This window comes from Canis lupus, chromosome 34, assembly GCF_011100685.1.
Source record: "Canis lupus familiaris isolate Mischka breed German Shepherd chromosome 34, alternate assembly UU_Cfam_GSD_1.0, whole genome shotgun sequence".
NCBI classification, from domain to species: domain Eukaryota; kingdom Metazoa; phylum Chordata; class Mammalia; order Carnivora; family Canidae; genus Canis; species Canis lupus.
In genome coordinates, this window is record NC_049255.1 from 225,672 (window position 1) to 347,567 (window position 121,896).

General features: G+C 41.7%; 1 protein-coding gene and 1 pseudogene across 5 annotated transcripts; one reads left to right on the forward strand and one right to left on the reverse strand.

Moving 5' to 3' along the window:
• LOC478608 (cathepsin C pseudogene) lies at positions 49,162-50,826 on the forward strand (annotated as a pseudogene).
• OTULIN (OTU deubiquitinase with linear linkage specificity) lies at positions 59,168-99,282 on the reverse strand. 5 transcript variants are annotated; one of them, XM_038583292.1, is made up of 7 exons: positions 99,114-99,282; positions 91,455-91,531; positions 87,374-87,468; positions 83,421-83,564; positions 67,731-67,856; positions 64,911-65,180; positions 59,168-62,678 (listed from the first exon to the last, which is right to left on the reverse strand). In XM_038583292.1, exons 1-7 carry the CDS (start codon positions 99,263-99,265, stop codon positions 62,484-62,486), a joined length of 1,059 nt encoding a protein of 352 aa, XP_038439220.1. In that variant the 5' UTR covers positions 99,266-99,282; the 3' UTR covers positions 59,168-62,483. The 5 variants fall into 5 exon arrangements, with proteins under 5 accessions (XP_038439220.1, XP_038439219.1, XP_038439223.1 ...); XM_038583291.1 differs by having other exon boundaries at positions 87,374-87,471; XM_038583295.1 differs by lacking the exon at positions 83,421-83,564.
• Between the last annotated feature and the right edge of the window lie 22,614 nt (positions 99,283-121,896).

Below are 121,896 nucleotides of genomic sequence, written 5' to 3' on the forward strand. Positions count from 1 at the left end.
AGGACTTAACAATCCTCAATATATATGCCCGAATGTGGGAGCTGCCAAATATTTAAACCAATTAATAATGAAAGTGAAGAAATACTTAGATAATTATTATCTTATACTTGGTGACTTCAATCTAGGTCTTTCTACCCTCGATAGGTCTTCTAAGCACAACATCACCAAAGAAACGAGAGCTTTAAATGATACACTGGAGCAAATAAATTTCACAGATATCTACAGAACTTTACATCCAAACTGAACTGAATACACATTCTTCTCAAGTGCACATGGAACTTTCTCCAGAATAGACCATATACTGGGTCACAAATCGCGTCTGAACTGATATCAAAGATTTAGATCGTCCCCTGCATATTCTCAGACCATAATGCCTTAAAATTAGAACTAAATCACAACAAGAAGTTTGGAAGGACTTCAAACACGTGGAGGTTAAGGACCATCGTGCTAAAAGATGAAAGGGTCAACCAGGAAATTGAGGAAGAATTCAAAAGATTCATGGAAACTAATGAGAATGAAGACACAAACGTTCAAAATCTTTGGCATGCAGCAAAAGCAGTCCTAAGGGGGAAATACATCACAATAGAAGCATCCATTCAAAAACTGGAAAGAACTCAAATACAAAAGCTAACCTTACTCATAAAGGAGCTAGAGAAAAAAAAGTAGCTAGATCCTACACCCAACAGTATAAGAGAGTTAATTAAAATTCGAGCAGACCTCAAGGAAATCGAGACCAGAAGAAATGTGGAACAGATCAACAAAACCAGAAGTTGGTTCTTTGAAAGAATTAATAACATACATAAACCATTAGCCAGTCTTATTAAAAAGAATAGAGAGAAGACTCAAATTAATAAAATCATGAACGAGAAAGGAAAGATCACTACCAACACCAAGGAAATACAATCAATTCTAAAAACATATTATGAACAGCTATACGGAAATAAATTAGGCAATCTAGAAGAAATGGACGCATTCCTGGAAAGCCACAAACTACCAAAACTGGAACAGGAAGACATAGAAAACCTAAACAGGCCAATACCCAGGGAGGAAATTGAAGCAGTCATCAAAAACTTCCCAAGGCAGAAAAGTCCAGGGCTTGATGGCTTCCCAGGGGAATTCTATCAAACATTTAAAGAAGAAACCATACCTCTCCTACTAAAGCTGTTTGGAAAGAAAGAAAGAAAGAGATGGAGTACTTCCAAATTAGTTCTATGAAACCAGCATCACCTCAATTACAAAAACAGACAAAGACCCCACCAAAAAGGAGAATTACAGACCAATAGCCGTGATCAACATGGATGCAAAAATTCTCAACAAGATACTGGCCAATAGGATCCAACAATACATTAAGAAAATTTTTCACCATGAAAAAGTAGGATTTATCCCTGGGACACAAGGCTGGTTCAACACTCGTAAAACAATCAATGTGATTCATCATATCAGCAAGAGAAAAACCAAGAACCATATGATCCTCTCATTAGATGCAGAGAAAGCATTTGACAAAATAGAACATCCATTCCTGATCAAAACACTTCAGAGCGTAGGGATAGAGGGAACATTCCTCGACATCGTAAAAGCCATCTAGGAAAAGCCCACTACAAATATCATTCTCAATGGGGCAGCACTGAGAGCCTTTCCCCTAAGATCAGCAACAAGACAGGGATGTCGACTCTCACCACTGCTATTCAATGTAGTATTGGAAGTCCTAGCCTCAGCAATCAGACAACAAAAAGACATTAAAGGCATTCAAATTGGCAAAGAAGTCAAACTCTCCCTCTTCACCGATGCCATGATACTCTACCTAGAAAACCCAAAAGCCTCCTCCCTCAAGATTGCTAGAACTCATACAGCAATTTGGTAGCATGGCAGGATACAAAATCACTGCCCAGAAATGAATGGCATTTCTATACACTAACAATGAGACTGCAGAAAGAGAAATTAAGAAGTCAATCTCATTTACAATTGCACCCAAAAGCATAAGATACCTAGGAATAAACCTAACCAAGGAGGTAAATGATGTATACCCTAAAAACTATAGAAAACTTCTGAAAGAAATTGAGGAAGACACAAAGAAATGGAAAAATATTCCATGCTCATGGATTGGCAGAATTAATGTTGTGAAAATGTCAATGTTACCTAGGCAATGTACACGTTTAATGCAATCCCTATCAAAATACCATGGACTTTCTTCAGAGAGTTAGAACAAATTATTTTAAGATATGTGTGGAATCAGAAAAGACCCCGAATAGCCAGGGGGATTTTAAAAATAAAACCATATCTAGAGGCATCACAATGCCAGATTTCAGGTTGTACTACAAAGCTGTGGTCATCAAGACAGTGTCGTACTGGCACAAAAACACACATAGATCAATGGAACAGAATAGAGAACCCAGAAGTGGACCTTGAACTTTATGGTCAACTAATATTCGATAAAGGAGGAAAGACTATCCATTGGAAGAAAGACAGTCTCTTCAATAGATGGTGCTGGGAAAATTGGACATCCACATGCAGAAGAATGAAACTAGACCACTCTCTTTCACCATAAACAAAGATAAACTCAAAATGGATGAAAGATCTAAATGTGATACAAGAGTCCATCAAAATCCTAGACGAGAACACAGGCAACACCCGTTTTGAACATGGCCACAGCAAGTTTTTGCAAGGTACATCCATGAAGACAAAAGAAACAAAAGCAAAAATAAACTATTGTGACTTCTTCAAGATAAGAAGCTTTTGCACAGCAAAGAATACAGTCAACAAAACTAAAAACAACCTTCAGCATGGGAAAAGATATATGCAAAAGATGTATCAGATAAAGGGCTAGTTTCCAAGATCTATAAAGAACTTCTTAAATTCAACACCAAAGAGACAAACAATCCAATCATGAAATGGGCAAAAGACATGAAGAGAAATCTCACAGAGGAAGACATTGACATGGCCAACATGCACATGAAAAAATGCTCTGCATCACTTGCCATTAGGGAAATACAAATCAAAACAACAATGAGATACCACGTCACATCAGTGAGAATGGAGAAAATTAACAAGGCAGGAAACCGCAAATGTTGGAGAGGATGCGGAGAAAAGGGAACTCTGTTACACTGTTCGTGGGAATGTGAACTGGTGCAGCCACTGTGGAAAACTGTGTGGAGGTTCCTCAAAGTGTTAAAAATAGACCTGCCCTATGACCCAGCAATTGCAGTGTTGGGGATTTACCCCAAATATTCAGATGCAATTCAACGCTGGGACACCGGCACCCCGATGTTTATAGCAGAATGTCCACAATACCCAAACTGCAGACGGAGCCATGGAGTCCATCGAAAGATGAATATATAAAGAAGATGTGGTTTATGTATACAATGGAATATTACTCAGCCATTAAAAACGACAAATACCCAACATTTGCTTCAAAGTGGATGGAACTGGAGGGTATTATGCTGAGTGAAGTAAGTCAATCCGAGAAGGACAGTGTATGTTCTCATTCCTTTGGGGAATATAAATAATAGTGAAAGGGAATATAAGGGAATGGAGAAGAAACTTGTGGGAAATATCAGAAAGGGAGACAGATCATAAAGACTACTAACTCTGGGAAATGAACTAGGGGTGCTGGAAGGGGAGGAGGGTGGGGGTGGGGGTGAATGTGTGACGGGCACTGAGGGGGACACTTGACAGGATGAGCACTGGGTGTTATTCTGTATGTAGGTCAATTGAACACCAATAAAAAATAAATTTCGGATCCCTGGGTGGCACAGCGGTTTGGCGCCTGCCTTTGGCCCAGGGTGCGGTCCTGGATACCCGGTATCGAGTCCCACGTCAGGCTCCTGGTGCATGGAGCCGGCTTCTCCCTCTCCCTCTGTGTCTCTTCCTCTCTCTCTCCCTCTCTCTCACTGAGTGCCTATCATAAATAAATAAAAAAATAAAAATAAAAATAAATATATTTTTAAGAAAAGATCAAACAACTAAATATTTATGCTGCCAACATGGGTGTACCGAAATATAGAAACCAATTAACAACAAACATACAGGAACTCACTGATAATAATACAATGACAGGGGATTTTAACACCCACTTATGTCATGGACCGATCGTCTATACAGAAAATCAACAGGGGAACAATAGCCTTGACACACTGGACCACAGGGACTCCACAGATATAGTCTGAACATTTATTCCTAAAGCAGAATACACATTCCTTTCAAGTGCACATGGGACATTCTCCAGAATAGATCATATCATGGGCCACAAATCAGCCCTCAACAGGTACAACAGGTACAAGAAGGTTGGTATCACACCATGTACATTTTCAGACCACGAGGCTATGAAACACGAAGTCGACAGTAAGAAAAAATTTGGACAGACCAAAAATACGTGGAGACTATGACTTTTCTACTAGAGAATGAATGGAGCAACCAGGAAATTAAAGAGGAAATTAAAAACAAATGAAAATGAAAACATGTTTCTTCAAAACTCTAGGATGTAACAAAGGCAGTCCTTAGAGGGAAGTAGATAGCAATACAGGCCTACCTCAAGAAACAAGAAGTCTCCAATACACAACCCAACCCTACACCTAAAGGAGCTGGAAAAGGAATAAGAAACAAAGCCTAAAGCCAACAGAACAAGGGAAAAATTAAAGATGAGAGCAGAAAGAAACAATACAGAAACAACAAAACAATAGAATGGAATAATGAAACTAAAAACTGGTTCTTCAAAATAACTATGAAAATGGATCAAGCCCTAGTCAGCCTTATCAATGAGAAAAGAGAAAAGACCTAAATAAATAAAATCACAAAAGAGAGAAGAGAGATCACAATCAACACCAGAAAATAAGGTAATTATAAGGGAATACTATGAAAGATTATACGCTAACAAACTGGGAAACCAGGAAGAATTGGGAAATCCCTAGAAATGTGCAAATGAGCAAAACTGAAATAGGAAGAAATAGAAAATGTGAACAGACCCATAACTAGCATAGGAATTGAATCAGCAAGGCACCTGGGTGCCTCAGTGGTTGAGCATCTGCTTTGGCTCAGGTCTTGACCCTGGGGTCTTGGGGGATCAAATCCCACTTCAGGCTCCCCACATGGAGCCTCATTTTCTCTCTGCCTATACCTCTGCCTCTCTGTGTCTCGCATGAATCCATAAATAAAATCTTTAAAAAAGAAAAAAGATAAAAAGATGAGAAAGGACCCAAATAAAATCAAAAATGAGAAAAGAGAAATAACAACCAACACTAGAGAAATACAAATGATTATAAGAGAACCTTATGAAAAATTATACGCCAGCAACCTAGAACCTGGAAGAAACAGATCAATTCCTGGAAATATATAATGGAAAAAATGAAAAAGGAAGAAATAAGAAACTTGAACAGATAACCAGCAAAGAAATTGAATCAGCAACCAAGAATCTCCCAACAGGAGACCCTAAGATCAACAGAACAGAATGGAAAGCCGAAACAAGATACAAACCTGTAACTCTATGATCCATTAATTGACAACGAGGCAGGAAGGAATATCCAAAGGCACAAAGACAGTCTCTTCAACAAACCCTAACCCTGACCTCAGGATAAGAACAAATAGTGCGGGAAAACCAGGGAACCACATACAGAAGAATGAAACTGGACCACTTTCTTATACCATATATATAAAGAATAAACTCAAAATGGATGAAACACCTAAACGTGAGACCTGAAACAATACAAAGTAGAAAAGATAGGCAGCAACGTCTTTGACATTGGCCATTGGATCTTCTTTCTAGATATGCCTCTGAGGTGAGGGAAACAAAGCAAAAATCCTATTGGGACTTCATCAAATTGAAAAGCTTTAGCAAAGTGAGGGAAACAACCAATCTAAAAGGCAACATACAGGGGGAGGGGCAAGATGGTGGAAGAGTAGGGTCCCCAAGTCACCTGTCACCTCCAAATTACCTAGATAACCTTCAAATCATCCTGAAAATCTTCGAATTCTGCCTGTGATTTAAAGAGAGACCAGCTGGAATGCTACAGTGAGAAAAGTTCGCGCTTCTATCAAGGTAGGAAGACGGGAAAAAGAAATAAAGAAACAAAAGGCATCCAAGGGGGAGGGGCCCCGTGAGGAGCCGGGCTAAGGCCGGGGCTGTGTCCCCAGGACAGGAGAGCTCTGTCTCGGAGAAGCAGGATCGGCACCAATCTTCCTGGGTAGAATGGTGCCCGCAGGGAGTCAGAGCAGGACCCCAGGAGGGCAGGGATGTCCTCGGGCTCCCTGGGACACTAAGAGACACCTGCACTCCCAGGAGAGTGCTCCAAACTCCCTAAGGGCTGCAGGGCACATGCACTGACTTGGGAGAAGCTCAGAGGGGCTCGGGCAGCGGCTCTGCACAGAGGGTGCTGCATGCCCCGGGAGCAGCTTGGCAGCGGTGCCTCCAGCAGAGGAAGAGGCTCCGTACGGAGGGGGCTGTGCGGCTCCGGGAGCAACTCGGAGTTGCTCAGGCGGTGGATCCCTGAGGGGGCTGCGAGGCCGGGAGCAGCTCTGAGGGGCTGGGTGGCAGCTCCAGGGAGAGGCAGCCTCATGGCCAGGAGCGCAAATCCAATAGCACAGGCCCTGGAGCACAGGGCGCTGGGACACAGCCAAGGATTCGGCCTCCGCGGGACAGGCAGAGGCCGGGAGGGCCCAGGACAGCAAAGACGCTCCTGCCCAGAGCTGAGCAGATCAGAAACCAGCCCCAGAGCCTCCAGACCCTGCAGACTGTCTGCTCAGGAGTTACTGCAGGGGCTGAATCCAGGTTTCCAGAGCTGGCCGCTATCACTGGGGTTGTTCCTCCTGGGGCCTGACGGGGTAAAAAACCCCCACTGAGCCCTGCACCAGGCAGGGGACAGAGCAGCTCCCCCAAGTGCTAACACCTGAAAATCAGTAAAACAGGCCCCTCCCCCAGAAGACCAGCTAGACGAACAAGTTCCAGGGGAAGTCAAGGGACTTAAAATATACAGAATCAGAATATACTCCCCCAGGTTCTTATTTTTATTTCTGATTGCTTCCCCCAGACTTTTTCCCCCTTTCTTTATTTTTCTTTCTCTATTTATTCTTTCTCCCTTTTTTCTTCCTTTTTTCTTTTTCTCTTTTCTTTCATTCTTTCTCTCGTCTCTTTTTCTCCTTTTCCTAATTCAACTTGTTTTTGGCCACTCTACACTGAGAAAAATGACTAGAAGGAAACCTCACCTCAAAAGAAAGAATCAGAAACAATCGTCTCTACCACAGAGTTACAAAATCTGGATTACAATTCAATGTCAGAAAGCAATTCAGACGCATGATTATACAGCTACTGGTGGCTCTAGAAAAAAGGATAAAGGACTCAAGAGACTTCATGACTGCACAATTTAGATCCAATAAGGCAGATGTTAAAAATAAATTGAATGAGAAGCAATCCAAACTAGAAGTCCTAATGACGAGGGTTAAAGAGGTGGAAGAACGAGTGGGTGACATAGAAGACAAGTTGATGGCAAAGAGGGAAACTGAGGAAAAAAGAGACAGACAATTAAAAGACCAGAAAGACAGATTAAGGGAAATAAACGACAGCCTGAGGAAGAAAAACCTACGTGTAATTGGGGTTCCCGAGGGCGCCGAAAGGGACAGAGGGCCAGAATATGTATTTGAACAAATCCTAGCTGAAAACATTCCTAATCTGGGAAGGGAAACAGGCATTCAGATCCAGGAAATAGAGAGATCCCCCCCTAAAATCAATAAAAACTTTCCAACACCTCGACATTTAATAGTGAAGCTTGCAAATTCCAAAGATAAAGAGAAGATCCTTAAAGCAGCAAGAGACAAGAAATCCCTGACATTTATGGGGAGGAGCATTAGAGTAACAGCAGAACACTCCACAGTGACCTGGCAGCCCAGAAAGGGCTGGAAGGATATATTCAGGGTCCTCCAGAGAAGAACATGCAACCAAGAATACTTTATCCAGCAAGGCTCTCATTCAAAATGGAAGGAGAGATAAAGAGCTTCCAAGACAGGCAGGAACTGAAAGAATATGTGACCTCCAAACCAGCTCTCCAAGACATTTTAAGGGGGACTCTTAAAATTCCCCTTTAAGAAGAAGTTCAGTGGAACAATCCACAAAAACAAGGACTGAATAGATATCATGATGACACTAAACGCATATCTGTCAATAGTAACTCTGAACGTGAACGGGCTTAATGACCCAATCAAAAGGCGCAGGGTTTCAGACTGGATAAAAAAGCAGGACCCATCTATTTGCTGTCTACAAGAGACTCATTTTAGACAGAAGGACACCTACAGCCTGAAAATAAAAGTTTGGAGAACCATTTACCATTCAAATGGTCCTCAGAAGAAAGCAGGGGTAGCCATCCTTCTATCAGATAAACTAAAGTTTACCCCGAAGACTGTAATGAGAGATGAAGAGAGACACATCATACTTAAATGATCTATCCAAAAAGAGGACTTAATGATCCTCCATATATATGCCCCAAATGTGGGAGGTGCCAAATATTTAAACCAATTAATAACCAACGTGAAGAAATACTTAGATAATACTTACCATATACTTGGTGACTTCAATCTAGCCCATTGTATACTTGATAGTTATTCTAAGCATAACATCTCCAAAGAAACAAGATGTTTAAATGATACACTGACCAGATGGATTTCACAGATATATATATAACTTTACATCCAAACTCAACTGAATACACATTCTTCTCAAGTGCACCTGGAACTTTCTCCAGAATCGACCACATACTGGGACACAAATCAGGTCTGAACCGAACCAATAGACTGGGATCATCCACTGCATACTCTCAGAGCATAATGCCTTGAAAATAGAACTAAATCACAACAATAAGTTTGGCAGGACCTCAAAAACGTAGAGGTGAAGGATCATCCTGCTAAAAGATGAAAGGGTCAACCAGGAAATTAAGGAAGAATTAAAAAAGATTCATGGAAACTAATGAGAATGAACATACAACAGTTCAAAATCTTTGGAATGCAGCAAAAGCAGTCCTAAGGGGGAAATACATCGCAATACAAGCATCCATTCAAAAACTGGAAAGAACTCAAATACAAAAGCTAACCTTACACATAAAGGAGCTAGAAAGAAACAGCAGATAGATCCTACACCCAACAGAAGAAGAGAGTTAATTAAAATTCGAGCAGAACTCAAGGAAATCGAGACCAGAAGAAATGTGGAACAGATCAACAGAACCAGGAGTTGGTTCTTTGAACAAATTAATAAGATAGATAAACCATTAGCCAACCAGATTAAAAAGAAGATAGAGAAGACTCAAATTAATAAAATCATGAATGAGAAAGGAGAGATCACTACCAACACCAAGGAAATACAAACGATTCTAAAAACATATTATGAACAGTTATACGCCAATAAATTAGGCAATCTAGAAGAAATGGACGCAATCCTAGAAAGCCACAAACTACCAACAGGAACAGGAAGAAATAGAAAACCTAAACAGGCCAATAACCAGGGAGGTAATTGAGCGGCCATCCAAAACCTCCCACGACACAAAAGTCCAGGGCCAGATGGCTTCCCAGGGGAATTCTATCAAACGTTTAAAGAAGAAACCATACCTCTCCTACTAAAGATGTTTGGAAAGATAGAAAGAGATAGAGTACTTCCAAATTCTTTCTATGAGGCCAGCATCACCTTAATTCCAAAACCAAAGACCCCACCAAAAAGGAGAATTACAGAGCAATATCCCTGATGAACATGGATGCAAATATTCTCAACAAGATACTAGCCAATAGGATCCAACGGTACATTAAGAAAATTAATCACCATGACCAAGTAGGATTTATCCCCGGGACACAAGGCTGGTTCAACACTCGTAAAACAATCAATGGGATTCATCATATCAGCAAGAGAAAAACCAAGAACCATATGATCCTCTCATTAGATGCAGAGAAAGCATTTGACAAAATAGAGCATCCATTCCTGATCAAAACACTTCAGAGCGTAGGGATAGAGGGAATGTTCCTCGACATCTTAAAAGCCATCTACGAAAATCCCACAGCAAATATCATTCTCAATGGGGCAGCACTGGGAGCCTTTCCCCTAAGATCAGGAACAAGACAGGGATGTCCACTCTCACCACTGCTATTCAACATAGTACTGGAAGTCCTAGCCTCAGCAATCAGACAACAAAAAGACATTCAAATTGGCAAAGAAGAAGTCAAACTCTCCCTCTTCACTGATGACATGATTCTCTACCTAGAAAACCCAAAATCCTACACCCCAAGATTGCTAGAACACATACAGCAATTGGTAGCATTGCCAGATACAAAATCAATGCCCAGAAATCAATGGCATTTCTATACACTAACAATGATACTGAAGAAAGAGAAATTAAGGAGTCAATCTCATTTACAATTGCACCCAAAAGCATAAGATACCGAGGAGTAAACCTAAGCAAGGTGGTAAAGGATCTATACCTTAAAAACTATAGAACACTTCTGAAAGAAATTGAGGAAGACACAAAGAGATGGAAAAATATTCCATGCTCATGGATTGGCAGAATTAACATTGTGAAAATGTCAATGTTACCCAGGCAATGTACACTTTTAATGCAAACCCTACCAAAATACCATGGACTTTCATCAGAGAGTTAGAACAAATTATTTTAAGATTTGTGTGGAATCGTGATCCCTGGGTGGCACAGCGGTTTGGTGCATGCCTTTGGCCCAGGGCGCAATCCTGGAGACCAAGGATCGAATCCCATGTCAGGCGCCCGGTGCATGGAGCCTGCTTCTCCCTCTGCCTGTGTCTCTGCCTCTCTCTCTCTCTCTGAATGTGAGTATCATTAAAAAGAAAGATTTGTGTGGGATCAGAAAAGACCTCGAATACCAGGGGAATTTTAAAAAAGACAAACATATCTGGGGGCATCACAATGCCAGATTTCAGGTTGTACTACAAAGCTGTGGTCATCAAGACAGTGTCGTACTGGCACAAAGACACACATAGATCAATGGAACAGAATAGAGAACCGAGAAGTGGACCCTAACTTTATGGTCAACCAATATTCGATAAAGAGGTAAAGACTATCCATTGGAAGAAAGACAGTCTCTTCAATAGATGGTGCTGGGAAAATTGGACATGCACATGCAGAATAATGAAACTACACCACTCACTTTCACCATACACAAAGATAAACTTAAAATGGATGAAAGATCTAAATGTGAGACAAGAGTCCATCAAAATCCTAGAGGAAAACAAAGGCAATACACTTTTTGAACTCAGCCACAGTAACTTTTTGCAAGATTCATCCACGAATGGAAAAGAAACAAAAGCAAAAATGAATTATTGTGACTTCATCAAGATAAGAACCTTTGCACAGCAAAGGATACAGTGAACAAAACTAAATGACAACCTACAGCATGGGAGAAGATATTTGCAAAAGACGTATCAGATAAAGGGCTAGTTTCCAAAATCTATAAAGAACATCTTAAACTCAACACCAAAGAAACAAACAATCCAATCATGAAATGGGCAAAACACATGAAGAGAAATCTCACAGATGAAGACATAGACATGGCCAACATGCACATCAGAAAATGCTCTGCATCACTTGCCATCAGGGAAATACAAATCAAAACCACAATGAGATACCACCTCACACCAGTGAGAATGGGGAAAATTAACAGGGCAGGAAACTGCAAATTTTGGAGAGTATGTGGAGAAAAGGGAACCATCTTACACTGTTGGTGGGAATGTGAACTGGTGCAGCCACTCTGGAAAACTGTATGGAGGTTCCTCAAGGAGATAAAAATAGACCTGCCCTATGAACCAGCAATTGTAATGTTGGGGATTTACCTCAAAGATTCAGATGCAATGAAACGCTGGGACACCTGAACCCTGATGTTTATAGCAGGAATGTCCACAATAGCAAAACTGTGGAACGAGCTTTTGTGTCCATTGAAAGATGAATGGATAAAGAAGATGTGGTTTATGTATACAATGGAATATTACTCAGCCATTAGAAACGACAAATACCAACCATTTACTTCAACGTGGATGGTACTGGAGGGTATTATGCTGAGTGAAGTAAGTCAATTGGAGAAGGACAAACAGTGTATGTTCTCATTCATTTGGGGAAGATAAATAATAGTGAAAGGGAATATAAGGGAATGGAGTAGAAATGTGTGGGAAATATCAGAAAGGGAGACAGAACATAAATGCTCCTAACTCTGGGAAACGAACTAGGGGTGGTAGAAGGGGAGGGGGACGGGGGGTGTGGGTGAATATTTGACGGGTACTGAGGGGGACACTTGACGGGATGAGCACTAGGTGTTATTCTGTACATTGGACAATTAAACACCAATAAAAAATAAATTTATTTAAAAAAAAGTTCCAACAACTAAATATTTATGCTGCCAACATGGTAGTACCTAAATATAGAAACCAATTAACAACAAACGTACAGGAACTCACTGATAATAATACAATGACAGGGGATTTTAACAACCACTTATGTTAATGAACTGATCATCTATGCAGAAAATATACAGGGGAACAATAGCCTTGACACAATGGACCACAGGGACTCCACAGATATAGTCTGAATTTCTTCATAAAGCAGAATACACATTCCTTTCAAGTGCACATGGGACATTCTCAAGAACAGATCATATCATGGCCCACAAATCAGCCATCACAGGTACAACAGGTACAAGAAGGTTGAAATCACACCATGTACATTTTCGGACCACGAGGCTATGAAATGCAAAGTCAACAGTAAGAAAAAATTTGGACAGACCAAAAATACGTGGAGATTATGAATATCCTACTAGAGAATGAATGGAGCAACCAGGAAATTAAAGAGGAAATTTAAAATAAATGAAAATGAAAACATGTTTCTCCAAACCTCTAGGATGTAGCAAAGGCAGTCCTACGAGGGAAGTATATAACAATATAGGCCTACCTCAAGAAACAAGATGTCTCCAATACACAACCTAACCCTACACCTAAAGAGGCTGGAAAAGGAAAAGCATACAAAGCCTAAAGCCTGCAGAAGAAGGGAAAAAATAAAGATGAGAGGAGAAATAAACAATACAGAAACAACAAAACAGTAGAAGGGAATAATGAAACTAAGAGCTGATTCTTCAAAATAATTAATAAAATGGATCAAGCCCTAGCCAGCCTTATCAACGAGAAAAGAGAAAAGAAATAAATAAATAAAATCACAAATGAGAGAAGAGAGATCACAATCAACACCAGAAAAATAAGACAATTATAAGGGAATACTATGAAAGATTATACATTAACAAACCGAAAGACCTGGAAGTAATGGACAAATCCCTAGAAATGCGCAGATGAGCAAAACTGAAATAGGAAGAAATAGAAAATGTGAACAGACCCATAAATAGCAAAGGAATTTAATCAGCAAGGCACCTGGGTGCCTCAGTGGTTGAGCATCTGCTTTGGCTCAGGTCATGATCCCGGGGTCCTGGGGGAGCACGTCCCACATCAGGCTCCCTGCATGGAGCCTCAGTTTTCCCCTGCCTGTACCTCTGCCTCTCTGTGTCTCGCATGAATCCATAAATAAAAATATTTAAAAAAGAAAAAAGATAAAAAGATGAGAAAGGACCCAAATAAAATCACAAATGAGAAAAGAGAAATAACAACCAACACTAGAGAAATACAAATGTTTACAAGAGAACATTATGAAAAATTATATGCCAGCAATCTAGAACCTGGAAGAAATAGATCAATTCCTGGAAATATATAACATAGCAAAAATGAAAAAGGAAGAAATAAGAAACTTGAACAGACAGATAACCAGCAAAGAAATTGAATCAGCAATCAAGAATCTCCCAACAGGAGACCCTAAGATCAATAGAACAGAATGGAAAGCCGAAACAAGATACAAACCTGTAACTCTATGATCCATTAATCGACAACAAGGCAGGAAGGAATATCCAAAGGCACAAAGACAGTCTCTTCAACAAACCCTAACCCTGACCCCAGGATAAGAACAAATGGTGTTGGGAAACCAGGCAGCCACATGCAGAAGAATGGAACTGGACCACTTTCTTACACCATATTTATAAAAAATAAATTCAAAATGGATGAAAGGCCTAAATGTGAGACCTGAAACCATACAAAGAAGAAGAGATAGGCAGCAACATCTTTGACATTGGCCATTGGATCTTCTTTCTAGATATGCCTCTGAGTTGAGGGAAACAAGAGCAAAAATACTATTGGGACTTCATCAAATTGAAAGCTTCTGCAAAGTGAAAGAAACAACCAACGCTAAAAGGCAACATAGGGATCCCTGGGTGGTGCAGCGGTTTGGTGCCTGTCTTTGGCCCAGGGCGCGATCCTGGAGACCCGGGATCGAATCCCACATCGGGCTCCCGGTGCATGGAGCCTGCTTCTCCCTCTGCCTATGTCTCTGCCTCTCTCTCTTTCTCTCTCTGTGACTATCATAAATAAAAAATAAATAAATAAAAATAAAAGGCAACATACAAAATGAAAGGAGATATTTGTAAACAACACATCCAATAAAGAGTTAGTATGCAAAATACGTAAAGCAAATATAAATCTCAGCATCCTAAACACAAATTATCCAACTGCAGATGGGCAGAAGACATGAATGGACTTTGTCTCTGTCAAGACATCCAATGGCCACCAGACACAGGGAAAGACACTCAGCGTCACCCATCATCAGGGAAATGCAAATGAAAACCACAATAAGATGTCACCTGACAGCCGTCAGAATGGCTAAAATTAACAACAGAAGAAACAACAGGTGTTGTTGAGGCTATGGAGAAGAGGGAGCCCCTTACACTCCTGGTGGGCATGCGAACAGGTGCAGCCACTGTGGAAAACACTGTGCAGGGTCCTTGAGAAGTTAAAAATAGGGGATCCCTGGGTGGTGCAGTGGTTTGGAACCTGCCTTTGGCCCATGTCGTGATCCTGGAGACCCGGGATCGAATCCCACGCCGGACTCTCAGTCCATGGAGCCTGCTTCTCCCTCTGCCTGTGTCTCTGCCTCTCTCTCTGTGACTATCATAAAAAAAATTTAAAAAAGAAGTTAAAAATAGAGCTACCCTATGATTCCAAAATTGCAGAGCTAGGTATTTACCCCGAGAATACAAAACTCGTTTAGTAGATTCCAAGTAGGACACGCAGACCAGTGTTTGTAGCAGCATTATCAACAAGAGCCAAACTGTGGATACAGGCCACATGTCCATCGACTGATGAATGGGCAGAGACGATGTGGTAAATATACCCACTGCGACATCACTGGGTCAACAGAAGCGATGAAATGAAGCCATTTACAATGACGTGGGAGAAGTGGAAAGGACTTATGCTAAATGAACTCAGTCAGTCAGAGAAAGACAGATACCAAATACCATACAATTGCATTCACATGTGAATTTTAAGAAACCAAACAAACTGGCAAAGGGGCAGAGGGGGGGATGAGAGAATCAAACAAAAAAACACACTATTAACCACAGAGAATAAACTAATAAATACCAGAGGAAGGTGGGGGGGATGGGGAATCAGGGGATGGGGATAGTGGAGGGCACCTATGACCAGTACCAGGCGTTGTATCCAAGGGTTGAATCACTATGTGGTAAACCTGAAACTATATCATACTGTGTTTACAAACAGGAATTCAAGTAAATCTTTAAAATAATAATTGGTAGTATTGATGAAACATGTGCGCACTAGGGCCTGTTAGCATCGGAAATATCTCATTGAAACGGAGCCCAACACCCTGCTTCCCCAGAAATACTTAAGGACAAGGAATTGGAGCCCACAGACCACAAAATGAAATGTGGACTGGACTTTAGCAAGTCCTGAAAAACTCACTCAACCCTCTTCCACTGTAGGCGGGACCGCGGGCTGGTGCAGCCGCCCTGGAAACAGTGTGGAGGCTCCTCAGGAAGTTACAAATAGAGCCGCCCTGCGACCAGTAGGTGAACGGCCTGGAGCTGACTCTAAAGATATAGATGCAGTAAGACTCGGGACACCTGCACCCCAATGTCCACAACAGCCGGGTCCACAGTAGCCACACTGTGTGAAGTATCTCGGTGCCCTCAGGCAGATGATGGATAAAGAGGATGGGAGATAGATGATGGTCATAGAGAGAGGAATGGTACCTAGCTATCAAAGAGAAGGAAATCTTGCCATTTGCAATGACGTGGATAGAACTAGAGAAATCATGTTAAGTGAAACAAGTCAGTCGGAAAAGAGAATGACCGTGTGGTGTCATTCATAGGTGGAATTAAAGAAGCAAAGCAGATGAACATCTGTGAAGGAAGGAAATCAAATAACATGAAAACAGATGCAGGAAATACAGACACTTAATGATAGGAAACAAACTGAGGGTCGCTGGAGGGTAGGGGACAGGTGAGGGGATCACAGGGGACCAGCATGAAGGAGGGCACGTAATGTCAGGTGCACTGCTGTTATCTGCAACTGGTGAATCCCTGAATTCTTCCTCTGAAAGTATAATACACTATACGTTAATTAATTGGGTTTAAATTAAATTAAGTTAAAAAAATCAGTTGTATCAGGCACAATTCCTTCTGGACTCTCTGTTCTGCTCCTTCAGCTTATGTCGGGACCACCACCCTTGAGTCTGGTTTGTTTAAGGAGGCTCCACGCCTTGTCCATGGCCCAGCCCAGGGCTATAACTCACAATCCCGAGATCAGGACTGGAGGTGAGGTCAGGTGTCGAATGCTTATCTGACAGAGCCAGCTGGGGCCCAAGAACAACACTGCTATATCCTGTGTCTCTGTGACATCGTTTGAAATAGGAAAGTGCCATGTCCTGCTCTGTCCTGCTTCTCCAATACTAATTTGTTGTCCGGGGTCATTTGTGGGGGCGGATGGATGTTATGGGTTTTTCTTTTCCTATTTCTAATATCTGCCACGATGATTTTGATATGAATGACATTGAAACTGAGGGTGGCTTCTGGAACTGCGGACATTTTCACAAGATGAGGCTCCCACCCCACGAGCCCAGGAAGGCCTCCCAGAGACTGGTATGGCTCACTGCACAAGTCTTGTGCTCCTTTGTTTCTGTCTCATTAATTATTCTCTGTGATGCTCCTGAGAAGGGAGTCACGTCCTTCATTTCCTTCCTGAGTGATCATTGCCAGGACACAGCAAGGCTACTCTGCTATGTAGGGTCAGTTTGTGTCCCCTGACTTTACTGAACTCACTCCTTAGTTCTAACAGGCTTGGTGGAGGCTCTCGAGTTTCCTGTTTCTAGTACCACGTCTTCAGCATATAGGGACAGTGTGAGTTCCCCTTCCAGTTGTGGAACCTTTGCTGTTTACAGCTTAATGTCCTAGAAAGCCCCACAATAGAATAAAAACTGAGTCCAGGCAAAGGGCAGGAAGCCCCTATTAGAATGAGAACAGAGCTCAATGCCCTAGAAGGCCCCATATCAAAATGTAAAGAGAACTTGAGGAATTGCTCCAGCCCTCCTGGAGGTCCCGAGACCAGCACTTAAAACTAAGCTAAAACCCACCTCAGGGTCCAAGTCCCTGCTCCGCTATGTCGGGTGTACTTGGACACAAGCTCGAGCTTGTAAATAAACCCTCGTGTGTTTGCATCGGTGTCGGCTTCTCGGTGGTTTCTTGGATTCCCAATCTTGGGCACAACAGTCTGAGATAAAAAAACAAAACCAAAAGAAGCTCGGACGCACGCAGAGTAAAAGCAGGGTTCTGAGAGAAGCAGCGGAGACCCGGGGGGTTAGCGGCTCTTCTATCGAGGCCCCTGCAGACGGGGGTGCGGGATGCTCAGCCCCAGAGCCAGAGGACCCAGCATCCCCACCGGCATCCCGCCCATCAGCAAGGAGTCTAAGGGTGCAGCACAGCGCCGCTCACTGGAGGCCAGAGGCGCTGACGCCCACCGAGCCTCTGACACCGCAGGTGCATCTCCCATGCAGATGTGCACCTGAGAATCAGCGCCAAGGCCCATCCCGAGACCCTGCACAGACCACTCACTGCCAACAAGTTGTCAGACCACAGAGGCAGCAGAGCTTCAGCTCTGCCTCGAAAGTAGGGTGTAGCTTCCTTTGTACTTTGTGCTTTATTTTCATTGATTCTTTTTTATTAATTGCCTTATTTTAATTTTTATGTATGTACCTTATATATTTCTTATTTTTACTATCATGGTACTTTAATTGTGTTTCTTATTTTGGGATTTAGAATCTTTAACAAGGAGGCCAAAATAATCTAGTGGTTTTTTGGGGGAGGGTAGTTGTTATTGTTTCTCTTGGTTTTCCTTTTTCTTCCTTCTTTCTTTTCTGGAAAAAATAATGAGATGGAGAAATTCACCTCCAAAAAATAACATGAGGTAGTACTCACAGCCAGGAAGTTCATCAGTACACATATATGATGTCTAACTACAGTTTAAAACAATGATTATAAAGATAGCAGCTGGGCTGGAAAAAAAGCACAGAAGAAAACTAGAGAATCCCTTACAGTAGAAATAAAAGAGCTAAAATCTAGTCAGGCCAATGTTAAAAATGCTATAACTGAGATGCAATCCCAAGTGGAAGCCTTCAAAACAAGAAAGGTTATGGACCACAGAGGCAGACATAGGGAACTCAGCCACTTATTAAAACAATAACATTCATATCATAGGAGACTCAGAAGATGAAGAGAGAGAAAAGGTGGGCCTTGCTCAGCCATTAGAAATGACAAATACCCACCATTTGATTCAACAGGATGGAACTGGAAGGTATTATGCTGAGTGAAGTAAGTCAATCGGAGAAGGACAAACATTGTATGTTCTCATTCACTTGGTGAATATAAATAAGAGTGAAAGGGAATATAAGGGAACGGAGAAGAAATGTTTGGGAAATATCAGAAATGGAGACAGAACATAAAGACTCCTAACTCTGGGAAATGAACTAGAGGTGATGGAAGGGGAGGAGGGTGGGGGTCGGGGTGAATGGGTGACGTGTACTGAGGGGGGCACTTGACGGGATGAGCACTGGGTGTTATTCTGTATGTGGGTAAATTGAACACCAATAAAAAGTAAATTTATTATTAAAAAAAAAGAAAGAAAGAAAAAGTGGCATCTGGTTGGCTCAGTCAGTTAAGCTTCAGCCTTAGGCTCAGATCATGATCCAGGTCCCAAGGCAGGCTCCCTGTTCAGCAGGGAACCTGCTTGTCCTTCTCCATCTGCCCCACTCGCTCATGGTTTTTCTCTCCTCTCTCTCTCTCAAATAAATAAATAACATCCTGAAAAAGAAACAAACAAACCCAGAAGGAAGAGAAATCTCCCATGTAGAAGAATTTCAAAGAAGTTGTGCAGACATTCCACCCTCAAGTTGATTAGCATAGCCTCCCACTCTTATGTGTGTAATACACATAGTTACTTCCTTCTACAAAATATAATATGAAAATCTTAATATAAAAATGATAATAATAATAATAATAATAAAAAGAATCACTTTACTATGGAGAAGGCTGACAAACACTACCTCAGCAAGATGATCAGATCAATACCAAGACTGATAAATCATGTTGATAATATCTATCCTTTATATGATATAATAAAAATGCCATTATATCTCTGTATATAATCCACAAAAACAGTTCAATCATGAGATAAACAACAGACATTTCCCAACTGAGGTAAATTTTACAAAATACTCTACTTCTCAAAGTGTTCCAGTTCAACGACAACAAGGAAAGGCTGAAAGACTGTCACAATCCAGAGGAGCCTAAGAAAACATGAGTACAAATGGAATGTGATATGAGGGATGGTAACTTAGCAAAAACTAAGGAATTCTGAATAAAGTATGGTCTTTGGTTAATGCGACTATTTTAATATTGATTCATTAGCTAATATTTGTACTGGACTAATATACCACCACAATCATATCCCTGCCCCACACCATCCACCCCCACACCATCGGCCCCCAGCAAGGGCCCAGTGCAGCTGCCCCCTGTGGGACATGCTCAGCCTCCCCGGGGTTCTCTGGATACCCTGCTCCCATCAGAAGCCTGATTGTCCCATAGAGAACCTAGGGGTTGCAGGGAGGAGGGAAGGCAAGGATACCCGAAATGGTGGGTGCAGTTGAGTGGTGCAGAGGACACATTAGGCCCTGCATCTGCCCACTGTCCCTCCTGGAAGGCGGCACACCCTGCACAGGACACCAGCCCCTAACCCAAAGGGACCTGGGCTGACCTGGCCCCGGGCTCTGTGGGGGCTCAGGTGATTTGAGCCCCACCCAGGCCCAACACAAAGACTAATGGGATCCAGGCCCCCATGGTCCTGGCTAGCCCTGGATTCTGGCCCCAGGCTGAGTGAGCCCTCTCACAGCTGGATGTGGCCTCCTGGGCCCTGGGTGTGCCCCACAGATCCGGGTCGCTGACCTAGGGCAGCCCTGGGGATCCCGGGACACCCCAGGGTGGGGAGAGCAGGGGTAGGCTGGTGGGCCCCACCAACACCCACAGCAGGAGGCAGGCTCCTCCAGGTGCTGGGGCCCCAGGGGGCCCAAGACCGGGGTCCAGCTGCCCTGCGGGGACCCAGCGCAGGAGCCCATGAGCTGAAGGTCCAGGTCAGCTCTGCTGTCCTCAGAACCATCTCTCTGGCTGAAACCTCAGGACACACGCCTCCCACATGGAGTCCACACATGCTCCCAGGTGGGGGACTCCAGCACCCGCCCCCCCACCCCGTGTGATTCTTGCCCTCCCCTAAAGGACAGAAAGGTCACGCTCCCCAGGAGAAGGCGTGCAATAAGCTCTGAGCCCGTTTGCTGTAGAAAGTCAATAAAGTGTTGTGGTGTGAAAATGCACAGCCAGGCCATTTCTGTGTCTCCCAGAACTCTGCATGGGGCGTGGAGAGACACCCAGAGAGGAGGAGGGGGCACCATCCAGGCCCCAAACACCCCCTGCAGGGGGGCCGCCATGTACACACAGCTGACGTCCCCATGTGCCTTACAGGGGCGGCCAGACACCAGGGTCAGGACCCACAGACTTTACTGGGACTCAGGCTCTGCCCACCGGGCCAGGATGGGCTGGGACAGAGTGACAGCCAGGGAGCTTCAGGTCACCAGGTTCTGTGCACAGCGACGTGGGAGGTCTGTGTTCCCTCTGTCCAGAGGGCCGCAGATGGCTGAGTTACGGGGCACTTCCTCCCCTCCCCGCATCCCCGTGCCTGTGTGCCTGGGGCACAGAGGGCCTGTGGGGCGGTCAGCGTGGCCCTGGAAGGGATGTCAGGACACCAGGCCCTGGTGTTGTGTCCAAGATTGTAAATCAGGGAAACCACCAAGGAGCCCACACCGATGGAAACTCCCGAGGGTTTCTTTACAAGCTGGAGCTTGGGTCTAATTGCACCGGACACAGCGGAGCAGGGACGTGGATCCCGAGACTAAGAGGCATAGCAGCTTTATAGGGGCCCGTGGCACATGGGATACGCAGAAAGTTGCACGATCATGCCGGTCCACACGCTGGTGGCCGATTAAATTACACCTTACCCTATAGTATCCACTTGAGCTGGCCTACTACTTTGGTCAGAATCGTCCCACAGTTTTGGGGGACACAAAGCAGGGTTACATTGTTATGAGCCGATTTCTGAATAGGGTGTGCCCAGCGGCCTGACTAGGGTGGGGCAGCGCCTTAAGCAATAAGCAGGTCATGTGGGGGTCATAGGGGAGGTGGCGGGTGGAGCACAAAATGGAATCAGTCCTGCTCTGCTTGTCCAGGGGTAAGGGATTTTTGTTAAATTTACTGGGTCCCTCACTGCAGCTCACGCACGTGGGCCCACCCTCACAAGGTGTACTCAGCGTGCACACCTTGTGGTGCTAGATCTCTGACACCAGCATGTGGAGGGCACCCTCCTCACCTTAGTGAATAGGGGCTGGGTGAGCATGGGGCTTGGCCTGAAGGCCAGGCAGCACAGGGGACCGAGGAACACCAGCCCCGTCCCAAACCAGACTCCCAAACACAGGCAGCCCCAGCGCTCCCCCCCATGGGCAGCTGGCTCCTCAGGAGCTCCCGCCAGGATGGCCTCGAGGTCTGGCTCCCTGCTGGAGAGGCATCAGGGAGAAGATAATCAGGCAGCACATGGCAGGACCCACTGCCACACATGGGAATATGGCCAAGCCGGACCTTCCAGCTCAGCTGACCCTCCAGCAGAAAGTCACTGCATGAGCGAGCCCCAGGTCTGCCAGGAGAGCCCTGCTAACCGCCCAGCACCAGCACCAGAAATGATGTTGTGCCAACCATTTTGGCATTTGCGTGACCCAGCCAGAGGATCCGCTAGCTGCACGTGATAGCTACATGTGATAGACACACACACACCCCAAAACCAACAAAAGTCGGAATCCCCCAATGTTGTCTAACTGCAGCTGGATGGTTACACACACGACGCTGTGGTCCCCAAGAGGATACATGAAAGACGCAATAAACCACGACAGCAGAGGTGCTGGGGGCACAGAGATGTGCCTCCTGGGTTCCAACAAGGAGCACAGAGGGGCAGGATGCATCCTACGGAGGGGAGGCCCCTCCTTGGAAAGGGCATCATGTCCCGGTGAAGGCTACAGATGGTGAAATCTGTCCTCCTCTCTTTCAGCTTCTGGTTTTCCTCCTAAATGCCATTTTCCTCAATCATAAGACCAAAAATTTATTTTATGTCTTTAAATTTCTTTTTATTGGAGTCCAATTTGTATGAATTCTTGCTTCAGCAAGGGTGTCATTCAGGAGAGAAGGAGAGAGAAAGATTTTCCCAGACAGGCAAAATATAAAGGAGTTCATGACCACTTAACCAGTCCAGTAAGGAATTTTAAGAGGGACTCTTCTAGTGGGGGAAAAAAAGAGACCAAAAGCAACAAAGACTAGAAAGGCCCAGAAAACGTCACCAGGAACACCAACTCTTCCGGTAACACAATGGCACAAAGTTCATATCTTTGAATAATCACTCTGAATGCTGATAGACTAAATGCTCTAATCAAAAGATATAGGGTATCAGAGTGGCTTAAAACACAGGATCCGGGATGCCTGGGTGGCTCAAGGGATTAAGCCTCTGGCTTTGACTCAGGGTGTGATCCTGGAGTCTGGGATCAAGTCCCATATTAGGCTCCTGGTGGGGAGTCTGCTTCTATCTCTCCCTAATTTTCTGCCCCTCTCTCTCTCTCTTATAAATAAAACTGTTATTAAAAAAACAAGATCCATCTGTATGCTGCCTACAAGATGCTCACATTAGACCTATACACACCAGCAGACTGATAATCAGGGGAGGGAAAATCATCTACCACGCTAATGGATATCAAAAGAAAGCTGGAGGACCCATACTTATATCAGACAAACGAGATTTGAAACCAAACCCTGGGGGACACCTGGTGGCTCAGTGGTTGAGCATCTCCCTTTGGCTCAGGGTGTGATCCTGGGATCCCAGTATCGAGTCCCACATCAGCCTCCCTTAGGGGAGCCTGCCTCTCCCTCTGCCTATGTTTCTGCCTCTGCTTCTCTGTGTATCTCTCATGAAAAAATAAATAAAATATTTAAATCTCAAAAAGAAAGAGGAAAAACCAAAAAGAAAGAACAAATACTGTAAGAAGAGATGAAGAAGAACATTATTTCATAATTAAAAAGACTCTCTATCAAGATCAAAGAACTAAATATTTATGCTGCCAACATGGGAGTACCTAAATATAGAAACCAATTAACAACAAACGTACAGGGACTCACTGATAATAATACACTGACAGGGGATTTCAACACCCACTTATGGCAATGGACCGATCGTCTAGCAGTAAATCAACAAGGGAACAATAGCCTTGACACACTGGACCACAGGGACTCAACAGATATAGTCACAAAATTAGATCCGAAAGCAGAATACACATTCCATTCAATTGCACATGGGACATTCTCCAGAACAGATCATATCAGGGCCCACAAATCAGCCCTCAACAGGTACAATGGGTACAAGAAGGTTGATATCACACCATGTACATTTTTGGACCACGGCGCTATGAAACTGGAAGTCGACAGTAAGAAAAAATTTGGACAGACCAAAAATATGTTGAGTTTATGATCATCCTACTAGAGAATGAATGGAGCAACCAGGAAATTAAAGAGGAAATTTAAAACAAATGAAAATGAAAACATGTTTCTCCAAACCTCTGGGATGTAGCAAAGGCACTCCTAAGAGGGAAGTACATAACAATACAGGCCTACCTCAAGAAACAAGAAGTCTCCAATACACATCCTCACCCTACACCTGAAGGAGCTGAATAAGGAATAGCAAACAAAGCCTAAAGCCTACAGAAGAAGGGAAAAAATAAAGATGAGTGCAGAAATAATACAGAAACAACAAAACAGTAGAATGGAATAACAAAACTAAGAGCTGGTTCTTTAAAATTATTAATAAAATTATTAATAAAATGGATCAACCCTAGCCAGGCTTATCAAAGAGAAAAGAGAAAAGACCTAAATAAATAAAATCACAAATGAGAGAAGAGAGATCACAATCAACACCAGAAAAATAAGACAAAATTAAGGGAATACTATGAAAGATTATACGCTAACAAACTGGGAGACCTGGAGGAAATGGACAAATCCCTAGAAATATGCAAATGAGCTAAACTGAAATAGGAATAAATAGATAATGTGAACAGACCCATAACTAGCAAAGGAATTGAATCAGCAAGGCATCTGTGTGCCTCAGTGGTTGAGCATCTGCTTTGGCTCAGGTCATGATCCCGGGTTCCTGGGGGATCAAGTCCCATATTAGGCTCCCCGCATAAGCCTCATTTTCCCTCTGCCTATATCTCTGCATCTCTGTGTCTTGCATGAATACATAAATAAAATCTTTAATAAAGAAAACAGGTACAAAGATGTGATGGACCCAAATAAAATCACAAATGAGAAAAGAGACATAACAACCAACACTAGGGAAATACAAATGATTATAAAAGAAAATTATGAAAAATTATATGCCAGCAACCTAGAACCTGGAAGAAATAGATCAATTCCTAGAAATATATAACATAGCAAAATTGATAAAGGAAGAAATAAGAAACTTGAACACACAGATAACAGGCAGAGAAATTGAATCAGCAATCAAGAATCTCCCAACAGGAGACGCTTAGATCAATAGAACAGAATGGAAAGCCAAAACAAGATACAAACCTGTAACTCTATGATCCATTAATCGACAACAAGGCAGGAAGGAATATACAATGGCACAAAGACACTCTCTTCAACAAACCCTAACCCTGAGCCCAGGATAAGAACAAATGGTGTTGGGAAAACCAGGCAGCCACATGCAGAAGAATGAAACTGGACCATTTCTTACACCATATATATAAAAAATAAATTCAAAATGGATGATGAAAGACCTAAATGTGAGACCTGAAACCAATCAAAGAAGAAAAGATAGGCAGCAACGTCTTTGACATTGGCCACTGGATTTTCTTTCTATATATTCCTCTGAGGTGAGGGAACAAAAGCAAAAATACTATTGGGACTTCATCAAATTGAAAAGCTTCCGCAAAGTGAAGGAAACAACCAAAGCTAAAAGGCAACATACAAAATGAAAGGAGACATTGGTAAACAACACATCCAATGAAGAGTTAGTATGCAAAACACATAAAGGAAATATAAATCTCAAGATCCTAAAAACAAATTATGCAACTGGAAATGGGCAGAAAAAATGAATGGACTTTGTCTCTGACAAGACAGCAAGATGGCCACCAGACACACGGAAAGACAATAAGCATCACCCATCATCAGGGAAATGCAAATCAAAACCACAAGGATATGTCACCTGACAGCCGTCATAATGGCTAAAATTAACAACTCAAGAAACAACAGGTGTTGGTGATGCTATGGAGAAGGGGTAGCCCCCTTACACTCCTGGTGGGCATGCGAACAGATATAGCCACTGTGGAAAACAGTGTGAGGGGTCCTCGATAAGTTAAAAAAAGTGGATCCCTGGGTGGTGAAGTGGTTTAGTGCTTGTCTTTGGCCCAGGGCGCGATCCTGGAGACCTGGGATCGAATCCCACATCGGGCTCCTGGTGCATGGAGCCTGCTTCTCCCTCTGCCTGTGTCTCTGCCTCTCTCTCTGTGACATTCATAAAAAAATTTTTAAAAAAGAAGTTAAAAATAGAGCTAACATATGATTCCAAAATAGCAGAGTTGGGTATTTACCCCGAGGATACAAAAGTACTTTAGAAGATTCGAGGAGGGACACGCAGCCCAGTGTTTGTAGCAGCGTTATCAACAACAGCCAAACTGTGGATACAGGCGTATGTCCATCGGCAGATGAATGGGCAGAGATAATGTGGTAAATATACACACTGCGACATCACTCAGTCATCAGAAGGGATGAAATGAAGCCATTTACAATGACGTGGAAGGAGTGGAAAGGATTTATGCTAAATGAACTCAGTCAGAGGAAGATAGACACCAAATACCATACAATTGCATTCACATGTGAATTTTAAGAAACCAAACAAACTGGCAAAGGTGCGCAGGGAGCTGAGAGAAGCAAACCAAGATACCCACTCTTAACCACAGAGAATAAACTAATAAATATCAGAGGAAGGTGGGGGGATGGGGAATCAGGGGATAGGGACAGTGGAGGGCACCTGTGACCAGTACCAGGTGTTGTATCCAAGGGTTGAATCACTAAGTGGCAAACCTGAAAATATATCATACTGTGTTTACAAACAGGAATTGAAGTAAAACTTTAAAATAATAATTGGTAGTATTGATGAAACATGTGCGCACTAGAGATAAAATCCGAAAGGCAACTAAAAATCCAAAGAAAGAGTCTTTAGAGCCACAAATCCCCTCCTTAGCTCAGCTCGGGTGAAGCCTGCCATGTCTATTCTCACCCCAGCAGAAGCCTGGATTTTGATTCTCTGGGGAGGTCACTGACTTGGTGGAGTCAGGCTATCTGTGAACCCAAAACCTAAATAGAGTGCATAAAACTAAACTGCCCAAGATAGTAGGAGTCCCAGCGTAGGCACATTCCAAGACCCAAACTCTAACCATACACAGACATAACCCTACCCTACACTTAATCCTAATGTTAACCTAAACCTTAAAGAAGTCCCATCACTAATCGACAACCAAACACAAACCCCAAGACCAAAACACATTCACTGAACCTTCCTGCCAACCCTAACCTTAACTCCTAAACCTATTCTAAACCCTTATCCCTGACCTCTATCTTAAATCTAACCCTAACCTCTAACCCTAACCTTAACTTAATGTACTCAAATCCTATTCCTAACCTTAACCTGTACCCTAACCTTAACCCTCTAATACTAATCCTATCTCATACCCCAAATGGTACTCTAACCTGTACCCTAAAACTAACTCCTAAACCACTCCCTAAACCTGTCTCTTACCCTTTTCCAAAACCGTGACCTGACCCTGACCTGACCCTAATCCCTAACTAAACACTAACCCTAACCCTAGCCCTAACCCCTATCCTAAACCTAACCCTCGCCCTATCCCTAAACCTAGCCCTTTTACCCTAACCCCTAACACTTACCCCTAACCCTAACTCACACCCTAACCCCTAACCCTAACTGCAAACCTAAGCCCAACCCTAACTGTAACCATAACCCTAACCCCACCTCCAAACCCTAAACCTAACTCTAAATCCTGTTGCTAACCCTAACCCCGTTCCCTAATCCTTAACCCCCATCCTAACTCCTAACCACTGACCCTTACCCTTATCCCTCACCCTAACCTGTAATCCGTAACCATAAGCTTAATCACAAACACCTAACATCTAACCTAAGCCTAACCACCAACTGCCTCCCCTCCCCTGACCCTACCATTCATTCTACCCATTCAGTTACCCTGTGGTTCTGACAAGTCCCTTCTGATGTGGACGTGGCCCCCAACGGCGACTCCAGAGTCCTCCGGGGGTCCTGAGGAAGCAGGGCTCCTGTGAGTGCGGACGTGGCCCCACATCTTCCTGAGTCATAGTCAGCAGGTCCTGGGGACGCTGGGTCCCCTGTCACTGTGGACTATGCCTCACATCATCTGGAAGCCTCATAGCAGGTCTTCAGGTGGCCGGGGGCTCCTGTCAGCCTGGACATGGCCCCAAGTCCCCCAGAAAACTCACCGTGTGTCCTGAGGAGCTGTGGGCTCCTGTCAGCATAGACGCAGCCCTATATTTCCCGAAGCCAAAGTGCAGGGCCTGAGGAGGACGGGGTTCCTGTCAGTGTTGAGGTGGTCCCACATTTTCTTCAAACCTCACCATAAGACCTGAGGATGCTGGGGGCTCCTGTCAGCATACATGTGGCCCCAAATCTTCCCAAACCTTCACAGTGGGTCCTGAGGAGGCTGGAGACTCCTGTCAGTGTGGATGCGGCACCCACATTTTTCTTAGGCCTCACCACAGGCCCTGACAAGGCTGGGGTCTTCTGTCTGCATGGACGCATCCCATATTTCCCCAAGTCAACACCGGGGGTACTAAGGAGTCAGCATCCTGTTGTGTCGATGTGACACAACATCCTCCCGAAGCGTCACCGAGGGTTCTGAGGAGGCCGGGGCTCCTGTCACCGTGAATGCGGCCCCCAGCTTCCAGAAGCCTCAATTTATGTCCTGAGGTGACCCAGAAGCTCCTGTCAGCGTGGATACGGGACCACATCTTCCTGAAGCCTCCCCTTGGGTCCTGAGGAGGCCCAGGGGCTCCTTTCAGTGTGGATGCGAGCCCACAATTTCCTGAAGCTGTGGCTTATCAGGGTGCACACGTCCCCACGTTCTCCTCAGGCCTCCCCAGCACAGGCTGGCTCCTGATAGTGCAGGCAGAGGAGGCCTACTGCACATTCATGCCCGCTGGGTTGACCTGGGCTCGGGCGCCCCCTGTGGGATGCTCAGGCGCTGCAGGATGCTGTGCAGGAGGCAGTGGGTGCTCCAGGGGACGCACCTTCCTCCTTCCAGGCTCCAGCTGTGGCCTGTTAGCTTCGGAAATGTCTCACTGAAACGGAGCCCAACACCCGGCTTCCTCAGAAATACTTAAGGACAAGGAATTGGAGCCCACAGGATGTGAAATGAAATGTGGGCCAGACTTTTTCCATGTCCCACAAAACTCATTCAACCCTCTTCCACTGTGGGCGGGACTGCGGGCTGGTGCAGCCACCCTGGAAACAGTGTGGAAGCTCCTCAGTAAGTTACAAATAGAGCCGCCCTGCGACCAGCAGGTGAACGGCCTGAGCTCACTTCAAAGATACAGATACAGTGAGACTCGGGACACCTGCACCCCAATGTCCACAGCGGCCGGGTCCACAGTAGCCACACTGTGGCAGGAGCCTTGGTGCCCTGTGGCAGATGATGGATAAAAAGGATGGGAGATAGATGATGGTCACAGACAGAGGAATGGCACTCAGCTATCAAAGAGAATGAATCTTGCTATTTGCAATGACATGGATAGAACTAGAGGGATCATGTTAAATGAAATAAGTCAGTCGGGAAAGAGAATGACCGTGTGGTGTCACTCATAGGTGGAATTAAAGAAGCAAAGCAGATAACAACTGTGAAGGGAAGGAACAACAAATAAGATGAAAACTGATGCAGGAAATACAGACTCTTAATGATAGGAAAAAAACTGATGGTCGTTGGAGGCGGGGGGGTTAACAGGGGACTGGCATGAAGGAGGGCACGTGATGTCACGAGCACTGCTGTTATCTCCAACTGGTGAATCCCTGAATTCTTCCTCTGAAAGTATAATACACTATCCATAATTAATTTGGTTTAAATTAAATTAAATTAAATTTAAAAAATCAGTTGTATCAGAGCACATTTCCTTCTGGACTCTCTGTTTTGCTCCTTCAGCTTATGCTGGGACCATCCCCCGTGGGACTGGTTTGCCTAAGTAGGCTCCACGCCTCGTCCATAGCCCAGCCCAGGGCCAGAACTCACGACACCTGAGATCAGGACCAGAGGTGAGGTCAGGAGTCAGACGCTTAACCAACGGAGCCAGCTGGGGGCCCGAGAACCACAATGCTTTATCCTGTGTCTCTGTGACATTGTTTGAAATAGGGAAGTGCTGTGTCCCGCTCTCTCCTGCTCCTCCAGTACTGATTTGCTGTCCGGGGTCATTTGTGGGGGCGGATGGATGTTATGGGTTTTTCTTTTCCTATTTCTAACATCTGCAACCATGATTTTGATAGGAATGACATTGAAACTGAGGGTGGCTTCAGGAACTGCGGACATTTTCACAAGATGAGGCTCCCACCCCACGAGCCCAGGATGGCCTCCCAGAGACTGGTATGGCTCAGTGCACAAGTCTTGTGCTCCTTTGGTTCAGTCTCATTATTTATTCTCCTTGATGCTCCTGAGAAGGGAGTCACGTCCTTCCTTTCCTTCCTGAGTGCTCTTTGTTGAGACACAGCAAGGCTACACTGCTCTGTAGGGTCAGTTTGTGTCCCGTGACTTTACTGAACTCACTCCTTAGTTCTAACAGGTTTTGGTGGAGGCTCCAAGGTTTCATGTTTCCAGTACCGCATCTTCAGCATATAGGGACAGTGTGACGTCCCCCTTCCAGGTGTGGAACCTTTGCTGTTTACAGTTTAATGTCCTAGAAAGCCCCACAATAGAATCAAAACTGAGCCCAGGCTAAGGGCAGGAAGCCCCTATTAGAACGAGAACAGAGCTCAATGCCCTTGAAGGCTCCATATCAAAATGTAAAGAGAACTTGAGGAATTGCTCTAGCCCTTCTGGAGGTCCCCGAGACCAGCCCTTAAAACTAAGCAAAAACCCACCTCAGGGTCCAAGTCCCTGCTCCGCTGTGTCGAGCATACTTGGACACAAGCTCGAGCTTGTAAATAAACCCTCATGTGTTTGCATCGGTGTGGGCTTCTCCGTGCTTTCTCAGATTTGCAATCTTGGGCACAACAGTCTGAGATAAAAAAACAAAACCAAAAGCAGGTCGGACACGGGCAAAGTGAAAGCAGGGTTCTGAGAGATGCGCTTGGGGGCTAGTCTGTGGAGGGCCTGCAGACTGGGGGGCGAAAATAATGGAATCAAATCGAATCGAAAATAATCGAATTGAATAGAATCGAAACGAATCGAATAGAAATTAATCGAATTGAATGAATAGAAAATAATCAAATCGAATCGAATCGAAATTAATCGAATCGAATCGAAAATAATCAAATCGAATCGAATCGAATCGAAATTAATCTAATCGACTTCAAAACAATTGAATCGAATCAAATCGAAACCAATCGAAAATAATCGAATCGAAACGAATCAAAATGCATCGAATCGAAATTAATCGAATCAAATCAAATCGAATCCATTCGAAAATAATAGAATAGAATCGAATCAAAATGAATCGAATCGAATCGAATGGAAATTAATCGAATTGAATCGAATCGAAAATAATCAAATCGAATTGAATTGAAATTAATCGATTTGAATCGAATCGAATCGAAATTAATCAAATCGAATCGAATCGAAAATAATCGAATCGGGGATCCCTGGGTGGCGCAGCGGTTTGGCGCCTGCCTTTGGCCCAGGGTGCGATCCTGGAGACCCAGGATCGAATCCCACGTCGGGCTCCCGGTGCATGGAGCCTGCTTCTCCCTCTGCCTATGTCTCTGCCTCTCTCTCTCTCTCTCTGTGACTATCATAAATAATAAATAAAAAAAATTAAAAAAAAAAATAATCGAATCGAATCAAATCAAATCGAAATTAATCGAATCGAATCGAAACGAATAAAAAATAATCAAATCGAATCGAAAATAATCGAATCCAATCAAATCGAAACGAATCGAATCGAAAATAATCGAATCGAAACGAATTGAATCGAAAGTCAAATCAAAACAAATCGAATAAAAAATAATGGAATTGAATCGAATCGAAAATACTCGAATCGAATCGAAACGAATCGAAACGAATCGAATCGAAATTAATCGAATTGAATGGAATCGAAAATAATCAAATCGAATCGAATTGAAATTAATCGAATCGAATCGAATTGAAACTAATCCAATCGAATCGAATCGAAAATAATCGAATCAAATCAAATCGAATCGAAATTAATCGAATCGAATTCAAAATAATTGAATCGAATCAAATCGAAACCAATCGAAATAATCGAATTGAAACGAATCAAAATGCATCGAATTGAAATTAATCGAATCGAATCGAATCCATTCGAAAATAATAGAATCGAATCGAATCGAAATGAATCAAATCGAATCGAATCAAAATTAATCGAATCGAATCGAATCGAATCAAAATTAATTGAATTATATCAAATGGAATCGATCGAATCGAATCGAAATTAATCGAATCAAATCGAATCGAATCAAAATTAATCGAATCGAATCAAAAATATTCGAATCGAATTGAATCTAATCGAAACGAATCGAATCGAAAATAATCGAATTGGAACGAATCGAATCGGAAATAATCGAATCGAATTGAATCGAAACGATTTGAATCGACAATAATCCAATCGAATCGAATTGAAACGAATTGATTCGAAATTAATCGAATCGAAAATAATCGAATCGAATCGAAAATAATCGAAACGAATCGAATCGAATCGAAACTAATCGAATCGATATGAATCGAATCGAAAATAATCGAATCGAATCAAATCGAATCGAATCAAATCGAAAATAATCGAATCGAAATGAATCGAATCGAAAATAATCGATTCGTATCGAATAGACTCGAAAATAATCGAATCGAATCGAATCAAACAAATCGAATCAAAAATAATCCAATCGAAACAAATCGAATCGAAATAATCGAATCGAATCGAAACAAAACGAATCAAATCAAAATTAATCGAATCGAATTGAATCGAATCGAATGAATTGAATCAAATTGAAACAAATCGAATCGAAACAAATCAAATCAAAAATAATCTAATCGAATCGAATAGAAAAGAATCGAATCGAATTGAATTGAGTAGAAAACAATAGAATAGAATAGAAAAGAATCGAATCGAAAAGAATCGAATCGAATAGAAAAGAATAGAATCAAATAGAATAGAATAGAAAAAATCGAATTGATTCAAAACGAATTGAATAGAAAGAATAGAATCAAATGGAATTGAATCGAATCGAATAGAATGGAATAGAAAAGATTCGAATCGAATTGAGTCGAATCAAATAGAATAGAATCAAATCAAATCGAATCGAATCGAACAGAAAAGAATCGAATCGAATTGAATTGAATAGAAAAGAAACGAATTGAATCGCAAAGAATTGAATCGAATCGAATCGAATTGAATCGAATAGAAAAGAATCGAAACGAATCGAAGAGAATAGAATGGAAAGAATCGAATCGATTCAAATAGAAAATAATCGAATCGAATTGAAAAGAATCGAATCAAATCGAATCGAATTGAATAGAAAAGAATCTAATCGAATCGAATAGAAGAGAATAAAATAGAATCAAATCGAATCGAATTGAATAGAAAAGAATCGAATCGAATAGAAAAGAATTGAATTGAATAGAATAGAAAAGAATCGAATCGAATTGAATCGAATTGAATAGAATAGAAAAGGATCGAATCAAATCGAATCGAATAGAAAAGATTCGAATCGAATCGAATCGAATAAAATAGAAAATAAACCTATCTAATCAAATTGAATCGAATAGAAAAGATTCGAATCGAATCGAATCGAATAATATAGAAAATAAACCTATCTAATCAAATTGAATCTAATCAAATTGAATACGAAAGAATCGAATCGAATTGAATAGAAAAGAATCGAATCGAATAGAATAGAATAGAAAAAAATCTACTGAATCCAATCAATCGAATCGAATAGAGAAGAATCGAATCGAAACGAATCGAATAGAATAGAATAGAAAAAAATCAAATTGAATCAAATCGAAAAGAATCGAATATAATAGAATAGAATAGAAAAGACTGGAATCGAATCGAATCGAAAGAATCGAATCGAATGGAATCAATTTGAATCAAATAGAATACAAAAGAATCGAATCAAATTGAATCAAATAGAATAGAAGAAAGAATCGAATCGAATCAAATCGAATAGAAAACAATCGAATCGAATCGAATAGAAATGAAACTAATCAAATCGAATCGAATCAAATAGAAAAGAATCGAATCGAATTGAATGAAAAGAATCGAATTGAATCGAATAGAATAGAATAGAAAAGAATCGAATCGAATAGAATAGAATAGAAAAAAATCGAATCGAATTGAATCGAATCGAATAGAACAGGAAAGAATCGAATTGAATAGAAAAGAATCTAATCGAATTGAATCAAATAGAATAGAAAAGAATCGAATAGAATAGAATAGAATAGAAAAAAATTGAATCGAATAGAAAAGAATTGAATCGAATCGAATACAATAGAATCGAATAGAAAAGAATCAAATTGAATCGAGTCGAATTGAATAGAAAATAATCGAATCGAATCGAATAGAAAAGAATTGAATCGAATGAAATCGAATAGAATAGAATAGAATAGAAAAAAATCGAATCGAATCGAATAGAATAGGAAAGAATCAAATCGAATCGAATTGAATAGAAAAGAATCGAATCGAATAGAAAAGAATTGAATCGAATCAAATCAAATCGAATAGAAAAGAATCGAATAGAAAATCGAATCGAATAGAATCGAATAGAATCAAATTGAATCGAGTCGAATTGAATAGAAAGTAATCGAATCAAATCGAATAGAAAAGAATTGAATCGAATCGAATAGAAAAGAATTGAATCGAATTGAATAGAAAATCAAATCAAATTGAATAGAATAGAAAAGGATCGAATCAAATTGAATCGAATCAAATAGAATAGAAAAGAATCGAATCGAATAGAATAGAAAAGAATCGAATCAAATTGAATAGAATAGAAAAGGATCAAATCGAATTGAATCGAATAGAAAAGATTCAAATCGTTTCGAATTGTATCGAATCGAATAGATTAGTAGAGAATCGAATCGAATCGAATTGAATCGAATCAAATAGAATAGAAAAGAATCGAATCGAATAGAATAGAATAGAAAAGAAAATCAAATTTACTGAAATTTACATTACTTCAGTTACAGGAAAAAAAAACAGTTTACAACTTAACATCCTAGAAAGCCCCATATTAGAATGAGAACAGAGCCCAAGCCAGGGGCAGGAAGCCCCATATTAGAATAAAAACAGAGCCCAAGCCAGTGGCAGGAACCCCCATATACGAATGAGAACAGAGCTCAATGCCCTTGAAAGCCCCATATCGGAATGTAAACAGAACTTGAGAAATTCCTCCACCCCTCCTGGAGGTCCCCTAGACCAGCCCATAAAACTAATCTGAAACCCACCTCGGGGCCCAAGTCTCTGCTCTGCTGTGTCTGGTATACTTGGACCCAAGCTCGACCTTGTAAATAAACCCTCGTGTGTTTGCATCCCTGTCGGCTCCTTGGTGGTTTCTTGGATATGTAATCTTGGGCACAACAGGAGTCAGGATACGGGGGCGACAGTTTATGAGCTTAACTCTCAGAAGTAAGTATGCCTTGAAACCAGCTTACAACTAGACTAGCTACTATGGCAGTTGGTGGCTAACTCCGCTCCATGGTAGGAATTTCCTTGGCAAAAGCTGTTTTGAGGAGGAGGGGCAAGATGGCAAAACAGTAGGGTCCCCAAGTCACCTGTCCCCACCAAATTACCTAGATAACCTTCCAATCATCCTGAAAATCTATGAATTCGGCCTGAGAATTAAAGAGAGAACACCTGGAATTCTACAGTGAGAAGAGTTCGCGCTTCTATCAAGGTAGAAAGACGGGAAAAAAGAAATAAAGAAACAAAAGGCATCCAAGGGGGAGGGGCCCCGCGAGGAGCCGGGCTGAGGCCGGGGCGAGTGTCCCCAGGACAGGAGAGCCCCGTCCCGGAGAAGCAGGAGCTGCACCAACCTTCCCGGGTGGAAAGGCGCCCTCAGGGAGTTGGAGCAGGACCCCAGGAGGGCAGGGATGCCCTCGGGCTCCCGGGGACACTAACAGACACCTGCGCCCCGGGAGAGTGCGCCGAGCTCCCTAAGGGCTGCAGCGCACACTGCGGGACCCGGAGCAGCTCGGAGGGGCTCGGGCGGCGGCTCCGCGGAGGGGACTGCGGGGCGGGAGCCCGAATCCAACAGCGCAGGCCCCAGAAGCACAGGGCGCCGGGACACAGCCCAGGATCCGGCCTCCCCCGGGACAGGCAGAGGCTGGGAGGGCCCAGGACAGCGAGGACGCTCCTGCCCCGAGCTGAGCAGATCAGCGGCCCCGCCCCAGAGCCTCCAGGCCCTGCAGACGGAGAGCTCCGGAGCCACTGCGGGAGCTGACTCCAGGGCTCCAGACCTGCCTCCGCCACAGGGGTTGTTCCTCCTGGGGCCTCACAGGGTAAACTACCCCCAATGAGCCCTGCACCAGGCAGGGGGCAGAGCAGCTCCCCCAAGTGCTAACACCTGAAAATCAGCACAACAGGCCCCTTCCCCAGAAGACCAGCTAGACGGAGAAGTTCCAGGGGAAGTCAAGGGACTTAAAGTATTCAGAATCAGAAGATACTCCACCGTGTTGGTTTTTTGTTGTTGTTGTTGTTGTTGTTGTTTGTTCTTTTTTTGTTTGTTTTTGCTTTTTGATTTCTGTTTGCTTCCCCCACCCTTTTTTCTTTCTATTTTTCTTCTCTTTTTTTTTCTTTTTTTCTTCCTTTTTTCTTTTTCTTTTTCTTTCCTCTCTTTCTCTTTTTCGCCTTTTCCCAATACATCTTGTTTTTGGCCACTCTGCACTGAGCAAAATGACTAGAAGGAAAACCTCACCTCAAAAGAAAGAATCAGAAACAGTCCTCTCTCCCACAGAGTTACAAAACTTGGATTACAATTCAATGTCAGAAAGCCAATTCAGAAGCACTATTATAAAGTTACTGGTGGCTCTAGAAAAAAGCATAAAGGACTCAAGAGACTTCAAGACTGCATAATTTAGATCTAATCAGGCAAAAATTAAAAATCAATTGAATGAATTGCAATCCAAACTAGAAATGCTAATGACAAGGGTTAACGAGGTGGAAGAACGAGTGAGTGACATAGAAGACAAGTTGTTGGCAAAGAGGGAAATTGAGGAAAAAAGAGACAAACAATTAAAGGACCATGAGGATAGATTAAGGGAAGTAAATGACAGCCTGAGGAAGAAAAACCTACGTTTAATTGGGTTCCTGAGGGCGCCAAAAAGGACAGAGGGCCAGAATATGTATTTGAACAAATCATAGCTGAAAACTTTCCTAATCTGGGAAGAGAAACAGGCATTCAGATCCAGGAAACAGAGAGATCCCCCCTAAGATCAATGAAAACCGTTCAACACCTCGACATCTAATAGTGAAGCTTGCAAATTCCAAAGATGAAGAGAAGATCCTTAAAGAAGCAAGAGACAAGAAATCCCTGACTTTTATGGGGAGGAGTATTAGGGTAACAGCAGACCTCTCCACAGAGACCTGGCAGGCCAGAAAGGGCTGGCAGGATATATTCAGGGTCCTAAATGAGAAAAACATGCAACCAAGAATACTTTATCCAACAAGGCTCTCATTCAGAAAGGAAGGAGAGATAAAGAGCTTCCAAGACAGGCAGGAACTAAAAGGATATGTGACCTCCAAACCAGCTCTGCAAGAAATTTTAAGGGAGACTCTTAAAATTCCCCTTTAAGAAGAAGTTCAGTGGAACAATCCACAAAAACAAAGACTGAATAGATATCATGATGACACTAAACTCATATCTGTCAATAGTAACTCTGAATGTGAATGGGCTTAATGACCCCATCAAAAGGCGCAGGGTTTCAGACTGGATAAAAAAGCAGGACCCATCTATTTGCTGTCTACAAGAGATTCATTTTAGACAGAAGGACACCTACAAGCCTGAAAATAAAAGGTTGGAGAACTATTTACCATACGAATGGTCCTCAAAAGAAAGCAGGGGTAGCCATCCTTATATCAGATAAACTAAAATTTACCCCGAAGACTGTAGTGAGAGATGAAGAGGGACACTATCTCATACTTAAAGAATCTATCCAACAAGAGGACTTAACAATCCTCAATATATATGCCCCGAATGTGGGAGCTGCCAAATATTTAAACCAATTACTAACCAAAGTGAAGAAATACTTAGATAATAATACACTTATACTTGGTGACTTCAGTCTAGCTCTTTCTACCCTCGATAGGTCTTCTGAACACAACATCTCCAAAGAAACGAGAGCTTTAAATGATACAATGGACCAGATGGATTTCACAGATATCTATAGAACTTTACATCCAAACTCAACTGAATACACATTCTTCTCAAGTGCACATGGAACTTTCTCCAGAATAGACCACATACTGGGTCACAAATCGGGTCTGAACCGGTACCAAAAAATTGGGATCGTCCCCTGCATATTCTCAGACCATAATGCCTTGAAATTAGAACTAAATCACAACAAGAAGTTTGGCAGGACCTCAAACACGTAGAGGTGAAGGACCATCCTGCTAAAAGATGAAAGGGTCAACCAGGAAATTAAGGAAGAATTAAAAAGATTCATGGAAACGAGAATGATGACACAACTGTTCAAAATCTTTGGGATGCAGCAAAAGCAGTCCTAAGGGGGAAATACATCGCAATACAAGCATCCATTCAAAAACTGGAAAGAACTCAAATACAAAAAGCTAACCTTACACATAAAGGAGCTAGAAAAAAACAGCAAATAGATCCTACACCCTGCAGAAGAAGAGAGTTAATAAAGATTCGAGCAGAACTCAACAAAATCGAGACCAGAAGAACTGTGGAACAGATCAACGAAACCAGGAGTTGGTTCTTTGAAAGAATTAATAAGATAGATAAACCATTAGCCAGCCTTATTAAAAAGAAGAGAGAGAAGAATCAAATTATTAAAATCATGAATGAGAAAGGAGAGATCACTACCAACACCAAGGAAATACAAACGATTTTAAAAACATACTATAAGCAGCTATACGCCAATAAATTAGGCAATCTAGAAGAAATGGACGCATTCCTGGAAAGCCACAAACTACCAAAACTGGAACAGGAAGAAATAGAAAACCTGAACAGGCCAATAACCAGGGAGGAAATTGAAGCAGTCATCAAAAACCTCCCAAGACACAAGAGTCCAGGGCCAGATGGCCTCCCAGGGGAATTCTATCAAACGTTTAAAGAAGAAACCATACCTATTCTCCTAAAGCTGTTTGGAAAGATAGAGATGGAGTACTTCCAAATTCATTCTATGAGGCCAGCATCACCTTAATTCCAAAACCAGACAAAGACCCCACCAAAAAGGAGAATTATAGACCAATATCCCTGATGAACATGGATGCAAAAATTCTCAACAAGATATTGGCCAATAGGATCCAACAGTACATTAAGAAAATTATTCACCATGACCAAGTAGGATTTATCCCCGGGACACAAGGCTGGTTCAACACCTGTAAAACAATCAATGTGATTCATCATATCAGCAAGAGAAAAACCAAGAACCATATGATCCTCTCATTAGATGCAGAGAAAGCATTTGACAAAATACAGCATCCATTCCTGATCAAAACACTTCAGAGTGTAGGGATAGAGGGAACATTCCTCAACATCTTAAAAGCCATCTACGAAAAGCCCACAGCAAATATCATTCTCAATGGGGAAGCACTGGGAGCCTTTCCCCTAAGATCAGGAACAAGACAGGGATGTCCACTCTCACCACTGCTGTTCAACATAGTACTGGAAGTCCTAGCCTCAGCAATCAGACAACAAAAAGACATTAAAGGCATTCAAATTGGCAAAGAAGAAGTCAAACTCTCCCTCTTCGCCGATGACATGATACTCTACATAGAAAACCCAAAAGCCTCCACCCCAAGATTGCTAGAACTCATACAGCAATTTGGTAGCATGGCAGGATACAAAATCAATGCCCAGAAATCAGTGGCATTTCTATACACTAACAATGAGACTGAAGAAAGAGAAATTAAGGAGTCAATCCCATTTACAATTGCACCCAAAAGCATAAGATACCTAGAAATAAACCTAACCAAAGATGTAAAGGATCTATACCCTCAAAACTATAGAACGCTTCTGAAAGAAATTGAGGAAGACACAAAGAGATGGAAAAAGAGTCCATGCTCCTGGATTGGCAGAATTAATATTGTGAAAATGTCAATGTTACCCAGGGCAATATACACGTTTAATGCAATCCCTATCAAAATACCATGGACTTTCTTCAGAGAGTTAGAACAAATTATTTTAAGATTTGTGTGGAATCAGAAAAGACCCCGAATAGCCAGGGGAATTTTAAAAAAGAAAACCATATCTGGGGGCATCACAATGCCAGATTTCAGGTTGTACTACAAAGCTGTGGTCATCAAGACAGTGTGGTACTGGCACAAAAACAGACACATAGATCAGTGGAACAGAATAGAGAACCCAGAAGTGGACCCTGAACTTTATGGTCAACTAATATTCGACAAAGGAGGAAAGACTATCCATTGGAAGAAAGACAGCCTCTTCAATAAATGGTGCTGGGAAAATTGGACATCCACATGCAGAAGAATGAAACTAGACCACTCTCTTGCACCATACACAAAGATAAACTCAAAATGGATGAAAGATCTAAATGTGAGACAAGATTCCATCAAAATCCTAGAGGAGAACACAGGCAACACCCTTTTTGAACTCGGCCACAGTAACTTCTTGCAAGATACATCCACGGAGGCAAAAGAAACAAAAGCAAAAATGAACTATTGGGACTTCATCAAGATAAGAAGCTTTTGCACAGCAAAGGATACAGTCAACAAAACTCAAAGACAACCTACAGAATGGGAGTAGATATTTGCAAATGACATATCAGATAAAGGGCTAGTTTCCAAGATCTATAAAGAACTTATTAAACTCAACACCAAGGAAGCAAACAATCCAATCATGAAATGGGAAAAAGACATGAACAGAAATCTCACAGAGGAAGATATAGACATGGCCAACATGCATATAAGAAAATGCTCTGCACCACTTGCCATCAGGGAAATACAAATCAAAACCACAATGAGATACCACCTCACACCAGTGAGAATGGGGAAAATTAACAAGGCAGGAAACAACAAATGTTGGAGAGGATGCGGAGAAAAGGGAACCCTCTTACACTTTTGGTGGGAATGTGAACTGGTGCGGCCACTCTGGAAAACTGTGTGGAGGTTCCTCAAAGAGTTAAAAATAGACCTGCCCTACGACCCAGCAATTGCACTGTTGGGGATTTACCCCAAAGATACAAATGCAATGAAACGCTGGGACACCTGCACCCCGATGTTTATTTATTTATTTTTATTTATTTATTTATTTTTTTTTCACCCCGATGTTTATAGCAGCAATGTCCACAATAGCCAAACTGTGGAAGGAGCCTCGGTGTCCATCGACAGATGAATGGATAAAGAAGATGTGGTTTATGTATACAATGGAATATTACTTAGCTATTAGAAATGACAAATACCCACCATTTGCTTCAACGTGGATGGAACTGGAGGGTATTATGCTGAGTGAAGTAATCAGTCGGAGAAGGACAAACATTATATGTTCTCATTCATATGTGGAATATAAATAATAGATAAGGGAATATAAAGGAATGGAGAAGAAATGTGTGGGAAATATCAGAAAGGGAGACATAACGTAAAGACTGCTAACTGGGAAACGAACTAGGGGTGGTAGAAGGAGAGGAGGAGGGCGGGGGGTGGGAGTGATTGGGTGACGGGCACTGCAGGTTATTCTGTATGTTGGTAAGTTGAACACCAATAAAAAATAATAATAATAAAAAAATAAAAATTTAAATAATAATAATTATAAAAATAAAATAAAATAAAACAAGCCATTAGACATTACTGGGTTCCTCTTTGTATTCAAGAAAAATACATTCAGTCCTTCAAGGTAGTGATATTAATTAATTTAGTATAGAATTGGTAAGATTAAAAACTAAATACTGAACTTAAATTCGAGGCAAAGAATAATTGGTTATACACTGTTTTCAGTGAGATAATATTGAACAGCTTCTCTCTTTTAATAGTTATTGACCAATACAGAGGTTTTGTAATTAAGCATCACTTGAGTAGTTTTAACATTTGGTTCTATCTAATACCTAAATATTCTTGTATTAGTAATTCTTTTATATTACATATGTTTAACTTACATTTAATTTTCTTTATTTTATGGTGAGATGGTGTTAGTGGGAATAGTGGAGGCCAGAACTCCAAAAATCTGCTCTTCCATAAATGCTATGAGAACATAGCAAAAACTATCAAAGATTGACATTTTCAGAACTCTTGAAATTAACCAAATGTTTGCAACAATCTCAAAAGTGTTTATTCAATAAAAGCCATTCACTCTTGTTAAAAACAGTGAACTTTGTAGTACTTTAACATGTTTCATTTCCTTTCCCCTCTCCACAAATCTGGAATAATTTGAAAACCAATAGCTTCACAATCATGGTGACCAACTGTGGCCTAGCAGTCTCTGGAGGGGATAGAAGGAATATGGAGCTCACTAGAAGTATTCTTCTGAGAGAATTGTGATTATTTGACTTTTCTGACAGTTTCTTGGAAATTTATCCTGAGTCAGACTTTACTTAGTACAAATAGCCTTTCTTGCCTGTCTGACCATTGAAGGTATGACAGAACATGCACACAGAATTATTTAGAAAATCTGGGAGAACTATCAGTTCCAGGCATTTAAGTTAATCTCTGTACAATCATATGTTGACCAATAAGCTGAGAAGAGACTTTAGTTTCCACATGCAAATAAGTAAATACATACATACACACACACATACATACATATATACACAATCTTTACAGAATTAGTTTAGAAAAGTCACTAAAATCTAAAAACAAAAAGCAGCAGAGCAACAAGTATTGTGACCAAAAAACCCTAAGGAGAGAAAAAGAATCTGATTTTCAGAGCTGCTAAATTATATTAATTAAAGTGTCCAGTTTTCAACCAAAACCTATGAAACATGCAATACAACATGAAAGTGTGGATCATACATGAGCAAAACAAAACCAAACAAAACCCAGTAAATGGAAACTGTCTATATAAAGGAGTACAGATGTTAGACTTACTAAAAAAAAAAAAAAAAGACTTTAAATTGAATATCTTAAATGTGTTAAAGGAAATAAAGGAAACACTATGTATCCATTTTCTAGGGATGCCAATAACAAAATACTACCATTTGGGTTGCATGAAGTATGTACATTTATTTTTTAATTTTATTTAAATTCAATTAATTAACATATAAATTATTATTTGTTTCAGAGGTAGAGATGAGTAAGTCATCAGTCTTATATAATACCCTATAATACCCCATCATGTGCCCTCCTTAATGCCCATCACCCAGTTACCCCATCCCTCTACTGCTGCCCCTCCAGCACCCCTCAGTTTGTTTCCTATGAATAAGGGTCTCTGATGGTTTGTCTCCTCTGATTTCATCTTATTTTTTTTCTTCTCTTCCCCTATGATCCTCTGTTTTGTTTCTTAAATTCCACATATGAGTGAGGTCATATGATAATTGTCTTTATCTGATTGACTTATTTCCCTTAGCATAATATCCTTTAGTTCCATCCACGTTGTTACATATGTCAATATTTCATTTTTTTGAAGACTGAGTAGCCTTCGAACTGTGTTATCTATACTGTATCTTCTTTTTTTAAAAGATTTTATTTATTATTTATTCATGAGAGAGAGAGAAAGAGAGAGAGACGGGCAGAAGGAGAAGCAGGCTCCATGCAGGGAGCCCGACGTGGGACTCGATCCCGGGACTCCAGGATTGCGCCCTGGGCTGAAGGCAGGCACCAAAGCGCTGAGCCACCCAGGGATCCCCTATACTGTATCTTCTTTATCCAACCATCTGTCAATGGACATCTGGGCTCTTACCATAGTTTGGCTATTGTTAACATTGCTGCTATATAAACATTGGGGTGTAGGTGCCTTTCAGATCACTACATCCATATCTTTGGGGAAAATCTCCAGTAGCGCAACTACTGGGTGGTGGGGTAGCTCTATTTTCAACTTTCTGAGGAACTTCCATACTATTTTCCAGAGTGGCTGCACCAGCTTGGATTCCCACCAACAGGATAAGAAGGCTCTCCTTTCCCCAACATCTGTCATTTTCTGATTTGTTAATTTTAGCCATTCTGACTGTTATGAGGTGGTATCTCATTGTGGTTTTGAATTGTATTTTCCTGATGCCAAGTGATGTGGAGCATTTTTTCATGTGTCTGTTGGCCATTTACAACATAAATTTATTTTCTCCCAGTCTGAAAGCTGAATTTCCAAGATCAAGGCACCAGTAGGGTTGGCTTCAGATGATACCTTTCTCCTCAGCTTGAAGACAGCACTTTCTTATCATGTCCCTTACCTGGCCTTTCTCTGGAGAGAGTTAGGGGAAGGGGAAGAGAAGGGGGCCTCTGGTATTTCTCACTTTTTTATAAGGGTATCAATCCTATCACTTTAGGATCCCATCCTTATGATGTCATTTGACCTTAACCTCCTCCTTAAAGGTCCTGTCTCCAAATAAAATCACATTGGGAGTTAGGGTTTCAACATATAAATTTTGAGATAAAATATTTCAGTGTATAACATTATATGTAGTGAACTAAAAGAACATGTGAGGATAACATCTCACTGAATCGACTATATTTTATTAATATAAATTATGAGACCAAATTAAAATTCAAGGCTTGAAAATGATAGTGATTGATGAAAACCTCACTGGAATTAATATAAGGGTAAATCTGAGCTCGCAAGAGAAAAAAATACTGAATTTTAAAAGAGGTCAGTTTTGAGGTTATCCAACCTGAAAAGCAGGAAAAAAAGTGATGAAAAATAAACAAACCCTAGAAACCTGTAGGAAACTATCAAGCACACCAACATCCACATAAGGAATCATAGGAGGAGAAGAGAGTGGTATAGATTTAGTATTTTAAAAAGTGGCCTAAAATTTACCAAATTTGATGATCAACATTAATCTACAGAGCCAAGAATTTCAATACCAATTTTGATAAGCACAAAGAAATTAATACCTCAGCATATCAAAATAAATCTGTTGACATATAAAGGAAAAAAGATTAAAAACAACCAGAGAGATGATTTATCACATTTGTTCTGAATTGAATTGTGTGTGCCCAAATCAAATTCTTCTGTTGAAGCCCTAATTCTTACTATGACTGATTTTAGAAATAAGTCCTTTAAGAAGGTAATTCAGGTTAAATGAGGTATAAGGGTAGAACCCTAACATAAGAGGACTGATGTCATTTTAATCAGAGGAAGAGACACTGGAATTCATAATTACAGAAGAAAGATCAGTGAGAACCAAAGGAGAATGCCTCCAAATGCAAGTGAGGGAGAAAAACTTCAGGAGAAATCCATCCTGCTGACACCTCAATCTTGAACTCTTAGCTTCCAGTATTATGAAAAATCTTTCTGTTCTCTCAGCCACATGATCTGTGGTATTTTGCTACAGCAGCCCTAATAAGATAACAGGACATAGAATTCTTAATATGACAAACAGCTGAATTTTTATCAGAAACCATGGATGTCAGAAATCGGTGAGGATACCTCAACAAAGAAGGTATAAAGATGGTAAATAAGCATATGAAGACATGCTCAATGCCACTGGCCATTGGGGAGTAGTAAATTAAGTAGGAGATAACATTATATTCTGTTAGAATAGCTGATTTTATTTAAAAAAAATCCTGACAACGTCAAATGCTGGTGAGGATGTAGAGAAGGAAGACCTTTCTTTGCTGGTAGAAATTGAAAACGCTACAGCAAATTTGGAAGGCCACTTGACAGTTCCTTATGAAGCTAAGCATAGGCTTACCAGATGCTCCAGCAATCACATTGATGGATATCTATCTTACACATTGGAAAACTTATGCTCATACAAAAATCTGCATGCAAATTCTGATAGAAGTTTTTTTCATGATCTCCAAAACTAGAAGAAATTACACTGTCTTTCATAAGTGAACAAGTAAAACTATGGTGGTAAATCCATACAATGATATCCTATTGAACAATAAAAAGAACTAGCTGCCAAGCCATGCAAAAACATGTATGAATGAATCTTAAATTCTTATGGCTACATCATGAAGGCCAATATAAAAAGGCCATATGTGGCCTGAGGCTTGTATATGATCTTCTTCAAAAGGTTAAACTATAGAGATTGTAAAATAGTTCAGTGGCTATCTGGAGTTTGTGTGTTATGGGAAAAATGTTAACCAGAGAAAGGATGAGGGACATTTTATGGTTATAAAACTGTCCCGTGTGATAGTTTAGTGGTAGTACATGACACTTGACAATACATTTGACATAGAGGTTTATAGTACAAAGTGTTCACATATCAATATATATGTATATTTAAATATATTTCTAAATATGTTATATATGTAGGAGGTTAAGGATTATAGGATGCAATGCAGAATGTATACTGTAAATGAACAATAAAGTAAAAGAACAGCATATTATGAGATGTGGGGTGTCAATTTTCTCACTGTTGGATGGGGAAGTTATAGATCAACAAGAAAAGAAAAAGGCAGGATTAGATTACCAAATTAGGATTATAGGTGGAGACATTAGTATAAAGTTGTTTAGCTTACTATTGACACATATGGTTACATATAGAAATATTTGCAGATATGTGCATATACACAGGTCAGTATACCCACGTGTCCTTGCTCTGTCAGCTGAGAGGACCTATAAGCAACAATAATACCTCAGTAGCAACAGACACATCTAGTTCCTAAACGTTGGTTCTAATACTATTCTCTGATCAAAAGAACATAGACTCCTTAATAAAATGGTGGATGCTAGTATTAAACTGGAAACATAGATGAGCCTTGAAGTATTTTGTGGTGTCAAAAAGTAAACACACACACACACACACACACACACAGTATGTCAACAAGAGCCAACACGAAGTATTTCCAGTGGTCCAAACTGGAACAATTTGAGTAACAAAGATATATCAGATTATAACTCAAAGTATAAAATATTTATAAGTCTACAGTGATATAAATAAATGATTAAATATGTAAATAAGACAAAGAGAATGGACAAATCTTAAGGGTAGAATAATACCAAATATGCAGGTTCTCTGTAGGTGGCATGGAGATTTTGTCACTCTGCTCAGCTCCTTAATTGTGAACTGTGCATAGTGATTTCTTTTATAATTTGTGGCAGTATCCAAAAGTACATTATAGTGCCATGATTAAGTGTGACATACACAATATATAAAACAGAAACCTAATAAAAAAAAAACGTGTTCCAGGACTCTACTAGCACAAGTTATACTGATTCACTGTTTTTGTTTAATATCAACTTATTGCTTTCAGCCATTGTACACAGGGACATTCCAATAACCTAAAATTGGTAGGAATTCTTTATTTTTAGAGAAGAAAAGAGGTACTCTACCAGAAGATAGAATACCATTTACCGAGAACACTTTAAACTAGAATTCAGATGGAACAAAGATTGAAAATCTACAATATGTTTCATTAAAAGAAGAACAACTTTTCATTACAATGAGCAACTTCCAAGAATATTTGTATTATCTTCTATGGTAAAATGACAAGCACAGTCTTCAAAATAATCCCTAAGGCACAGTGAGAAAAGGAACATGAAAGTAAAATTAAGTAACCTGCTAATTTGGTATTGCTTTTATAAATGGCTTTATAGTCTTTACTTTTAATTAAAATACCAGGCTATGTACAGCTCAGAGCTAATCTCAAATTCTCTTTTTTATTTATTTTTTATTTATTTATTTTTTTTTTTAAATTTTTTTTTTTAAATTCTCTTTTTTAAATGTTAAAGTACAGAATATGCTTATTCCCCACAGTCGTTTTAATGACAAACGCTTATAATTATGATTTCCTGCCATCAGGGTGAAGCAGCATTCTATTCTTGCCAGCATACTGTGAATTATTTGTGTTTTCTGCAGGCTCAGGGCAAAGAAAAGGGTTTCATAAAAGCGCTTAATAAAGTTTTAGGTACATGAATACAGCATGGCTTGAAAGGCCAGAAAACATGAGCTAAGACACATGTGTGGTAGAGTCTTTCCCCTGTATCTTCAAGCATGGTACAAATAGACACCATTCCACTCCAAGTCACTTCTATAAGTTTCTGGAAAATGTTTGAATAGAAAGTAAAAGGTATATATGTGAATACTGGGTAACAGATTTGAAAAAGTTCATCCAATCTATATGTCGTCTTGGAAAAAAAAAAAGATTTTATTTATTTGAGAGGGAGCGAGCATGAGCAAGGGGAGGGGCAAAGGGAGAAGGAGAAGTAAACTCCCAGCTGGGCAAGGGGCTTGATATGGAGCTCTACCCCAGAACCTCCCCTGCCCCCTCTGAACTCAGTCCCAGGACCCAGGAACCATGACCTGAGCTGAAGGCAGACATTTAACTGACTGAACCACCCAGGCGCTCTTCCATTGTGTCTATCTTTTAAAACATACATCCCTGAAGGGTGCCCAATTAGCTCAGTTGGTTAAGCACCTGCCTTTGGCTCAGGTCCAGATTCTGGGGTGCTGGGATGGAGCCTGGCAGGGAGGGGCAAGGGAATCAAGCTCTCTGTTGGGCGGGGAGCCTGCTTCCTCTCCCCACTGCTCATGCTTTCTCTTTCCCTCACTCTCTCTCTCTCTCTCTCAAATACATAAATAACATCTTTAAAATATACACCCCTGAGAAGTTTAGGACAGCACAGGATATTCTAGGCAAAATTCACATGGGGAGGGATGGATTTTTCAATAATACCTAACATTCTAATCCTATTACAATAATTGATTCCTGATAATTTTCAGCCACAGAAATTTCATCATAGAATGATTGGCTAATTAGCTAATTGCTAGATATCTAATGTGCCAAACAGTGGGCCAGACATTGAGACTACAAAGGAGAGTAATGGTGTATTTATATACCATATTACAAACTATTGCTTACTTTAAAGAATTTATTTATTTTAGAAAGACAGATGGAGAGAGAGAGAGAGAGAGAGCAGAGGGAGGGGCAGAGGCTGAAGGAGAGAGAGAATCCAAGCCAACTCCTCACTGAGCAGGGCTCGATCTCACAACCCTGAGATCATGACCTAAGCTGAAATCAAGACTTGGGGCCTAACCAACTGAGCCCCCAGGCCAACTCTTAAGTATACTTTAAAAACCAAATAACTAGGGGTTTCCGGCAGCTCCGGCTAGTTTAAGGCACGCGTGGTGCGGCCGGCCTGGCCCTCGGCCTCTGCTCCCCGCCACGGACCTCGCCGGCATGGATCCCCGGCCAGCCCGCTGCTGTCCGCTGCACTCCTGCTGCTCTCCGGCTTCGGCGCCGCGCACCACGACACGCCTGCCAACTGCACCCACCCTGAGCTGCTGGGCACGTGGGTCTTCCAGGTGGGCCCCGCGGGGTCCCGCAGCGTCAACTGCTTGGTGATGGGACCACCAGAAAAAAAAGTAGTGGTGCATCTTGAGAAGTTGGACACGGCATATGATAATTTTGGCAATACGGGCGATTTTACCATCATTTACAATCAAGGCTTTGAGATTGTGTTGAATGACTACAAGTGGTTTGCCTTTTTTAAGTATAAAGAAGAGGGTCACAGGGTCACCAGTTACTGCAACGAGACCATGACCGGATGGGTGCATGATGTGCTGGGCCGGAACTGGGCTTGTTTCACTGGAACCAAGATGGGAACTACCTCTGAAAAAGCGAAGGTGAACACAAAACACATTGAGAGGCTCCAGGAAAACAATTCTAATAGGCTCTACAAATACAACTATGAGTTTGTGAAAGCGATCAATACCATTCAGAAGTCTTGGACTGCAACCAGATACATAGAATATGAGACTCTCACCTTGAGAGACATGATGAGGAGAGCTGGTGGCCGGAAAATCCCAAGGCCTAAACCCACACCACTGACTGCTGAAATACATGAAGAGATTTCACGTTTGCCAACATCATGGGACTGGAGAAATGTTCGTGGTACCAATTTTGTTAGTCCTGTTCGAAACCAAGCATCTTGTGGAAGCTGCTACGCATTTGCATCTACAGTTATGTTGGAAGCAAGAATCCGTATACTAACCAACAATACTCAGACTCCAATTTTGAGTCCTCAGGAGATTGTCTCTTGCAGCCAGTATGCTCAAGGCTGTGAAGGTGGCTTCCCGTACCTCATCGCAGGAAAATATGCCCAAGATTTTGGGTTGGTGGATGAGGCCTGCTTCTCCTACGCAGGCTCTGATTCTCCATGCAAACCAAATGACTGCTTCCATTACTACTCCTCTGAGTACCACTATGTGGGAGGTTTCTATGGGGCCTGCAATGAAGCCCTGATGAAGCTTGAGCTGGTCCGTCACGGGCCCATGGCAGTTGCTTTTGAAGTCTATGATGACTTCTTCCACTACCAGAAGGGAATCTATTACCACACTGGCCTGAGAGACCCTATCAACCCCTTTGAACTCACTAATCATGCTGTTTTGCTGGTGGGCTATGGTACTGACTCAGCCTCTGGGATGGATTACTGGATTGTGAAAAACAGCTGGGGCTCTAGGTGGGGTGAAGATGGTTACTTCCAGATCTGCAGAGGAACAGATGAATGTGCAATTGAAAGCATAGCAGTGGCAGCCACACCAATTCCTAAATTGTAGGATATGGGTCCTGGCATTTCCTGTTGACCACCATTAGTCACGAAAGGGGGTCAATTTATTCAGACCGAAAACTTTTATAGCAGCAATTTCAGATTACAGATAGATTCCTATGAAGATTTTTGCCTTTAAAATTAAAATTGCCTTTGATTTAAATATACCTTTCCATTAACCACTGGACTACTTTATAGCTACGTAGTAATAAAATGCAGGATTCTGTTCATTATTTTGATTCAAATATAGTATATTTTTTAAAGTCTTTGGGAGAACAGACATTTTTAAAATATAAAAGTCACAAGAAAAATGGCAAAAAAAAAAAAAACCAAATAACTATGTGGTGAGAAAAATAGTTAAAATTTATCCTATTTTCTTCCCATAAACAAATAAAATATCATATGCTTACCATAGGGTACATGGCTTCCATATGAACTAGTTTTTCAGAGAAATGGCTGGCGATTTCTTAGCCTGATAGCACCTTACTTTAGTCTCTTTCACAATTTGGGAAATGCAATGTACAGTCTATTCTTAACTTTTATTCAAAGTAAAATAGGTTTGTTTGCATTTATATTTATAAATGAAAGTGTTTTTTTAAAAATTCTTTAATTTTATTTTGGAATCATGTTTGAAACAAAGAAACACAAAATTTAAGTAACAGAGCCAATAGATTGGCTGCATGCTGTGTTAAGCATTTTTATATGATTCTCAACATCTTTCTGAAGTATTTTTTTGAAGTATTATATTTAAGGCTAGTAATTGGTTAATCCAGAAGTGAAATCAGAGCATTACTCTCATTTAGGGAAAAAAAAAAAAAAACAAAAAAAAAATGATTTCTACAAATCTGGAAATTTTAATTTTGCTACAAAGTAGAGTCTCTTGGAAAGATATTTTTTATAAATATTCAAAACTAAATCAGTGACTTATCTGAAAGATGTAAGAGGAGAGTATTTAGAATATTTACTTATTTATTTGTAATTTTAATTTTTTAAAAGATTTTATTTATTCATTCATTCATGAGAGACAACCGAGGAGAAGCAGAGGGAGAAGCAGGCCCCCTGCCAGGAGCCTGATGCAGGACTCGATCCCCAAACCTGGATGGTGACCTGACCTAAAGGCAGATGCTCAACCACTAAGCCACCCAGGTGCCCTGTAATTTTAATTTTTAAAAAAGATTTTATTTATTTATTTGAGACACAGAGAGCACAAGTGAGAAGGGTGGCAGAGAGAGAGATTGGGAGGGAGAAGAAGACTCCCCACTGAGCAGGGAACCCAATGTGGACTTCAGTTCCAGGACCCCAGGATCAAGAGCTGAGCTGAAGGCAGATACTTAACAGACTGAACCACCCAGATGTTCCTGGAATATTTATTTATTGTTATTGTTCCTGAACAACTATTTAAAAGGATATAGCTGAAACTAAGAAAGCATTGTTGCTATTTTAGACTTAAGATCTTAGGGTGTTAGATACAATTACAGAGTGAAAATGGATTTTTTTAACCATCCCATTTACGGCATGATGGCAAAAGAAAAAGTTCAGTGGAGCTAGGGATTTAGAGTGAAAACACCTTACCTCTTACCCTCATGGGAAACACTCTGGAATTTGAAAACAAGGTGTCACAAATAGTTCTACAATCTACATTTTTCTAGCCTCAAATGGTTTGGCATCTTGAGGGTTACTATTGCCTGTGTAGATTATGTTGCCGCTGTGTCTCAAAACTGCTAATGTATTATTAAAGAACGTCACGGCTATAAGGTTTAGTAGACAGAAGATTGAAACTAGACAGGAGACACAAAGATAAACTCAAAATGGATGAAAGATCTAAATGTGAGAAAAGATTCCATCAAAATCCTAGAGGAGAACACAGGCAACACATTTTGAACTTGGCCACAGCAACTTCTTGCAAGGTACATCCATGAAGGCAAGAGAAACAAAAGCAAAAATGAACTATTGGGACTTCATCAAGATAAGAAGCTTTTGCACAGCAAAAGAAACAGTCAAAAACTAAAAGACAAAATGGGAGAAGATATTTGCAAAAGACGTATCAGATAAAGGGCTAGTATCCAAGATCTAGAAAGAACTTGTTAAACTCAACAGCAAAGAAACAAACAATCCAATCATGAAATGGGCAGAAGACATGAACAGAAATCTCACAGAGGAAGACATAGACATGGCCAACATGCATATGAGAAAATGCTCTGCATCACTTGCCATCAGGGAAATACAAATCAAAACCACAATGAGATACCACCTCACACCAGTGAGAATGGGGAAAATTAACAAGGCAGGAAACAACAAATGTTGGAGAGGATGTGGAAAAAAGGGAACCCTCTTACACTGTTGGTGGGAATGTGAACTGGTGCAGCCACTCTGGAAAACTGTGTGGAGGCTCCTCAAAGAGTTAAAAATAGACCTGCCCTACGACCCAGCAATTGCACTGCTGGGGATTTACCCCAAAGATATAGATGCAGAGAAATGCCGGAACAGCTGCACCCCGTGTTTCTAGCAGCAATATCCACAATAGCCAAACTGTGGAAGGAGCCTTGGTGTCCATCAAAAGATGAATGGATAAAGAAGCTGTGGTCTATGTATACAATGGAATATTACTCAGCCATTAGAAACGACAAATACCCACCCATTGCTTCGACCTGGATGGAACTGGAGGGTATTATGCTGAGTGAAATAAGTCAATCGGAGAAGGACAAACAGTGTATGGTCTCATTCATTTGGGGAATATAAAAAATACTGAAAGGGAATAAAGGGGAAAGGAGAAATAATAAGTGGGAAATATCAGAAAAGGAGACAGAACATGAAAGACTCTTAACTCTGGGAAACGAACTGGGGGTGGTGGAAGGGGAGGAGGGCGGGGGGTGGGGGTGACTGGGTGATGGGCACTGAGGTGGGCACTTGATGGATGAGCTCTGGGTGTTATTCTATATGTTGACAAATTGAACACCAATAAAAAAATAAATTTATTTTTAAAAATAAATAATAAAAAATAAAAGGCAGAGGAAAAAAGGGAGGTGGGCAGGGGGTGGCGGTGACTGGGTGACAGGGCACTGAGGGGGGCAGTTGATGGGATGGGCACTGGGTGTTATTCTATATGTTGGCAAATTGAACACCAATAAAAAAAAAAAAACTAATGAGAATGAAGATACAACCTTTCAAAATCTTTGGGATACAGCAAAGCAGTCCTGAGGGGAAAATACATCACAGTACAAGCATCCATCCAAAAACGGAAAAGAACTCAAATACAAAAGCTAACCTTACACATAAAGGAGTTGGAGAAAAAACAGCAAATAGATCCTACACCCAGCAGAAGAAGAGAGTTAATGAATATTTTAGCAGAACTCAACGAAATTGAGACCAGAAGAACTGTGGAACAGATCAACGAAACCAGGAGTTGGTTCTTTGAAAGAATTAATAAGATAGATAAACCATTAGCCAGCCTTATTAAAAAGAAGAGAGAAAAGAGTCTAATAAAATCATGAATGAGAAAGGAGAGATCACCACCAATACCAAGGAAATACAAACGATTTTAAGAACGTATTATGAGCAGCTATACGCCAATAAATTAGGCAATCTAGAAGAAATGGACGCATTCCTGGAAAACCACAAACTACCAAAACTGGAACAGGAAGAAATAGAAAACCTGAACAGGCCAATAACCAGGGAGGAAATTGAAGCAGTCATCAAAAACCTCCCAAGACACAAGAGTCCAGGGCCAGATGGCCTCCCAGGGGAATTCTATCAAACGTTTAAAGAAGAAACCATACCTATTCTACTAAAGCTGTTTGGAAAGATAGAAAGAGATGGAATACTTCCAAATTCGTTCTATGAGGCCAGCATCCCCTTAATTCCAAAACCAAAGACCCCACCAAAAAGGAGAATTACAGACCAATATCCTTGATGAACATGGATGCAAAAATTCTCAACAAGATACTAGCCAATAGGATCCAACAATACATTAAGAAAATTATTCACCATGACAAGTAGGATTTATCCCCGGGACACATGGCTGGTTCAACACTCGTAAAACAATCAATGTGATTCATCATATCAGCAAGAGAAAAACCAAGAACCATATGATCCTCTCATTAGATGCAGAGAAAGCATTTGACAAAATACAGCATCCATTCCTGATCAAAACACTTCAGAGTGTAGGGAGAGAGGGAACATTCCTCGACATCTTAAAAGCCCTCTACGAAAAGCCCACAGCAAATATCATTCTCAATGGGGAAGCACTGGGAGCCTTTCCCCTAAGATCAGGAACAAGACAGGGATGTCCACTCTCACCACTGCTATTCAACATAGTACTGGAAGTCCTAGCCTCAGCAATCAGACAACAAAAAGATATTAAAGGCATTCAAATTGGCAAAGAAGAAGTCAAACTCTCCCTCTTCGCCGATGACATGATACTCTACATAGAAAACCCAAAAGCCTCCACCCCAAGATTGCTAGAACTCATACAACAATTTGGCAGCGTGGCAGGATACAAAATCAATGCCCAGAAATAATTGGCATTTCTATACACTAACAATGAGACTGAAGAAAGAGAAATTAAGGAGTCAATCCCATTTACAATTGCACCCAAAAGCATAAGATACCTAGAAATAAACCTCACCAAAGAGGTAAAGGATCTATACCCTCAAAACGATAGAACGCTTCTGAAAGAAATTGAGGAAGACACAAAGAAATGGAAAAATCTTCCATGCTCATGGATTGGCAGAATTAATATTGTGAAAACGTCAATGCTACCCAGGGTAATGTACACATTCAATGCAATCCCTATCAAAATCCATGGACTTTCTTCAGAGAGTTGGAACAAATCATCTTAAGATTTGTGTGGAATCAGAAAAGACCCCGATAGCAAGGGAAATTTTAAAAAAGAAAACCATACCTGGGGCATTACAATGCCAGATTTCAGGTTGTACTACAAAGCTGTGGTCATCAAGACAGTGTGGTACTGGCACAAAAACAGACACATAGATCAATGGAACAGAATAGAGAATCCAGAAGTGGACCCTGAACTTTATGGTCAACTAATATTCGATAAAGGAGGAAAGACTATCCATTGGAAGAAAGACAGCCTCTTCAATAAATGGTGCTGGGAAAATTGGACATCCACATGCAGAAGAATGAAACTAGACCACTCTCTTGCACCATACACAAAGATAAACTCAAAATGGATGAAAGATCTAAATGTGAGAAAAGATTCCATCAAAATCCTAGAGGAGAACACAGGCAACACCCTTTTTGAACTCGGCCACAGTAACTTCTTGCAAGATACATCCACGGAGGCAAAAGAAACAAAAGCAAAAATGAACTATTGGGACTTCATCAAGATAAGAAGCTTTTGCACAGCAAAGGATACAGTCAACAAAACTCGAAGACAACCTACAGAATGGGAGAAGATATTTGCAAATGACGTATCAGATAAAGGGCTAGTTTCCAAGATCTATAAAGAACTTATTCAACTCAACAACAAAGAAACAAACAATCCAATCATGAAATGAGCAAAAGACATGAAGAGAAATCTCACAGAGGAAGACATAGACATGGCCAACATGCACATGAGAAAATGCTCTGCATCACTTGCCATCAGGGAAATACAAATCAAAACCACAATGAGATACCACCTCACACCAGTGAGAATGGGGAAAATTAACAAGGCAGGAAATAACAAATGTTGGAGAGGATGTGGAGAAAAGGGAACCCTCTTACACTGTTGGTGGGAATGTGAACTGGTGCAGCCACTCTGGAAAACTGTGTGGAGGCTCCTCAAAGAGTTAAAAATAGACCTGCCCTACGACCCAGCAATTGCACTGTTGGGGATTTACCCCCAAAGATTCAGATGCAATGAAACGCCGGGACACCTGCACCCCGATGTTTCTAGCAGCAATGTCCACAATAGCCAAACTGTGGAAGGAGCCTTGGTGTCCATCGAAAGATGAATGGATAAAGAAGATGTGGTCTATATATACAATGGAATATTACTCAGCCATTAGAAACGACGAATACCCACCATTTGCTTCGATGTGGATGGAACTGGAGGGTGTTATGCTGAGTGAAATAAGTCAATCGGAGAAGGACAAACAGTATATGTTCTCATTCATTTGGGGAATATAAATAATAGTGAAAGGGAATATAAGGGAAGGGAGAAGAAATGTGCGGGAAATATCAGAAAGGGAGACAGAACATGAAGACTCCTAATTCTGGGAAACGAACTAGGGGTGGTGGGAGGGGAGGAGGGCGCGGGGGTGGGGGTGATTGGTGACGGGCACTGAGGGGGACACTTGACGGGATGAGCACTGGGTGTTATTCTGTATGTTGGTAAAGTGAACACCAATAAAAATTATTTTATTAAGAAGTAAAAAAAAAAGTGCTGCTTGAATGCAGGTTTCTACTAGCCTCTCACTTTAGGGTGTTGGGCTCTATCTACACAGTACATGTGGAGGTGCAATGGAAATGAGATATACTTAACTCTGAGAAATAAGCGGTGCTTGATTGCGGGTTTCAACTAGCTCTTCACATTAGGGTGTTAGGTCCTCTCTACATAGTACATGTGGTGGTGTACTGGAAATCAATATACTAAACTCTGAGAAACAAGCGGTGTTGAATCCAGCTTTCAAGTCACTTCTCACATAAGTGGGTGAGAACCTATCTGAAAAGTTGGTATGGAGGTGCAATCTAAATGCGATATATTGTACTCTAAGATGCAAGCGTTCCTTGAATGCGTCTTTCACCTAGCATTTCACATAAGGCTTAGAACCTATCTCAACAGTAATTGTAAAGGTGCAAGGGATATGCCATATATTTAAATGTGAGAAACAAGCTTTCCTTGAATGCAGCAGTCAACTAGCTTCCCACATAAGGAGTTACAACCTACCTCAACAGAATTATTGGAGGCCCAGTGGAAATGTAATATAGTTAATACTCAGAAACAACCATTCCTTGAATGCAACTTACAAATAGACTGTCACACAATGGAGTTGTATGAGAAACAACCATTGTTGATGGCAGCCTTCCAATAGCCTCTGATTTAAGGAAGTTAGAACATCTCTCAAAAGTATGTATGGAGGCACATTGGAAATGCACTGTACTTCACTGTGAGAAACAAGCATTCCTTGATTTCAGCTTTCAACAAGCCTCTCAAATAAGGGAGTTAAAACCTACCTCAAAAGTAGGTTGTGAGGTGCAATGGATATGCAATATACCTCACTCTAAGAAACAAGGTATTCCTGAATGCACTTTTCAACTAGCCTTTCACACAAGGCAGTTAGAACATCACTCAAAGTAGGTATGGAGGCACATAGGATATGCATTGTACTTTGCTGTGAGAGACAAGCTTTGGGGAATGTAGCTTTCAACAAACCTCACATAAGTGAGGTAGAACCTATCTCAACAGAATGTGTGGAGGCACAGTGGAAATGCGATATACTTAGAACTGAGACACAAGTGTTCCTTGATGCACCTTTCAACTAGCATCTCACAGAAGGGCCTAGAACCTACCTCAACAATAGTTATGGAGGTGCAAGGACATGCCCTGTACTCAACTGTAAGAAACCAGCTTTCCTTGAATGCAGAGCTTTCAACGAGCTTCCCACATAAGAGAGTTAGAACATCTCTGAAGGGAGGCTCATTGGAAATGTGACTGTCCTGATGAATGGAAAAAGATGTGGTCTATATATACAATGGAATATTACTCAGCCATCAGAAAGAATGAATATCCACTATTTGCTTTGACATGGTTGGAACTGGAGGGTATTATGCAGAGTGAAGTAAGTCAACTGGAGAAGGACAATTATCATATGTTTTCACTCATACAGGGAATATAAGAAATAATGAAAGGGATTATGCACTGTACTTAACTGTGAAAAACAAGCATTCCTTGAATGCAGCTTACAACTAGCCTCTCACATAGGCCATTAGAACCTATCTCAAAAGTCAGTGTGGAGTTGCAATGGAAATGCAATATACTTAACTCTGTGAAACAGATTTTTATCCACTTATAAAACAGGCCAGGAGGTCTGTCTGGCATCTGTTTTGTCTTTTTGTTGTTGTTGTTGAAGTAGGCTTCACACCCAGCACTGAGTCCAAGGTAGGCATCGACCTGGGTCTAGATCAAGAGTCTGACACTTCACCACCTGAGCACCACCACCCCCCCCGCCCCGTGAGCCATGTTGTTTTAAATGACATTTTTACTCTCAAATCAGTTCCTTCTTCCATTCACTTCTTCAGTTCCTTCGGCCATGTTTTGTAAGTTACTTGATACTGTGCCCTACCTTCTGCTGAACGTGGGGATTCTATGCCTTTCACACACATTTCAGATGCGCTTCATACACACAGAGAACCTCCTTTTCATTGTGTTCTAAGTAGTCACAGGCTTTTTAAATATATATATATATATATATATATACTGTATTGGAGCTCGATTTGCCTACATATAGTGTAATACCTAGTGCTCATCCCGTCAAATGCCCCCCTCAGTGCCCATCACCCAGTCACCCCATCCCCCTGCCCACCTCCCCTTCCACTACCCCTCGTTCGTTTCCCAGAGTTAGGAGTCTCTCATGGTTTGTCAAAGACATTTATTTCTATGTATGCCTACAAGTAAGACTCCTTAGAGGTTTACATTTCTGAAAATACTTTGGGTCTTCCAAGTGGGAGTACTTGCAAAGTAATGCTTACTAAGAGAGAAAAAGAAAATAATCAAACGTTACTTTAACACCAAAAAGAAGAGACAGCTGGGAAGTCTATTTGAGTCTGATGCATATGCAGCACTAGTATGAGAGTTAGAGCAGTAAAGGCAGGAGACAGAGCACCTAAAGGCCATTCTCAGGGAGACCTTCAGGAAGCAGACCATGGATACAGAGGTGAGACAGCACCTTGGTGCGAGGGGTAGAGCAGGAGGGAAAACACAGCCTATTAAATAAAAAAGCACATAAAAACCCACAAAAGATGTTTCCTCTGACAGAGGTGTTAAGACTCATGTGGACTGAAGTTTTTACCTGGTAACCCTACACCCAGAAGGAACTAAATAATGAAAGGATACAAAGATAATGTCTGAAAACTTAGCATCATATCTTACTTAACTCAATAACAAACATCTAATACAAGTGTCAATGGCTCTACCAGGAAAGTAGAGTCAATCCTCTTCAGTGCATCGAAGGCATTTTAGGATATGCCATATTCTAAAGACAAGGAACTGCAAACACTTAGATCAAATCCCACCTAGGTTAGGATCACAAGTGAGAAACGACATCCTGGCCTCTAGTTGCCCACTGTGATCATCACTGGTCCCGACGTGAGTGCCATCAGTACGTGCAGAAGGAGCTAAGCAAGTGAGGGGAGGAGGCAGGAGAGGTCCTGAAGAAGCAGTGTTCATTACAGGGATTCCAGGGAACTCCGCATAGGGAAAGTCGTTCAGATTTAAATGTGCCTTAAATAAGCACAAAGGCATAAGTCATGCCTGCTTAGGATAGAGATCATCTTTCTGCCAAGATTATAGGGTCCAAAAATCTCTGAGCTCTGGCAATAAGCTCTGGGAATTAAAGTAAACACACTGTAGTTACCACTGCTTTCTCTTCTTCTAGAACCTTATATCACTTCAGAGACCCCCTCTAAATAGATATCCTGCATCCACTTCAGTCTCAATGCAATTTCTATTCTGGTGCTGCCACCCGACCAGCCCATGACCAGGAATGATTCATGGAATCAAGATTCTAGGCAACTGACGTTGCATGTCACAACAAAGAAACGTTATTCTATAAAGTCGGCCAATCTTTTCTATTTCCCGAAGTCCTGTTTCTTTGAAAGCTTTGCCTCTCTGATGCTGTGATCCCACTAAGCCTGAGTGACAGTCTGAGAGCAGAGTCCAAGAAAGCCTGGGGTCAGAAAGCCACTTAAACACATACTTTCAAACTTCTATCATTGTGGTGGTAAAGGCCACAATTTCTGCACACTCAAACAATACCACAGGCAGGAACAAGAAAAAAGTATGCATGTAAACAATTAAGTTGCCCAGAAGTCCAGTTCAAGTTCACAAAGATCAGAACATTTTCAAAATGCAAAGACAGATGGTCATGACTATTCTTCAATTCAATAGTAGGTATGGACCATCAAACTCAGCGTACACCCTGGAGGACAGAGACTCCCATGCCTTGTGCTGAAACGTTTTAAGTGTGCTTTGGAAAATGCATAAGAATAAACAGTAAGCATTTCCTATTATTGTACAGTTGCAAATACTAAAATGAAGCCTCAAAGCCAATAAGAAGCCATTATTATTAATTTGGCTTCTCAGTACCTCCTTATTCGAAGCACCATTACATTTCACAGTGAAAAACATAAAGCCTCTTCAACACATTCACACACGTTCGGAGAACTTGATTCAAACACTCTGAAGAATAAACACCTCCCAAAATGTGGTGAATATTACTGATGAGGTAATGGGAAAATACTAATGTAACAGTCTGCATAGTTTTGTGTGTCCTCTGAATTTTCTCAAAAAAAAATTTATTTTTAAGTATAAAGCAAAACTTACATTTTCAAAAAAAGGTTTGCCACTCCCCAAAAACACTTAATAGCTTATTAACCATACTATTGAGCCAAGTAGAGGTTTTAATTATTATAAAATAAAGCTTGGGTCCCTCAGGGTGATACTACCTTCACAAATGTTGATACAGCACTAGAGTGATGTCTGGTCCCTGAAAACAATGGACACAGCCCACACCCCCTGTGGATAACACAGCCCTAACCACATGCAACCAGGCCTCTGGGCAGCAATCATTCACCACCAGGAACACCCTCCTCCCTCAGACTTCCTGAACCAAATCACAGGCAGATGCCACTCAGCCACACTTGCGTACTTAGGTTTAGTACATGTTTCTGCTTCATCTTACTGATGAAAAATCTCAGACACTTCACTGTGTTACTCATCCTCTGGCAGGAACACGAATTTGGCAGTGGAAGCACCCTCAAAACCATCCCATGAAAAGGGCACAAGAAGACTGAGATCCAGCTCACCACCTCCTGAACTCAGAGCAGTGCCTTAAGTCACCCAGCCTTGGCTTCCTCCCCCAAAAAACCAGGTGGATCTCAGCACTGTTCTGACTATAAAGCAGGCACGTCTATGAAATGGAAAATCACTAGGAGCCCAATGCTAGAACTCAACTACGAGCAGTGCTCACCTGGCTGACAGTGCACCACCTGCAGGAAGCACCAGGGACTTCAGGCACCTGTCACATTCTCAGAGTCAGGAATTCAGGTGCCATCACATGCCTCCTGCAGCTCTTTCTCTAGCCTTCAAATAACTCCTTTTTGGACCCAGTTTTTAATTTTCTATGAGACAATCTGCTTAGAATAACTTTAATTAACAGGTAAATCCACACCATCACTCAACAAGACTGTCAGAGGATGTTATGAGTGTGCCATTAACAGACTGCATCCCAGAGTTATGCCATGTAAGCTGAATTGCATAGGAAGGGCACTGAAGAGACCCATTACCACCAAAACAAAAAACTCTATCTTAAGAAAAAACTGAGAGCCAGTTTACAATTAAAGAGAATTTGATTTTGAGACATAAAGAACAGATTCCTCTCCAAAATGAGTCTCCTCTGATACAAATGATTTGCTTTATGGAGAAGATGTACCTTGTACCTTCCAAAAGTGCTCTGATGGCCCCCACTGAAAGTTATTGCATTAAAGATGAGGGAAAACACTTGGTTAACTCTTATTATCAAAAATTGTCTTCAGAACAGCCCAGTCCAGCTTGGCTCATAGGGCCCAAGAGTTCCCATGGGTCATTGTAAGAGACCTGGAGTCCCAAGGCCTGAGCCAAGGAGTTGGCTGTGCACCTTGGCCACGTTGCCAGGCTGTCCAGGCACGCATCTCACAGACTCGTCTCCTCGCACACTCTCACAGGGATGTTGTAGTGCCGATCATCTTCAGCAATCAACGTCACCACAGGCCAGTCCATGGGCGGATCAGTGGGGTAGACCGTGATGAATTCTTCAGTGCTGTACTTGGAGAGCCGGTACACCTGAATGGTATGGCGCACAGCATACGCAAGAAGGAACATTTCAACCTGGGGAAAAGAGCAAACAGGTATGCAGAGGTGCTCCAGGCAGGGCACAGCACAGCTATGCTGCAACGTCTCTTTCACCTCATGGGCCCAGTCCCCAGACTTTTCTAGTGGCTGCTACAAATAAGCAGATCATCCAAAATATACTGTCTGATAAGGGACTTGTATCCAGAATACATAAAGAACTTTTATAACGATTTTTAAAAAAATGACCAGTTTAAAAATTGGGCAAAGGATCTAAATACAACAGACATTAATCCAAAAAAGATATGCAAATGGACAATAAGCACATGAAAGTCATCAGAGGAACACAAGCCAAAACTACAATGAGATTCCCCTTCAGACCCACCAGAACAGTTATAATCAAACAGATAATAAATGAAGCATAACTACTTAACAGGCACCAAGTTTTATTTTGGGGTGATGAAAATATTTTGGAACTCAGTAAATGTACTAAGAACCAATGAGTCATATACTTTAAAATGGTTAATTTTATGTTATGTGAACTTCAATTAAAGAAAAAAGAAGTATATCCCAGGTATATACCCACGAGAAATGAAAACATGTGCCCACACAAAAAAAAACCTGTACATAAATGTTCATAATAGAATTATTCACAATAGCTAAAAAAGCAGAAAGACCCCAAATGTCCATCAACCAATGAATGCATGTGGTATATCTATATGATGGAATATTGTTTGTGACATGTCTTACAATATGAATGAGTCTTGAAAACACTATGCTGAGTGAAAGATGCGAGTCACAAAAGACCACATATTATATGATTCCACTTCTAGGAAATGCCCCAAATAGGCAAATCTACCGAAACAGAAAAGCAGACTAGTGGCTGCCTGGGGCTAGGGGAGGGGGAATTAGTACTAACGAGTACAGGGTATCCTTTAGTGGTGATAAAATAGTCTAAAATAGACTACAGTGACAACCACAAAACTCTATAAACACTCTAAAAACCACTAAGTTGCACACTTCAAAGGGATAAACTTTATGGCATGTAAATTGTATCTCAATACAGTTGTTATGTTTTCAAAAATGGACTCGCCATTACAGTACACTTTGTGAGGACTCCAAAAGAACTAACTTTGGTCTAATATGCAAACCATGCTGCACCATGCAAACCTCACTGAGGTTTGGGAGGCATAAGGAACCTACACTCTGAGTTCAGGTACGTGGGTTAAGCAGTCACTTTCAATTCTGCCTGGCCCAGCAGTGACCATCAGCCTTGGCCCTTTGCTACACACCAGGAAAAGGCAAGCAGGAGAGTCAGCTGCCTAAGTACAAAGGTGGCACTTTGGATGGAAAACCTTAAATGCTACTTTAGTAGCTGGCTATTCCACTAAAAAAGACTTTATAAACTTTTTAAGATAATATAATGAGGACACTAAAGATAGACAATTGTGTGGTAAGTCATGGGACAGTACTGCATTGGGTCTCTGTGCAGAACTCTAAACTTAGCATATTTGTAAAAGATCCAAGAGCAGGCTGGTCTCTACTGGGTAAGGTGACCCTATTTCTATTTTTAAAGGACGCTATCTAATATGCCTACGGCTGCCAAGATTAAATAATAAAACTCTTTGCTTCATCTATTTGTAAACTGCCAGGCACAGGGTACTGATCCCATCCAGTATCCCACAAAAGCAAGCCCAGGCTGAAATTAATCTGGTGGTTACAAAACAGCCCCACAATTCTTTTGCACTCCTCACTTGAAAAGCTGGATGGAATGCTTTTCAATGTTCTCCATTGAGTTTGGGATGGATTTAGTGACTTGTTCTTAATAAATAGACTGGTATAAACAACAGTGTATAACTTCCAAGATGAGGTAATCAAACACACTGTGGCTTCCTCCTTGCTCTATTCTTGGATCACTTCATATGTTGAGAGAAGTCAGCCATCCTGTCCCAAGGCCACTCAAGCAACACTATGGAAGGGCCCACATGTCAAGAAACTAAAGAAGAAACTAAAACCCTCCTTCTAACTACCGATCAGGCCTCTGCCAACAACCAGGTAGTTGCACCATGTGGGAAGTGGACCCTCCAGCCCAGTTGGGCCCACAGACAACTGTAGCCCTGAACAACACAGGACTGCAGCCATCCTTGAGACCCCAAGCAGAACCACACAACCAAGCTGCTCCAGAATTTTTGGCCTACAGAAGCTGTGAAATAATGCTTGATGATTAAAGCTGCTGTTTTGGAATAATACATATCCAAAAGCACAACTCACCTGTTCAAGGCCTCCAGTGTGTCCCACCTGGTTTAGATGGTTCCTCAGCAGCTGTCCAGGATCATTCGATGTGTCCCGAGCAAACAGAAGCACAGAGAAAAATGGTACTTCCTTTCCATTCTCTTTATCATCATATAGTTCAATGGCTCTGTTTAGCATTAGAAATTTTATAGCTTCGTAGAGGCTATATTCTTCTTCCTCATTCATGAACAGTTCATCACAAGCTACCTGCCTTGCTTCAGCAGTTCGCATCTCTGCCAAGCCTGCCCACTACAACAAGAAAGTTACATAACAATGAAATGTTTGCTCTAAAACCTGGTATACTTCCATACTATGAACACAAAATTATTTTCAAAAATAGGAGGCCATGGATCACATGCCAATCCTCACAACATTCAAGTTTCTAGCTCAAACAATGGTACACTCTATAGACCACACAAATCCCTTATTTCCCATTAATTTAAAACAAAAGTACAATGCACTGAGAAGTAGTGATACCATGGAATGGAATTTTCAAGTCCCCTAACCTCCTAGACAATGAAACTGAACCAGTCACTCAGAAATACTTAATGGAGGAGCAAATATGGTGTGTATGTGTGAAGCTGTGAGGGGTAGCTAAAATTATACCTTCCCTTCAGGGGCTAATGGGAGCACTTACCACCCAGAAACACCAAGCCAACTTGCAAAAATGAAGATGGGCAAGGAAGATTGTGAGGTCGCTTGAATGTTACTTTACTAAACCCACCCCTCTAACTTCCTTAAAATATACATGGAGTTTCAAATGAATACATCTACTCAGGAAATTTTTACTGACTTCCAATTAAGAATAAAGCAGAGCACTAGGTATTCAAATAACATGGACAAACTCTCTAAGTGAATGAGAAAACTCTAAAATATATGCGCTTTTTAGTTAAAGTGAATGAGGACAAGAGATTCCAAAGTGAACTAGTCCTTATGAATAAACCAGTAACAACTGTTGCTTTCAAAAACCATTAAAATTCTAAATTCAATAGTAAATTTTAATGGTAATGACTGTACCAAAGGATTCTCTTCAATATGTAGTTGAAGTATCTCTTATTTTCCAGAAGTAGACCTAGGTGACAATCAAGAGCATGGCTCTAGAGTCAGGAGAGTCAGGATGGAATGAAAGCCTTGCTACCAAGCAGGTGGTGACTTTTTGCTGGGCATTAAAGGACTTCCAGATTTTAGTTTCCTCATCTTTAAAATGGGGATAACAGCAACAACACCTTGGTAGTTATGAGAATTAAACTACACATGAAACATTTAGGACACAGTCTGGCACACAGAAAGTACTAGTAATGCTGGCTCAGATTATTAAGGAATAATTTTAATGTTATTATAAATTGGAAACACTTAAACATTCATCAAAATGAGGATCTGGTTACAGTACACATACTTAATACAGCAAAAATTGCAATTTTACAAAACCTTAAAAAGGATGAAAAGGAAATTGTCACCAGTGGCTGAGCTGAAGAGCCTTCCCATTCACTCATGTAGCCAGAGTCCTACTCTCAGGCCTCACCTAACCTAGATCCTGGGGTCCCTGGCCCCCACAAACCTTGTGCTCCACGCCAAGTGACAACAAGAACAGAATCTCTATTTCCTTCTCTTGTCACAATCTCTCAATCCCTAAACTTGCTTTGACAGTGTACTTTTGATGAAACACTTCTTACATTTGTAAATAAAAACTAGGTTCCAGGAGGTCAAGGCCTTCAGTTCATTCACTAAACAATGTATTTACCAAATGCCTATTATGTGTCAGGCTTGGTGCTGGATACTGGGTGAAAAGGAATGAGCAAGACAGACTCTCGTAGAGCTGAAAGTCTAACTGGCTGGCAGATCATACCGGAGGAAACAGAGCAACACCAGGGGAAAGTGCTAAAGGACTCCTGAAAGCCGTCCCCCGACATCTACAAAGCCTGGAGCAATCAGCAGGCCCTGAACTCAGGGTTCCTGGTAAGAACTTCAAACTCTTCCAAGGCAAGCAACCTAGTGGTCTATGTGAGGCAATATCTAAGCAGGACCTCCAAAACCCATGGAATACTCCAGAAAGGGATACATTATAATAACCAAATCACTGGGAATCAGTCAACCAAGTTCTCCCTATGATTGTTTCAGAGAAACCCTCATGACAGTCTTCAAAAGAAAAGTTACTGGGGTGCCTAAGTGGCACACTCGGTTAAGCATCTGACTCTTGGTTTCAGCTCCAGTCACGAATCTCAGGAGCATGAGATAGGGCCTACCCATTTTGGGCTCTATGCTCAATGAGGGAGTCTGCTTGGGATTCATTCATTCTCTCTCTCTCTCTCTCCCCACTCCCTACACTTCTCACTCTCGCGCACGCTTTCTTCTCTCCCCCAAATAAATAAATAAATCTTCAAAAAAAAGATAAAAGTTACTAAACCTACTCACTGGACAATCATTCAGATGAAAACAAGTCTAATAAGGACAGTTTTTAGAAACTTAAAACACAAACATAATTGCAAAGAACTTAATAAATACACATCCATATCATTGCTACTACTCTAGGAAATAGAAACTACAGATTATCCCTGAAACTTGTCAATATGACATGGAACAAAGATCACGTTTAAGGTTTCCTTTTAAGAAAGATAAACATTTCAGTGAACATAATAAATGATGTTGCTATTTCTACACTTTACCAAAGACTTAACAGGAAGAGTTTGTGTTCATTTAAATTAAATTGTCTAAATACCAGCCATAGGCATGTGGTCTGCTGGGGCAATCAGGAGTGAGAGTTTTACACTTATCATAGGAAAAACACTACAGATTCCGAACCTTCTTCCTTAGTAATGTGAGTGACTCCTTAATTTTATCAACCAGGTCCTCGTTCTTCCCCTTAAATTTCAGTCCAAGTTTCCACTGCTTAATCCAGTTGTATTTGCTTATGAGTTTTTCTGGTAACTGGATTATCAAGAAAGAGAGAGAAAGAGGTGTTAACATTTCAAGAAATCCATCACAGGATCCTGTAGAAACCACAAAGCCTACAATACAAAACCTACCTTTGTTTCCAGAACTGATTCCCGCACATTTGTCCACTGGAGGGAAATGGATGGTGGTTCTGGCTGAGATACAAAGGCACAATCTACCTTGCTCAGCAATGACCACACCCAGAAAATTCTACAGCACTTTGTGAGGGGACCTCAAGGCAGTGTTCACACCATGTCTTCACAAACCACCCAGGTAGCTCCTGGATCACTGACAGCCTCCCTGCCACTCCCTAATGCCCAACCTGGAAAGGCACTTTGGCCATGCAAGATGGTCCAGGATAAAGTAAAAACCTGACTCTTTCCTGATGAGAAAAATAAAGCCTAATTTCCAATATTACCACATATCCTCAAAAGCTTTAATATTCACAAAAACAATGTGTATCTAGTTTAACTGCCTAAACAATGTTGTAAGATAAAAAAATAAAAAAGCAATGGAGAAGCAGCAGCAGAGGTCAACAGCTACAGTGGCCCAGCTCATTAAAGAGGAGACAGCTGCTGAGCTACACTTTGCCAGTTCCTTTTTTTCCTGGAATGTGTTTTATTTTGTTTTCCCCTAATCATCCACAGACTCTGGAGTCTGCAAGGCAAGCTGGGACACAACATGATGGATGACAGCATGGGAATTCCAACACTCCCGACAGTCTTGGATGTGTCAGGAGAAAATTCTTCATTAGGCCAGGCTCACGCATGTCACTTCACTGCTATAAAAACCAGAAAGGAAAAGAAAGTCCACCAAGTCAAAAGATATTGAAGAATTAGTTCCCACAGCATCCTATGTTGAACTCAAGCTTGTTTAACAATCATAAATAGTTTTAAATGAGGCCACATGTTCAGTTCCCTGGGAATCTAAGACTCTAAAGACCCTTTCAATCACACATGGTGATTCCAGTTTTACCTTCTCAATCTACAGCCATCATATGAAACAGGTGGTTTCATTTCTGCAAAAAACAAACCACACAGGGATGTACAATCCTCCTCAGGTGTAGTTACCACGAGGACCATGATCCACAATCACTCACTAAGCAGAGGAGGAGCTGTGTTCTCCCCATCTTATTGCGACGACCCCACCAAGGGCAGCCTAGCTCCATACCCACTGCTCAGCATTTTGGCAACATGTGGGTAGTTCGGCTACAAACTTTAAATTCAGGTTCTCAGATTTCTCACCAGAACCTAAAATACCTCAAGTGGCAATCAGCTGAAATCACAGCTGGACACAAAGAAGTGCACAACACAGGAAACAGGGGAACTTAAGCTACAGGGTAGAGAGAAGCCTGGAAGACCATCTGAGCCTCCCGCGACATGGTGCACATCCCTGGGCAAGAGTCACAATACAAAACTGAGTCCCTTGGAAGACCCTGAAGTCTAACGACAAATGGGCAAACCATTAGATAAAAGCCCGTTTCCTCATTCCTTCCATGTGCTGGGCAAACCGTGGCTAGCATAATGACCTAGCTGAGGTTTGCAGGCCTCTCAGGAGATGTGGAGATCCTGGAGAAAGTCCAAAAAATGAGGTGTGAAGAAGCAACGAGGAAAGAAGAATTCATGTGAAACACTTTCTTCAGAAGAAAAAATAGATCTAACTTTAGATCTTTAGATCCAAAGTTTTCCAGAGTGGCTGCACCAGTTCACATTCCCACCAACAGTGTAAGAGAGTTCCCTTTTCTCCGCATCCTCTCCAACATTTGTTATTTCCTGCCTTGTTAATTTTCCCCATTCTCACTGGTGTGAGGTGGGATCTCACTGTGGTTTTGATTTGTATTTCCCTGATGGACAGTGATGCAGAGCATTTTCTCATGTGCTTATTTGACATGTCTATGTCTTCCTCTCTGAGACTTCTGTTCATGTCTTTTGCCCATTTCATGATTGGATTGTTTGTGTCTTTGCTGTTGAGTTGAATAAGTTCTTTATAGATCTTGGAAACTAGCCCTTTATCTGATACGTCATTTGCAAATATCTTCCCATTTGGTTGTCTTTTAGTTTTGTTGACTGTATCCTTTGCTGTGCAAAAGCTTCTTATCTGGATGAAGTCCCAATAGTTCATTTTTGCTTTTGTTTCTTTTGCCTTCGGGGATGTATCTTGCAAGAAGTTACCGTGGCCGAATTCAAAAAGGGTGTTGCCTGTGTTCTCTCTAGGATTTTGATGGAATCTTGTCTCACATTTAGATCTTTCATCCATTTTGAGTTTAATCTTTGTGTACGGTGCAAGAGAGTGGTCTAGTTTCATTCTTCTGCATGTGGATGTCCAATTTTCCCAGCACCATTTATTGAAGAGACTGTCTTTCTTCCAATGGATAGTCTTTCCTCCTTTGTCGAATATTAGTTGACCATAAAGTTGAGAGTCCACTTCTGGGTTCTCTATTCTGTTCCATTGATCTATGTGTCTGTTTTTGTGCCAGTACCACACTGTCTTGATGACCACAGCTTTGTAGTACAACCTGAAATCTGGCATTGTGATGCCCCCAGATATGGTTTTCTTTTTTAAAATTCCCCTAGCTATTCGGGGTCTTTTCCGATTCCACACAAATCTTAAAATAATTTGTTCTAACTCTCTGAAGAAAGTCCATGTATTTTGATAGGGATTGCATTAAACATGTAAATTGCCCTGGGTAACACTGACATTTTCACAATATTAATGCTGCCAATCCATGAGCATGGAAGATTTTTCCATCTCTTTGTGTCTTCCTCAATTTCTTTCCGAAGTGTTCTATAGTTTTGAGGGTATAGATCCTTTGCCTCTTTGGTTAGGTTTATCCCTAGGTATCTTATGCTTTTGGGTGCAATTGTAAATGGGATTAACTCCTTAATTTCTCTGTCTTCAGTCTCATTGTTAGCATATAGAAATGCCACTGACTTCTGGGCATTGATTTTGTATCCTGCCACGCTGCCAAATTGTTGTATGAGTTCTAGCAATCTTCGGGTGGAGGCTTTTGGGCTTTCTATGTAGAGTATCATGTCATTGGCGAAGAGGGAGAGTTTGATTCTTCTTGGCCAATTTGAATGCCTTTTATTTCTTTTTGTTGTCTAATTGCTGAGGCTAGGACTTCCAGTACTATGTTGAATAGCAGTGGTGAGAGTGGACATCCCTGTCTTGTTCCTGATCTTAGGGGAAAGGCTCCCAGTGCTTCCCCACTGAGAATGATATATGCTGTGGGCTTTTCGTAGAGGGCTTTTAAGATGTCAAGGAAAGTTCCCTCTCTCCCTACACTCTGAAGTGTTTTGATCAGGAATGGATGCTGTATTTTGTCAAATGCTTTCTCTGCATCTAATGAGAGGATCATATGGTTCTTGGTTTTTCTCTTGCTGATATGATGAATCACATTGATTGTTTTACGAGTGTTGAACCAGCCTTGTGTCCCGGGAATAAATCCTACTTGGTCATGGTGAATAATTTTCTTAATATACTGTTGGATCCTATTGGCCAGTATCTTGTTGAGAATTTTTGTATCCATGTTAATCAGGGATATTGGTCTATAATTCTCCTTTTTGGTGGGGTCTGGTTTTGGAATTAAGGGGATGCTGGCCTCATAGAACGAATTTGGAAGTACTCCATCTCTATCTTTCCAAACAGCTTTAGTAGAATAGGTATGGTTTCTTCTTTAAACGTTTGATAGAATTCCCCTGGGAAGCCATCTGTCCCTGGACTCTTGTGTCTTGGGAGGTTTTTGATGACTGCTTCAATTTCCTCCCTGGTTATTGGCCTGTTCAGGTTTTCTATTTCTTCCTGTTCCAGTTTTGGTAGTTTGTGGTTTTCCAGGAATGTGTCCATTTCTTCTAGATTGCCTAATTTATTTCTGTATAGCTGTTCATAATATGTTTTTAAAATCGTTTGTATTTCCTTGGTGTTGGTAGTGATCTCTCCTTTCTCATTCATGTTTTTATTAATTTGAGTCTCTTCTCTCTTCTTTTTAATAAGGCTGGCTAATGGTTTATCTATCTTATTAATTCTCTCAAAGAACCAACTCCTGGTTCTGTTGATCTGTTCCACAGTTCTTCTGGTCTCGATTTCGTTGAGTTCTGCTCAAATCTTCATTAACTCTCTTCTTCTGCTGGGTGTAAGATCTATTTGCTGTTTTTTCTCTAGCTCCTTTAGGTGTAAGGTTAGCTTTTGTATTTGAGTTCTTTCCAGTTTTTGAATGGATGCTTGTATTGCGATGTATTTCCCCCTTAGGACTGCTTGTGCTGCATCCCAAAGATTTTGAAAGGTTATATCTTCATTCTCATTAGTTTCCATGAAACTTTTTAATTCTTCCTTAATTTCCTGGTTGACCCTTTCATCTTTTAGCAGGATGGTCCTTAACCTCCACGTGTTTGAAGTCCTTCCAAACTTCTTGTTGTGATTTAGTTCTAATTTCAAGGCATTATGGTCTGAGAATATGCAGGGGACGATCCCAATTTTTTGGTACCGGTTCAGACCCGATTTGTGACCCAGTATGTGGTCTATTCTGGAGAAAGTTCCATGTGCACTTGAGAAGAATGTGTATTCAGTTGAGTTTGGATGTAAAGTTCTGTAGATATCTGTGAAATCCATCAGGTCCAGTGTATCATTTAAAGCTCTCGTTTCTTTGGAGATGTTGTGCTCAGAAGACCTATCGAGGGTAGAAAGAGCTAGACTGAAGTCACCAAGTATAAGTGTATTATTATCTAAGTATTTCTTCACTTTGGTTAGTAATTGGTTTAAATATTTGGCAGCTCCCACATTTGGGGCATATATATTGAGGATTGTTAAGTCCTCTTGTTGGATAGATCCTTTAAGTATGAGATAGTGTCCCTCTTCATCTCTCACTACAGTCTTCGGGGTAAATTTTAGTTTATCTGATATAAGGATGGCTACCCCTCTTTCTTTTGAGGACCATTCGAATGGTACATGGTTCTCCAACCTTTTATTTTCAGGCTTGTAGGTGTCCTTCGGTCTAAAATGAATCTCTTGTAGACAGCAAATAGATGGGTCCTGCTTTTTCATCCAGTCTGAAACCCTGCGCCTTTTGATGGGGTCATTAAGCCTGTTCACGTTCAGAGTTACTATTGAGAGATATCAGTTTAGTGTCATCATGATATCTATTCAGTCCTTGTTTTTTGGATTGTTCCACTGGACTTCTTAAAGGGGAATTTTAAGAGTCCCCCTTAAAATTTCTTGCAGACCTGGTTTGGAGGTCACATATCCTTTCAGTTCCTGCCTGTCTTGGAAGCTCTTTATCTCTCCTTCCATTTTGAATGAGAGCCTTGCTGGATAAAGTATTCTTGGTTGCATGTTCTTCTCACTGAGGACCCTGAATATATCCTGCCAGCCCTTTCTGGCCTGCCAGGTCTCTGTGGAGAGGTCTGCTGTTACCCTAATACTCCTCCGCATAAAAGTCAGGGATTTCTTGTCTCTTGTTGCTTTAAGGATCTTCTCTTTATCTTTGGAATTTGCAAGCTTAACTATTAAATGTCGAGGTGTTGAACGGCTTTTATTGATTTTGGGGGGGGGGGAATCTCTCTATTTCCTGAATCTGAATGCCTGTTTCCCTTCCCAGATTAGGAAAGTTTTCAGCTATGATTTGTTCAAATACATATTCTGGACCTCTGTCCCTTTCGGCACCCTCGGGAACCCCAATTAAACGTAGGTTTTTCTTCCTCAGGCTGTCATTTATTTCCCTTAATCTATCCTCATGGTCTTTTGTCTCTTTTTTCCTCAGTTTCCCTCTTTGCCATCAACTTGTCTTCTATGTCACTCACTCATTTTTCCACCTCGTTAACCCTTGTCGTTAGGACTTCTAGTTTGGATTGCATCTCATTCAATTGATTTTTAACTTCTGCCTGATTAGATAAATTCTGCAGTCATGAAGTCTCTTAAGTCCTTTATGCTTTTTTCTAGAGCCACCAGTAGCTGTATGATAGTGCTTCTGAATTGGCTTTCTGACATTGAATTGTAATCCAGATTTTGTAACTGTGTGGATGAGAGGACTGTTTCTGATTCTTTCTTTTGAGGTGAGGTTTTCCTTCTAGTCATTTTGCTCAGTGCAGAGTAGCCAAAAACAAGTTGTATTGGGAAAAGGAGAAAAAGGAGAGAAAGAAGGAAAGAAAAGTGAAAAAAGAAAAAAAAGGAAGAAAAAAGAAAAAAAGAGAAGAAAAAATAAAGAGAAAAAAGGGTGGGGGAAGCAAACAGAAAAAAAAAAAAAAAAACACAGGGGAGTATCTTCTGATTCTGTATACTTTAAGTCCCTTGACTTCCACTGGAACTTGTCCATCTAGCTGGTCTTCTGGGGGAGTGGCCTGTTGTGCTGATTTTCAGGTGTTAGCACTTGGGGGAGCTGCTCTGCCCCCTGCCTGGTGCAGGGCTCAGTGGGGGTTGTTTACCCCGTGAGGCCCCAGGAGGAACAACCACAGTGGCAGTGGCCAGCTCTGGAAACCTGGATTCAGCTCCTGCAGTAACTACAGAGCTCTCCGTCTGCAGGGGTCTGGATGTTCCGGGGCGGGGCCGCTGACCTGCTCAGTTTGGGGCAGGAGCGTCCTTGCTGTCCTGGGCCCTCCTAGTCTCTGCCTGTCCGGGTGGAGGTCGGATCCTGAGCTGTGTCCCTGCGCCCTGTGCTCCTGGGCCTGTGCTGTTGGATTCGCGCTCCTGGCCGTGCAGCCCCCTCTCCGCGGAGCCGCCCCCGAGCCCCTCCGAGCTGCTCCAGGGTCAAGCCGTGGGTGCGCTGCAGCCCTTTAGGGAGCTCGGCGCAGTCTCCCGGGAGCGAGCGCAGTTGTCTGTTACTGTCCCAGGGAACCTGAGGGCATCCCCGCCCTCCTGGGGTCTTGCTCTCACTCCCTGCGAGCCCCTTTCTGCCCGGGAAGGTTGGTGCAGCTCCTGCTTCTGCGGGACGGGGCTCTCCTGTCCTGGGGACACTCACCCCAGCCTTAGCCCGGCTCCTCACGGGGCCCCTCCCCCTTGGAGGCCTTTTGTTTCTTTATTTCTTTTTTCCCCGTCTTCCTACCTTGATAGAAGCATGAACTCTTCTCATTGTAGCATTCCAGCTGTTCTCTCTTTAAATCTCAGGCCGAATTCCTAGATTTTCAGGATGATTTGAAGGTTATCTAGGTAATTTGGTGGGGACAGGTGACCCTACTCTTCCGCCATATTGCCCCTCCCTCTCCTCAAGTAACAAGATTTAAATAAGAAACCATGATTGGAAGTATTTCAAAATAAGGTAGGTAATTAGCTCAGATGGAATTTCACTTGAGCCCGTACTGTAAAAGTACCTGTTTTTTCTAGCAAGTGTCTACAGTTCTTGACATCACCACCATGACTAAAAGGATTGTGGGATAACAAACATGAGTTCCCACAAATAACTCATAAAAAAGAGCTTCCACATTCTGTCACAGGTCCCACCTGTTCACAGACAGTCTAAAACTTAGTGAACTTGGAAACCAAAGGATCTCTGCCTGAAAGACACCTCGCAGGGGCCAAGGAGCTGCTCCCAAGTTTAAGAACAGTTGGACCAAGCCAGGGTCAGGGTCAGATGATCGACTCCAGTCAAATAGAAAGACTGGGATCTGGAGACAGGGAACCCAAACAGGGCAGGACGAGAGGGGTAGCAGGGCAAAGCTCAGCCTCCCAGGCTGAAAATGAGGCAAGGCTTGAGGAGGTGAGTGTGGGCACAAACCAGGTCTCTCCCAGCGAGCTCAGTTAAGGGGAAGGTCTCTCAGCCTCGCTCTCCTCTTTCCCTTTAATGTTCTGAAACCAACTATGATCTGAGAAAGAGGGAAAGTGGCAAAATGCTACAGAGAACATATTTCAACCTGCAAACAGAAGCAGATCAGCCAGCTGAAGGGTGCCTGTCCCTTGGTGACAAAATACGGCTTCTCAGGGCTTGCCTGAAATCTTGATGAGGTCAGAGATGCTCAGCAGTGCACGGCCTATAGGCCACAGGCTGACACTGGTTCTGAGTCTCAGCACAAGCTTAGGTGTCCTGGCACCTCTTTGACCCTGAACTGTGTGGGTTAGCCAAGAGCCCACACAGTTCAGGAGGCCCTAAAAATGCAAAACTACATTCCCTTCACAGCTTACCTGCTGACAGCTGCTTCTTTGTGTCTCCAGGAGTGGTCAGTGCTCCCACAATTCTAAAAGCCCCATGGACACACAATAACCACAGCTCTTTGGCCGTGAACCAACCCAGACTGTCACTGTCACCGGGCACAGGGTGTGATCAGAAGAGGCCCCAGGCATTTCAGAAAGATCAAGCATCAGGGTAAATGGAGACAGATCCAACACTGGCTCTGCTCCAAGTGTTTACAATGGCATGCCTATGCCACCTTTAACACAAAAAAATTTAGACTAAGCTCTAATGGCAACAGGATTTTACTTAATATGACAGGATACACCTTATTCTGATATATCAGGAAGATGAGTAAGAAAAGACTTTCATATTACAATTACTGTATGACTGTCTTGTTCTGTAGCAATAAAGTATCAGTTGATGTGTTTGTCTTGAGCAAGTATGTTACCAAATAGGTATTTTATAGTAAACAAGTTACTAACTAGAATAAACACCAGTAGTACTAGAAGACAGAGACCCCACTCTCGAGGAGAGTTGGTCCCGCACCGTTCCAGCATCAGGCACACTGCCAGCCTCTGTAAACCACTCCATCCCTCCACCTGCACACCTGGTTCTGCCCCAATGTCTTCCAGTCACACTGTGCCACCGCTTGCTCATTTGAAAGGCCCTTGTCAGAGTGGACTTTCTGAGGGAAGACCACGGGAAGGACCAACTGAGAACAGGAGTGTAATGACCTGCACTGGTTGTGCTGAGGACAGGTGAAACTCCATATAGCTCATCTCTAGCTTGGCTTTGTTCCAGGCAAATACCTCAGCTCCTTCAACAGTTCCTGGACAACATGAATCATCTTCATCACACTCCAATCTGTACCAAGGATACAGGCACAAGGCGACAACCCTCAAGACGGGATCTAAGCAGCTCAGTTCAACATGGGACTGTCACTGCCTGTGGTGTAGGAGGGTTCAAGACAACGCTTCACTCCCACTGCCAATCACATATCATGTGGGCTCTGACTGAGCTTGGAATCAATTAATCTTGATGATCTTTAGAAGCTGCCAATTAATCCTGATGACCTTTGGAAGCTGCCAATCAATTAATCCTGACAAATTTTGGAAGCTGCCATTAAGGTAGAACTTTCACAGTGTGCACTCTTCGGTTTTCTTAGTGTTTGTGTTTTTTTATTTGGGGGGGGGTTAAAATATTTTTAAATTATTTTTTTATTGGAGTGGAATTTGCTAACATATAGCAAGCATATCACCCACCTCATCCCATCAAGTGCCCCCCCTCAGTGCCATCATCCAGTCACCCCCACCCCCACCCACCTCCCCTTCCACTACCCCTTGTTTGTTTCCTAGAGTTAGGTGTCTCTCATGTTCTGTCTCCCTCTTTGATATTTCCCACTCATTTTCTCTCCTTTCCCCTTTATTCCCTTTCACTAATTTTTATATTCCCCAAAGGAATAAGACCATATAATGTCTGTCCTTCTCTGATTGACTTATTTCACTCAGCATAATACCCTCCAGTTCCATCCACGTCGAAGCAAATGGTGGGTATTTGTCGTTTCTAATGGCTGAGTAATATTCCATTGTATACATAAACCACAGCTTCTTTATCCATTCATCTTTTGATGGACACCGAGGCTCCTTCCACAGTTTGACTATTGTGGACATTGCTGCTAGAAACATTGGGGTGCAGGTGTCTTGGTCTTTCACTGCATCTGTATCTCTGGGGTAAATCCCCAGCAGTGCAATTGCTGGGTCGTAGGGCAGGTCTATTTTTAACCCTTTGAGGAACCTCCACACAGTTTTCCAGAGTGGCTGCACCAGTTCACATTCCCACCAACAGTGCAAGAGGGTTCCCCTTTCTCCGCATCCTCTCCAACATTTGTAGTTTCCTGCCTTGTTAATTTTCCCCATTCTCACTGGTGTGAGGTGGTATCTCATTATGGTTTTGATTTGTATTTCCCTGATGGCAAGTGATGCAGAGCATTTTCTCATGTGCATGTTGGCCATGTCTATATCTTCCTCTGTGAGATTTCTGTTCATGTCTTTTGCCCATTTCATGATTGGATTGTTTGTTTCTTTGCTGTTGAGTTTAGTAAGTTATTTATAGATCTTGGAAACTAGCCCTTTATTGATATGTCATTTGCAAATATCTTCTCCAATTCTGTAGGTTGTCTTTTAGTTTTGTTGACTGTTTCTTGGGCTGTTCAGAAGATTTTTATCTTGATGAAGTACCAATAGTTCAGTTTTGCTTTTGTTTCCCTTGCCTTCATAGATGTATCTTGCAAGAAGTTGCTGTGGCCAAGTTCAAAAAGGGTGTTGCCTGTATTCTCCTCTAGGATTTTGATGGAATCTTGTCTCACATTTAGATCTTTCATCCATTTTGAGTTTATCTTTGTGTATGGTGTAAGACAATGGTCTACTGTCACTCTTCTGCATGTAGATGTCCAATTTTCCCAGCACCATTTATTGAAGAGACTGTCTTTCTTCCAGTGGATAGTCTTTCCTCCTTTATCGAATATTAGTTGACAACAGAGTTGAGGGCCCATTTCTGGGTTCTCTATTCTGTTCCATTGATCTATGTGTCTTTTTGTGCCAGTACCACACTGTCTTGATGATCACAGCTTTGTAGTACAACCTGAAATCCCACATTGTGACGCCCCAGCTCTTTTTCAATATTCCCCTATTTGGGGTCTTTTCTGATTCCACACAAATCTTAAGATGATTTGTTCTAACTCTCTGAAGAAAGTCCATGGTATTTTGATAGGGATTGCACTGAATGTGTACATTGCCCTGGGTAACATTGACGTTTTCACAATATTAATTCTTCCAATCCATGAGCATGGAATATTTTCCACCTCTTTGTGCCTTTCTCAATTTCTTTCAGAAGTGTTCTGTAGTTTTTAGGGTAAAAATCCTTTATCTTATTGGTTAGGTTTATTCTTAGGTAACTTATGCTCTTGGGTGCAATTGTAAATGGGATTGGCCCCTTCATTTCTTTTTCTTCAGTCTCATTGTTATGTGTATAGCAATGCCGCTGATTTCTGGGCATTGGTTTTGTATCCTGCCACACTGCTGAATTGCTTTCTGAGTTCTAGCAATCGTGGGGTGGAGACTTTTGGGTTTTCTAAGTAGTATCATGTCATCTGCAAAGAGGGAGAGTTTGAATTCTTCTTTACCAATTTGAATGCCTTTTATTTCTTTTTGTTGTCTGACTGCTGAGGCAAGGACTTCTAGTACTATGTTGAATAGCAGTGGTGAGAGAGGATATCCCTGTCTTGTTCCTGATCTTAGGGGAAAGGCTCCCAGTGCCTCCCCATTGAGAATGATATTTGCTGTGGGCTTTTCATAGATGGCTTTTAAGATGTTGAGGAATGTTCCCTCTATCCCTACACTCTGAAGAGTTTGGATCAGGAATGGATGCTGTATTTTGTCAAATCCTTTCTCTGCACCTATTGAGTGGATCATATGGTTCTTGTTTCTTCTCTTGTTGATATGATAAATCACATTGATTGCTTTATGAGTGTGAACCAGCCTTGCAACCCAGGGATAAATCCCACTTGGTCATGGTGGATAATCTTCTTAATATATTTTTGGATCCTATTGGCTAGAATCTTGAGAATTTTTTGCCTCTGTGTTCATCATGGATATTGGTCAATAATTCTCCTTTTTGGTGGGGTCTTTGCCTGGTTTTGGAATCAAAGTGATGCTGGCCTCATAAAACGAGTTTAGAAGTATTCCATCCCTTTCTATCTTTTGGAACAGCTTTAGTAGAATAGGTATTGTCTCCTCTTTAAACATTTGATAGAATTCCCCTGGGGAAGCCATCTGGCCCTGGACTTTTGTGTCTTGGGAGGTTTTTGATGACTGCTTCAATTTCCTCCCTGGTTATCAGCCTGTTCAGGTTTTCGATTTCTTCCTGTTTCAGTTTTGGTAGTTTGTGTTTTTCCAGAAATGCGTCCATTTCTTCTAGATTGCCTAATTTATTGGCGTATAGCTGCTCATAATACGTTTTTAAAATCGTTTGCATTTCATTGGTATTGGTGGGGATCTCTCCTGTTTCTTTCATGATTTTATTAACTAGAGTCTTTTCTCTTTTGTTTTTAATAAGGCTGGCTAGGGGTTTATCTACATTATTAATTCTTTCAAAGAATCAACTCCTGGTTTTGTTGGTCTGTTGTTCCACAGTTCTTCTGGTCTATTTCATTGAGTTCTGGTCGAATCTTTATTAACTCTCTTCTTCTGCTGGGTGTAGGTTTTATTTGCTCTATTTTATCCAATTCCTTTACGTGGGAGGTTAGCTTGTGTATTTGAGTTTTTCCAGTTTTCTAAGAGATGCTTGTATTGCGATGTATTTCCCTCTCAGGAAAGCTTTTGCTGTATCCCATAGAATTTGAACAGTTGTATCTTCATTCTCATTAGTTTCCATGAATCTTTTTAATTCTTCTCTAATTTCCTGGTTGACCCTTTCATCTTTTAGCAGGATGGTCCTTAACCTCCACGTGTTTGAATTTCTTCCAAATTTCTTCTTGTGACTGAGTTCTAGTTTCAAAGCATTATGGTCTGAAAATATGCAGGGTACAATCCCAATCTTTTGGTATTGGTTAAGACCCAGTATGTGGTCTATTTTGGAGAATGTGCACTGGAGAAGAATGTGTATTCAGTTGCATTTGGATGTAAAGTTCTGTAAATATCTGTGAAATCCATCTGGTCCAGTGTATCATTTAAAGCCCTTGTTTATTTGGAGATATTGTGCTTATATCTGTCATTTACAAAAGTGCCGTGTTGAAGTCTCCCAGTATAAGTGTATTATTATCTAAGTATGTCTTAACTTTGTTATTAATTGATATACTTGGCAGCTCCCACATTAGGGGCGTAAATATTCATGATTGTTAGGTCCTCTTGTTGGATAGATCCTTTAAGTGTGATATAGTGTCCCTCTTCATCTCTTACAACAATCTTTGGGATAAACTTTAATTTATCTGATATGAGGATGGCTACCTCTGCTTTCTTTTGAGGATCATTTGAATGGTAAATGGTTCTCCAACCTTTCATTTCCAGGCTATAGGTGTCCTTGGGTCTAAAATGAGTCTCTTGTAGACAGCAAATAGATGGGTCTCCCTTTTTTATCCAGTCTGAAACCCTGCGTCTTTTGATGGGATCATTAAGCCCATTCACATTCAGAGTTACTACTCAAAGATATTAATTTAGTGTCATCATACCTATTCAGTCTGTTTTCGTGGGTTGTTTCCTTGGACTTCCTCTTTCTTTTACAGTCCCCCTTAATATTTCTTGAAGAGCTTGGTTTGTTTGGTGGTCACATATTCTTTCAGTTTCTGCCTATCTTGGAAGCTCTTTATCTCTCCTTGTATTCTGATAAGAGCCTTGCTTGATAGAGTATTCTTAGCTGCATGTTCTTCTCATTTAGGATCTGGGAATATATCCTGCCAACCCTTACTAACTGCCAGGTCTCTGTGGAGAGGTCTGCTATTAATCTGATATTTCTCCCCATATAAGTTAGGGATCTCTTGTCTATTGCTGTTTTAAGGATCTTCTCTTTATCTTTGGAATTTGCAAGTTTCACTATTAAATGTCGGGGTGTTGAATGGTTTTTATTGATTTTAGGGGGGGACCTCTCTATCTCCTGGATCTGAATGCCTGGCCCCCCCCCCCCCCAAGTTAGGGAAGTTCTCAGCTATGATTTGTTCAAATACACTTTCTGGCCCTCTGGCCCTTTTGGCGCCCTCTGGAACTCCAATTAAACATAGATTCTTCCTTCTGAAGCTGTCATTTATTTCCCTTAGCCTTTCCTCTTGGTCTTTTAATTTTTTCCCTTTTTTTCTCAGCTTCTTTCCTTGCCATTAACTTGTTTTCTATGTCACTCCCTCATTCTTCTACCTCATTAACCCTCGTCGTTAGGACCTCCAGTTTGGGGCAGCCCCGGTGGTGCAGCGGTTTAGTGCCGCCTGCAGCCAGGGGCATGATCCTGGAGACCCGGGATCGAGTCCCAACGTCAGGCTCCCAGAGTGGAGCCTGCTTCTCCTTCTGCCTGTGTCTTTGCCTCGCTCTCTCTGTGTCTCAATAAATAAAAATAAAAAAAAAAAAAAAAAAAAAAAGGACCTCCAGTTTGGATTGCATCTCAGTGAATTTTTTATTTCAGCCTGATTAGATCTCAGTTCTGCAGTCATGAAATCTCTTGATTCCTTTATGCTTTTTTCCAGAGCCACCAGTAGCTTTGTAATTGTGCTTCTGAATTGGCTTTCTAACATCAAATTATAATCCAAATTTTTAACTCTGTGGGAGAGAGTACTGTTTCTGATTCTTTCTTTTGTGGTGAGTTCTTTCTAGTCATTTTGCTCAGTGCAGAGTGGCTAACAACAAGTTGTACTTGTTAGAAGCACGAACTCTTCTCTCTGTAGCATTCCAGCTGTTCGCTCTTTAAATCTCAGGCCGAGGGGAATCTCTGGATGGCTCAGTGGTTTGGCACCTGCCTTCAGCCCAGGGCGTGATCCTGGAGACCTGGGATCGAGTCTATGTCAGGCTCCTTGCATGGAGCCTGCTTCTCCCTCTGCCTGTGTCTCTGCATCCCTCTCTCTCTGTGTGTGTCTCATGAATAAATAAAATCTTTAAAAATCAATCAATCTATCTATCTCAGGCCGAATTCATAGGTTTTCAGGATGATTTGAAAGTTATCTAGGTAAGTTGGTGGGGATAGGTCACTTGGGGACCCTACTCTTCAGCCATCTTGCCCCACCCCGTTTGTGTTCTTTTGGCTTCTTTTTAAGCACAAGGCTTCCAATTTTCTTCCAATTAATATCTTATTATCAGTTCTGCCCAATCATTCCTGCCCACCAAACTCTTTTTGAGATATTCTATCATCCAATGTATCATGTGACCTCATCTGATATAGGTCATAGATACAAGTCACACTGGCATGACATTCTAGGTTGTCACTACCACACTGAAGATTTAAAACAAGGCTAGGCACAGACACATCCCCTGACCCTCATCTCCCAGGGTGACATGAGCCTCCTACTACAGCAATCCTCTTAACAAAATGCAGAAAGTGCCCAGTTCTTGAATTTGAGCTAAAACCACAGGGTGTGCATTCTAAAACCCTGACAGGTTTTCATATGGTACAACACACAGCCCACTTACTACAGACCCCAACACTGAGGTCAAAATACTAGTAAGTACCTTTTACAAAATATAAACACCAGCTCTCTAATTCAGCTGAACTGAATATTTAAATAAATTTTTCCACTTTTCTCTTCTGGGAAATAGCAATTATTCTTGGTCACTCTATTATGCAACACCATCCTGCCACACAAAACTGAACAAACCCACATGCTGATGTCACGCTGCTGACAGTACTGGCATACAGTGCAGGCTGTAAAGAGAGTTCCTTCTCACAAAAACAACTGGAAACATTGCGGACTCAAACCTGCAGCAGCAGCGTACCAGCGTGAGCTCGGGGTCCTGCAGCCAGGAGGGCAGCGCTGCCGGCTGGCTCATCGCCTGGAACAGTGTGGCCCTCAGCGCACAGTAATTATCTCCACGGACTCGCCTTATGGAGGTGAACTTCTGAGACACCTCCTCATAGCCCTGGGTAAAAGCATCAGAGAAATCAAAATGGTCATTACTGACTCCAGACAGTAGGGAAAGTTTTATTCCTATGGAAAAAAAAAGGTGCCTCTGATCACTGAAAGAAAGAAAATAAGGCTGGCTGAGTCCTTCATATAAGCTGTTCTAATCCCTTCCTTTATTAATCAAAAGAAATAAACAAATATTAATACTATATAAAACATTAGCTTATGTAACAGATACAACATTAAAAACACATAAATGAGGGGCCGCCCAGGTGGCTCAGCAGTTTAGCGCAGCCTTCAGCCCAGGGCGTGGACCTGGGGACCCAGGATCGAGTCCCACATCAGGCTCCCTGCATGGGGCCTGCTTCTCCCTCTCCCTGTGTCTCTGCATCTGCCTCTCTCTCTCTCTGTGTCTCTCTCCCTGTCTCTCTCTCTCTCATGAATAAATAAATAAAATATTTTTTTTAGAAAACCATAAATGATAAACCAAATAACATGAAAACACTAGCCACCCCCCAGGGTGAGAGTTAGCTGTCCTGTTCTAAACAACTGTTGTTTAACACTCACTAATAACCAACATTCTGAGGGGGTTAATCTGTGTTGAAAGTGACCCAAACTCTAATGAAGAGATAGGAAAGAACAGAGAGGTGTACTAAGTTTATACCTCCGTATTTAAAAATAAAATAAAAATCCCAAGTTTTCACAGTATATTATAAAAAAAAAAAGTCTACATGCTAGGAGACATCTGGATAAATCTATCAGATTCTTTAAAAAGTGGATTTAAGTGTCATTCTTACTTGGTCTGGAAGTGAAATGAGGAAATGAAAATGTTCAGTGACATACATGCTGTCACCCAGAAACAGCCATCCAAATGGAGCATTTGGAAGCATACTCCAAAAACAGCCACCATATAATGGTCCACAGGTACGTAGACAAGCTGATTTCTCCAGCAGAAAGATGCTTGAGCATCAGAATCAACTTTGCTGCCTCCTGCACCTCACTAGCTTCCTCCCATGGGGCCTACTGCTCCTTTTGCTCATCAGTACCAGTCCCTTGAATCTCTGCTTCCTTCCCTGCACTTAAACAAAGAAAGGAGCATTGCCCTCATCATGGGGTCCATGGGGTGGGGCACCATGCAGACTCTGCTCCAGCACTGGACCCTTGTTATTAGTTGTTTTCAAGGCTCAAGTCATAGAATGATGTTCTCAGTGGGTGTGAGCAGCGTTTTCATTCAGTGCTCCAATCGCTTCAACATACTGAGGGCTGGTCAAGCACCATTTCCCTTTAGCGGACTCCCAGTTACCCTGTATACTCGCCACGGCTGACTCAACCATAATTGCATCTTTTCAAATGCATAAATTACTCAGGTTATTTCAGAGATGAATCAAGCTTCTAAAATTAAATTTGGGTTTATACACACTTACTTTCAAAAGAATATCCAAAACAAAAATAAACCGTAAGACCAATAAGGACAAAAAGAGAATTAAGATCCAAACTGTCATTGGGCCACTGAGATGCTCTCCTTACTGCCACAGGTCCCAAGTGACACTTGTCTAACTGATGTGCCTTTTTTTATGTGGTCACTAAAAGAGTCCAACTACATGGTCAAATCTTTCATTCAAACTAAAATCACAGAGAAAGGGTTATTTATTTATTTATTTATTTATTTATTTATTTAGAGAAAGGGTTTTAGCAGGAGTTCCAAAATATGGAATATTTGGATAATTTAATAGATACTTTCGAATTAGGGATCTTGAGGTGTCAACTGTTAAAACAGATCATTTAAAGAGTCTGAGGTTGTAAGATAAAATTGCAAGTCAGGGAAACGATTTCTAGGGAAGGTGAGAAAACATATGTTAGGTAACCTGGTTATCGAGTCTGGTACAGGGCTGGAGTCTGAAAAACCTATAAGTGGCCAATATACACATTCAGCAGCTGGCTTCACAAATGTCAGCATTCATAGTCCCAGGCATTTCATGATCAACCTCTCTACCAAGTGCCTGAGACACAAAGAGATTGGCAGGGAGCAAAGCTAAGACTGGCTCTCAGAGCTTTAAGGAGCAGCTACAATCTGAGGAAGGTCAGCCCATTTCAGGGCAGGTGTGAGAGCTGAAATGTGTGTTAAAGAGGCATAATGTTTTCTATAAAAACGAGCTTGGAGGAAAAGAACAGATATATACAAGATGTTTAAAAATGTTAAACCCTACTCCTAACTCTGGGAGATGGGCTGGGGGTGGTGGAGGGGGAGGTGGGTGGGGGGTGGGGATGGCTGGGTGGCGGGCACTGGGGGGGGGTGGCGCTTGATGGGATGAGCACTGGGTGTTATTCTATATGTTGGTAAATTGAACAACACCAATAAAAAATAAATTTATATAAAAATAAATAAATAATAAATAAATAAAAATGTTAAACCCTGAACAATACAGATCTAAACAATAGAACAGATATTCCTATCAAATAGGACAGGTCAGTATCTCTAATATAGCAAGTATGTTCAAATTCGTAACATAAATAATCCTAAGAGAAAAATGAGCAAAGGATAAACCCAGAGGTTACAGAAGGTGATGGAAGTTTTAGGTTGAAACTGGCATTTTGTAGCTCAGAAATGGTCAAAGGGTAGCAATTTCACATCATTCAACCCACTAAGGAATGCTGGGTACAGGAGACATTCGAGGGAAGAACCAACAGGGTTCTTGTGCTTGACCAGTGTGCAATGGGTATGGGCCAGCGGTCTGACTTGGACAATGACCCAGCCCAGTCACAGCAGGACCATATGTCATGGGAATCCCCAATGTCCCACAGCCTTGGACACTCCATAAGGGTCGTCAGTCTATGTGATGGGACCAGGAGGGGCAGCTCCAGGGACACCCTAACAAAGGGAGTAGTTTCCCTGCACAGGGAGCATGGGAGAGCCTAGACCCCTCGGACAGGAGGGCAGACCAAACCGAGAGAGACCTCAGTTTGGCATCTGCTAGTCCCATCCCTAAAGCTTTTACCAAACAAGGCCAGAAGGACATTCCCAAATGACCCCAAGAGGACAACCAATGATTGGCCCAACTCTGAATAGCACAGCATCATTTAGATGCATTTTTCAAAGAAACTAATGCTGGCCCTATATTAATACTGTGACTTGAAACCAGTCCCTTACATTTGAAGTCTGTCTTCTCATCTCTAAAATTCGACCACCAATATTTATGTAGTCTAGGAACAGTTGTAACTACGTCTAAAAATATAAAAGGACATATTATATATATATTTTTTATTTTTTATTGGTGTTCAACTTGCCAACATATAGAATAACACCCAGTACTCGTCCCATCAAGTGCCCCCCCTTAGTGCCCGTCACCCAGTCACCCCCACCCCTGCCCACCTCCCTTTCTACCACCCCTTGTTCATTTCCCAGATTTAGGAGTTTCTCATGTTCTGTCTCCCTTTCTGATATTTCCCACTCATTTTTTCTCCTTTCCCTTTTATTCCCTTTCACTATTTTTTATACTCCCCAAATGAATGAGACCATATAATGTTTGAAGGACATATTATATAATTACTTATGACAGACTATTGGAAAGACTTGAGGGGATTCCTGGGTGGCTCAGAGGTTTAGTGTCTGCCTTCGTCCCAGGGCGTGATCCTGGAGTCCCAGGATTGAGTCCCACATCGGGCTCCCTGTGAGGAGTCTGCTTCTCCCTTGCCTGTATCTCCGCCTCTCTCTCTTGCTCGCTCTCTCTCGCTCTTGCTCTCTTTCTCTGTCTCTCATGAATAAATAAATAAAATCTTTAAAATAAAAGGAAACACTTGAAACCTTCTTGTATCTAGGGATCATACCTTTTTCATACATGTGGCTTTTTGTGTATTGCCCCTCCATTCTTTTTTGCAGTAGTCCATGATGTCCATTTCAGGAGCCACACTTAATCTAGCTTCTGCTGAAGAATCAGAAAGGAAGGTGGGTGGATAATGAAAGAAAGCATAATCAAAATAACAGCACTGCTTTACTCAGGTTAATTTTTCTATAACTTCATTCCAAAAAGATCCAGAACCCCGCCACTACCTACAACCATCCCCTCGCTCCTAGAAACCCAGAGATCTACCAGCCAGAGTGATGCATTTAAAACCGAAGTCAGACAATTATCATCACTCCTGGGTTCTGAGAGCTCCAGAACCTCCCACTGGAGTGGAATCAATGTCCTTACTTCCTACAAGGGTCCCTGTCCTGGCCTCCCACTGCCTCTGGCCTCAGCTCTCCAAACTTGGACTGCTCTGGCCGGATCAGCAGCCTCCCTGTACTTCCACACACTGTGGGGCTCCAGCACTCCCTACAGGTCTCTGCTCAAATGTCACCCAACACTCATATGTCACAATGTCACACACACACCTTCACTCTATTCCCCTTTTACTGTTTTGTTTTTCTTCTAGGCACTCATCAACACCTGACATATTTCTTTTTCTGCATTTCTCCCTAAACCCCCACTCATGAATACAGTAAAACATAAGTTCCTTGAGCCCAAGGACTTATTTTGTGTCTCAGCTGTGTCCTGAGCACTTGGAACTTCACTGACATAAGGTGTCCAAAAATATTAATCAAACTAATTGTGCAACAGTCAGAGCTATGAAAAAATACATCTAATGGTTTTTAATTAGTTTTATATAACCATTATACAAAGAGATAACACCTACCATAACAGAAATTATATGTCTTTATTTATTTATACTCTGCCCTCATCCCAAAAGGCTATAAACTATTGATAGGAAGCCAGAAACTAATGAAGCTCTCAATGTTAGCTGAGCTACAGACCTCACATTGGATTCTAGTAATACATTAAAAATATAATTTCCAATCAGACAAATTATATAATAAAAAAATGGGCTTTAGATTTTCCTTGTTTAACATATGGGCTCTGGGGTCTGATTTTGTGGTAAACATGTACGCACGCACATGGGTATGTGTGTTTTAGGAAGATAACTTCTCAGGCAAATCTTGACTTCCTTTTTTAAATTATTAAAGAAGTAAAGGTTAGCAAGGAAATTAAGACATAAACACAGAAGTACCTTATAATGTATTTACTCCTGAGGAAAGATGTAAACTAAAAACACATTCAGCTTGATTCAACAGGTATTTACTGAATGTCTGCTATATGGCAGGCATTGAGCTAGAAACTGAGCTTACTGAGCCAGTTTACAGATGACTAAAGAAAAGACTACAAGTGCTGACAAGCCAGGGTGTGACAGATGCAGGGATGAGGCAGCACAAAGTCTTTGCAGCTTACAGACAACTCTATGGCCTAAGTTAGGACTGGCTTTACAAGTGTAACACACCACTGAAAGAGTAATACCCGGAGACCACAAATACCAATGCTGCACAGCCAATGCTAAATAGAGACCCATCAGTGTTTTAATTCAAGAAACATTTTTTGAACATGTACTTAGTGGAGGGAAGAACTCCTTGTACCTGCCTTCTCACTCACTTCCCCACAAAGTAGAAGGAATGGCAAACATCTGGAGTTGAGGACACTAATAAGGCCCTGTTTTCCCACCAGGCAACGTGAGGAGCCTCAACAGACAACACACTTCCAGCTCAGGAAGGCCCTCCACAAAGTGGAGCCTCCCTGCTCTCCTGGCCGCAATCCTCACTGCAGTCCCCAGTCCTGCCCACAACGAGATAAGCCCAGCCTGTGAGCCCGGCTGGCAGGTCCACTGCCCCCAAACTGAGAGGACACAGCAGGGGACCTCACCGGGTCAGTCAAGAGGCCAAGCCACATGTCACAGCCCTATGCTGAGAGGCCTCAGGGGACAGTGAGGGCGGGGAAGTGGAGGACCCACACAGCTGCCAGCACCAAAATGTTACCTGAAGTTCCATCCTGCTGCTGTTGTTGGGGAGGAGGGCTCCAGCAGCCAATGCATGCCCTCCTTTAGGACAGGAGGTGGGGGCACAGGACAAGGCTAGCCCTGACCTCAAGCTGCTTAGGGTCACCACAGTTCCTTTCTTTGTTGAAATACAAACTACACAGACTCTGTTACTGCTTCCAAGAAAGAACACTACTAATGTCAAAAAACCAAAACCAAAACAAAACAAAGGAGAAGCTGAAAACCAGAGTGGTAAACAGGAGCTCAAGTAACCAACAGGTCTGGTCCTTAAGCACCATATGGTAATAAAGATCTGAAGAAACTGCCCAGAGTGGAACAGAGGCTATAAGATAAAAGTCTATGAAGGGGCATGTCATGAAGGGCTTTGGATGGCTGAGGGAGGCAAGCAAAATTTCCTTCCAGTTCTGGAAGAGTAAGTAGAGAGAATAAGAAAAGGACAATATTCCAGAAAATAACGGCTGAGAATTCTTCCAAACTAATGAAAACTAGGCTTCCGGGAATCCAAAAAGAAGACTTCAAGCAGTAGGTTTTTAAAAGTCCACACTTAGCAGACATCAGAAAGAAAGTGCAGGATACCAAAGAAAAAACTGACATTATCCACCAAGGATTAGTCTGACTGCAGTACTGTCAACAACCTCATCTGCAAAAGGATTAAACAACTACTCATCTGGAGTTCTTAAAAAAGAGGTTGAGATACATTTTCAAGCAAACAGAGCTTTCCACTGACAGACCCGTACAAAGGCCTTCCAAAAAGCCTCATTTCAGGAAGGCCAATGAACCTAGAAGGACTGATATGCAAGGAGTATACAGGGACCCACTTTAACCTCGGACAAAAGCTGGAAATGACACAGCTCCCTGAAAAGCTAAAACACTTGCACAGGGAGGGCTGCCCCTGCAGACAGGGGAAACCCACGGCAGAGCACCTGCAGAGCCACAGGAAAGCAGGAGGTCCCCGCAGACGCAGCAGTGACCCGGGATGACGGAAGAAGCACTTTCTCCTGAGGAATACGACTAACAAGGACTCCACGCCCGAAGTGAATGGTGTCCAATGGCAGCAGCAGAAACAGAGCATCCTCTCAAGTGTCATGGAGGACCAACACAGATGGCACAGGGACACACCTGACTGAACAATTACAGAGACGCTCATCTCTACCACAGTAAAAATTTCCACCAGTTCCTTGTGAGGACAACTCAAGAAAAACCTGGAAATGATCAAAAACCCCACTGTGTGTCATTTGTTCCTAATTACACATATGGCAATATTTTTCTTAACCATAAACTAAACACAAACTAGTTCTCAAAACCAACCAGCAGAACATGTACATGCAAAGGTAATGAGAGAGGAAATGCCACCTGGGAATCACTAGTGGCATATCCTGCAAGTGCAACATCCCCACTTGGCTCCTGCACAAGCTAGTAGGGAAGTTCTTCTCTGAAGACAGCCCTGCTGGCCATTCCCCACAGCAGAGGACGCCAGGGGTCGGGCCTCACCCTAGCAGCAACAGCCCATAGGTATGAAGGTCTGGGAAGGATGAATGAGAAGAGCAGGCATAACTAAGAAGAAACATGGACAAAAGGTCATGAAACAATGAGACAATTCCTGCTACTGATCCCATAATCATCCTTTAAGTCAATCAAGTGCACATGGCCATTTTCATAAAAGACACATGGAGCCAGCTTCTTGAGAAGTCCTCCCATTTGAAATGAAAAGTGCATTTCAAATCCAAACTCTCCCTCTAAGAATACAAAGGAAATCACAAACTGAGAGAGGGTGGTGTCAAGGGTACACAAATACGCACATGTGCAAAAATGACATGAACATAAAGGATGCAGAGAGAATATCTGCATTACAATTTTAAAACCTCAGGAAACAGTATTCCTCAAACATACTCAGCAAAATGAATAATAGATGCAGCTAAGACCATATGCATAAGAATGTTTCCTAGGAAGGACATCTCAGCATTTTATGAAAATGGATATATTCACTTACTGCATTTCCTACTATAAATAGTAAGAACTCACAAATAAACAATTCCAAACATACCTGATAACTCTCTTTCATGTGTAAGTAATTCTTTCTCCTTTTCTATTTCATCCGCGTCACGATACATATCCTCCTCACTGAAATCACACCAAATTAAGACATTTCAAAAATTGGTTGCACTGACATTTTCCCTCCTGTTACATTATGCACGTGCTTAAAAAATTTATTAGACACTAAAAGTCTAACTTTCTCATGTTACATGATGATGATCTGATAAAATATGAATCTTAAATCTTGGATGTTCATATTTCTATCATTCCACTTCAGGGTTTCTTAATTTCAATGAGATACTTAAACATCACTTTAGTGGCTACATAGCTCTGAGGTCATTTGAACTGTAACATTTATTAATATGGGCCCTCAACTATATTCATAAGCATCTCAGCATGTGTCTTATCATTGAAGCCATGTCATGATCCTATCAAGTTCCATAAATGAAGAGAATACTAATAAAAGTATTTACACAGGAATGCAGGCCAATTGTATTATGTCACAAGCACATTTTACAATCACTAATTTAAAAACAAGGATAGGAGAACAGCAATTATTATAAGCTCAACAAAACTAAAAAACAAAAACAAAACAAAAAAACCTTCCAAGGCTCCTTCTGCTCCCTGACCCCCACATTCAAGCAGCCAGTCACATGAAAAATTAGAGAGGTTGACAATCCATGAAAGACTCCTAACTCTGGGAAACGAACAAGGGGTGGTGGAAGGGGAGGTGGGTGGGGGGATGCGGTGAGTGGGTGACAGGCACTGAGGGGGGCACTTGACGAGATGAACACTGGATGTTATACTATATGTAGGCAAACTGAGCTACAATACAAAACAAAAAATAAATTTTAAAAAAGAATATATCTCTACTGTCCCACATACCTGAAGTGCTGCCACTCTGACCAACTTATATAATAGGTTTCTAAAATATCTAGTCTCATTTAGCAAGTGATCAAGAACCTACTATGTACTAGAAAGGGAAAAAAAAACCCATTGGGTGCTAGACAAGGATTGAAAAAGGGTATTTCCTTTAACCCCTCAAGATAAGCCACAATTTGATAATGATGAGAAACCGAAATACCAACTATCTTTGCTAAAACCACAAGACATGTGAAAGCCCAAATAGCTTCAAGGGAGATGAAGAAACAGTAAATGACAGAGGACAGGGAAGCTTCCATGCCTCCATGCCAGAAAAGGAACATCTGCTGGATGGTAAGACAGTAAACCTGCAGAACCCTCAGAAGCACTTAGGAACTGGAAGTGTCAAGTACTTTTCAGGGTACAGGAGGCACCCAGAGCGGAAAACAAGGAAACTGACTGATGTACACATAAAGTGTAATCAGACCTCCAAGTCCCTAGGTTTCCTCCCCATGACGGCACATCTCCAATCTTCACACAAGACAGAGGCTCCAGGTATGATGACACACAGGAAGTAGTTAATAACAAATAAGGACCTGAGTGAAGGACCTGAGATACTCCTGTCCCCAATTCCCTCAGCACCCCAGCTCCTAGTACATGGCCCAGCATAGCAGGGGGAAAGAAAGAAGAGATGAGCAGGAGCAAGAGACAGATGAAGAAGGGATAGTGAGAGAAGCAGATGAAGTGGAGAATCTAACATAGCCACCTTCCCCACCTCACTGAAACCCTGTAATGGCTCCCAAATAAGCAGGGAAGTCTGTATGTAGACCTAGCCTGTATTCCACAATTCCTCTACACATACCCACACTTCAGTCCAAATACTTGACCAACACTAGCCTACGCTTTTACATCTGTGCTTGGCTCAATCCATTCCCTTTGCTAGAATGGCTCACTGCCTAACATAGTAGGACACATGTGATATGGGTGATCCCGCTGTAGAGTGCCATGGTTAGAGTGAGGACCCGAAAGTTACAAGGTCTCATTAGCCCTGTGTGTGTGTGACTATGGAGATAAAGCAACTATACCTCTTGGTGCTTAAATTTAACCACTTAAACTTAACCACTGTAAAAAGGACAGTAAGAGAACTCATCTCTAAAGATTGTTGTGAAAATGGACACATGTAAAATACCAGCTTTCCAAAAAGTTCTTCTTATTCTCATACTACACCACTGGTGTGGAATACTAATAAACAATTCACCCACTGGTCATTTATTGTTCCTTTTTTCCTCTCTAAATAAAAGTAATGTGTATGGGCCTATTTTTTTTTAAGATTTATTTATTTATTTATTCATGATAGACAGAGAGAGAGAGAGAGAAGCAGAGACACAGGCAGAGGGAGAAGCAGGCTCCATGCCGGGAGCCTGATGCGGGACTCAATCCCGGGTCTCCAGGATCGCGCCCGGAACCAAAGGCAGGCGCCAAACCACTGGGCCACCCAGGGATCCCCGGGCCTACTTTTAAAAATAGTGTGGGGCTGAAGGGACATATTAGGAAAAGATACTTCCCATGTTCTCCCACCCCCTGTGAGATTCCAAGTAAAAGGTATGGTGTCACCCAGGGAGCCTACACTAGAGGTAAAAGCAAACAGAAACCAGATTCACAGGGACTATACATCAAAAGCCTAAAATAAAAAGTGACTAAATGTGTTAGTTCTTCTTTTAATAATTTCATTATATCTTTTGGCCTCCATTCTAATCTTATCAAATAAGAGAGAAATTCTGATCCTATAAAATAAGCATTTAAGTGAACCACTTTCTTGACGTCATCAGAAGCATGCCTTTGGGCAAGCCACTTTCCTAATCTTGGCCTTGGTTTTTCTCATCTTCAAAGTGAGAAGAGCAGATAAGATCTGTACAATCTACATGGTTCCTCTTCCAGGGCTTAAGTTCTAACAAACTATGAACCTATGCATTGTTAAAAATTGTGCTTCAAGAGAATTCTGTGGCTATGCTGCAGGCACATGTGGCTCCACTTTTGTCCTCTTCCTTTTAATTTGCAAAATAACCCAAGTACAATTGCAACACCAGTGCCCAGAGGAAGTTCTCTAAACAAGCATCTCTTAGTACAGCTACACATACAAATTTCCACAAAGGGCAATAGGACTGGAACGAAAAGAAATCAACATGAGAACTAAATGTGAAAGGAAGACAGAGTAGAAAGGAAGATTATTGGAAATAAAAAAGCACTTATTCAAGATATACAAATGCAGTAAAGTAGAAATGGGTGAATGGGAGGCCAGAGTACATTCAAATTACTTAAACCACAACCAGATTTCATTCAGATCCTGTGCATAAATGTTTGCTAACTTCCCTGGCCACCAAGGACAAGTATCCAAGGACGTTTGCTGACTTTACAAGGCCACAAGGAAACCGTATAATATGGCCTTTAAAGGCCACTTTTAAAATGATACTAAAGCTGTAATTCCTTGGAGAGAGAATAAATTTTAAGCAATAAGTTCAATTAGTATGGTCAGAAAAGATATTTAATAGCCAAAATGAAATAAGTCATCCAACATAAGGGCAATCAACTGAAGAGATAGAGATGTGTAAGGACAAGAAAAATAAAAATATTATTTAATAGTTCACTCAATAATCTTTTGCTTTAACCTTTTTAAATATCAAAATATTAAAGCTGAAAATAGCAACAAAATATTTATATATTTATATTTTGTATTTATATAATTTATGCTTATCATACATTATATTTAAACTAGAGGTTTGAGTTTTTATGAGAAGGGAAGGTAGTGAAATAATGAAAAGAAAAAGGATATCACATTGTAAGATAAAATCGTCACGACTGGTTTCAGAAATTTGGTAAACTTTTGTGTTTACATGTCAAGTTGGGGTGGGGAGTGTCTACCATTTGACACAGAAGAGGCCACTGAAGCTCAAACTCTCAAATGATCACCATGGCCAAAGGTTTCCTTCTAGAAAACATAAAAGATAGGTAGAAAAGTAAAACGAAGTCTTAAATGTGACTTGATATCTTGGGGACCATTGCATGTGAGTCATGGTCAATAACACAAGTGAGTTAAATTTTAAAACCAAAATCCTAGTAAGTCCTACTTAAAAAAGTCTTTTTTTTAAAAGGGATTTGTTTATTCATAAGAGATAGAGAGAGAGAGGCACAGACATAGGCAGAAAGAGGGACTTGACCCCAGGATCCCAGGACCATGACCAGAGCCAAAGGCCCAACCAAAGGCCCAACCACTGAGCCACCCTGGTGCCCCTACTTAGAAAATTAAAATTCTTAGTTTAGTATATTGTTATTTCAAAGTATGTATTTTCTTTTTTAAAATTTTTTATTTATTTATTTGACAGAGACAGAGAGAGAGCACGCGCACCCACACATGTGCACACAAGCAGGGGGAGGGGCAGAGGGAGAGGAAGCAGACTCCCTGCTAAGCAGGGAGCCTGATGTAGGCTAGAACCAAGGACCCCGGGATCATGACTTGAGCCACCCTGGCGCCCCTAAAATGTGTATTTTCAAGCTCCCATTCTCTTAAGCTAGAGATGAAATATCTTATTCTTAACATCGAAGCAATATACATGATTGAGTCAACTACATGATTTTGCATACCAAATTATAACCCTTCTTGATCTGTTCAAAGACCTGCATAAGAATAAATGTTTAAAAATTTAATTTAAAAATGGTTACCACATACAAACAAAATTATACTGTTGCCAGGAACAAAAGCTATCAACTAAAGTCATAGAGCTCAGTGAAGCAAGGCGTTTCTGTAAAGCCAATTTTTCAAGTTCTGATAAAAGTAAACATGTAATATGAAAAAAGCCAATTCTAATGTATATGCAAAACTAACAAGAGAGCATTGTAATCACTCACCATTTTGAACATTTGCATTAAGTTCCCCTTAGTTGTCTAAAAAAGCTAAGCTGAGTATGGCTTTATTCAGCTTTCTAAACTTGAACGCTGCAGTTCACGCTTAACTTAGCCTATCCTAGAAGACCAATGGCCCAGGCAGTGTTGGTAAGACAGTGTCAACCGCTGTGACACCAATGTACCTTCCCACAAATGCACAGGAAAAGCAAAGACCACTCAACCCAGCCTTTCTCCACCACTTAGCAGTTTTAGAGATAGGTGAACAACACATCAAATGCAGGAAAGTACTGACACCCAAGCCAACATTCCACCTCCCTTCCGCAAGTGGACTTTCCATGACTGGCTCATGCTACTCCACGTGACTTCCAGAGGTGTCTGGGGACAACCCAGATATCCTCAACGATGAGGTTTGAAACAGTCTTTACTTCCAGGTGGGAGAAGGGATAGGAGGGAGTAGCTGTTACCTCATCAAACATAGTCCCACAGGAGCTAAGGAGTGAGGTAAGTGGGACAACACATTCACACGACAACATATTTAGCAACATCCAAGAACAATGGTTTAATGACTTATTCACAGCCCTTTTGAAGATCCAAAGCTTTCATTAGAACCTTGGCCCAGAAAAACAAATATACATAAAATTTTACCTTCAATTTCAGAGGGGTTCACAAACATGTTCCTCACCACACACTGCCAACCTATGGACCCCAGATTCAAACCATGTCCCGTCATTAGGCAGACAAAGATGGGCCTTGCCATAATCTTGCTTCTCAATTCCCTAAGCATGTCTAGCCTGGCCACCAACCATGTCCCAGGACCATCTTTGTCTTTAAGGATGGTAGTTTACTTTAGCTAAGGGCAAGAAGTAGACACAGTCTCAGCCTCAAATGCGGAGGGGGGGGGCAGGAGGAAAGAGCACAGAAGACATGCTCACAGGAAGAGTGAGGCAGCTTCAAGGAAGTCAACTGAATCTGGTGTGACCTAAGACTTCTTCAAACCAGACCGTTAAGTCATCTGTAAGCCATCCTTAGGGCTTGTCCAGGGGATGCCAGCCAACACCAGCTCTCAAATGAGCTAGAGGAGGAAAGGGGAAGGTCATTATAAATCATGCTCCTCTGCCTGGTTTTGCTGAGAAAGCCAGAAAAAGATGGAGGTAGGTTCCCACCGAGGCATCAGGAAACTTGGCCCTGAAACCTACTCCCTGTCTCCCTGGCCAAGAAGCACTTCTGTTATCTGCAACTCAGTTTCCTAATGTGTAAAATGGCAAACCTAGGCTGGGTGGTTTTGTTTTGTTTTTTTTATTCCTTTCAGACTAAGTCTGTAAATCTATTGACAGCAGTAAGAAGTATGCCTCAAAACCTTTTCATCAGCAAAGAGCCCTCCTTCCTACCGTGGCCTAATTCCCCAGGTTCTGACTCTGGAAACCACATACAACAGAAAAACTTGCCAAATAACTATGCATACTTTTAGGAACGTGGTTCTGGATTCAAAGTTTCTCCATCTCAAAGGGGCATGAGAATGCTAAGGTGCAGCTTCTGAGGGGCAGGGTCTCTAACCGGGGAGTCATAGCTCCGACCACCAGGGCAAGAGCAAGGCTGCAACAGTTAGAAACCAGGATGGGCTGTGGAGGGGCAGAAGCAGAAGACACTCCCTCTCTCTCCCGGCAGCCCAGCCTGCTCTACTCTCTGCAGAGTCAGAGGTGCTTCTCTAACCCTGAAGCGAGAGACCACATTAGCTCACACATGGGCCTACACGGTGGTTTCAATTAAAAAGTAAAATGATACTACTTAAAAATCAGGATATTTCATTAAAAAGTCAGGATACCCGGATGCTTTGAATACAGAAAATCCAGGAAGCAGAGGGTAGAACCTAGTGGCCTCTGACCCCAACAGTGATGGACACAGCTCTCCAGAAACCCATGGTCCACACCTGACCTCACTCACTCAGGTCACCTGCATAGCTCCCGGGGTTTGAGACTGCCTTCGCCAAATCTTTCCCAGTAGCCATAAACACATTGAAAGTGGATAATAATACCATCCCAAGAGGGTTTGGGTGCTCAATAAATGAGAAAGTCAATGCCCATGGTAAAGAACCATACACATGAAAGTTATTATAATACACTAGCTGCACAGGCCTGCCAAAGATTGCTTTATAGGAAATGCCAAAAAAAAAAAAAAAAGAAGTCACATTTGAACGCACCTAATAATTCAACTTGCCAGCCAATAAGCTACCTGTCAAAATAGTTATCTGAGTGCTTTCATCAATTTTGGAATTCAAAGGCATTTATATGTGCCTAGAACCTGAATGTGTAGAAAAAGTTTCTACGCTTCAAGTCTATATTCGGCTTCCACCTCACTCCCACACCCTTGCTGAAATCATCAACGCTTCCGATTTATGCTGCCTTCTTTACAATTCACTAAGCAGTTGATCTAACCAGCACTGCCCTTCGTATTTAAAAATAAAGGGGGAGGGGGATAGCTAGTGAAGCCGTTAATGGGCAGAGAGCATTGGGTCAGACTCCGTCCAAAGTCTGCTCCACAGGTGGGGAGCTCATCCAGCAGCGACCTGCCTTCCGAGAACAAACTTGTCGCAGGGCTCAGTTTTCCCTCGGCTCCGACAAAAGCAACCTCACTTTCTTCCCCAACCAAGTCGGAGGAAAGACGCCCTGGGAGTTAGTCAACAGTACGCTGTTCCGGCTGGTGTCCCAAGTTCCCGGCGCTTTAACTTTAGAGCCTTGCAGAAATAAGAATAGAGGGCGCTGGGGGCCGGACCCGGGAGAGCGCGGGCTCTGAGCGCCAACGGCCGAGAGCTCCTCTCCGTCGCCCACCACCCGCCCGGGCCCGGGGAGCGACGGGCTCTCCGCCCGCGCCTCCGCAGCCCCGCCCGCCCCCGCCGCACCCCCCGACTCACTGCTCGGCCGGGCACCGCACCGCGGTCCGGGGCTGCCCGCCGGCCGCCGCCTTCCCGCCCTCCCGCGGCGCGGCTCCCGCTTCCCGCGCCGACTTCTCGGCGCAGCCCGCGCCCGGCCACGCTCCGGGCTGGGGCATGGCGCCCCGACTCATGCGGCCGCCTCCGAACGACCCGGAGCCCCACCCGTCCGGGCGCCCGGCCGCAGCCGCCGCCGCCGCCGCCGCCGCCGCCGCTCCCAGCCCGCCGGCTTCCGAGGCTGCGCAGAACACTTCCGCACGCGTCCCAGCCGCCCGCCCCGCGGCCTCTGACCCGCGGCGGGGGCGTGGCCTCCGGGACCCGGTGGCCGCGGAGCCCTTCCGCGCCGCGTCGGCTCACGCGGCTGCGCAGGCTCAGCCCCGGACGACCAGGGCCGCCCGCCGGGGGCGCGCACTGCGCATGCTCCACGCGGCGGGCCCGCGCCGGAGTGTCCCCGGACGTTGCGGCCCGGCCGAGGCGTGACGAGCGAAGCCTGCGCGGCGGAGGGACGCGGCCTTGGGGCCGGGGAGGCGCAGGAAGGCCGCTCGCCGTGTGCTCGGGGGCCGTATTCTTTACAGTGAAATTCGATGTTAGGAGAATATGAGCAAAGGGAAAATGTTAGGAGACCTCAAAGATCGGGAGAAGGCGAAGTGTTTCTTCCCCGGGGAGAGAGCAGAGACCCCTCTGAAGCGGAGCAGCAGCCAGCGCGGGGCAGTACCGGCGAGCGCAGCCCCGCGGCTCGGAGGGAGGCGGCCCGTGTGCCGGGGACGGCTCGGCGAGGAGGCGAGTAGCCGGGGTTCTGCCGAGGGACGCTGCTGGAAGAGGGGGCCACGGACCCGAGCGGGAAAGGCTTCCCGAGGCTGGGGAGGCAGCTTGTGCTTCATCCTCGCTGAAACATCGGAAACTGGTGACTAGTTGTTTGTTTACGTAGATACCAAGAAGTCTTCTTTTTCTACTTTTTGTTTCTTTGATATTTTATTTGAATTCGATTTGCCAACATATAGTTTGACACCCAGTGCTCACCCCATCGCGTACCCCCCTCAGTGCCTGTCACCCAGCCACCCCGTCCCCCGCCCGCCTCTCCTTCCGCAACCCTTTGTGTCCCGGGGTCAGGAGTCTCTCTTGATTTGCCTTCCTCTCTAATTTTCCCCCACTCCGTTCCCCTCCTTTCCCTTATAATCTCTTTCGTTATCTCTTATACTCTGCTTATGAATGAAACCTTATGTTTGTCCTTCTCCTACTGACTTACTTGACTCAGCATAATACCCTCCAGTTGCAAACCCGTGGAAGCAAATGGTGGGTATGCATCCTTCCTGATGGCTGAGTAATATTCCACTGTGTATATAGACCACATGATCTTTAACCATATTCATCTGTCGATGGACATCAGGCTCCTTCCACAGTTTGGCCACCGTGGACATTGCTGCTGTGAACATTGGGGTGCAGGTGTCCCTTGTGGGGGAGGGAGGTGGTGACTGTTTTAAAAGACCACTTTGTTAGAGAAAAGGTTGGAAAGGGATGAGGCTGGAAGTCCAGTTTTGGGGAGACTGGAGAGTAGTGGGCATCAAAGGGAGAAACTGGATGGAAAAGAGACTATTTCCTCCTCCAAGAATATTGGAGGAAAGTAGTCAAAAGGCACAAACTTCCAGTTACAAGATTATTTATCTAAATTATTTATCTAAATAATTAGTAGGGATGTAATGTACGACATGATGACTATGTCTAATGCTGCTATATGGTACCTAGGAAAGCTTTTAAGAGTAGATCCCAGGGATCCCTGGGTGGCGCAGTGGTTTGGCGCCTGCCTTTGGCCCAGGGCGTGATCCCGGAGACCCGGGATCGAATCCCACATCGGGCTCCCGGTGCATGGAGCCTGCTTCTCCCTCTGCCTGTGTCTCTGCCTCCCTCTCTCTTTCTCTGTAACTATCATAAAAAAAAAAGAGGAGATCCCAGGAATCCCTTGGCGGCCCAGCAGTTTAGCGCCTTCAGCCCAAGGCCTGATCCTGGAGACCCGGGATCGAGTCCCACGTCAGGCTCCCTGCATGGAGCCTGCTTCTCCCTCTGCCTGTGTCCCTGCCTCTGTGTGTGTGTGTGTCTCTCATGAATAAATAAATAAAATCTTTAAAACAAACAAAAAAAGAATAGATCTCAGGAATTCTAATAACAAGGAGAATTTTTCTTGTATCTCTCTGATAGTTGTTAACTAAGCCAATTACAGTAATCATTTCACAATATATGTAAACCAAGCATCTTGCTATACACCTTAAATTCATACAGTGATGTGTACCAGTTTTTTCTCAATAAAACTGGAAAAAATGATAAAAAATACTTGTATTTTGAGGAAAGAACCATGGGATGGATTTTTTCCTTTAATTCGAAAAAGTAATAAATGCATGTGCTAAAAATATTCAGAGCATACAAAAGAATATAGGAGTTATATTTCCAATGGCTATTAAGGAAGTGGGATTATAGTGGGTTGAATAATGTCTCCCAAAATTCATGTCCACTTGGAACCTCAGTGAGACCTATTTGGAAATTGGGACTTTGTAGTTGTAATCAGTTAAGATGAGGTCATAATGGGTTAGACTGGGCCAGAAATCCAATGACTAGTATCCTTAGGAAAGGATGCTGAAATACATAGTGACAGGAAGTACGGACATGTGAAGATAAAGGCAGAGATTGGAGTGTTGTGAGTATATATGGAGAAATGCTGGGAGCCACTAGTAGCTAGGAAAAGGCAAGGAAAGATAATTCCAAAGAGCCTTCAGAAGAAGCGTGGCCCTGCTGATAACTTGATCTCAGGCATCTATCCTCCAGAACTATGAGAAAATACATTTTTAATTTTTTAAGCCCTCAGTTTGTGGTACTTTGTTGTAGCAGTTCTAGGAAAGTAACAGATGAAGACTTATAAAATTCTATCAGGCTGAATTTATTAATAAGGGCCCACCAAGCAGATATTCTAGATACAACATGTTACCTCCAGGGATTAGAAAGCTAACAATTTGTTTGAATGGTTACTGAGTATGTCTTTTTCTATTATGCATGTGAATCTGGGAAAATAATCATAAGATGGGTTTAGGGACCCACTGAGCCCACTATAAGAAGGACCTGAGTGAAATCCTATTGATCACTTGACTTCCATCCACCCCAAAGTGCTTACACTAAATGAGATGCCAGAACTGCCTAGGAGACTATTGAGGAAGGTATCCTAAGCCTTGGAGGTAAGTGGGGTTGACACGTTAGAATGGATTTATCATGTAAGACTTGCTCACCCACCCCTGGAGTGTCCAAAGGACACTACCCTTCACCATGACTATGAGAAGTAAATATACGAGGGAAGCCCCAGCATCTTTGAAGATACGCAATTGCTCTTTTCTGTAGTCAGATACATCTTACAGTGGAAACTACCACCATCAAACTCAGATTCCTAAATGCAGTGGGGATAAGGGAATCTAGGAATGCAGGAACCAAGAGGCGGCACTTAATTGTCAAAAACTAGAAAGGTGTGGTTACTGTAATGGACAGCTGAACCAAAAGAGTAATCAGAATTGTCTGACTTGCAGAGACCTATGACATTGGCCATTTGATCATAGTGTCCCTAGGGAAAAAAAAAAATGGACAATCTACTAAATTCATACTTGGTATGAGCAGAAGAGTTCTAGGTCTAGCAAACAGAAGTCCTAACTTGCACCACCAGAACAGTGTGTCACATCCCCTCCACTATTTTTCATACTTGAGCCAGGTTATACCCTCAGAACTCTTTGAATGAAGGAGAGACCAACAAGTCCTTTTGGGGAAGGACCTTGTTCCACTGCCAAAAATGTATATTACTAATTTGTTCCCAGCCTTCCCCAAAGGGTCCTATGGCCATCTATCAGGGTGATTGCTCACTGGGGAAAAGGAAATAATCAGACTTTTGAGAGATTAGTAGACAATGGGTCTACTTTGACACTGATTCATAGAAACCCAGAACATCATTGTATCTACCAATCAGAGTGTAGCGGCTTATGATTAATGGAGTTTTAGCTCCGGTTCATCTCACATTATGCCCGGTGGGTCTCTGAACACATCCTATGGTTACTTCCCCAGTTCCAGAATGTGCAATTAAAATAGACTTGCTCAGCAACGAGCAGAATCCTCACATTGTTCCCCTGAGTTGTAAAGTGAAGGTTGTTATGGTAGAAAAGGTCAAATGGGAACCACTAAAACTGTTTCTGCCTATAAAAATGTAAACCAAAAGCAATACCACATTCTTGGAGGGATTGCAAAGATTAGTACTACCATCAGGGACTTGAGAGTTAGAGATGTGATAGCCACTACATTCCTTTCAAGAATTTGTCTATTTGACATGTACGGAAGATAGATGGCTCATGGAGAATGACAGTGGATTTTCATAAATTGAATTCTGTGGTGATTCTAGTTGAACTGCTATTCCAGATGTGGTTTCATTGCTTGGGCAAATCAGCCTGTTTCCTAGTACTTGGTATGTAGGCATTGAACTGGCAAATGCTTTTTCCCCTCTACACCTGTTGAAAGTCTACCAGAAGGGATTAACTTTCAACTGACAAGGCCAGTGATTCACTTTCACTGTCTTACCACAGGATACATCAACTCTTCAGCCCTATGTAATGATTTAATCTACAAAGACCTCCTTTCCCTTCCTCAGAAAATCATACTAGCCCATTACATTGAAGATGATAGTACTGATTAGTCCTGGTAGGCAGGAAGTAGCGATTACTGTACACATATTGGTAAGATATTTGCACATTAGAGAATGGAAAATAAATCCTCCAGGATTCAATGGCCTTCTTCCATGGTGAAATTACCAGGGATCCAGTGGTACGGGGAATATCAAAATAACACTTCTAAGGGGAAGAATAAGTCATTACTAAAGGAAGAGGAAGGAGAAGTTGGCCACAGGTCCAGTCTATTGTGCAAGTTGCTCTGCCATTTGGGTCATAAGATCCAGTAGATCAATGGAGCTTTGAAGTGGAAGTGGCAGATAGAGATGCTACTTGTAGTCTTTAGCAAGCATTTTTAAGTGAATCACAAGGCAAACCTCTAGGATTTGGAACTAAAGCCCTGCTATCCTTCGTGGAAATTACTCTCCTTTTGAGAAACACCTCTCGGACTGTTACTGGACCTTACTAGATAAAGAATGCCTATCCATGAGTCACAAGTTACCATGTGACCTGAGCTCAGCAATAAATCATGTCAGTGGATTGTAACCTTGATAGATGTGATCTGATGAAAATGGCTCTGCACTCATGTGATCTTCCAAAATCCCATAACCCCAGTCTAATCATGAGAAAAACATTGGACAAATTACAAATTCCATGAGAGGAGCATCCTACAAAATACTTGACTAGTATTTTTCAAAACTGTCAAGGTGATCAAAAACAAGAAAAATCTGAGAAACTATCATAGTGAAGAGGAGCCTAAGGAGATAGACTGACAACTAAGTGTAATGTGTCCTGGATGGGATCCTGGAACAAAACAACAAAACAAAATCTTCCTTCCTTAAAAGAAGTGGAGTAAACTATCGCCTTTGTTAATAATAATGTATTGGGGCATCAGAGTGTCTCATCAGTTAAGCATCCAACTCTTGATTTCTGCTCAGGTCATGACCTCAGGGTCCTGGGATTGAGCCCTGCATCAGGCTCTGCACTTAGCCTGCTTGAAACTCTTTCTCTCTCCTTCTTCCTCTCACCATTTTTGTGCACACACACTCTCTCTATAAAATAAATATTCCAAAAAAATTAATGTAGCAATATTGGTTCATTAACTGTAGTAAATGTACCATACTAATGTAAGATGTTATCAGCAGGGAAAATTGGGTGCAGGGTATATAGAAACTCTCTTCTCCATTTTTCTGTAAATATGAACTATTCAAAAAAATAAAGCCTATTATACAGAAAAAATCAAATCACATCACAAACTGTTAAACAAAGACTTTCCTAAATAATGAAGAGTATCTAGTCACATTGTTCTTATTTTGCACTTCAATAGAAAATTTTCAATGTTAACGTTTCATCTTTAACCTTTTTAAACTTCCTATTGTGTATCTTTTATCATAAACATAATAAACACAGAGGAACACATACATTTTTAATATATATGTGCACATTGGAGATACACTGAATTTTTTCTGACATCACAGAACTAAATTATTAGAGGGCAAGTATGTTAGACTTAATTAAAAAATTAGAGTTTCTTAAGTCAAAAATTAGAGGAAATTGTAAAAAGTAAACCTATGAACTGTGATATAATTACAACTAGTCTAGTCTTATGTCAAGATGAATAAATAATAACAAAAAACTATAAGCCTATACAGTGACATTGCTAGAACAAACCCAGTTAGTTTCTGGCTTCCCCTTTGATTCTTTCCTAATTTGATAACTAAAAATGATATGGTGTTGGGGATCCCTGGGTGGCTCAGTGGTTTGGCACCTGCCTTCGGCCCAGGGTGTGATTCTGGAATCCCGGGATCGAGTCCCACGTCAGTCTCCCTGCATGGAGACTGCTTCTCCCTCTGCCTGTGTCTCTGTCTCTCATGAATAAATAATTAATTAATTAATTAATGTAATAAAAAATTATATGATGACATTATAATCTGTAAGTCCTTACACTTGGTAACTTACATTTTTTAATCACCTTGAATTGATATAATTACCTCTTCAGCTGCCTTGCCTAAAATAGTTAATTCGTGAAAGACTCCAAGTTCCTTTACTTTGAAAACACCAGCCCTTATTTGTAATAACTTCCCAAGGAACAGGGCCAAACCATTAGAGTGGTTTTTTTCTTAGTTTGATTAATTCTCTGAAAGGAACTTAATTGGATGCATATCCCCCCATTCAATACCACAAACTTACATTTTACAGCAAAGTCAAATTTTGCTCCCATTTTTACTCTATAGAATTTCCCGATGTCACAGCAATAAAAAAATAGATTTCAACTATTCTGTACATCAATTTCAAAAGTATTAACAGGAAAGGTACTTTTTAGTTTATTCTAGTTTCATAGGTTATATACTTCTCAAGCTTGAAAGGAAATATTGTTAGTTTTGCTTAAAAATTAACTACTCTAGGAATAGCCAAAATTTGACAGGCCTTTTTCCAGCCCACCCCCGGATTGTGGGATGCTCATCACTTTAAACAGGATTTGGCAGGGGGAGATACCTACTGTGTCTTGGCAGTTCTGAAACTAGAAGAAATAACTTTAAATAGAAAAAAATAGGGGAAATAGTTCATTAGAAAAAATATCTTTCAGCAGTATTAATTTACCTGGAAAGCCCCAAAACTGTCCCCAAGAGTTTTCCTGGGAGAAGTATGGGTCATAATGAAATTTATCATGAAAATAAGACTTTCTTTTTTTTTTTTTTTCGATTTGATAAATTTATTTTTTATTGGTGTTCAATTTATCAACATACAGAATAACACCCAGTGCTCATCCCGTCAAGTGCCCACCTCAGTGCCCGTCACCCAGTCACCCCCACCCCCCGCCTACCTCCATTTCTACCACCCTTAGTTCGTTTCTCAGAGTTAGGAGTCTCTCATGTTCTGTCTCCCTCTCTGATATTTCCCACTTATTTTTTCTCCCTTCCCCTTTATTCCCTTTCACTATTTTTTATATTCCCCAAATGAATGAGACCATACACTGTTTGTCCTTCTCCGATTGACTTACTTCACTCAGCATAATACCCTCCAGTTCCATCCACGTCGAAGCAAATGGTGTGTATTTGTCGTTTCTAATGGCTGAGTAATATTCCATTGTATACATATACCACATCTTCTTTATCCATTCATCTTTCGATGGACACCGAGGCTCCTTCCACAGTTTGGCTATTGTGGACATTGCTGCTAGAAACATCGGGGTGCAGGTGTCCCGGCGTTTCACTGCATCCAGATCTTTGGGGTAAATCCCCAGCAGTGCAATTGCTGGGTCGTAGGGCAGATCTATTTTTAACTCTTTGAGGAACCTCCACACAGTTTTCCAGAGTGGCTGCACCAGTTCACATTCCCACCAACAGTGCAGGAGGGTTCCCTTTTCTCCACATCCTCTCCAACATTTGTGGTTTCCTGCCTTGTTAATTTTCCCCATTCTCACTGGTGTGAGGTGGTATCTCATTGTGGTTTTGATTTGTATTTCCCTGATGGCAAGTGATGCAGAGCATTTTCTCATGTGCATGTTGGCCATGTCTATGTCTTCCTCTGTGAGATTTCTGTTCATGTCTTTTACCCAGTTCATGATTGGATTGTTTGTTTCTTTGATGTTCAGTTTAATAAGTTCTTTATAGATCTTGGAAACTAGCCCTTTATCTGATACGTCATTTGCAAATATCTTCTCCCATTCTGTAGGTTGTCTTTTAGTTTTGTTGACTGTTTCTTTTTTTTTTTTTTAATTTTATTTATGATAGTCGCACAGAGAGAGAGAGAGAGAGAGAGGCAGAGACACAGGCAGAGAGAGAAGCAGGCTCCATGCACCGGGAGCCTGACGTGGGATTCAATCCCGGGTCTCCAGGATTGCGCCCTGGGCCAAAGGCAGGCGCTAAACCGCTGCGCCACCCAGGGATCCCAGTTTTGTTGACTGTTTCTTTTGCTGTGCAAAAGCTTCTTATCTGGATGAAATCCCAATAGTTCATTTTTGCTTTTGTTTCTCTTGCCTTCGTGGATTTATCTTGCAAGAAGTTACTGTGGCCGAGTTCAAAAAGGGTGTTGCCTGTGTTCTCCTCTAGGATTTTGATGGACTCTTGTCTCACATTTAGATCTTTCATCCATTTTGAGTTTATCTTTGTGTATGGTGTAAGAGAGTGGTCTAATTTCATTCTTCTGCATGTGGATGTCCAATTTTCCCAGCACCATTTATTGAAGAGACTGTCTTTTTTCCAGTGGATAGTCTTTCCTCCTTTGTCGAATATTAGTTCACCATAAAGTTGAGGGTCCACTTCTGGGTTCTCTATTCTGTTCCATTGATCTATCATACATAAGGAGATGACAGAATGATGTTATTCAAAGACTTGGGATTCTGAAAATGTTAAACTCGTCATTGGCCTCCAGATAAATAGAATTTCATACTAAATAAATCATCCAGATAGATAATAATCTTAATTTATTTACAGAGCTTCTGAAATAGAATATCATACTCTTACATACCTCAACATCTGCTATGGACTGAAATATACCCCCCCACACACAAATTCATATGTTGAAGCCCTAACTGCCAAAGTGACTATATTTGTGTCACAGCTTAAACATTTGTGCCCCCCATCCATATGGTTGAAATACCATATGGTATTAGGAGGCAGTTCTTTGGGAGGTAATTAAGATTAATTAAATGAAGTCAGGAGCCTGGAGCTTTCCTGAATGAGATTAGTACCTGTTTTAAGGGGACGGGCTCTCATGACTGAATAATAGACTCTTCAGTAATCCAGATGGTTTCTAAGTCTTTTTTGTTGTTGTTTTTTGTTTGTTTGCTTTATTGGAGTTCGATTTGGCAACATATAACACCCAGTGGTCATCCTGTCAGGTGCCCCCCTCAGTGCCCAGTCACCCCATCCCCCCATCCACCTCCCCTTCCACCATCCCTCATTCGTTTCCCAGAGTTAGGTGTCTCTCATATTCTGTTTCCCTCACTGATATTTCCCACTCATTTTCTCTCCTTTCCCCTTTATTCCCTTTCACTATTTTTTACATTCCCCAAATGAATGAGACCATATAATGTTTGTCCTTCTCTGATTGTAACTCCTTGTTTTGAATAGATTTGAAGAATCTAAAAAGTAAAATATTTTTTAAAATAAATCTTTAAAAATAAGATATTCCATGCTATGAATAGATTTGAAGAATCTAAAAAGTAAAATATTTTTTAAAATAAAACAAATCTTTAATAATAAGATATTCCATGCTCATGGAATATTTAACAACAACAAAAAAATGTCTATGCTACCCAGAGCAATCTACACATTCAATCCAATCTCTATCAAAATACCATCAACATTTTCAAAGTGCTGGAACAAATAATCCTAAAATTTGTATGGAACCAGAAAAGACCCCAAATAGCCAGAGGAATGTTGAAGAGAAAACCAAAACTGGGGGCATCACAATCCCAGACTTCAAGCTATACTACAAAACTGTGATCATCAAGACAGTGTGGTACCGGCACAAAAACAGACACATAGATCAGTGGAACCGAATAGAGAACCCAGAAATGGACACTGAACTCTCTAGTCAACTAATCTTTGACAAAGCAGGAAAAAAATATCCAATGGATAAAAAGACAGTCTTCTTTTTTATTTATTTATTTATTTTTATTTTTTTATTGGTGTTCAATTTGCCAACATATAGAATAACACCCAGTGCTCATCCCATCAAGTGCCCCTCTCAGTGCCCGTCACCCAGTCACCCCCACCCCCCTCCGCCCACCTCCCTTTCAACCACCCCTTGTTGGTTTCCCAGAATTAGGAGAACAAATGGTGTTGGGAAAATTGGACAGCCACATGCAGAAAAATGAAACTGGACCATTTTCTTATACACAAAAATAAACTCCAAATGGATGAAAGACCTAAATGTGAGACAAAAATCCATGAAAATCCTAGAGAACAACACAGGCAGCAACCTCTTTGACCTCAGCCATAGTAACTTCTTGCTAGACATGTCTCCAAAGGCAAGGAAAACAAAAGCAAAAATGAACTATTGGGACTTCATCAAGATTAAAAACCTTTTGCACAGCAAAGGAAATGGTCAACAAAGCCAAAGGCAACCTACAGAATGGGAGAAGATACTTCCAAATGTCTCATCAGATAAAGGGCTAGTATCCAAAAATCTATAAAGAACTTATCAAACTCAACACCCAAAAAACAATCCAATCAAGTCAAGAAATGGGCAGAAGACATGACAAGTCTATGTCTGGCTGGGTGTTTCTCTAAAGAAGACAGACAAATGGCCAACAGACACATGAAAAATGCTCAACATTACTCAGCATCAGGGAAATAAAAATCAAAACCACAATGGATACCATCTCACACCAGTCAGAATGGCTAAAATGAACAAGTTAGGAAATGAGAGATGTTGGCAAGGATGTGGAGAACCCAAAGGGGTTCCCTTTTGCACTGTTGGTGGGAATGCAAGCTGGTGTAGCCACTCTGGAAAACAGTATGGAGGGTCCTCAAAAAATTAAAAATAGAGCTACCTTATGACTCAGCAAATGCAATACTAAGGTATTTACCCAAAGAATACAAACATAGTGATCAGAAGGAGGGTCTGCACCCCATCATTTATAGCAGCAATGACCACAATAGCCAAAATATGGAAAGAGTCCAGATGTCCTGATGGACAGTGATGAATGGTTACAGAATACGTGGTATATGTATACAACGGAATATTACTCAGCCATAAAATGAATGAAATCTTTCCACTTACAACAATGTAAATGGAACTAGAGAGTACTATGCTAAGCAAAATAAGTAAATCAGAGAAAAACAATTGTCATATGATTTTGCTCAGTGGTTTAGCATCTGCCTTTGGCTCAGGTTGTGATCCCAGGGTCCTGGGATGGAGTCCCACATCAGGCTCTCCATAGGGAGCCTGCTTCTCCCTTTACCTATGTCTCTGCCTCTCTCTGCGTGTCTCTCATGAATAAATAAATAAAATCTTGAAAAAAACAAAAAGAAACAAAATAGGATTATAGGGGAAGGGAGGGAAAAATAAAATAAAATGAAATCAGAGACAGAGACAAACCATAAGAGACTTAAATTGAGGGTTGCTTGAGGGGAGGTGGTTGGGGGGATTGGGGAATTGGGTGATGGACATTAAAGAGGGCACTTGATGTAATGAACACTGGGTATTATATGCAATTGATGAATCACTAAGCTCTACTTCTGAAACGAATAATACACAATATGTTAATTAATTGAATTTAAATAAATAAAATACTTAATGAGAGATTGCTGATACTTTTGGCATGCAATTGAGAAGCTGAAAGAATTTAATGATTTTGTTATGACAGAAATCCATTTTCATCTATCTATGAAAACAGTGTTTCTCAGTGCTTATATCTGTAAAACCTGAAACTAGGAATAGAACTGAGATTAAATCCTGTCTCTTCCTAACAATAAATAACATTCACTGATAGATTTTGAAAGGGATATATCAATAGAATCTTACTAAGGATGTGTAATAATTATCAAACTTCACAATGTATTGTAATCAAATTTTTACTATTAATAATTATAAGTATAGTTAAAACTTTCAAGTAATTTTTTTAATTTTAAGATTTAAAAAATCTTAAAAGATTTTATTTATTCATTCATGAGAGACACAGAGAGAGGGAGAAAGGCAGAGACACAGGCAGAGGGAGAAGCAAGCTCCATGCAGGGAGCCCGATGTGGGACTCAATCCCAGGACTCCAGGATTACGCTCTGTGCAGAAGGCAGACACTTAACCTCTGAGCCACCCAGGTGTCCCTCAAGTAATTTTATTTATTTATTTTTTTAAGGTAATTTTAAATAATAAAAGGCTTTCAAACATAAAAATATGCTGCGTTAAAGTTCTGGGAAAGGAGAATGGAAATGAGATTCCAGTAGGAAAAGGGAATGATGTAAAATCACAGTATTTTTTAATAAATGAGAGTGAATTTCTAATAAATATATTACTTAGATTCCATTGCAAACTTGAGTTATGTGATGATCTTATTATAAAATATCAGTAATCAGGGACACCTGATTATCAGTAATAATTTATAATACAGTGGAAATTATATCCTTTAAATTTCTAATGGGAAATTTTAAATGTCAGTTTTCAAATGTGGAAATGGTTTCAGACTTTTTCCAAAACTCTTTTACAGGGGTAGGTGGGCAAAAATATTCAGATGGATGCCTTAGATGGCAACTAGTGAAAACCCCTTCATTTAATATATGTGGCAACTGAGGACCAGAAGTTCTTGTCTTGAACCAGAACCCAAGACCACATTCATCACTGGCTCCATCTCCCATGCAGAGAAGGCCCATGGGGTTCTGTGAGAAAGTCACGTTTCTCAGTGATGAGGGACCTCAAAGCAAGAGGTCATCCTTCTGAAATGTATTTGTCTCAGAGTACATCTGCAGTACCCTGTCAGTGCTAGTCCCACCCATTGTCAGGATCCCTTTAAAGCAATTACTTACTAGTATGAGCTAGTCATACATCTATCCTAGCAACTTGGATCGTGTTTTATCTAATTACTGATTTCCCTAACCAAGCTTGAAGCACCTTGAGGGAAGTAGGTATTGTCTTACTTAGCTTGGGCTGGGCTCCCTTAAAAACTAACAAACAGGGGCGCCTGGATGGCTCAGTTTCGGCTCAGGTCATGATCTGAGGGTTGTGAGATTGAGCCCTGTGTTGGACTTTGCAAGGTCATAATTTCTGTGTTGTGGAATGAAGTAGTTCACTGAACTGGTCTAGTCCTCAGGGTAATTAAGAAACCAGGTTAAGAAATCTACCTGGTAGGGAGAGAGAAATATTAGGTGTTTTAATAGCTATTTTCTTGCAAAATTAATTAATTACTTGCAGTTTCCTTAAATGAATTATTTTTCAGAATATTTATAGCCTCGGGACACATGGCTGGCTCAATCAGTAGAGCATGCATATGACTTTTAATTTCGGGGAGGTGAGGTAAGCCCCACATAGGGGATGGGCATGCTTAAAAATATGTATGTGTGTATTTATAGTCAAAGCTTTGTGGGAAGTCCATTCACGGACACTAGGTGGCACTATAAGAACCGCTGTTGGACCAGTTCCTGACCATCCAACAGTTGGTCCCCGCCATTTATTTACAGCCTGAACACTTTTAGCAAAGAATTGGATGAAAAAAAAACATAGAGAAATGTTCTTCGTTTTCTAGGTAGAGTCTATACGTTTTCTTTCTAAGGGATTGAACTCCTACCATAACTAGTATGTAGAGAAACAAGGTTCTCACAGAAAACTACAGCTAGCATGGATCAGGTCAGGATACAATCTGAATCCCGGTGCTGATGCTTAACAGCTGGTTTTCGGGGAGAAAGTCTATTTCCTGCCCTGTGTGCCTCCCATGGGACTGCTAGGAGGACCGTATGAGAATGGCCACGCTCTACAATTAAAAACCAAAGTTCTTTCTGGGGAGGCTCCTGCCTTGCATCAGCTCTGGGTCTTTCCTCCTCTGACCCCTTGCAGATTCTTCATCAACTCCAAGATCACTCTCAAACATTTATGAAGGACTTCAATGTCAGATACCTTCATTTCAACATTCCCTTGGAAAAATGACTAAAACTCGCAGCTCAGAGTGGCCGCCCCACCGATGGTGGCCAACTTCTCTTCAGCAACTTTGTCCAATGGCTACACCCTAGACCTTGTCATCATCTGGAAGTAAAGCCCATTAGACTTGTCAACCTCACACTCCACTCTCTGGCAGAAGTCACCCCCTGCTCATTAATGTCAATGGGACTTCCAGCTCCTTCATTCCCCTCCTCCTCTCCTGTTTATCAGTTTCCCTTTCTCTATCCACAGAACCCCTTTCTCTTCTTGCCTCTGTGTTTGCAGTGAGAAGCTACTCACTCATCAACTCCTACAACTGCCCCCCACCACTTCTCCGGGTCCCCCACCTGGACCATTGTGGTTCTTCCAGGCAATGCAGAGCACCTGGGGGAGTGAGCACAGACAAAGAATTAAATTACTACTGACAAAGAGCTGTGTAGCTCTGAGCACATTATTAATCCCTCTGAGCACCAGACTTGGGTATATTAAAGGGATGAGAACATCTATTCATAGAATTAAGAGAGGTAACAGGTGAAACAAGATTTTTTTTGAAATATATTTTCATGCTTTTATCTTTAGCACTTTTTATATCTGTGCTCTTTCCCTGCATCCAGAGGTACCTACCCAGAGGGCATGTGGATGAACGGGTGGACCAGGATTATTAGAGTGCAAATGGCTGCGCAGTGTAGTTTACTTCTAAAATAGGTAACTGAGATGCAAAATCAAAAGCCCCAAGAAAGTGGGACTTAGAGATTATGCCAAAACATAGCTTGAAAAGACAATAGGAAAGAGCTGGGTGTACCTGCACCTTATTCACCCACCATCCATGAAGAGGAGCCTGAGCAGGACCAGCCCTCAGAGAAAATGGGTGAGGACAGGAGAGGAGCTGGGTTTGTTGCTTTTCAAGAGCCCAACACTCACCCAAGCAGAAAACCATGAAAGCTATCTGGGGCTGGGGACCTGGAAGGAAAATCCATAGAGTAGATTAAGTCCTTTAAGTCCTTAACTCAGCTCTGCAAAACCATTATTACCCACATTAAAACATCACCACAAGAGTATTATCGGCCCGTTTCACAGAACAGGAAAGTAAACAACAGAGTCAAGATTCTAACCCAGGTCAGCTAGCCTCAAAGCCCATGCCCTCAACCATCATACCACATGGCCTTTCAAAACACGTCAGTTCCCTACACTCACCCAATCCCTAGTCTGCTAAATGTCAGGTCTAAGAAGCCCTGTTAGAAAAGTACTATGGGTTTCACGCTATTACTAGTTAACATCTAAACTCAGCTGGGCCTCAGTTCTGTTCTGCCACTTGTTTGTTCTCAGTCCACTTCCTTCCCCAAATCCTGCAGTGGCCCCTAAGCATCCCTTTCCTCCCCACACCCTCCCCATGTTTAGCAATGAGCTGGCCTGTGACTCACAGAGAAAACCAGTGTCATTCAAGAAAGACTCCATTATGGGCAGCCCAGGTGGCTCAGTGGTTTAGCGCCACCTTCAGCCCAGGGTGTGATCCTGGAGACCGAGGATCAAGTCCCACCTCAGGCTCCTTGCAGGCAGCCTGCTTCTCCCTCTGCCTGTCTCTGCCTCTCTCTCTGTGTCTTTCATGAATAAATAAATAAAATCTTTTAAAAAAAAAAAGAAAGAAAGACTCTCCAGGTGCCTGGGTGGCACGGTCAATTGAGCATCTGACTCTTGATTTCTGCTCAGGTCTGATCTCAAGGGTCGTGAGATCGAGACCTGTGTTGGGCTCCATGCTCAGTGGAGAGTCTGGTTGGATTCTTTCTTCCCCTGTCCCCTCCCCAATCTCTCTCAAATTAAAAAAACAAACAAACAAACAAACAAAAACAGACACACTCAGCTTCTCTCCTTCCCTCGACTAAATTAACCATCAACTTCACCTTCTCATCCTCCTTTCCAGCCAATTTCTGAGGCAGATATGTCTGTCTCACACCATTCCCTCCCTTGTCCTTGCAACTCCTCCAGGATTTCCACTGAGGGTCTCTTTCACAATGCCTCCAACCTCTTCTCTCTGCCAGTTCTTTCTCTCAGCCAATGACAAAGTAGGGTCTTTCCTTCCCTTCATGTCTTCCCCATCTTTAATGTCGACATCAGGAACTTCCACATCCAGGCCTGCAACTCCAAGAAGTGATGAAATTTCACTAATTCATGAAGAAAAAAGAGAGAATGAGAAACAAGGATAAAAAGGATTTTCTCAGTAAATTGAAGTAATTAAATTTAAGCAATTTTCTTTTATTCTGACATTTTAGCCTTTTTTTGGTGTTCAATTATTCTTTGTGTGGTGCCTTTTTTTTTTTAAGATTTTATTTATTTATTCATGATAGTCACACAGAGAGAGAGAGGCAGAGACACAGGCAGAGGGAGAAGCAGGCTCCATGCAGGGAGCCCAACGTGGGATTCAATCCGGGTCTCCAGGATCGCGCCCTGGGCCAAAGGCAGGCGCCAAACCGCTGCGCCACCCAAGGATCCCTGTGTGGTGCCTTTTACTTATTTTTAAGATTTTATTTATTTATTCATAAAGATACAGAGAGAGAGAGAAACAGAGACATAGGCAGAAGAAGAAGCAGGCTCCATGCAGGGAGCTGGATGCAGACCTCGATTCTAGGACCCTGGGATCATAACCTAAGCCAAAGGCAGATGCTCAGCCACTGAGCCACTCAGGTTCCTACTACGGTGTCTTTTAAAAGTGTGAAGACTGCATGCTCAAGAAAAAAAATCCCCCTTAATATTTCTTGCAGAGCTGGTTTAGTGGTCACATATTCTTCCGTTTCTGCCTTTATCTCTCCTATTCTGATGAGAGCCTTGCTTGATAGAGTATTCTTGGCTGCATGTTCTTCTCATTTAGGACCCTGAATATATCCTGCCAGCCCTTTCTGGCCTGCTAGGTCTCTGTGGAGAGGTCTGCTGTTAATCTAATACTTCTCCCCATATAAATTAGGGATCTCTTGTCTCTTGCTGTTTTAAGGATCTTCTCTTTATCTTTGGAATTTGCAAGTTTCACTATTAAATGTTGGGGTGTTGAATGGTTTTTATTGATTTTAGGGGGGACCTCTCTATCTCCTGGATCTGAATGCCTGCTTCCCTCCTCAAGTTAGGGAAGTTCTCAGCTATGATTAGTTCAAATACACTTTCTGGCCCTTTGTCCTTCTCAGCGTTTTCTGGAACCCCAATTAAATGCAGATTCTTCCTTCTGAGGCTGTCATTTATTTCCCTTAACCTTTCCTCTTGGTCTTTTTTTTTTTTAATTTCCATCTCCCTCATTTGATTTTTTTAAAAAGATTTATTTATTTATTCATGAGAATACACACAGAGAGAGAGAAAGAGAGAGAGGCAGAGACACAGGCAGAGGGAGAAGCAGGCTCCATGAAGGGACCCCGAGGTGGAACTTGATCCCTGGTCTCCAGGATCACACTCTTGGCTGAAGGTGGCACTAAACCCCTGAGCCCCCCGGGCTGCCCTCCTCTTGGTCTTTTAATTGTTTTTCTCTTTTTTCCTCAGCTTCCTTCCTTGCCATCAACTTGTCTTGTATGTCACTCACTCGCTCTTCTACCTTATTAACCCTCATTATTAGGACCTCCAGTTTGGATTGCATCTCATTTAATTGATTTTTAATTTCGGCCTGATTAGATCTCAATTCTTCAGTAACAATGTCTTTAAAGTCCTTTATGCTTTTATCCAGAGCCACCAGTAGCTTTGTAATTTTGCTTCTGAATTGGCTTTCTGACATTGAATTGTAATTCATATTCTGTAACTGTGCGGCAGAGAGTACTGTTTCTGATTCTTTCTTTTGGAGAACTTTCCATCTGAACACGACTGAATACACATTCTTCTCAAGTGCACATGGAACTTTTTCCAGAATAGACTGCATACTGGGTCACAAATCAGGTCTCAACAGATACCAAAAGATTGGAATTGTCCCCTGTATATTTTCAGACCACAATACTTTGAAACTAGAACTCAAAAACAAGAAGAAATTGGGAAGACACTCAAACACATGGAGGTTAAAGGGCATCCTACTAAAAAAAAGATGAATGTGTCAACCAGGAAATTAGAGAAGAATTAAAAAGATCTATGGAAACTAATGAGAATAAAGATACAACCGTTCAAAATCTTTGGGATACAGCAAAAGCAGTCCTAAGAGGGAAATACATCGCAATACAAGCATCTCTCCAAAAGTTGGAAAAAACTCAAATACACTAGCTAAAGGAATTGGAGAAAGAAAAGCAAGTAAAACCTACACCAAGCAGAAGAAGAGAGTTAATAAAGATTCGAGCAGAACTCAATGAAATAGAGACGAGAAGAACTGCAGAACAGATCAACAAAACCAGGAGTTGGTTCTTTGAAAGAATTAATAAGATAGATAAAGCCCTAGCCAGCCTTATTAAAAACAAAAGAAAAAAGACTCAAATTAATAAAATCATCAATGAAAGAGGAGAGATCACAACCAATACCAAGGAAATACAAACGATTTTTAAAAACATATTTTGAGCAGCTATATGCCAACAAATTAGGCAATTTAGAAGAAATAGATGCATTTCTGGAAAACCACAAATTACTAAAAAGGGAACAGGAAGAAATAGAAAACCTGAATAGGTCATAACCAGTGAGGAAATTGAAGCAGTCATCAAAAACCTCCCAAGACACAAAAGTCCAGGGCCAGATGGCTTCCCAGGGGAATTCTATCAAACCTTTAAAGAAGAAATAATACCTATTCTACTAAAGCTGTTCCACAGGATAGAAAGGGATGGAATACTTCCAAACTCGTTTTATGAGGCCAGCATCACTTTGATTCCAAAACCAGGCAAAGACCCCACCAAAAAGGAGAATTATAGACCAATATCCCTGATGAACACAAAAATTCTCAATAAGATACTAGCCAATAGGATCCAACAGTACATTAAGAAGATTATTCACTATGACCAAGTGGGATTTATCCCTGGGATGCAAGGCTGGTTCAACACTCGTAAAGCAATAGATGTGATAGATCATATCAACAAGAGAAAACACAAGAACCATATGATCCTCTCAATAGATGCAGAGAAAGCATTTAAAAAAAAAAAGATTTTATTTATTTATTCATGAGAGACAGAGAGAAAGAGGCAGAGACACAGGCAGAGGGAGAAGCAGGCTCCCTGCAGGGAGCCTGACTCAGGACTCAATCCTGGGTCTCCAGGGTCACACCCTGGGCTAAAGGCGGCACTAAACTGCTGAGCCACCCAGGCTGCCCCAGAGAAAACATTTGACAAAATACAGCATCCATTCCTGATCCAAACTCTTCAGAGTGTAGGGAGAGAGGGAACATTCTTCAGCATCTTAAAAGCCATCTACAAAAAGCCCACAGCAAATATCATTCTCAATGGGGAAACACTGGGAGCCTTTCCCCTAAGATCAGGAACAAAACAGGGATGTCCACTCTCACCACTGCTATTCAACATTCAACTTCTAGGCTAGAAGTCCTAGCCTCAACAATCAGGCAACAAAAAGAAATAAAAGGCATTCAATTGGCAAAGAAGAATTCAAACTCTCCCTCTTCCTAGATGACATGATACTGTACATAGAAAACCCAAAAGACTCCACCCCAAGATTGCTAGAACTCATACAGCAATTCGGCAGTGCGGCAGGATACAAAACCAATGCCCAGAAGTCAGTGGAATTCTATACACTAACAATAAGACTGAAGAATGAGAAATTAAGGAGTCAATCCCATTTACAATTGCACTCAATACCATAAGATACCTAGGAATAAACCAAACCAATGAGGTAAAGGATGTATACCCTAAAAACTACAGAACACTCCCAAAAGAAATTGAGGAAGACACAAAGAGGTGGAAAAATATTCCATGCTCATAGATTGGAAGAATTAATATTGTGAAGATGTCAATGCTACCCAGGGCAATGTACACATTCAATGCAATCCCTATCAAAATACCATGGGCTTTCTTCAGAGAGTTGGAACAAATCATCTTAAGATTTGTGTGGAATCAGAAAAGACCCCAAATAGCCAGGGGAATACTGAAAAAGAAAACCAGAGCCGGGGGCGTCACAATGTGGGATTTCAAGTTGTACTACAAAGCTCTGATCATCAAGACAGTGTGGTACTGGCACAAAAGCAGACACATAGATCAATGGAACAGAATAGAGAATCCAGAAATGAGCCTTCAACTCCATGGTCAACTAATATTCGACAAAGCAGGAAAGACTATCCACTGGAAAAAAGACAGTCTCTTCAATAAATGGTGCTGGGAAAATTGGACATCCACGTGCAGAAGCATGAAACTAGACCATTCTCTTACAGCCGACACAAAGATAAACTCAAAATGGATGAAAGATCTAAATGTGAGACAAGAATCCATCAAAATCCTAGAGGAGAACACAGGGAACACCCTTTTTAACTTGGCCACAGCAACTTCTTGCAAGATATATCTATGAAGGCAAGGGAAACAAAAGCAAAAATGAATTATTGGTACTTCATCAAGATAAAAAGCTTCTGCACAGCCCAAGAAACAGTCAACAAAATTAAAAGACAACCTACAGAATGGGAGAAGATATTTGCAAATGACCTATCAGATAAAGGGCTAGTATCCAAGATCTATAAAGAACTTATTAAACTCAACACCAAAGAAACAAACAATCCAATCATGAAATGGGCAAAAGATTTGGACAAAAATCTCACAGAGGAAGACACAGACATGGCCAACAAGCACATGATAAAATGCTCTGTATCACTTGCCATCAGGGAAATACAAATCAAAACCACAATGATACCACCTCACACCAGTGAGAATGGGGAAAATTAACAAGATAGAAAACCACAAGTGTTGGAGAGGATGCAGAGAAAGGGGAACCCTCTTGCACTGTTGGTAGGAATGTGAACTGGTACAGCCACTCTGGAAAACTGTGGAGGTTCCTCAAAGAGTTAAAAATAGATCTGCCCTACGACCCAACAATTGCACTGCTGGGGATTTATCTTTATACAGATGCAGTGAAAGACCAAGACACCTGCACCCCAATGTTTATAGCAGCAATGTCCACAATAGCCAAACTGTGGAAGGAGACTCGGTGTCCATCGACAGATGAATGGATAAAGAAGATGTGGCCTATATATACAATGGGATAGTACTCAGCCATCAGAAAGGATGAATACCCACCATTTGCTTCGATGGGTTTGGAACTGGAGGGTATTATGCTGAGTGAAGTAAGTCAATCGGAGAAGGACTGTCATCATATGGTTTTACTCATATGAGGAATATAAGAAGTAATGAAAGGAATTATAGGGGAAAGGAGGGGAACTGAGTGGGAAAAATTAGAGGAAGACAAACCATCAGAGACTCCTATCTCTGGGAAACAAACAAGGGGTAGTGGAAGGGGAGGTGGGCCGGGGGATAGGGTAACTGGGTGATGAGCACTGAGGGGGGCACTTGATGGGATGAGCACTGGGTATTATTCTCTATGTTGGCAAATTGAACTCCAATTAAAAAAATATATAAAGAATAATTTTAAAAAGGGAAAAATCCCATTTGCTGTGTTGAGATATTGAGCCTGGGGGGGGGGGGAGGAGTTATTCTTACTCATTATCTATCCCCGTTGTACTCAAACTTTTTATCTTTGAACATCTCTATAGTCTTTACACTCTTAAAGACAATCAAGAACATCATTTCAGGTGTACAATATAATGATCCACACTTGTATACCTTACTCAGTGCTCGAGATGAGTGTTCTAATCTCCTTTATCTGTTTCTCCCCTCCTCCATCTGCCTCCCATGTACAACCACCAGTTTGTTTTCTGTGTTCTTGACCCTCTGGCGTCTAGGACCTTGCATGCCCAGGCTAGGTAATCTCTAGAGATAACAAGCTACTCCCCTGTGAGCTCACCTTTCACATGCAAACTAAGCAATCCAAAATCTCTACCATGCCCCCACCTTTATCAGGCTTTCACAGGGTTCTTACATTTGGACTAATATTCCCTTGTCCTAATCCCCCCAGGGCCAGATACTAGACCACACAGGATGGTCCCTCCACCCCTAGAGGTTACTGAATTTATTCAAACTAACCAACCCTACATCTGTTTACCCTGACTCACCTGTTCCAAAGGAACACAGTAAAGGCTCTCACCTATGCTTTCCCCTCCCTCCTGTCTCCTGACTCTGGTGCTTCTCCTGTGGCCTCATATGCCAAGGCATGCCTCCCACTCTTGGGAACAAACCATCCCTTCAATGACAGTCATCTTCTGATCTGTTGGCCTGACTATACCCAAATGATGATTAAACCTACATTTAAAAAGAGGACCTCAAAAAAATAAATAAATAAATAAATAAATAAATAAATAAATAAATAAATAAATAAATAAATAAATAAATAAAATAAAATAAAATAAAATAAAATAAAATAAAATATAAAAAAATAAAAAGAGGACCTCAATGAGCTTTTGGTTATGTAGCTTCTATATACTGATATTTATTGTTTTAGATATTAAAATTGATAGATTTTGAAAA

Bases quoted from the DNA above. Each gene is read 5' to 3' on its own strand.
- OTULIN (XM_038583291.1), bottom strand. From the start codon at position 99,265: ATGAGTCGGGGCGCCATGCCCCAGCCCGGAGCGTGGCCGGGCGCGGGC. The intron at 67,857-83,420 runs GTACGCTGCTGC...TTGATAATCCAG, and splicing joins AGGACCCCGAGCTCACGCTG to TTACCAGAAAAACTCATAAG. The intron at 62,679-64,910 runs GTGAGTTGTGCT...TCTTTTCCCCAG, and splicing joins ACACTGGAGGCCTTGAACAG to GTTGAAATGTTCCTTCTTGC.